The sequence below is a fragment of the Loxodonta africana genome, chromosome 3, assembly GCF_030014295.1.
Source record: "Loxodonta africana isolate mLoxAfr1 chromosome 3, mLoxAfr1.hap2, whole genome shotgun sequence".
NCBI lineage: Eukaryota > Metazoa > Chordata > Mammalia > Proboscidea > Elephantidae > Loxodonta > Loxodonta africana.
In genome coordinates this window covers 134,320,859-134,465,037 of record NC_087344.1, presented here as the reverse complement: position 1 = coordinate 134,465,037, position 144,179 = coordinate 134,320,859, and the positions used below count along the sequence as shown (strand labels likewise).

The window sequence follows — 144,179 nt, the reverse complement described above, 5'->3', positions numbered from 1 at the left end:
CCATGAAGATTTCGAGCCTTGGGAACCATATGGGAAAGTTCTATTCTGTTCTATCAGGTCACTATGAGTTGGAATTAACTTGACGGGAGTGGGTTTGGTTTTCTTTTAATAACGTATGATGTTCAGCATCATCTCATATGTTTATTTGCAATCTGTATATTGTCTTTGGTGAGGTTTCTGTCCAGCTTTTTTCCCATTTTGTAAATAAGTTGTTTTTCTTATCATCGAGTTTTAAGAGTTCTTTCGGATACAACTCCTTTATTAGATATATTTTTTGCAAATAGTTTCTCCCAGTCTGTGACTTGTCTTTTTATTCTCCTAACAGTCTTTAAGGAGCTCTAGAGGCACAGACTGCTGGGTCCTTCTTCCTAGTCTGTCTTAATCTGGAAGCTCATCTGAAGCCTGTCTTCCATGGATGACCCTGCTGGTATCTGAATACTCGTGGCATAGTTTCCAGCATCACAGCAACACACAAGCCCCCACAGTAGAACAAAATGACAGACATGTGGGAACCTGTGAATAGCAGCAGAACATTGTCTAGTATGATGCTGGAAGATGAGCCCACCAGGTTGGAAGGCACTCAAAAGACGACTGTGGAAGAGCTGCCTTCTCAAAGTAGAGTTGACCTTAATAATGTGGGTGGAGTAAACCTTTCAGGACCTTCATTTGCTGATGTGGCATGACTCAAAATGAGAAGAAACAGCTGCCAATATGAATTAATAATTAGAACATGGAATGTATGAAGTATGAATCCAGGAAAATTGGAAATCATCAAAAATGAACTAAAATGCATAAACATCCATACCCTTGGTGTCAGTGAGCTGACATAGGCTGGTATTGGCCATTTTGAATAGGACAGCCATAGTCTACTATGCTGGGAATGACAACTTGAGGAATGGTGTTGCATTCATCGTCAAAAAAAACATTTCATGATCTATCCTGAGGTACAATGCTGTCAGTGACAGGATAATATCCATACACCTACAAGGAAGACAAGTTAAGAAGACTATTATTCAGATTTACACACCAACCAGTAAGGCCAAAGATGAAGAAATTGAAGATTTTTATCAGCTTCTGCAGTCTGAAGTTGATCGAACATGCAATCAGAATGCAGTGATAATTACTGGAAATTGGAATGTGAAAGTTGGAAGCAAAGAAGGATTAGTAGTTGGAAAATATGGCCTTGGTGATAGAAACAATGCTGGAGATCGAATGATAGAATTTTGTAAGACCAACGACTTCTTCATTGCAAATACTTTTTTCATCAGCATAAATGGTGACTCTACACATGGAATACACAGGAAGCAGATCAACTGTGTGATCTGGTCTAACATCTGTGGAAAAAGACGATGGAAATCTCAATATTATCAGTCAGAACAAGGCCAGGGGATAACTGTGGAACAGACCATCAATTGTTCATATGCAAGTTCAAGTTGAAACTGAAGAAAATCAGAGCAAGTCCACGAGAGCCAAAATATGACCTTGAGTATATCCCACCTGAATTGAGAGACCATCTCAAGAATAAATTTGACTCGTTGAACATTAATTACTGAAGACCAGATGTGTTGTGGAATGACATACAAGGGCATCATCCATGAAGAAAGCAAGAGGTCATTGAAAAGATAGGAAAGAAATAAAAGACGAAGATGGATGTCAGAGGAGACTCTGAAACTTGTTCTTGAACATTGAGCAGCTAAAGCAAAAGGAAGAAATGGTGAAGTGAAAGAACTGAACAGGTAATTTCAAAGGACAGATTGAGAAGACAAAGTATTATAAAGACATTTGCAAAGAGCTGGAGATAGGCAACCAAAAGGGAAGAATATTCTTGTCATTTTTCAAGCTGGATGAATGGAAGAAAAAATTCAAGCCTCAAGTTGCAATACTGAAGGATTCTATGGGGAAAATATTAAGTGACTCCGGAAGCATCAAAAGAAGATGGAAGGAATACACAGAGTCATTACGCCAAAAAGAATTAGTCGATATACAAACATTTTAAGTGGTAGCATATGATCAGGAACTGATGGTAGTGAAGGAAGAAGTCCAAGCTGCTCTGAAGGCATTGGCGAAAACAAGGCTCCAGGAATTGATGGAATATCAATTGAGATGTTTCAACAAACGGATGCAGCGCTGGAAGTGCTCACTCGTCTATGCCAAGAAATATGGAAGATAGCTACCAGGCCAATTGACTGAAAGAGATCCATATTTATGCCTATTCCCAAGAAAGGTGATCCAACCAAATGCAGAAATTATCGAACAATATCATTAATATCGCATGCAAGCAGAATATTGCTGAAGATCATTCACAAGTGGCTGAGGCAGTGTATCAACAGGGAACTGCCAGAAATTCAGGCCAGATTCAGAAGAGGATGTGGAACCAAGGATATCATTGCTGATGTCAGACGGATTCTGGCTGAAAGCAGAGAATATCAGAAACATGTTTACCTATGTTTTATTGACTAAGCAAAGGCATTCTACTGCGTGGATCATAACAAATTGTGGATAACATTGCAAAGAATGGGAATTTGAGAACACTTAATTGTGCTCATGAGGAGTCTGTACCTAGATTAAGAAGCAATTGTTCTGACAACTGAGTGGTTTAAAGTCAGAAAAGGTGTGTGTCAGGGCTGTACCTTTCAGCATACCTATTCAATCTGTATGCTGAGCAAATAATCTGAGAAGCTGGACTATATGAAGAAGAACAGGGCTTCAGGATTGGAGGAAGACTCATTAAAAACCTGCATTAGGCAAATGGTACAACCTTGCTTGCTGAAAGTAAAGAGGGTTTGAAGCACTTACTAATGAAGATCAGAGACCACAGCCTTCAGTATGGACTGCACCTCAACATAAAGAAAACAAAAATCCTCACAAATGGACCAATAAGCCACAGCATGATAAACGGAGAAAAGATTGAAGTTGTCAAAAATTTCATTTTACTTGGATCCACAATCAACACCCATGGAAGCAGCAGTCAAGAAATCAAAAGATTCATTGCATTGGGCAAATCTGCTGCAAAGGACCTCTTTAAAGTGTTGAAAAGCAAAGATGTCACTCTGAAAACTGAGGTGTCCCTGACCCAAGCCATGGTATTTTCAATTGCATCATATGCATGTGAAAGCTGGACAATGAATAAGGAAGACCGAAAAAGAATTCACGCCTTTGAATTGTGTCGTTGGCAAAGAACATTGAATATACCATGGACTGCCGAAAGAATGAACAAATCTGTCTTGGAAGAAGTACAACCAGAATGCTCCTTAGAAGAAAGGAGGGCGAGACTGCGCCTTTATACTTTGGATATGTTGTCAGGAGGGATCAGTCCCTGGAGAAGGACATGATGCTTGGTAAAGTAGAGAGTCAGTGGAAAAGAGGAAGACCCTCAACAAGATGGACTGACACAGTGGCTGAAACAATGGGATCAAGCATAACAAGGATTTTAGGATGGTGCAGGACCAGGCAATGTTTCGTTCTGTGGTACACAGAGTCACTATGAGTCGGAACCAATTTGACGACACCTAACAACTACAACAACAGTGGAACAGGGGCTTAGTGCTTGGTCACTAACAGAAAGTTCTGCAGTTGGAACCCACCAGCCACTCCATGGGAGGAAGTTATGGCAGTCTACTTCCATAAAGATTTATAACCTTGGAAGCCCTATGGGGTTCCAATAGTATCACTGTGAGTCAGAATTCACTCAGCGGCAATGGGTTTTTTGAAGGTTTTTTTTTTTGTGTGTGTGTGTGTGTGTGTGTGTGTGTGTTTTAAGTGAAAGTTTATAGTTCACATTATTTTCTCATACAAAAATTTATACACACATGGTTATATGACCCTCCTTGCTCTTCCTGTAATGTGACAGCACACTCTTCCTTTCCACCCCGGATTTCCCGTGTCCATTCAACCAGCTCCTGTCCCTTTTTGCCTTCTCATTTCTCCACCAGACAGGAGCTGCCCATTTAGTCTCAAGTATCTACTGGCGCTAAGAAGCACTCTCTTCAGGACTATCATTTTATGTCGTATGGCCCACTCTAATCTTTGTCTGAAGTGCTGGCTTCGGGAATGGTTTCAGTTCTGGGCTAACAGGGTCTGGGGGCCATATTTTCCAGGGTCCCTCCAGTCTCAGTCAGACCATTAAGTCTGGTCTTTTTACCAGAATTTGTGTTCTGCACTCCACTTTTCTCCTGCTACATCAGGGACTCTGTTGTGTTCTCTGTCAGGGCAGCCATTGGTGATAGCCAGGCACCATCTAGTTTTTCCAGTCTCAGGCTGATGGAGTCTCTGGCTTATGTGGCCTTTTCTGTCTCTTGGGCTAATATTTTCCTTGTGTCTTTGGTGTTTGTTATTCTCCTTTGCTCCAGGTGGGTTGGGACAAATTGATGCATCTTAGATGACCACTTGGTAGCTTTTAAGATCCCAGATGCCACTCACAAAAATGGGATGCAGAACATTTTCTTAATAAACTTTGTTATGTCAGTTGACCTAGATGTCTCCTGAAACCATGGTCCCCAGACCCCTGCCCCTGCTGCTCTATCCCTCGAAGTGTTTGGTTGAATTCAGAAAACTTCTTAGCTTTTGGTTTAGTCCAGTTGTGCTGACTTCCGCTGTATTGTGTGTTGTCCTTCCCTTCACCTAAAATAATTCTTATCTGCTACCTAATTAGTGAATACTCCTCCCCCTTCCTCCCTCCCCCCGCCATAACCAACAAAAAATGTTTTCTTCTGTTTAAGCCTTTTCTTCAGTTCTTATAACAGTGGTCTCATAAAAGATTTGTCTTTTTGCGACTAATTTCACTCAGCATAATGCCTTCCAGATTTCTCCATGTTAATGAGATATTTCACAGTTTCATCTTCTTTATCATTGCGTACTACTCCATTGTGTGAATATACCAGAGTTTGTCCATTTGTCTGTTGCTGGGCTCCTAGGTTGTTTCCATCTTTTTGTAGTTGTGAACAGTGCTGCAATGAACATGGAAGTGCATCTATCTATTCATGTGAGGGCTCTTATTTTTCTAAGACATATTCCAAGGATTGGGATTGCTGGATTGTATGGTACTTCTATTTTTAGCTTTTTAAAGAAGCAACAAATCAATTTCCAAAGTGGTTGTACCATTTTACATTGCCACCGGCAGTGTATAAGTGTTCTAGTCTCTCCACAACCTTTCCAACATTTATTATTTTGTTTTTTGATTAATGCCAGCCTTGTTGGAGTGAGATGGTATCTCATTGCAGTTTAGATTTGCATTTCTCTAATGGCTAATGATCATGAGCATTTCCTCATGTATCCGTTAGCCGCCTGAATACCTTCTTTGGTGAAGTGCCTGTTCATTTCCTTTGCCCGTTTTTTAATTGGGTTATTTGTGTTTTTGTTGTTGAGGTTTTGCAGTATCTTGTAGATTTTAGAGATGAGAGCCTGATCGGATTTGTCATAGCCAAATTTTTTTTTCCCAGTCTATAGGTAGTCTTTTTACACTTTTGGTAAAGTCTTTGGGTGAGCGTTGCCCTTATCTCTTCTTCCATGATCTTTATTGTTTTAAAATTTATATTTAGGTCTTTGACCCACTTTGAGTTAGTTTTTGTGCATGATGTGAGGTATGGGTCTTTTTTCATTTTTTTACAGATGAATATCTAGTTATGCCAGCACCATTTGTTAAAGAGACTGTCTTTTCCCCAATTAACAGACTTTGGACCTTTGTCAAATATCAGCTGCTCATAGATGGATGAATTTACTTTTACATTCTCAATTCTGTTCCATTGGTCTACGTATCTGTTGTACCAGTACCATGCTGTTTTGACTACCCTGGCAGTACAGTAGGTTCTAAATTCAGCGTGAGGACTCCCACTTTGTTCTTCTTCAGTAATTCTTATCCAGGCCCTCTTTCCCTTCCGCATGAAGTTGGTGATTTCTCTCTCCATCTCACTAAAAAATGCCACTGGAATTTGGATTGGGATTGCATCGTGTTTGTAAATTGCTTAGGGTAGAATTGGTATTTTCACAATATTGAGTCTTCCAATCCATGAGCAAGGTATGTTTTTCCATTTATGTAGGTCTCTTTTGATTTCTTGCAGTAGTGTCTTGTATTTTTATTTGTACAGATCTTTTATGTCTCTGGTTAGATTTATTCTTCAGTATTTTATCTTCTTGGGAGCTATTGTAAATGGTATTGATTTGGTGATTTCCTCTCGGAAGTTCTCTGCGTTAGTGTAGAGGAATCCAACTGAATTTTGTCCGTTTATTTTGTATCCCGCATCTTTGCTGAAATCTTCTATTAATTCCAGTATCTTTCTTGTGGATCTTTGGGGTTTTCTGTGTAAAAGATCATATCGTCTGCAAATAGAGATACTTTTACTTCTTTCTTACCAATTTGGAAGCCCTTTATTTCTTTTGCTAGCCTAATTGCTCTGGCTAGGACCTCTAGCACAATGTTAAATAAGAATGGTGATAAACGGCATCCTTGTCTGGGTCCTGTTCTCAAGGGGAGTGTTTCCAGACTCTCTCCATTTAGGATGATGTTGGCTGTTGGCTTTGTATAAATGCCCTTTATTATGTTGAGGAATTTTCCTTCTATTCCTATTTTTTTGAGAGTTTTTAAAATCATGAATGGCTTTTGGACTTTGTCAAATGCCTTTTCTGTATCAGTTGATAAGATCACGTGCTTCTTATTTTTTGCTTCATTTAAGTGATGGATTACATTGATTGTTTTTCTAATGTTGAGCCATCCCTGCGTACCTGGTATGAGTCCCATTTGGTCATGGTGAGTTATTTTCTTAATATGTTGTTGATTTCTATTGGCTAGAATTGTGGAGGATTTTTGCATCTATGTTCATGAGAGATATAGGTCTGTAATTTTCTTTTTTTGTAGTGTCTTTATCTGGTTTTGGTATCAGGGTTATGCTGGCTTCATAGAATGAGTCTGGGGGTATTCCATCCATTTCTATGCTCTGTAATACCTACAGTAGTAGTGGTGTTAACTCTTCTCTGACAGTTTGGCAGAATTCTTCAGGGAGACTATCAGGGCCAGGGCTTTGTTGTTGCTGGGAGTTTTTTTTAATTACCTTTTCAATCTCTTCTTTTATTACAGGTTTATTTCATTGTTCTACCTCTGTTTGTGTTAGATTAGGTAAGTAGTGTGTTTCTAGAAATTGGTCCATTTCTTCTAGGTTTTCAATTTTGTTAGAGTATGATTTTTCTTTGTATTCGTTATGATTCTTTTAATTTCACTTGGTTCTATTGTGATATCGCCCATATCATTTCTTATTCAGGTCATTTGCTTCCTCTCCTGTTTTTCTTTTGTCAGTTTGGCCAATGGTTTATTGATTTTGTTGATCTTTTCAAAGGACCAGATTTTGGCCTTGTTAACTCTTTCAATTGTTTTTCTGTTCTCTATTTCATTTAATGCTGCTCTAATTTTTATTATTTGCTATCTTCTGGTGCCTGAAGGCTTCTTTCGCTGCTCTCTTTCTATTTGTTCGAGTAGTAGGGTTAATTTTTTTTTTTTTGGCCCTTTCTTCTTTTTGAATGTGTGCATTTATTGATATAAATTGACTTCTGAACACTGCTTTTGCTGTGTCCCAAAGGTTCTGGTAGGATGTGTTTTCATTCACATTTGATTCTGTGAATTTATTTATTCTGTCCTTAGCTTCTTCTATTACCCAGTCATTTTTGAGCAAGGTGTTGTTCAGTTTCCATGTGTTTGATTTTTTTTTTCCTTGCTTTTTCTGTAATTGATCTCTACTTTTATGGCTTTATGGTCAGAGAAGATGCTTTGTAATGGTTCAGTGATTTGAATTCTGTTAAGCCTGGCTTTATGGCCTAATATGTGGTCTATTCTGGAGAATGTTCCATGTGCTTTGGAAAAGAAAGTGTAATTGGCTGCTGTTGGGTTGAGTGTTCTGTATATGTCTTTGAGGTCAAGTTGGTTGACTGTGGCATTTAGATCTTCTGTGTCTTTATTGAGCTTCTTTTGGACGTTCTGTCCTTCACCGACATGGTGTCTATTATTGTAGAGTTGTCTATCTCTCTTTTCAGTGTTGTTAAAGTTTGTTTCATGCATTTGGAAGGCCTGTCATTGGGTGCACAAATATTTATTATGGTTATGGCTTCCTGGTGTATTGACCTTTCAATCATTATATAGTGTCTTTCCTTATCCTTTGTGGTGGATTTTACTGTAAAGTCTATTTTATCAGAAATTAGTATTACCACTCCTGTCCTTTTTTGATTGTTGTTTGCTTGATACATTTTTTTCCATCCTTTGAGTTTTAGTTTCTTTGTGTCTTTAAGTGTAAGCTGTGTCTCTTGTAGGCAGCATATAGATGGATTGTGTTTTTTTTTTAATCCATTCTGCCACTCTCTGTCTCTTTATTGGTGCATTTAATACATTTACATTTGGTGTAATTATTGATAGGTACGAGTTTAGTGCTGTCATTTTAACGTCTTTTTTGTGTTGTGACAGTTTCTTTGTTCCACATAATTTTCTGTGCTTAGTTTTTTTTCTTTATGTATTTTGTTTTCATCTTTTTCATTGATGTTGATTTTGTATTTGCTGAGTCTTCATGTTTTTTATTTTGATGTGTAGGATTGTTAGTTTCCTTTGTGGTTACGTTAATATTTACTCCTATTTTTCTAAGTTTAAACCAGTCTTTTATTTCTTTTTACTGCCTTGACTTCTCCATATGAAAGATCTATGACTGTATTTTTAGTCTCTCTTTTTTGTTTTAATGTTGCCATCTTTTACATATTGACACCTCTGTTTCCCTATTTTCAGTGTTTTAGCTTTGATTTGTTTTTGTGACTCCCCTAACTGGGTTGATATCTGGTTGTTCTGTCCTGTGTTGTAGTCTTGAGTTGTTATCTGATGTTATTGATTTCCTAACCAGAGGACTCCTTTTGTATTTCTTGTAATTCTGATTTGGTTTTTGCATGTTCCCTAAGCTCCTGTCTGCCTAGAAATGCCCTAATTTCACCATCATATTCGAAAGACTATTTTGCTGCATATAGAACTCTTGACTGGCAATTTTTTTTTCCTTCAAGGTTTTATATATGTCATCTAATTGCCTTTCTGCCTGCATGATTTCTGATGAGTAGTCCGAGGTTAGTCTCATTAACTGTTCTTTGTAGATGACTTTTCTTTTATCACTAGCTGCTCTTAAAGTTCTCTCTTTATCTTTGGTTTTGGCAAGTTTGGAAACTACCTTGTATGGGGTTCAATGACCATCCTGGATAGATATCGTCTCATCTTTCAGGATATCAGGGAAGGTTTCTGGCAACAAATCTTCAACAATTCTCTGTATTTTCTGTAATCCCCACCTGTTCTGGTACTCCAATCACTCATAAGTTATTCCTCTTGATAGAGTTCCACATAATTCTTAGGCTTTCTTCATTTTTTAGAATTCTTTTATTTGATTTTTCCTTAAACAAGTTGGAGTCAAGTGCTTTATCTTCCGTCTCACTAATTCTGATGTGCATTTCCTCAAGTCTGTTTCTGTGACTTCTATCAGTTGTCTAATTATGAAATTTTATTGTTAATCTTCTCAATTTCTGTTTGCTGTTTCTTTATGGATTCTTGCAGCCTGTTAAATTTGTCATTATGTTCTTCTATACTCTTCTTAAGTTCCTCTATTGCTTTGTCTGTGTCGTCCTTGGCTTATTCTTTGTTTTCCCTGATCTCCTTCCTGATCTCTTGAACAGTTCTATATATTAATCTTTTGTATTCTACCTCTGGTAATTCCCAGGGATTCTTTTCTTGACTCTTTGTTTTGGGAGCTTGCTGAAGCCATCACAGTCTGCCTCTTTATGTGATTTGATGTTGACTGTTGTCTCTGAGCCATCAATAAGTTATTATATTCATTTATTTTATGTTTGCTTACTGTGTCCTCACTTATTGTTCTGTTTTGTTTTGATATGCCCAAATAGGCTTCTCATATGAGCTAGTTTGGTTATTGGTGCCATTGAAGCTCTAACATCCTGTCACTAGGTGGTTAGAGGTGAGCCCAAGAATTCATTTAGTTTTCTTGTATGGATTCAGTCTAGGTGTCCAGGTAGTTAGTCACCAAGTGTGTGGTGCAGGGTCTTACCTATAGTCCTAGACAGGCAGTGATTGGAGTAGACACAAGTATCTAGTTGTAGTAAGGGGTCGCGTGCTGAGGAAGGCAGGGGGCTGACGGCTGCACCTGAGTGTCTGCGAGGAAAGCATGGTCCTTTTCCCTAGAACCCTTTAGTAGAAGGGTTTTGCAGTCCACGTATACGCATGCAATGCTGTTGGCTATAAGGACTGGGAGGCAACACTTATTCTTGGACCCCTGTCGCAGTGGCTAGGTGGCATGCGTGCAGCCATCAGTCCTCAGGTCCCTGATGTAGGTAGGTGAGGACCCTGTTCAATAGGCAGAGTGGTGTCAAATGTCACGAACCTGCCACTCCACCATATAACTGATACAGTTGAAGTTAGGATTCAGATATACTCCCTGTTGTACTGTGCTAATGAGTACCTACGATGTTGAAATGGGCCCACACAGGTCCATGCAGGGGTGAAAGGCATTCAAAGTCCATAGACTCCTTATGCCTGTGCCTAGGCAAAGAGCTGTGCCTGCCCTCCGTTCCAGGCTTAGGGGAGCTAGCAGATTATTTTTTTGTATTTGTTAGTTTGTTCCCTCTCCAAGGCTGAGGGAAAGGTGCAAGACATGTGATGGGTCCTACTTCCAGCCCAGGGGACACAACAATCACTGAAGCTGCCCCAGAACCCAGTGCAGAGAGGGTAAGGGGCAATTGAATGGGAGAGATATTCTTCCCAAAGGGGATGTTTTTTGACCCACATGGTAGGTTAGGTGCAGGTACTTATCTTTTGCCGACTGAGCCCTGCTTTTCACTGGTTCTGGAGGCTTCAGTAGACTCTCCACTGCTTGGTCTCTTCTGATGTGGAAAATGAGTCCTGAGCACCACTGCTTGCCTCTCCGTGCACACCAGTGAATCTGGCCTGCTGGGTGCCTGTTCCCACCAGGTCAGGTCTGGCAACTTCTTGCTGTTTATGAGTCATCTCTTCCTCCCCCTTCCTTTGATGTTCAGGGCTCCTAGATGTCACATATAAACAATTCACCTGTTTTTTTTGGGGGGGTCTTTGTCTTAAGAGGGGCCACAGGAAGTGCTTGACTACTCCGCCATCTTGGTCCTACCCTCAACAGTGTTTTTTATAGAGCAGAATTTTTAGTTTTAATATAATCAACTTATCAATTGTTTTCTTTTATGGGTTGTGCCTTTGGTGTTGTATCTAAAAAGTCATTGCCATACACAAGGTCATGTAGAATTTCTCGTATGTTATCTTCTAGAAGTTGTATAGATTTGTATTCTACATTCAGATATGATCCATTTTGAGTTAATTTTTGTGATAGATTCAGCTCTGTGTCTAAATTCATTTTTTAAAATGTATATGTCCAGTTTTACCACCACAATTTGTTGAAAAGACTGTCCTGTCTCCTTTGAATTTCATTTGTTCCTTTGTCAAGGAACCATTGACTATATTTGTGTAGGTGTATTTCTGGGGTTTCTATTCTGTCCCACTGATCTATTTGTCTTTTTTTTTCTTTTGTCAGTATCATGCTGTGTTGATCAGTGTAGCTTTATAGTAAGTCTTAATGTTTGGTAGTGTCAGTCCTCCAACTCTGTTCTTCTTCAGTGTTGTATTAGCTATTGTGGGTATTTTGCCTTTCCAGATAAACTCAAAGATCAGTTTGTAAATATCCAAAAAATAACTTGCTAGGATTTTGATTGGGATTGTGTTGAATCTGTAGATCTAGTTGGAAAGAACTTATAATTATTTTATCCTATCTTATAATACTATCTTAGTAATGTTAAGTCTTCCATGAACATGGAATAGGTCTCCATTTATGTAAAATCTTAGTTGATTTCTTTCATCAGAGTCTTGTGATTGTCCTTATGTAGATCTTGCACATATTTTGTTAGATTTGTACCTAAATATTTCATTTTATTTTTTGGTACTAATGTAAATGGCATTGTATTTTTAATTTCTAGTTCCAAATGTTTACTGTGGGTATATAGGAATGCAATTGATTTTTGTATATTAACCTTGTATCTGGCAACCTTGCTATAATTGCTTATTAGTTCTAGGATTTAGTTTTGTTTTTTTTTTTGGTCAGTTTTTTGGGATTTTTCTGCGTAGGCAATCATATCATCTGTGAACAAAGAGTTTTATTTCTTTCTTCTCAATCTGTACACCATTTATTTCCTTTTAATGTCTAATTGCATTAGCTAGGACTTCCAGTAACATGTTGAATAGGAGTGGTAAGAAGAGATATACTTGTTACTAATCTTAGCAGGGAAAGTATCTAGTTTCTCACCATTTAGTGTGATGTTGGTTGTATGTTTTTTGTAGATGTTCTTTATCAAGTTTAGGAAGTTTCCTTCTAAATTTGCTGAAAGTTTTCATTGTGAATGGTTGTTGGATTTTGTCAAACACTTTTTCTGCATCTATTGCTATGACTATATGGTGTTTCTTCTTTAAGATTTTGATGTGAAGGATTACTTTAATTTATTTTTGATGTTGAGCCAAGCTTGCATACCTGGAACGAATCTCACTTGGTCATGGCATATAATTATTTTTATACATTGTTGGATTCAATTTGCTAATATTTTGTTAAGGATTTTTGCATCTATGTTCATGAAAGATATTGGTCAGTAATTTTTCTTACTAGAAATGTCTTTATCTGGTTTTGGCATTACGGCAATGCTGGCCTCAAAGAATGAGTAAGAAAGTGTTCCCTCCTCTTCCATTTTTTGAAAGAGCTTAAAAAGCATCTGTGTTAATTCTTTAAATTTCTGGTAGAATTCATTAGTGAAACCATCTGGTCTGGTGTTTTCCCATTTTGTAAGGTTTTCAATTGTTTATTAAATTTCTTTATATATATAGGCCTATTCAGATTATCTATTTCTCCTTATGAGAGTTTTAGAGATTGTGTCTTTAAAGGAATTGGCACATTTCATCTATGTTATCAAATTTGTGGGCATAGAGTAATTCATAGTATTCTTTTTTTTTAAATCACTTTAATTGTATATTTTAATGGTATCTCAAGAATAGGTTTGACACATTGAACACTAATGACTGATGACTAGATAGTTGTGGCATGATATTAAGGACATCACACATGAAGAAAACAAAAGGTTATTAAAAAGACAGAAAAGACCAAATGGGTGTCAGAAGAGACTCTGATACTTGCTTTTGAACATAGAGTAGCTAAAGCAAAAGGAAGAAATGATAAAGTAAAAGAGCTGAACAGAAGATTTCAAACAGCAGTTGAAGAAAACAAAGTAAAGTATTATAATCAAATGTTCAAAGACTTGGAATTAGAAAATAAAAAGAAAAGAACACACTTAGAATTTCTCAAGCTGAAAGAAGTGAAGAAAAAGTCAAGCCTTGAGTTGCAATATTGAAGGATTCTATGGGCAGAAAGGTGAATAATGCAGGGAGCATCAAAAGAAGATGGAAGTAATACACAGAGTCACCGTATCAAAAATAATTCACTGATGTTCAGGCTTTTCAGGAGGTAGCATATGAGCAAGAACCAACGGTACTGATGGAAGAAGTCCAAGGTATACTGAAGACATTGATGAAAAACGAGCCTTCGGGAATTGACAGAATACCAATTGAGATGTTTCAACAAAGGGGGGCAATGCTGGAAGTGCTCACTTGTCTATGCCAAGAAATTTGAAAGTCAGCTACCTGGCCAACCAACAGGAAGAGATCCATGTTTGTAACCATTCCAAAGAAAGGTGATATAATGGAACGTGGAACTTCTTTGACAATATCATTAATATCACATGCAATTAAATTATGCTGAATATCATTCAAAAACAATTGCAGCAGCACATTGACAAGGAACTACCAGAAATTCAAGCCAAATTCAGAAAGAGGACATGAAACAAGAGATATCATTGCTTATGTTAGATGGATCTTGGTTGAAAGCAGAGAATGCTAGAAAGATGCTTACCTGTATTTTATTGAGTATGCAAAGGCATTTGACTGTGTGGATCAGAACGAATTATGGATAACATTGCAAAGAATGGTAGAACACTTAATTATGCTCATGTGGAACTTATGCTCAGACCAAGAAGCAGCCATTCAAATAGGACAAGGGGATACTGTATTGTTTAAAATCAGGAAAGGGGTGCTTCAGGGTTATGTCCTTTCATCAAATTTATTCAGTCTATATGCTGAGCAAATAATCCAAGAAGGTGGACTATATGAAGAAGAACATATCACCAGGATCGGAGGAAGAGTCACTAACAACCTGCAATATGCAGGTGACACAACTTTTCTTGTTGAAAGTGAAGAGGACTTGAAGTGCTTTCTGATGAAGATCAAAGACTACAGCCTTCAGTATAGATTACACCTCAATATAAAGAAAACAAAAATCCTCACAACTGGACCAGCAAGCAACATCACGGTAAACTGAGAAAATACTGACGTTGTCAAGGATTTCATTTTACTTGTATCCACAGTTAATGCCCATAGAAGCAGCAGCCAAGAAATCAAAAGATGTATTGCAATGGGTAAATCTGCTGTGAAAGACCTCTGTAAAGTGTTAAAAATTAAAGATATCTCCTGGAGGACTAAGATGTATCTGACCCAGGCCATGGTATTTTCAATCACCTCATATGCATGGGAAAGGGGGGGACAATGAATAAGGAAGACCAAAGAAGAATTGATGCCTTTGAATTATGGTGTTGGTGAAGAATATTGAATATACCATAGACTGCCAAAAGACCAAACATTATCTGTCTTAGAAGTACAGCCAGAATGCTCCTTAGAAGTGAGAACAGTGAGAGTTTGTTTTGCATACTTCGGACATGTTATCAAGAAGGATCAGTCCCTGGAGAAGGACATCAGACTTGGTAAAGTAGAGTGTCAGTGAAAAAGAAGATGCTGGATGAGATGGATTGACACAGTGGCTGCAACAATGGGCTCAAAACACAGCAATGATTGTACATTGCAAGACTGACCAGTGTTTCATTCTGTTGTACATGGGGTCACTATGGGGTCACTATGAGTTGGCACTGGATCGACAGCACCTAATAACAACAACAAAAAATAGTCGTGATAGCACCTCTTTCACTTCTAATATTAGTGAGTTGTGTCTTCTCTCTTTTGTCTTGGTTAGCCTGGCTAGAGGTTGATAAATTTTACTGAAAATTTTTGAGAACCAGCTTTTGGTTTTGTTGATTTTCTTAATTTCTTGTTTTTATTGATTTCTGCTCTAATTTTTTATTATTTTTTCCTTCTGCTTGCTTTAGATTTCTCCTTTATGTTTTATTTTAACGGGAAAGTATTTTTCCTGGCACCCCACGAGAATATTGGTAGTGATTACTAATTTAAATTGTAATTGACAGATTGTAGAGCCATAAGAAAAAGCATGAATAGTAAAAAAAAAAAAAAAAAAAAAGATTAGAAGGTAGATACTTAAAAGAAAAGAAACAAAAATTTTCTGCTAAATAAAGGTTTTGTAATTTTTCAGAATGTTGATTTCTAAAGCTTATAAAAAAAAAAAAAAACGAGCACTTGACATTTATCCCTATAATTCCTGGCTTGCCCAGGGCTCGGAACTCTGGTGGAGACCTACATGGATGCCGTTAACAGTGGCATGGTGCCTTGTTTGGAGAACGTGGTGACAACTCTTGCCCAACCTGAAAAGTTAGTGGCCATGCAGAAAGCAGCCCACCACTAGAGTGAGCAGATGTCACAGCATATGAGGCTCCCCACGGGCATGCTCTACGAGCTGCTAGGCATGTACAAGACCTGTGACAGGGAAACTTCTAATCAAAAGTTTTCAAGGAGCATTCCTTCAAAGACGACAAATGGGAATTCCAGAAGCAGCTGTCGGTACTGTGTCATAGCATTTATCTTTTCTAATTCCTGCCCTTCCAGAGAAATGCCTAGAGTACACCTATTTGACTGCATGGCTCCCCTCATGGTAGTTGGGCCTGGATTCTTGTAACAGGGCTGTACAGGACTGCAGTTCACCCTTTCTTTAAAACACAGATAATTTATTTTCTATTGCTGCATAACAGATTACAACAAATATGGCAATTTAAATAATACACATTCATAAGCTCACAGTCCTTTTGCAGATCATGAAGCTGGCAACATGGGAGTTAAAGAACTTTCCACTGTTCCCACAGAGAACTGGTCAGAACTGGTATAAAACAAGTCTCTCAAATCTTGGTCCCTTCCTTCTCCCATTCCACCATGATGCTCTCAGCCTGCTTCTTCCATGAAGACCATAGTTGGAACATTCCCTCTAATAGCTTCTTTCTGTTGTATTTCCCTACATTCTGCAGCAGGAGAACATAGAGAAAAGAAGGTGGAATTCATGCTGCTGAATGAAGAGGCATCTGTGAAATACTGTCAGGCTGACCTTAGGCAACTTTCATAGTCGCCGATGGAAAGAAAGTATTTTGAAAGGAACTTTCTCTGTTCCTGGAGGACACAACCTCTACCTAGAAGCAAAGAAAAAGATTGTACAGGACTATGAGCGAGTGCCCAGGAAAGGAGTTAAGGTGAGAAATAAAGGGAGAAGGGGCAGGCTAGCAGAGTAGAGAAAGGGGGTAGGGTTTGTTGGTCCTTCTAGAAAACTAAGAGCAGAGCACCAGTCATGGAGAGGAGGGAGAACATGGTGATATCTTGACATTTTAGTTTTTATGTCCACAATCAGTTAAATTCTCTTGAAAGGACAAGAAATGCTTTCTCAAAAGAAAGATTTAGAATCAGGAATCCAAATGAAATAGAACATTTTTTTCAGTTGTTAAACAATATTAAAAAAATTATGTTCATTCTCAAGATGTTTATGATATTTCTTGAGATAGACAAATAGTCAATTGCGTATGGTTTCTTAAGTGTTACCATACTGGCATGAACAGATAGTAAATACAATGTTGATGATTATGATGATAACAATAGTAATAATGAGGATGATATAACACCTGATACATATTGAGCAAAGATTTACTACACCATGCAGATAGTAAGTAACTTATGGTTAGATGCTTTTGTTGGACTATGAATTTAAACCACAGAATAATATTATAAATTAGGTATTACTATAGGGTCACTATGAGTTGGAATTGACTCAGTGGCAATGGTTTTGGGTTTGGTTTTGGTTTAATACCACATTATACAACCGAGAAATGTGATGAACACAGAAGTTAATAGATTGCCTAAGGTCACACAGCCAGCAATTAGTAAAGGTGACAGGACAGCTCAGAGTACCTGGCATCCATTATGAACTGGAAAGGCAGCCTGGGAAAGCTTCCAGGAAGAATAGATACAAAGTATAAGTAGAAATATGGATAGATGTTATCCTTACTAAGCAAGAGTAGAAGATCACTCAGGGAGAAGGTAAGAATGTGCAAATATATAAGAATAAAAGAGATCAGGTGTTTTTAAAACTGCACCTAAATTTGGTTAGTTGTAACCTGGGTAAGTTGCTGGAGGCATAAAGGGTAGAAGAGGATGTAGATCTAGGAAGGAGACTGGAGTGTTTTCATGTCCCACAAAAGAACTTGAACTTTATATTGTGACCACAGAAGGAAAGGAAGCATTGTGGAATCCTAAGAAGGTTTGCAAATTTTAGAGGATGAGATTTGAGATTTTACAGAAAAAAATAGTTATTTCCCCAGCAAGAGATTAGATTTTTGCTGCCTGACATGCCTTTGCTCCTTCTTGGTGCTTCAGGCCAATGAGACTCTCCAGAGCTTCCTGTAGTCACAGGCCACAATAGAGGAATCCATCCTGCAAACAGATAAAGCCCTCATGGGTGACGAAAAGGTGGTAGCAGGTACAGGGGTACCTGCTATGTGGGCAGGGCTCAGTCCACAGCAGGGCAGGGAGGTTCCTGCAATGTCCTCTGACAGATCAGATGGGAAAACCTTCCTGAAACAATAAGCTTCTTATTCTGTGGAAAACACACTCTGCTCTATCTGAAAATAACAACCAAAGTTAAGTTTGGACATCCAGCCAGACAGAGCCTCTCCCATCTCATTCTGAAAAGTGTCCTTGATGATGTGGATACCAGGAAAATTCAGAGATTTGTACTCTTCCTTTTTCAAAGTTACTTTGATCTCTGAGCTCAAGAGGGTACAGCTCAGCCCTGACCTGTTATTTTCTTCCCGCTTAACAACCTTTGTGGGACAGTGGAGGAGGCCAAGATGGAGGCAGCTGAGAAGGGAAATGAGCTGCTCAAGTAGAAACAGGAGAAGCAGCAGCAAAAGATGGAGGCTCAAGAGAGAAGCTTCAAGGAAAATATGGTACAATTGAAAGAGAATGTGGAAAGAGAAAGAAAAAACTTTCTGACATAGCAGGAAATGATGGTGGAGCATAACCTGAAGCAAAGTCATGATACCAGCAGGAAAGACAAATGACAATCGAGCCACTAAAATTTTATATCTACCTGACTCTTGCTGTGCCTTTGAAATCCATGATAACACAGTCCCTTCTATAATATAAGGCTTTGGAATATATAAATAACATCCCCAGGGCATTGGGCTGCTGTTTGTAATGACTATAGGGTGGTGTCATTGTTCCCCAATTGAACAGGCTTTAGTGCTCTAGTTCTACTGTCCTTCAGATCCAGAGTACATCAGAGACCTAAAATAAACCCCTGTAATCTTATAAATCTCCTATTTGACCTGATATGAAATATAGGGTGCTGGAAGTTCTAAAACTTGCTACACTTGTTTCCTGATCTGCCTGAGTCCTCCCCTATAAAAAAGAGAGAAAAATTCTTTCTTTGGCCCAGCATGCAGCTTGATAATGAGTTCTCTATACAGGATCAGCAATTTCCATTATCCGTTAGATATGTGTGACCATGTTCCCTTGAGTGGAACAGAATTAATTAGAATGAAAGCTGTATCCCCTCCCAAGGGGCATCCTTGTTTTGGATCACAGTCTGGGGATCATTCTCAGGCTTAACCTGGTAGCAAGATCCCCACCATCAGTGAGGTGGTGGGGAAGGAATCTTAGGAAGGTTTAACCCATGAATACTGTCACTCTCTAGGTCCAAACTTAGAAGACATTGGACAACCTCATCAAAGACCCCTTAAGGTTGTAGAGAACACGTGATTAGTTGCTAAAGTTGTTAATGCAAAAGTCTGACTCTTGATAATCGTGGATTTTCAAAAAGTGTACTTTTCCATTTCTAGGTCCAAGAAAATTTGGCTTAATGAAGGATTTAAAAAGAAATCTGGAGAGGCAAGGCCAAGATGGCGGAATAGCCAGAAGCTTCCGGTGATCCCTCTTAACAACAATCAAGTGAAGCAATTATATTTATGACAAACTAGGATCCCTGAACATCAAAGGCAAAGTTAGAAAACAGACTGAATGGCAGGGGGAGAAAGAGTCCATTCAGAAGCGGAGAGGAGTTGCCACACCTGAATCGTTGGGCTGGTGGTAGCGTTTGGCTGCAGTTTTCTCAGTGAGAAGCAGCCAGCTGCACAGCCTACTCACACCTGAGGAACCAGAGAGCAATGGTGCTCTTGGCAAAAGCTAATTATTGTGTATATTTTACTGTGCCTCCACCCCCAAGCCAGCTTCAGTGGCTGTTGATTTCCCTGGGCCTGAGATAGGCCCTGTTGAATGCTTGGAGCCATTCTGCTGGCCTTGGAGAAGGAACAAATTCACAACAGGGGGAAAAGATAATTTGCCAGCTCCACTAACCTGGGGAGCTGAGGAGAGAAGCCGCTCCTGTCCAGGCATAAATGGTCTGTGGACTTTGAATACCTTTCCCCTCTGCTTGGACTTGTGTGGGCCTGTTTCAGGAGAATAGGCCCTTGCTGGTAGACTGCTATTGTTTAAGCTGTGCAGTGCAGAGGTAGGTGTTTGATATCTGACATGGCTTTGCATATTAAACAGCACCTCACCTACAAACATCAGGGGCCTAAGGACTGGTGGCTCCACTCAGGTCACCCAGCCACCCACGACAGGGGTCCAAGGATAACTGGTACCTTCCAGTCCTTACAACCAAAAGCATTGGGTGCCCATGGTCCAACTGCAGAACCCACACACCTGTACGCTCCAGGGAAGAGGGCTGTGCTTTCCTCAGAGACACTCAGGGAACAGTTCTCAACCCCCTGCCTTTTTCAGAACGTGACCCCCTGCTGCAACCAGGTACTGGTACCTATATCAAACATCCCAACCCCTCTAAGACTGTAGGACAGAGTCTGTACCACACTACCTGGACAGCTGAGCTGCATCCACACAGGAAAAGAGAATGGACTCATAAGCTCATATACCTGATAACAGCTCTAGTCTTCTGGTGACAGGACATCAGAGTCCAAAAGGTGAAAATAATCAAGCTAGCTCACTCAAGCAACCCATCTGGGCATATCAAAACAAAACAAAGCAAGAAACTAGGATACAGTAAGCAAACAGAAAATAAACTAATACAATAACTTATAGATGTCTCAGAGACAATAGTCAATATCAAACCACATAAAGAAATAGATTATGATCGCTTCAACAAGCTCTCAAAACAGAGAATCAAAGGATCTTCTGGATGAAAGTGCCTTCCTGGAACTATCAGGTGCAGAATTCAAAAGATTAATATACAGAATTCTTCAAGACACAAGGAAGGAGATCAGGCAATACGTAGAACAAGCCAAGGAACACACAGATAAAACAATTGAAGAAATTAAAAAGGTTCTTCAAGAACATAATAAAAAATTTAATAAGCTGCAAGAATACCTAGAGAGACAGCAATCAGAAATTCAGAAGATTAGTAATAAAATTACAGAAGTAGACAACTCAATAGAAAGTAAGAGGAGCAGAATTGAGCAAGTGGAAGGCAGAATTGGTGAGACTGAGGATAAAGCACATGGCACTAATATATTTGAAGAAAAATCAGCTAAAAGAATTAAAAAAAATGAAAAAACCCTAAGAACCATGTGGGACTCTATCAAGAGAAACAACCTACAAGTGATTGAACAGGGAGGGGTAACAGAAAACACAGAGAGAATTGTTGAAGACTTGTTGGCAGAAAAATTCTCTGATATCATGAAAGATGAGAAGATATCAATCCAAGATGCTCATCGAACTCCACGTAAGGTAGATCTTAAAAGAAAATCACCAAGACATATTATAATCAAACTTTCCAAAACCAAAGATAAACAGAGAATTTTAAGAGCTGCTAGGGATAAAAGAAAAGTCACCTACAAAGGAGAGTGAATAAGAACAAGCTCGGACTACTTTGCAGAAACCATGCAGGCAAGAAGACAATGGGATGACTTACATAAAGCAATGAAGAAAAAAAATTGCCAACCGAGAATCATATATCTAGCAAAACTGTCTCTCAAATTTGAAGGTGAAATTAGGACATTTCAAGACAAACAGAGTTTGGGAAATTTGTAAAAATCAAACTAAAACTACAAGAAATACTAAAGGGAGTTCTTTGGTTAGAAAATTAATATCAGATATCAACCCAAGACCAGACTCCTGGACAGAACAATCAGATGTCAACCTGGTTAGCAAAATCACAACAATAAATCAAGATAAAAATGCTCAAAACAGGGAAACAGCAATGTCATTATGTAAAAGAAGACAACATTAAAACAATAAAGAGGGATTCAGAAATGTAGTCACAGATCTTTCATATGGAGAGGAAGGTAAGGCAATACAAAGAAATAAAAGGTTTAAATTTAGAAAAATAGGGTAAATATTAAGGTAACCACAAAGGAGACTAACAATTCTACTCATCAAAATAAAATACAAGAAAGAAATAGAGACTCAGCAGAAACAAAATCAATGACAACGTATAAGAGGAAAAGAGAACATATAAAGATAAACTACTCAGTGCAAAAAATTAAGTGGAATAAAGAAACTACCAATAACACACAAAAAAGACATCCAAATGACAGCACTATCTATCCATAATTACGCTGAATGTAAATGGACTAAATGCACCAATAAAGAGGCAGAAAGTGGCAGAATGGATAAGAAAACATGATCCATCTATATGCTGCATAAAAGAGACACATCTTAGACTTAGAGACACAAACAAACTAAAACTCAAAGGATGGAAAAAAATATATCAAGCAAACAACAATCAAAAAAGAGCAGGAGTGGCAATATTAATTTCTGACAAAATAGATTTTAAAGCTAAATCCACCACAAAGGATAAGGAAGGACACTATATAATGATTAAAGGGACAATATATCAGGAGGCTATCACTGCATTAAATATTTATGCACCCAATGACAGGGCTGCAAGATACATAAAACAAACTCTAACAGCATTGAAAAGTGAGACAGACAGCTCCACAATTACAGTAGGAGACTTCACACCACTTTCAGTGAAGGAAAGAACATCCAAAAAGAAGCTCAATAAGGACACGGAAGATCTAAACGCCACAATCAAACAACCTGACCTCATATATATATACAGAATACGCCCCCCAACAGCAGCCAAGTATACTTCCTTTTCCAGTGCACATGAAACATTCTCTAGAATAGACCACATATTAGGTCATAAAGCAAGCATTAGCAGAATCCAAAACATCGAAATATTACAAAGCATCTTCTCTGACGATAAGTCCACAAAGGTAGATAGCAATAGCACAAAAAGCAGGGAAAAGAAACCAACACTTGGAAATGGAACAATACCTGTTCAAAAACAACTGGGTTACAGAAAACATGAAGGACGGAATAAAGAAATCCATAGAATCCAATGAGAATGAAAACACTACCTATCAGAACCTTTGGGACACGGCGAATGCAGTGCTCGGAGGTCAATTTATATCAATAAACGCACACATTCAGAAAGAAGAAAGGGCCAAAATCAAAAAATTATCCCTACAACTTGAACAACTAGAAAGAGAGCAACTAAAGAAACCCTCAGACACCAGAAGAAAGCAAATAATAAAAATTAGAGCAGAATGAAATGAAATAGAAAACAGAAAAACAACTCAAAGAATTAAGAAGACCAAAACCTGGTTCTTTGAAAAAATCAAAAAAATTGATAAACCATTGGCCAAACTGACAAAATAAAAACAGGAAAGGAAGGAAATAACCCAAATAAGAAATCAGATGGGTGATATTACAACAGACCCAACTGAAATTAAAAGAATCATTTCAGATTACTACAAAAAATTGTACTCTAACAAATTTGAAAACCTAGAAGAAATGGTTGAATTCCTAGAAACACACTACCTACCTAAACTAACACAAACAGAGGTAGAACAACTAAACAAATCCATAAGAAGACATTGAAAAGGTAACCAAAAAACTCTCAACAAAAAAAAGCCCTGGCCTGGATGGCTTCACTGCAGAGTTGTACCAGACTTTCACAGGCGAGTTAATGCCACTACTACTAAAGGTATTTCAGAGCATAGAAAAGGACGGAATACTCCCAAACTCATTCTATGAATCCAGCATATCCCTGATACCAAAACCAGAAAAACACACCACAAAAAAAGAAAATTATAGGCATATATCCCCCATGAACTTAGATGCAAAAATCCTCAACAAAATTCTAGCCAATAGAATTCAAGAACATAACAAAAAGAAAAAAAAAAAAACTCACCATGATCAAGTGGAATTCATACCAGGTATGCAGGGATGGTTCAACATTAGAAAAACAATTAATACATAATCCATCATATAAATAAAACAAAAGAGAAGAACCAGATGAGTTGTGGAATGACATCAAGGACATCATCCATGAAGAAAGCAAGAGGTCACTGAAAAGACAGAAAAGAAAAAAAGACCAAGATGGATGTCAGAGGAGACTCTGAAACTTGCTCTTGAGCATCAAGAACTAAAGCAAAAGGAAGAATTGATGAAGTAAAAGAACTGAACAGAAGATTTCAAAGGGCCTCTCGAGAAGACAAAGCAAAGTGTTATAATGACATGTGCAAAGAGCTGGAGATGGAAAACCAAAAGGGAAGAACACACCTGGCGTTTCTCAAGCTGAGAGAACTGAAGAAAAAATCCAAGCCTCGAGTTGCAATAGTGAAGGATTTCATGGGGAAAATATTAAATGATGCAGAGAGCATCAAAAGAAGATGGAAGGAATACACAGAGTCATTATACCGAAAAGAATTAGTCGATGTTCAACCATTTCGAGAGGTAGCATATGATCAGGAACCGATGGTACTGAAGGAAGAAATCCAAGTTGCTCTGAAGGCACTGGCGAAAAACAAGGCTCCAGGAATTGATGGAATATCAATTGAGATGTTTCAACAAACAGATCCAGCGCTGGAGGTGCTCACTTGTCTATGCCAAGAAATATGGGAGACAGCTTCCTGGCCAACTGACGGGAAGAGATCCATATTTATGCCTATTCCCAAGAAAGGTGATCCAACTGAATGTGGAAATTATAGAACAATATCATTAATATCATATGCAAGCAAAATTTTGCTGAAGATCATTCAAAAACAGCTGCAGCAGTATAACGACAGAGAACTGCCAGAAATTCAGGCTGGATTCAGAAGAGGACGTGGAACCAGGGATATCATTGCTGATGTCAGATGGATCCTGGCTGAAAGCAGAGAATACCAGAAGGGTGTTTACCTGTGTTTTATTGACTATGCAAAGGCATTCGACTGTGTGGATCATAACAAACTATGGATAACACTGCGAAGAATGGGAATTCCCGAACACTTAATTGTGCTCATGAGGAACCTGTACATAGATCAAGAGGCAGTTGCTTGGACAGAACAAGGGGATACTGATTGGTTTAGAGTCAGAAAAGGTGTGTGCCAGGGTTGTATTCTTTCACCATACCTATTCAATCTATATGCTGAGCAAATAATCCGAGAAGCTGGCCTATATGAAGAAGAACGGGGCGCCAGGATTGGAGGAAGACTCATTAACAACCTGCATTATGCAGGTGATGCAACCTTGTTTGCGGAAAGTGAAGAGGACTTGAAGCACTTACTAATGAAGATCAAAGACCACAGCCTTCAGTATGGACTGCACCTCAACATAAAGAAAACAAAAATCCTCACAACTGGACCAATGAGCAACATCGTGATAAACGGAGAAAAGATTGAAGATGTCAAGAAGTTCATTTTACTTCGATCCACAATCAACAGCCATGGAATCAGCAGTCAAGAAATCAAAAGACGCACTGCACTGGGCAAATCTGCTGCAAAGGACCTCTTCAAAGTGTTGAAGAGCAAAGATGTCACCCTGAAGACTAAGGTGTGTCTGACCCAAGCCATGGTATTTTCGATCACATCATATGCATGTGAAAGCTGGACAATGAATAAGGAAGACCAAAGAAGAGTTGACGCCTTTGAATTGTGGTGTTAGCAAAGAATATTGAATATACCATGGACTGCCAAAAGAACGAACAAATCTCTCTTGGAGGACGTGTGGCCAGAATGCTCCTTAGAGGCAAAGATGGCGAGACAGAGTCTTACATACTTTGGACATGTTGTCAGGAGGGATGAGTCCCTGGAGAAGGACATCCTGCTTGGCAGAGTACAGGATCAGCGGAAAAGAGGAAGACCCTCAACAAGGTGGATTGACACAGTGGCTGCAACAATGAGCTCAAGCATCACAATGATTGTAAGGATGACACAGGACTGGGCAGTGTTAAGTTCTATTGTGCATAGGGTCGCTATGAGTCAGAACTGACTCGATGGCACCTAACAACAAGAACAACAGCATTGTCCCTAATTTTTCTTCCATGATCTTTATCGTTTTAGACTTTATATTTAGGTCTTTGACCCATTTTGAGTTAGTTTTAGTGCAAGGTGTGAGGTATGGGTCTTGTTTCATTTTTTTGCAGATGGATATCCAGTTATGCCAGCACCATTTCTTAAAAAGACTATCTTTTCCCCATTTAACTGAGATTGGGCCTTTGTAAAATACCAGCTTCCTGTATGTGGATGGATTCATGTCTGGATTCTCAATTCTGTTCCATTGTTCTATGTATCTGTTGTTGTACCAGTACCAGGTTGTTTTGACTACTGTGGCTGTATAATAGCTTCTAAAATCAGGTAGAGTGAGGCCTCCCACTTTCTTCTTCTTTTTGAGTAATGCTTTTCTTCTCCGGGGCCTCTTTCCCTTCCATATGAAGTTGGTGATTTTTTTCTCCAACTCATTTAAAAATGTAGTTGGAATTTGAATTGCAATTGCATTGTATGTATATATGGCTTTTGGTAGAATAGACATTTTTATAACGTTATGTCTTCCTATCCATGAGCAAGGCATGTTTTTCCACTTATCTAGGTCTCTTTTGGTGTCTTGCAGTAGTGCCTTGTGGTTTACTTTGTATAGGTCTTTTACATCTCTGGTTAGATGTAAGTATTTTATCTTCTTGGGGGCTCCTGTAAATGGTATTGATTTGGTGATTTCCTCTTCGATGTTCTTTTTGTTGGTATAGAGGAATCCAACTGATTTTTGTATGTTTATCTTATATCAATACTCTGCTGAATATTCATTTCAGTAGTTTTCTTGAGGATTCTTTAGGGTTTTCTGTGTATAAGATCATGTCATCTGCAAATAGAGATACTTTTACTTCTTCCTTACCTATCTGGATGCCCTTTATTTCTTTATCTCGCCTAATTGCTCTGGCTAGGACTTCCAGCACAATGTTGAATAAGAGTGGTGATAAGGGGCATCCTTGTCTGGGTCCCATTCTCAAGAGGAATGCTTTCAGATTGTCCCCATTTAGGATGATGTTGGCTGTTGGTTTGTATAAATGCCCTGTATTATGTTCAGGAATTTTCCTTCTATTCCTATTTTGTGGAGAATTTTTACCATGAATGGGTATTGTACTTTGTCAAATGCCTTTTCAGCATCAATTGATAACATCATGTGGCTCTTGTCTTTTGTTTTATTTATATGGTGGATTACATTAATTGTTTTTCTAATGTTGAACCATCCCTGCATTCCTGGTATAAATCCCACTTGGTCTTGGTGAATTGTTTTTTGATATGTTGTTGAATTCTATTGGCTAGAATTTTGTTGAGGATTTTTGCATCTAAGTTCATGAGGACATAGGTCTGTAATTTTCTTTTTTTTTTTTTTGTGGTGTCTTTACCTGTTTTTGGTATCAGGGATATGCTGCCTTCATAGAATGAGTTTGGGAGTATTCCATCTTTTTCTATGCTTTGAAATACCTTTTAGTAGTGGTGTTTAACTCTTCTCTGAAAGTTTGGTAGAATTCTGCAGTGAAGCCATCAGGGCCTGGGCTTTTTTTTTGCTGGAAGTTTTTTGATTACCTTTTCAATCTCTATTTTTGTTATGTGCCTATTTAGTTTTTCTACTTCTATTTGTATTAGTTTAGGTAGGTAGTGTGTTTCTAGGAATTCATCCATTTCTTCCAGGTTTTGAAATTTGTTAGAGTACAATTTTTCGCAGTAATCTGAAATGATTCTTTTAATTTCTGTTGGGTCTGTTGTGATATGGGCCATCTCATTTCTTATTTGGGTTGTTTCCTGTATTTCTTTAGTCAGTCTGGCAAATGGTTTATCAATTTTGTTATTTTTTTCAAAGTGCCAGCTTTTGGCCTTGTTAATTCTTTCAATTGTTTTTCTGTTCTCTAATTCATTTAGTTCAGCTCTAATTTTTTTTTTCTTCTGGTGCCTGACAGTTTCTTTTGTTGCTCTTTGTTTGTTCAAGTTGAAGGGACAGTTCTTTGATTTTGGCCCTTTCTTCTTTTAGAATGTGTGCATTTTTTTTACATAAATTGACCTCTGAGCACTGCTTTCGCTGTGTCCCAAAGGTTCTGATAGGAAGTGTTTTCATTCTCACTGGATTCTCTGAATTTCTTTATTCCCTCCTTAATGTCTTCATAACCCAGTCTTTTTTGAGGAGGGTATTGTTCAGTTTCCAAGTATTTGATTTCTTTTCCACGGTTTTTCTGTTATTGATTTGCACTTTTATGGCCTTATGGCCTGAGAAGATACCTTGTAATAGTTCGATGTTCTGGATTCTGCAAAGGCTTGCTTTATGACCTAATATGTGGTCTATTCTAGTGAATGTTCCATGTGCACTAGAAAAGAAAGCATACTTTGCAGCTGTTGGGTGGAGTGTTCTGTATATGTCTATGAGGTCAAGTTCATTGATTGTGACAATAGATCTTCCATGACTTTATTGAGCTTCTTACTGCATGTCCTGTCCTTCACCGAGAGTGGTGTGTTGAAGTCTCCTACTATAATTGTGAAGGTGTCTATCTGACTTTTCAATGCTGTTAGACTTTGTTTTTTGTATCTTGCAGCCCTGTCATTGGGTGCATAAATATTTAATATGGTTATATCTTCCTGGTAAATTGTCTCTTTAATAATTATATACTGTCCTTCCTTATCCTTTGTGGTGGAATTGACTTTAAAGTCTATTTTGTTGGAAATTAACATTGCCACTCCTCCTCTTTTTTGATTGTTGTTTGTTTGATATATTTTTTTCATTCCTTTGAATTTTAATTTGTTTATATCTCTAATTCTATGGTGTGTTTCTTGTAGGCAGCATATAGCTGTATTACGTTTTTTTTATCCAATCTGCCATTCTGTGTCTCTTTATTGGTGCATTTGGTCCATTTATAGTCAGTGTAATTATAGATAGGTATGAGTTTAGTGCCATCATTTTGATGTCTTTTTTTGTGTGTTGTTGACAATTTCATTTTTCCAATTACTTTTTTGTGCTGAGGTTTTTTTTTTTTTTTTTGTAATTTGTGTGTTCCGCTTTTTCATTGCAGTTGAATTTATTTTTGTTGAGTCCTTGTGTTTATCTTGGTTTTTATTTTGAAGTATGGAGTTGCTTTTCCTCATTGTGGTTACCTTAGTATTTACCCCTAATTTTCTAATTAAAATCTTCACTTGTATCTCCCTATATTGCCTTGATTTCCTCTCCATATGGAAGATCTATGCCTCCTTTAGTTAGTCCCTCTTTATTGATTATCGTCATCTTTTACATAATGATGTCAATGATTCCTTGTCCTGAGCTCTTTTTTTTTTTTTTATTTCGTTTTTGTGATTTCCCTATTTGAGTTGATATCAGGATGTTCTGTTCTGTTTCCTTGTGCTGTGTTGATATCTGATATTGTTGATTTTCTGACCAAATAATTTCCTTTAGTAATTCTTGTAGCTTTGGTTTGGTTTTTGCAAATTCTCTAAGCTTGCGTTTATCTGTAAATGACTTAATTTCACCTTCATATTTGAGAGTTTTGCTGGATATATGAGTCTTGGCTGGCAATTTTTCTTCTTCAGTGCTATATATGTCATCCCACTGCCTTCTTGCCTGCATGGTTTCTTCCGAATAGTCCTAATTATTCTTATTGATTCTCCCTTGTAGGTGACATTTTGTTTATCCCTGGCTGCTTTTAAAATTTTCTCCTTATCTTTGGCTTTGGCAAGTTTGACGATAATATGTCTTGGTGATTTTCTTTTTGGATCTGCCTTGTATGGGGTTCAATGAGCATCTTGGATAGATATCCTTTCATCTTTCATGATGTCAGGGAAGTTTTCTGCCCACAGATGTTCAACAATTCTCTGTGTATTTTCTGCTATCCCTCCCTGCTCTGGAATTCCAATCACATGCAAGTTCTTCTTCTTGATATAGTCCCACATGATTCTTAGGTTTTCTTCATTTTTTTTAATTCTTTTATCTGATTTTTCTTCAAATATATTGGTGCGAATTGCCTTATCCTCCATCTCCCCAATTCTGCATTCCAATTCCTCAATTCTGCTCCCCCGACTTCCTATTGAGTTGTCTAATTCTGCAATTTTATTGTTAAATCTTTTGAATTTCTGAATGCTGTCTTTCTATGGATTCTTGCAGCTTATTAAATTTTTCACTATGTTCTTGAATAATCTTTTTGGTTTCTTCAACTGTTTTATCTGTGTGTTCCTTGGCTTTTTCTGTATATTTCCTTATTTCATTTCTGATGTCATCCCTGATGTCTTGAAGTGTTCTGTATCTTAGTGTTTCATATTCTACATCTGGCAATTCCAGGAATATATCTTCATCTTGGGAAAGGTCTTCATCCTCTGATTTGGGGATTTGTAGAAGTAATCATGGTCTGCTTCTTTATGTGATTTGATATCGACTGCTGTCCCTGAGCCATCTATAAGTTATTATAATGATTTATTTTATATTTGCTCAATATGCCTTATCTTCTTGTTTTGTTTTGTTTCAGTACACCAGGATGGACTACTAGAATGCTCTAACTTGATTGTTGGAGCCTTTGAATCACTTATGTCCTGTTATCAGATGTTTAGAGGTGTTAGCAGGTATATGAACCTAAGAGTCCACTCAGTATTATTGAATAGAATCAGCTCAGGAGTCCTGATAGTGGGTCACCTAGAGTGTTGTCTAGGCTCTCATCTACTATCTTAGAGGAGTAGTGGTGATGTTTGTATGTGCCAGTTTCTAGTAGCCTCAGGGGGTCACACTCTGAGGAGGGCAGAGTGCTGACAGCCTTCCCCCAAGTGCCAGTGAGGAAGTAGCATCTCTGTTCTCTAGAGCACTCTGGTGGGTGGGCTCTGCAGCTGAACCTTAGGCACCTAATGCTTGTATCTCTGAAGACTGGTAGACACCACTATCCTCGGACCCCTTTAGGAGGTGGCTGGGTGGTGTGGATGGAGCCTCAGCCCTCAGTTCCTGCTGTGGGTCAGTGGGGGCTCTATTTAATAGGCAGAGAAGTATCAGACCTCCAAAACCTGCCTCTCCAATGCTCTGCTGAAACAAATACAGTCAGACCTCTAACAGAATTGCCTTTGCATTATAATAGCCACCTGGTTCCATGTAGAGGTGAAAGCCAAAGACTGTGGATCTCTCATGCCTGGATGGAGCTGCTTCTGTTCCGATCTTCCAGTTTAGGGAAGTCAGGAAAGGATTTTTCCTCCGATTGTTAATTGCTGCTTTTCCCAGGCCAGGAGAATGGGTTAGGAAAAAACCCCTCTGTCTGGCCCAAGGAATTTGGATGTTAATGAAGCCGACTGGGGCAGGGAGGGGAGGGATCAGATAGGAGAGAGGAGAGAGTAGCATGGTAGAATAGACAAAATCACTTATCTTGTATGGTGAGGGATGTTTTATCTGAGATTCCAGAGGGGTGTGTAGCCTGTGTGTGCTGGTTGGGGTCTCATGAGATTGCTCCAGGGGTTAGGGCTGTGTCCTGTGCTTGCCTTTCAGGAATCCACCATCAGCCCCGCTGCACTTGCTCCAAAGCCCAGCACCAAGGGATTAGGGCTGGGGCACTGTTTCTGTGTGGCCTCTCATCCCCCTGTCACTCAGATTTGTTTGTAGCTTCTGTGCCCTAGCTGGGTCCCCATGGCGATTTCCCCTGGGGGTTAGAGCTGCGTCCCGTGCTTACTTTGTCTCAGGAAGCCACCATCAGCCCTGCTGCACTCGCTCCAAAGCCCAGCACCAAGGGATCTGAGCTGGGGTGCTGCATACGCCAGGCTCCAGAACTAGTCGCCACTTCTGCGTGGTCTCTCGTTCCCCTGTGAGTCAGGTTGGTGTGTAGCCTGTGTGTGCTGTCTGGGTCCCTGCTGAGGTTGTCCCAGGCAGTTAGGGCTGCATCCCATGCTTGCCTTGTCTCAGGAAGCCACCATTGGCCCCGTTGCACTATCACCAATGTGCCGCACCAAGGGCTCAGGACTGGGGCGCAGTGCGCCAGGCTCCGGAACTCGTCACTGCTTCAGCATGGTCTCTCAATCCCCTGTCACTCAGGTTGATTCCTTAGTTCTGTGTTTGATGGTCAGGGTTTGTAGATTGTCATGTATGTAATTGATTCACTTGTTTTTTCAAGTCTTTATTGCAAGAGCGTTCAGCGTAAGCTTCTGCCTAGTCAGCCATCTTGGTCCTGCCACCTATTACTGCTTTTCATTATCAGTATCTTTATAAATCATGTCTTTGTCTTTGGGGGCTGGAAGTATTACATATAAACTTATGGATATATTTTAATACATACATACATGAAAATACACAAATAAAAATTTACTCCAATGATGAAGAAGAACTGAACGGCATTGGCATTTTGTCAGTTGTGGTAATAACTTCTCTTGTAGAAGGTTCTGGATCATCTGGATTATGCCTGGGAATGGAGACAGTGTTTCTGTTCAGAAAATTAGTTAGAGTTGTCTATATGGTCCTTTTCTTTTTTTCTTCATATGTTTCATGGTAACATTTCACTGCTTCCTGAATCTGCCTGTCAGTGTTAGCTAAGGGATCAGCATTTGGGTCCATGTTTTCAAGGAGCTGAAGTCCCTGATTTAAAAGAAAAAGAGAGAAAGAAGTCCCTGATTTAGTTTAGAAAAAAACTCCAGCTAATCATTTCACTATAAATTTTTTTTAAATAATTTTTATTTTGCTTTAAGTGAAAGTTTACAAATCAAGTCAGTCTCTCACATATAAACTTATATACACCTTACTACATACTCTCATTTACTCTCTCCATAATGAGTCAGCCCACTCTCTCCTTCCAGTCTCTCCTTTTGTGACCGTTTTGCCAGTTTCTAACCCTCTCTACCCTTCCATCTCCCCTCCAGACAGGAGATGCCAACACAGTCTCAAGTGTCCACCTGATACAAGTAGCTCACTCTTCATCAGTATCTCTCTCCAACCCATTGTCCAGTCCCTTCAGTGTCTGATGAGTTGTCTTCAGGAATGGGTCCTGTCCTGGGCCAACAGAAGGTTTGGGGACCATGACCGCCGGGATTCTTCTAGTCTCAGTCAGACCATTAAGTCTGATCTTTTTATGAGAGTTTGGGGTCTGCATCCCACTGTTCTCCTGCTCCCTCAGGAGTTCTCTGTTGTGCTCCCTGTCAGGGCAGTCATCGGTTGTGGCCGGGCACCATCTAGTTCTTCTGGTCTCAGGATGGTGTAAGTCTCTAGTTCATGTGGCCCTTTCTGTCTCTTGGGCTCATAGTTATCATGTGACCTTGGTGTTCTTCATTCTCCTTTGATCCAGGTGAGTTGAGACCAATTGATGCATCTTAGATGGCCCCTGTTGGCGTTTAAGACCCCAGACGCCACACTTCAAAGTGGGATGCAGAATGTTTTCTTAATAGAATTTATTTTGCCAATTGACCTAGAAGTCCCCTTAAGCCATAGTCCCCAAAGCCCCACCCTTGCTCCGCTGACCTTCGAAGCATTCAGTTTATCCCGGAAACTTCTTTGCTTTTGGTCCGCTCCAGTTGAGCTGACCTTCCCTGTATTGAGTATTGTCCTTCCCTTTACCTAAAGTAGTTCTTATCTACTAACTAATCAGTAAATAACCCTCTCCCACCCTCCCTCCCTCCCTCCCCATAACCACAAAAGAACGTGTTCTTCTCGGTTTATACTACTATAAAACAAGACTCTTGGTAAGCCTGAGGCCTATGCCAGTTGTGCAGGTTCCAGACTGCGAACCACTGCCCTGCTTAACTTCACTGCCCAGAGGATTTCACATATGGCCTGAATTCAAGGCCAGGCACAGAACCTCAGCACCTTCACCTTGGAGTGTATGTTGCTTCAGAGGAGAGACCTCCATAGGTTACAAACAAGTTGTATGACTATTTTGTACCTGCTTGTTGTTAAATGTCTGTAAGAATTGAATCCACAGCTTTTTTTTTTTTTTTTTCATGTAACTAAAAACCTGTTATCAAGTTTTTTGAGATTGGAGACTCTCTCCTCAGCATTTCTCACATTTAGAAGCTGGTCCACCTCCTAGTTACTATGCCACTTGGAAGCCAGAGTCTCACTTCCCTCAGGGGCCCTCCTGCCAGCCAGGTTCATCAGAGGAGAGCCATGCCCAGGTCAGCCCCGACATCTGCTATTGGCTTATCTGCTGTTGCACCCCAGCAGTCAGGTTTGGTGGCCCAGATGGCAACCCCTACTGCCCGTGTCATCGTGGGCTCTTCTGTCACTGGGCCATGCCATCACTGGAGGCTTCAGTGGAGTAAATAATGCTGAGCCCTCAAGGCCTGACATCACTTGCCAGGAGCCTCAGAGAGCCTAACAAGGCCTGACATCACTTGCCAGGAGCCTCAGAGAGCCTAACCAGCATACCAGCAACAGCAGTTTGGCCCTTGCCGCTATGAGATGAAACAGTTTTTGGAGAGTGCCCAGAACCAGAGTGACCTCAAGCTTTGTGAGGGTTTCAGTGAGATGTTGAAGCAGTGCAGATCTGCAAATGGATTAGTGTAATCAAGTTCAAATAGAAGAAATGGAAAATCTGCTTTCATGACCAGGTTAATGTGGCATAAAACCGTAGTTTTTAGAAAATAGGAACGAGAATCTAGTTGCCTAGCAGCATTGTGTTGGTGAGGCAACCTGCACGTGTATTTGGGGGAGAGGCAGGAAGTTTTCCTAGTCAGGTTTTACCACAATAATGCTATATAACAGAATTCCCCAAAATGTGAATGGTTTATGAAAACAAATATTAATATCTTCCTCACGTAACTCAAATTGGCCACTGAAGTTACTTCCAGCCTACTAGTTACCTTCAAGTCTATTTCACATGTCCTTTTCATTTGTGATTGACCTTAAGAAGCAAGTCCTGCCTGGGGCCTGCTGTCCTCATGTGGAGTGCAGGTGGGGCACAACGGAGCTACCAGGAACCTGTAATGTCTTTTTAAAACTCTGCTTAGAAACGACACACTAAATAAAGTGGGGAAATATAACGTTTCCACAAGAGCAAGGCAGGAATAGTGAATATATGTTGAATAATAAAATCTTCCATAGGGGGGACTAGACCTAGCCAGCATATCAAACAGTTAGTGCCATTCTAATACAGTTAATGATAACCCATTACATATTGTAGCTGATTACGTATCCTATTAGCTGGTGAGCCTGGGTGTAACCTTGCTTATATCATAAGCGTAGTATTATCTCTAGACTAAAGTATATTGCTCTTCTTTTGTTAGCATCATTTAAGATAAACACGAAAATGTTAGAAGGCTAGAGCAAAGGGATGGAGGTCAACCTATGCTGGCTTAAGAGTATGGATACCTACTAGCTATGATTGAGTTGAGGGGATAACAGAATCATGGAACATGTGCAGTTTAGGAATGGATATGCCAATAACAGTGTTTCTAATGACATTTAACATTAGGTTATTACACTAATGCTCTCCATAGGGCACACCGAGAACTGACCCAAGAGCAGGTCTCTGCCTTTTTAAAAATCGCAGCCTCATTCCTTGAAGAAGAACAAACAGTGGCTACTCTAAAAGTCAGAACCTGGCACAGAGGCAAAACCCTTCCCTACTGACTGGGAAAGTTGCCCTCATCACTAAGACATATACATTGAAGAGTTAATTTTTGTTACTATTGAGAACTGAAGCTTTACAGGAAGCTCTACTGCCAACATGTAGTAGGCAGCATTTTAGAACCATGGCCAGGATAGCTTTAGCTAAAATATCAGAGTCTAAGAAAAACAAGATATTTATGCAAATCCAGATTTTAAATATTAAAAAAAAATTAGTACACACAAATTCCCAGTCTCCTGAGGCAGAATGATGAGAACTTGTACCAAACAGCATTGAACATGAATTCCATTTTGCAGAAAGAGAAATTGCAACTACTTTTCCATTATTTAAATGAGCTTAGTTCTTGAACCCCTGTTTCCTCCGGGGGTAGAAAACTTCTTTCCAATACAAGTCCTTTTTTTTTTTTTTTTGGTGTAAACTCATTCTGTATTTGGTAAGTGATCAAGGAAGAAGAATCACACTCCAGGCTCTTCCCCGAGAATTGAGAAGAAGCATACCTTGGGAGAGAGGTGTCTGTGTCATGCCATGGTCCTATCAGCCAGTGCAGAAAAGGAGTTACCCAAATAGCTAAGAGCTGTATCACCAGGTTCACACATTTTGCTTCGAGATTGGCTGCCCTAGCAAGTTGAGCTTTCCCTTAAACTCATCTCACTGTTACTGAAGAGCATAGGCTGAGGGAACAGAATAGGGAGAAAAAATCAGCTGATTATATTGAAGAGCTGGTAGCGTCAGGGGGGGAAAAAGAGTTAAAAACAGGCTAAAAGGTCCAGAACCCGCAGATTCATCTTTTTCTGTCTAAACAGAATAGGTACATGTCAGGCTATGGCTGCAGTTTCCATTTCCCTCACACTCTACTAAATATAGGAACAAAGACAAACGAGGATGGGGTTTAGTTGGCAGGCATCTGAGTCACTTCCCATTGCAGGGACTAAGTGTTCTACTCTATTCCCACATTTGTAATGTGGTTTTTAGACTCCAGTGTCCTAAAAGGGTAGTAGAGGTGAGTGAGAAGGTAACCACTGGTGAGGTAGTTATCTAGATACAAGAGGCTTCAAGGAACCCACAGCACAGAAGGAAACTTACACTAATTTTTTTTTTTTTTTTTTTTACTGTGTCAGCCCTTTACAAGGATCAGTATACAGGCATGTGGATGCTCATATTGTGTGTTAGATCCTGCTTTCTTTTCTGGTGTAGTGTTTATGGACAAACTCCCAACCCTGGCCCCAACTCTTAAAGTCTTTTGACTTTGGATTTTGTGAATGTTCTGACAGCCAAGAAACATCAAGCCAGTAACTACTTTTTTTCCTTTTAAATGGGAACAGAAGAGGGCTCAGAGTGAGCACTGTCTGATTAACAAAGAGATCTGACACCCAAGTCACAAATTTTAAAATTTCTCAACTTCAAATGGCCCATCCCTGAGAACTATTGAAAATTTGTAAAGGGGATACTTTTTTGTCTCTCATCACACCAGACCAGATGCTATGGCTATGAAGAGGGTCAAAGCACCTGACTCTTATGGTAATTTCCAGATCAGCTCTCCTGAAGAAGGGTGAGATGATTTTTTCCACTGGGCTCATTTGTAACCTATTCCTCAGGGACGTCAGAGCAGCCTGAGTCAATGAAGGGCCTTCCTGAAGGAAAAATGGCTAGGAATCAGGGCTGTAGCCCAGAGAGTGCCTATCAGTAATACGGTACAAGGCTAAGTCTTACCTCATTTAAGGGTGGATGAGTGGAGGTAGGCACCACGGGCTGAACTTTTGTGAAGAGGGACACAGAGGACCAAACAGGGTCTCTCAGAGAATGGCAGGAGAGACACTTTTGTAACCTCATAAATATGTAATACTAGCATTCCAGTGTCCAGGTCTTACTGGAGGTGCTTTTTTCTTTTAAATAGCTATCCTACAAATTAAAAGCCCCTGTAATTTCAGTTTTCCCCGTATGCCCCATGTTCCAAATAAACTATCACTGAATTGAGGCTGAAATTTTCCTATAGTGATGTAACCTTCTCTCCAGCTTGAGGGTTCTTGTTGCTGTCAAGTCAGCTCCAACTCATGGCAACCAGATGTAGGTAATGTGATTATTATACTAACACACCAAGCAAGGTTTTTTTTACATTATAGGAGTCCCAGGGTGGCCGAAATAGTTAAGTGCTCCTCTACTAGCCTAAGGGTTGGTGGCTGGAACCTACCCACGTCTGGCAATCTGGTTCTGAATCAACTCAATGGCAGCTAACAACAACAGCAACATTGCCTTCTGTTTTGTGTAGTCTTGAATCCTTATTCTTAAACCTGTATTTTCTATATCCAGTAATACCCAAGGTGTTTTTAATTTTGCTGTTATTTTTACTGTTTTCTCATGGTGGCAACTCTTTCTCATTCTAGAATTTCCCTAAAGAACCATTATCCCTTCGTACCCACATTTTTCTTAGCTGAAAAATTTCACTCAATGGATTTATGAACTGAAAATAAGTTTGTGCTTCCCTGGAAGGACTGTTATATCCTTAGCCTTGTGGTCTCTCACCAGAGCTTGTGAAACAGGATGTTAAAATGACACTTTTCCTGCTTGAGACTTTACACTAGGCACCAAAGCTGAGAACACTAGGTGCCAAATAAGCACACTTTCTAAAACAAGATGCTAGACCATCTTTTCTAGGGTTGACATAATAAAAAAAAATGAAAAGAAAAAAAAAGAGAAACTTCATTTCAGGTAATGAGAATAAGCCTCATTAACTTATCAGTTTATGAAATCGTTTTAACAATTCTTTTACCACTATTGTTTGCTTGTGACTTAGACTTATAGAACCTAATTTTGAAAAAGATACTTTTCCTTGAATCAATTACAAGAAGAAAGCTGATGCTGGAAGAAAGACTCGAAATCGTTTTCTTCCATTTCTAAGTGATGTTAAAAATATTGCTTTAGAGCCCAAAAGAAATAACTAGTCTTAGATTCTTCATCACTAGACTCTCTCACACCTTTACAGCTTCATCAACAAAAGCAAACACAAAAACAAATGAGAGAGAGAAACTTCTTGGATCCAGTAAGCTAAGAATGATGTTGTTTATTCAGGCTTGGGTGGTGTGCCCACCATTCCTCCAACATCAATCTCTGTGGCTCAGGAAGTACAGGACCGCTATACTTACCCCAGCTTGGGTTTAACTCTTGAAATTGCCAAGTTTAATTCTAGGACTTGGAAAAATCTGGCATATACTCTTTGATTTACAATAGAACTTTCAGCTCTAAATGTTTTAGAGGTGACCTATTGGCAACCCAGTTGGAGATCATATTTTTAGCTAGGTGTGGCCGTGTGATTAAGTTTGCACATGGAATATGAACAGAAGGGTATATATCCCACTTGTGGGTCTTAGCCAGATAAATCTGAGCCTGCACTCCATTGGTCCCTCTTTTCCTTCCCATTGTTTGGATCCTGGATGTGGCAGCAGCTTTGACCTTGCAGATGAGTACAATGCATTAGTGGGTACAGAACATCAACTGGAAAAGAGCCCGAATATCTTAATGGCCCAGGGCAGGAATGCTTCCACACAAGCCTAGAGTGGTAGGACTGTAACATGTCTTCTAAGCTGTAGTAACAGCCTCTTACATGATCTTTGTCTCCAGTACCCTCACTTTATTCTCCTTCTCCTGCTGCCATAGGATGGATGGAACCCAAGCACAGCTCTGAGCATGCCTAATGATCTTTAAAGTCTCTACATGATTGTGGAGTAGAGTCCATGACCCAGATCCCAACTGATCTTTCAATCTCCTCTTCAGTGAGCATGCTACACTGGCAGATTCTTGGTATTCACGTTCCACTATTCCCCCATTATATCTGTGGACTATAATATTGGGCATTTTATATTTTACACTAGGTCCCTGGGTGATACAAATGGTTTGTACTCAACTACTCACCTAAAGGTTGGCAGTTCAAACTCACCCAGCTGCTCAGTGGAAGAAAGACCTGGAGATCTTCTGCAAAGATTATATATAGCACAGTTCTTTTCTGTAACACATGAGCTCGCCTTGTGTTGGAATCAATTTCACAGCAATGGTAGTTTTTTTTTTTTTTTTTAATATCACACACACACATGTATTTTTATGGTTAATGAAAAATATACTTTGGAAAGAGAAGAGAAAAATGAGGACGTAAAAAGCTAAAAAAAAAAATCCTCTTCCCTGACAAATTACTCCTAAGACACAGGTTTTTGAAATATTCTCATCCTCCTGTTACTTTGTTAACATTCACACCCTGGTGCCCTGTATTTACTGTGGGGACCAAGGACACCTAAGCCAACTATGAAAGAGAAAGGAGCCTGGGTTTCTGAAGCTGGGTGTGGAGCAACGCGGACTTTACACCAGCCACACCCGGGTGTCTAGCCCCTTGACTCAGTAATAACTGTGAGCTGCACAAAAGGGCATGTATTTTCGGTTTCCATTCTGAGTCTTAAAGTGATAGCTGTAATATCCAGCTTGCTTTTCAGCTTCTAAAAGGAGCAATCCCCTTAAAGTGATAGCTGTAATATCCAGCTTCCTTTCAGCTTCTAAAAGGAGCAATCCCGTTTCCGAAGGAGTCACTCGCAGGAGGAGAGCGCAAGAGGTGAGCAAGGGCAGCTGAAATTTCGCTCTCTGGCTCACAGCGACCGCGCCAGGTAAGTTCTTTCCAAAAACAGAGTCTTCCATGTACATTTCTGTTAACTACTAAAAACAGCAATAGCAACACACATTCCGAAATGCCCTGGCAGCGGGAGGAGGCGCGGTGGCTGGATGATGTCTGGCCCAAAGGAGCTTTGCTACCGGCAACTCAGCTTCTCAGTTTGGACCAGAGGCCGCTATTTGGCGACAGCTCGGGCACCATGTACCCAGGATGCGCTGCTCCCCCTCCGACATCCTGCCAGGGCTCCTAGATGGCAGATGGAGGAGTGCATCCTACCCTCATCTTTGGAAAGGGGGACTGACGTCCTTTCTCAGATGAGGAAGGAAATTCCAGCCCCCTCGCAGAGACTCTGCGGTGGCATGGCTTCCTCCTGTCTCTCTCCTCCCTCCCTCGGATTTTGGCTGAGTGCCCTCTCTCCTGCACTGGAGAAACAAAGAAAAAAGAGGGTCCTTATCTTACAGACACTTTAAATCTCAGAAGATTGTTTCTTGCTTATTTTGGTATTGAGCACACTTAATGTTCCAATGCTTCTGCAACGCTGTATTTTTATGGGATAATTCATCCTCACTCCCTCGCACCAACTATTAAAAATAGCTATGAGGTCTAAGCCTGTTAATCAGGCACTGTTTCTAAAAGCTTCTAGTCCGTTCCTTCATGGCATCAGATAACCTGTGATCCTTACTGAAAATACGGCTCTTGGGCATTTTTAACTATTACTGCATATGATTCTTACGAACAGTAACTTGGAAACCATTAATAGTCTACCCAGTCTCATTGAACTATCTCATTCTATTTGTTTAATTTGGAATTAAAAGCTTCTGGGCTTGGATATCTGTGTTTTGCATAAAAATAAAAAAAGTACTTTGTAAACTCAAGTAATCTTCCCCCAGAATTTTAAAATATTAAATCTAAGGAATAAACTATACATTTCTCCTGCTTATAACAACCCTGGTAGCATAGTGGTTATGGCTGTTAACCAAAAGGTCAGCAGTTTGAATCCACCAGGCGCTGCCTGGAAACCCTATGGGGCAGTTCTACTCTGTCCTATGGGGTCACTGTGAGTCCAAATCGACTGGACAGCAACGACTAGTAGTAGTAGCAGCAGTATAACACAGCAGTAAAAGGCTCAAGTTTTACTCGACCAACTCTGTTCCCCACCATTTATAGAAAAAAGAAAAGACATCATATGGTGGAAGTCTGTTAAGAACGAAATTGTTGATGTTTCTGATGAAAATGATCTGGTTACCTTAGTATTTCTTGGTAATTTGCAAGTTACATAACATATTGATACATTTTACTGCAAGGCTTAACTTCCTCATTGTATAAACAGTACTTTAATCCTGAAAAGTGAAAAATAGTTTGAGAGCCTATATGCTGTTAGCTTGGATAGCAATGAATCAGGCAGGAATTATTGTTTTATCCATAATGCTGATAAGCGAGGCTTACCAAAAAACCCAAACCAAACTCATTGCCATCCAGTTGATTCCGACTCAATAGAGACCTATAGGGCAGAGTAGAACTGCCCCATAGGGTTTCCAAGGAGCGTCTGGTGGATTCAAACTGCTGACCTTTTGGTTCGTAGCTGAACTCAACTACTATGCCACCAGGGATTTTGGAGAGGTAAATTCCTCTCTAAAGGTCTCACAGGCAATAATTAGGGTAGGATTTGAACCCAGGCAGCCTGACTCCAGAATCTCTGCTCTAGCCCTTAGGACTTCTTTGGGTTCTTCTTGCCTGACTCTTCCTCCAAGGTGCTCTCCCTGTCAGCCCTCCCACTGTGTCCACTCTGGCCTGCTTATTCTCTTCAGGGGACACATCCTCCGCTGGCTTGCATGGGAAAGAACTGCTGCTGCTTCTGTCCATACCCAATCCTCACCTTCATAGACACTTAAATCTTATCTTCTTAGACACTCAAAATGTTTAAGCAATTTTTATATAGGACTTACTATGTACCAGGCAAGATTTTAAGTGCATTATAAATAATATGAGGTATTTGGAATCTGCTTCTAGGAGATAGTTAATATTAGTCTCTCCATTTTATAAGAGAAGAAACCAAGACACAGAAAATTAAGTATCTTTCTATGGTCACACAGTTACTAAAGTGTAGGAACATGGGAATGTTAGCTACTGATGTCTTAGATAAGAGAATAAAGGGACAGCAAAAGCTCCTTGGTCTCAGTCTCTTGGAGTCAGAAACTCTCCACTGCTTTCGAGGAAAACAAAGAGAGGTCTCACCCAGATGTGAGAAGCCTGTCAGATCTGGGCAGATTCTCAAACACCCTGGCTACTGGCCCTCTTCTCTGTCAGCCTATAAAAAGAAATATCCTTTTCTTTCTGTGACATAAACTAATTCCTGGACCAGTATCTTTGTCTACACACTGTAAAGAGCTTTCCTTTTCATTTTCAGAGACAGGTACATTCTTTTTCTCTCCTTCCTTCTCTCAAGGTCATTCCTCCCTCCAATCTGCCTCTTGCTTCCCTCAGTTCACTAAACCTATCCTCATCAAGGTCAGTGATCATCTCCATTTGTCTCTTTCTCAGGGAGGCCTTGCCTGATCACCCCACATATAAATACAACCCCAACACTCCCTATCCCTATCCCCTGGTTGTATTTCTCCAAAGCATTTACATGCATATATATTTTTGTGCAATTTTTTAAATTTATTATCTGTCTTCTCCACTAGAATAGAGCTCACTTGAGGCAGGAATTTGTATCCACCTTGTTCACAGCTGAATCCTGAGCATATAGAACAGTGCCCCACACACGGTCGGTAGTCAATATATAGGGAGCTCCTAGAACCTTTTCTGACCACTCCTTCTCCTCTCCATTATGTCCCACTCTGCCTCTACTTACCCACCAATTATTAATGTTCTCAGGGACTCATCTGTCCTTTCCTTTCCTTTTCTATTCATTTTATGCATCACACAGGAAAGGTTCTTTTAGAGCTCTTGCAGGGATCAATAAGGTAATGTATATAAGGCATCTACATAAGACTTTGAAATGGAAGGTGTCTTGGTTGTCTAGTGCTGCTATAACAGAAATATCACAAGTGGATGGCTTTAACAAAGAGAAATTTATTCTGTCACAAGCTAGTAGGCTACAAGTCCAAATTCAGGACATCAGCTCCAGGGGAAAGCTTTCTCTCTCTGTCAGCTCTGGAGGACGGTCCTTGTCATCTATCTTCCCCTGGACTAGGAGCTTCTTAGTGCAGGGACCCCAGGTCCAAAGGACACACTCTTCTCCTGGGATAACTTTCTTTTTGACATGAGGTCCCCAAGTCTCTCTGCTTGCTTCTTTCTTTTTTTTTTATTAACTTTTATTGAGCTTCAAGTGAACGTTTACAAATCAAGTCAGACTGTCACTTATAAGTTTATATACACCTTACTCCGTTCTCCCACTTGCTCTCCCCCTAATGAATGAGTCAGCCCTTCCAGTCTCTCCTTTCGTGACAATTTTGCCAGCTTCCAACTCTCTCTATCCTCCCATCTCCCCTCCAGACATGAGATGCCAACACACTCTCAAGTGTCCACCTGATATCATTAGCTCACTCTTCTTCATCAGCATCTCTCTCCTACCCACTGTCCAGTCCCTTTCATGTCTGATGAGTTGTCTTCGGGAATGGTTCCTGTCCTGGGCCAACAGAAGGTCTGGGGACCATGACTGCTGGGATTCCTCTAGTCTCAGTCAGACCATTAAGTATGGTCTTTTTGTGAGAATTTCGGGTCTGCATCCCACTGATCTCCTGCTCCCTCAGGGGTTCCCTGTTGTGTTCCCTGTCAGGGCAGTCATCGGTTATAACCGGGCACAATCTAGTTCTTCTCATCTCAGGATGATGTAAGTCTCTAGTTCATGTGGCCCTTTCTGTCTCTTGGGCTCTTAGTTATCGTGTGACCTTGGTGTTCTTCATTCTCCTTTGATCCAGGTGGGTTGAGACCAATTGATGCATCTTAGATGGCCGCTTGTTAGCATTTAAGACCCCAGACGCCACATTTCAAAGTGGGATGCAGAATGATTTCATAATAGAATTATTTTGTCAATTGACTTAGAAGTCCCCTTAAGCCATAGTCCCCAAACCTCGCCCTTGCTCTGCTGACCTTTGAAGTATTCAGTTTATCCCGGAAACTTCTTTGCTTTTGGTCCAGTCCAGTCCAGTTGAGCTGACCTTCCCTGTATTGAGTATTGTCCTTCCCTTCACCTAAAGCAGTTCTTCTCTACTAATTAATCAGTAAAAAACCCTCTCCCACCCTCCCTCCCTCCCCGCCTCGTAACCACAAAAGTATGTGTTCTTATCAGTTTATACTATTTCTCAAGATCTTATAATAGTGGTCTTATACAATATTTGTCCTTTTGCCTCTGACTAATTTCACTCAGCATAATGCCTTCCAGCTTCCTCCATGTTATGAAATGTTTCACAGATTCATCACTGTTCTTTATCGATGCGTAGTATTCCATTGTGTGAATATACCACAATTTATTTAAGCATTCATCCATTGATGGACACCTTGATTGCTTCCAGCTTTTTACTATTGTAAACAGAGCTGCAATAAACATGGGTGTGCATATATCTGTTTGTGTCAAGGCTCTTATTTCTCTAGGGTATATTACGAGGAGTGGGATTTCTGGGTTGTATGGTAGTTCTATTTCTGACTGTTTAAGATAACGCCAAATAGATTTCCAAAGTGGTTGTACCATTTTACATTCCCACCAGCAGTGTATAAGAGTTCCAATATCTCTGCAGCCTCTCCAACATTTATTATTTTGTGTTTTTTGGATTAATGCCAGCCTTGTTGGAGTGAGATGGAATCTCATTGTAGTTTTAATTTGCATTTCTCTAATGGCTAATGATCGAGGGCATTTTCTCATGTATCTGTTAGCTGCCTGAATATCTTCTTTAGTGAAGTGTGTGTTCATATCCTTTGCCCACTTCTTGATTGGGTTGTTTGTCTTTTTGTCTTTGAGTTTTGACAGAATCATATAGATTTTAGAGATCAGGCGCTGGTCGGAGATGTCGTAGCTGAAAATTCTTTCCCAGTCTGTAGGTGGTCTTTTTACTCTTTTGGTGAAGTCTTTTTTTTTTTTTTAAGATGAGCATAGGTGTTTGATTTTTAGGAGCTCCCAGTTATCTGGTTTCTCTTTGTCATTTTTGGTAGTGTTTTGTATTCTGTTTAGGCCTTGTATTAGGGCTCCTAATGTTGTCCCTATTTTTTCTTCCATGATCTTTATCGTTTTAGTCTTCATGTTTAGGTCTTTGATCCACTTAGAGTTAGTTTTTGTGCATGGTGTGAGGTATGGGTCCTGTTTCATTTTTTTGCAAGTGGATATCCAGTTATGCCAGCACCATTTGTTAAAAAGACTATCTTTTCCCCAATTAACTGACACTGGGCCTTTGTCAAATATCAGCTGCTCATATGTGGATGGATTTATATCTGGGTTCTCAATTCTGTTCCACTGGTTTATGTGTCTGTTGTTGTACCAATACCAGGCTGTTTTGACTACTGTGGCTGTATAATATGTTCTAAAATCAGGTAGAGTGAGGCCTCCCACTTTCTTCTTCTTTTTCAGTAATGCTTTGCTTATCTGAGGTTTCTTTCCCTTCCATATGAAGTTGGTGATTTGTTTCTCTAACACATTAAAAAATGACATTGGAATTTGCATTGTATGTATAGATGGCTTTTGATAGAATAGACATTTTTACTATGTTAAGTCTTCCTATCCATGAGCAAGGTATGTTTTTCCACTTAAGTATGTCCTTCTGAATTTCTTATAGTAGTGCTTTGTAGTTTTCTTTGTATAGGTCTTTTACATCTTTGGTAAGATTTATCCCTAAGTATTTTATCTTCTTGGGGGCTACTGTGAATGGTGTTGATTAGGTGATTTCCTCTTCGATGTTCTTTTTGTTGATGTAGAGGAATCCAAGTGATTTTTGTATGTTTATCTTATAACCTGAGACTCTGCCAAACTCTTCTATTAGTTTCAGTAGTTTTCTGGAGGATTCCTTAGGGTTTTCTGTGTATAAGATCATGTCATCTGCAAATAGTGATAATTTTACTTCCTCCTTGCCAATCCGGATGCTCTTTATTTCTTTGTCTAGCCTAATTGCTCTGGCTAGGACTTCTAGCACAATGTTGAATAAGAGTGGTGATAAAGGGCATCCTTGTCTGGTTCCCGTTCTCAAGGGAAATGCCTTCAGGCTCTTTCCATTTAGAGTGATGTTGGCTGTTGCCTTTGTATAGATGCCCTTTATTATGTTGAGGAATTTTCCTTCAATTTCGTTTTTGGTGAGAGTTTTTATCATGAATGGGTGTTGGACTTTGTCAAATGCCTTTTCTGCATCAATTGATAAGATCATGTGGTTTTTGTCTTTTGTTTTATTTATATGGTGGATTACATTAATGGTTTTTCTAATATTAAACCAGCCTTGCATACCTGGTATAAATCCCACTTTACCGTGGGGAATTATTTTTTTGATATGTTGTTGAATTCTATTGGCTAGAATTTTGTTGAGGATTTTTGCATCTATGTTCATGAGGGATATAGGTCTGTAATTTTCTTTTTTTGTGATGTCTTTACCTGGTTTTGGTATCAGGGAAATGGTGGCTTCATAGAATGAGTTAGGTAGTATTCCATCATTTTCTATGCTTTGAAGTACCTTTAGTAGTAGTGGTGTTAACTCTTCTCTGAAAGTTTGGTAGAACTCTGCAGTATAGCCATCCGGGCCAGGGCTTTTTTTTGTTGGGAGTTTTTTGATTACTGTTTCGATCTCTTTTTTTGTTATGGGTCTATTTAGTTGTTCTACTTCTGATTGTGTTAGTTTAGGTAGGTAGTGTTTTTCCAGGAATTCATCCATTTCTTCTAGGTTTGCAAATTTGTAAGAATACAATTTTTCGTAATAATCTGATATGATTCATTTAATTTCAGTTGGGTCTGTTGTGATGTGGCCCTTCTCGTTTCTTATTCGGGTTATTTGTTTCCTTTCCTGTATTTCTTTAGTCAGTCTAGCCAATGGTTTATCAATTTTGTTAATTTTTTCGAAGAACCAGCTTTTGGCTTTGTTAATTCTTTCAATTGTTTTTCTGTTCTCTAATTCATTTAGTTCAGCTCTAATTTTTATTATTTGTTTTTTTTCAGGTGCCTGATGGGTTCTTTTGTTGCTCACTTTCTATTTGTTCAAGTTGTAGGGACAGTTCTCTGATTTTGGCTCTTTCTTCTTTTTGTATGTGTGCATTTATCAATATAAATGGGCCTCTGAGCACTGCTTTTGCTGTGTCCCAGAGGTTTTGATAGGAAGTATTTTCATTCTCGTTGCATTCTATGAATTTCCTTATTCCCTCCTTAATGTCTTGTATAACCCAGTCTTTTTTCAGGAGGGTATTGTTCAGTTTCCAAGTATTTGATTTCTTTTCCCTAATTTTTCTGTTATTGATTTCCACTTTTATGGCCTTGTGGTCTGAGAAGATGCTTTGTAATATTTCGATGTTTTGGATTCTGCAAAGGTTTGTTTTATGACCTAATATGTGGTCTATTCTAGAGAATGTTCCATGTGCGCTAGAAAAAAAAGTATGTTTTGCAGCAGTTGGGTGGAGAGTTCTGTATAAGTCAATGAGGTCAAGTTGGTTGATTGTTGTAATTAGGTCTTCCGTGTCTCTATTGAGCTTCTTACTGGATGTCCTGTCCTTCTCTGAAAGTGGTGTGTTGAAGTCTTCTACTATGATGGTGGAGGTGTCTATCTCGATCATCAGTTCTGTTAAAGTTTGATTTATGTATCTTGCAGCCCTGTCATTGGGTGCATAAATATTTAATATGGTTATATCTTCCTGGTCAATTGTCCCTTTTATCATTATATAGTGTCCTTCTTTATCCTTTGTGGTGGATTTAAGTTTAAAGTCTATTTTGTCAGAAATTAATATTGCTACTCCTCTTCTTTTTTGCTTATTGTTGCTTGATATATTTTTTTCCATCCTTTGAGTTTTAGTTTGTTTGTGTCTCTAAGTTTAAGGTGTGTCTCTTGTAGGCAGCATATAGACGGATTGTGTTTCTTTATCCAGTCTGAGACTCTCTGCCTCTTTATTGGTGCATTTAGTCCATTTACATTCAGCGTAATTATAGATAAGTAAGTGTTTAGTGTTGTCATTTTGATGCCTTTTTATGTGTGTTGTTGACAATTTCATTTTTCCACTTACTGTTTTGTGCTGAGATGTTTTTCTTTGTAAATTGTGAGATCCTCATTTTCATAATATTTGACTTTATGTTTGCTGAGTCGTTACGTTTTTCTTGGTTTTTATTTTGAGTTATGGAGTTGTTATACCTCTTTGTGGTTACCTTAATATTTACCCCTATTTTTCTAAGTAAAAACCTAACTTGTGTTGTCCTATATCGCCTTTCATCCCTCTCCATATGGCAGTTCTATGCCACCTGTACTTAGTCCCTCTTTTTGATTATTGTGATCTTTTACATATTGACTTCAATGATTCCTATTTTGAGCTTTTTTTTTTTTAATTAATCTTAATTTGTTTTTGTGATTTCCCTATTTGAGTTGATATCAGGATGTTCTGTTCTGTGACCTTGTGTTGTGCTGGTATCTGATATTATTGGTTTTCTGACCAAACAATTTCCTTTAGTATTTCTTGTAGCTTTGGTTTGGTTTTTGCAAATTCTCTAAGCTTGTGTTTATCTGTAAATATCTTAATTTCGCCTTCATATTTCAGAGAGAGTTTTGCTGGATATATGATCCTTGGCTGGCACTTTTTCTCCTTCAGTGTTCTGTATATTTCATCCCATTCCCTTCTTGCCTGCATGGTTTCTGCTGAGTAGTCTGAACTTATTCTTATTGATTCTCCCTTGAAGGAGACCTTTCTTTTCTCCCTGGCTGCTTTTAAAATTTTCTTTTTATCTTTGGTTTTGGCAAGTTTGATGATAATATGTCTTGGTGTTTTTCTTTTTGGCTCAATCTTAAATGGAGTTCGATGAGCATCTTGGATAGATATCCTTTCGTCTTTCATGATGTCAGGGAAGTTTTCTGTCAGCAGATCTTCAATTATTCTCTCTGTGTTTTCTTTCCTCCCTCCCTGTTCTTGGACTCCAATTACACCCAAGTTATTCTTCTTGATAGAGTCCCACATGATTCTTAGGGTTTCTTCATTTTTTTTAATTCTTTTATCTGATTTTTTTTCAGCTATGTAGGTGTTAATTCCCTGGTCCTCCAGATTTCCCAGTCTGCATTCTAATTGCTCGAGTCTGCTCCTCTGACTTCCTACTGCGTTGTCTAATTCTGTAATTTTATTGTTAATCTTTTGGATTTCTGCATGCTCTCTCTCTATGGATTCTTGCAACTTATTAATTTTTCCACTATGTTCTTGAATGATCTTTTTGAGTTCTTCAACTGTTTTATCAGTGTGTTCTTTGGCTTTTTCTGCAGTTTGCCTTATTTCATTTCTGAGGTCATCCCTGATGTCTTGAAGCATTCTGTAAATTGGTTTTTTATACTCTGTACCTGATAATTCCAGGATTGTATCTTCATTTGGGAAAGATTTTGATTCTTTTGTTTGGGGGGTTGTAGAAGCTGTCATGGTCTGCTTCTTTATGTGGTTTGATATCGACTGCAGTCTGTGAGCCACCACTAAGATATTGTAGTGATTTATTCTATATTTGCTCACTGAGTCTTATCTTGTTTTGTTTTCTTTCAATATACGTGGATGGGCTACTAGATTGTGCTGTCTTGTTTGTTGTAGCCCTTGACTTACTTATGACCTATTACCAGCTGGTTTGGGCTGTTGCCAGATATATATGCCTGAGTCTATTCACTATTCTTGAGTAGAATCTGATTTTGGGTCATCAAGTGTGTCCTGCACCCTAACACCTATCCACCTTGAGAAGTAGTGGTGATAGTTGTGTGCACCAGATTCTATTAGCAGCTAGGGTTCACACTCCAGGGGGGGCAGGATGCTGACAGGCTTCCCCCAAGTGTCAGTGAGGTAGGTGTGTCTCTAGTCCTAAAGCACCTTGGTGGGAGGGCTCTGCAGCTGTACCTTAGGCCCCCAATGCAAGTACCTTTACAGATTGGTAGGTGTCACCCTCCTTAGACTCCTAAGGCAGGAGGCTAGGTGGTCTGGGGGAAGCTTCAGCCCTCAGTTCCCTGTTGTGGGTCAGTTAGGGCTCTGTTGAATAAGCAGAGATATCAGACCTGGGAAACTTGTTTTTCCAGTAAATCCGCTAAAAAAAAAAAAGAATGCAGTCAGATCCCTATCAGAAATGCCTTTGCATTATAATAGCCACCATGTTCCACGTAGGGATGAAAGCCCGAGATATGGATCATATATGCTTGGCTGGAGCTGGTTCTGTGTTTTTCATCCAATTAGGGAAGGATTTTTGGTCCCTGGGTTTTTTGTGGTTGCTTCTCTCAGGCCGGAAGAATGGGTTAGGAAAAGACCAAAAAAAAAAAAAAGGGGAAAGCGAAGCCGCGGAGCCGGAGCTGTTCTCCCTTTGGCTCAGGAAATTCCAATGTTAATGAAGCCGCCTGGGAAGGGGAGGGCAGCGTTCAGGAAACCAGGAGAGAGTAGCACCCCAGGATATAGCCAAAGTTGCTTATCTTGCTTGGGATGACTATTTTATCTGAGATTCCCGAGGGGTGTGTCGCCTATGTGTGCTGGCTGGGTAGAGATTGCCCCCGAGGGTCTGGCCTGCAGAAGCCACGTCAGTTCCTCCGCTGCCAGTCCAAAGCCCAGCGTCAAGGTTCCCTGGCTGGTATGCTGCACTCCCAGTGTTTTTAGTCCAATTAGGGAAGGACTTTTGGTCTCTGGGTTTTTTTGTGGTTGCTTCTCTCAGACCGGAAGAATGGGTTAGGAAAAGACCAAAAAAAAAAAAAAAGGAGGCAGAGCCAAGATGGCGGACTAGGCAGACGCTACCTCGGATCCCTCTTACAACAAAGACATGGAAAAACAAGTGAATCGATCACATACATAACAATCTACGAACCCTGAACAACAAACACAGATTTAGAGACGGAGAACAAACTAATACGGGGAAGCAGCGATTGTTTCCAGAGCCTGGAGCCAGAGTACCAGTCAGGTACGGCACAAGCACAGAGAGCTGCTCCACCCCCTGAACTAACCCCGGGAGGGGGACCAGCCGGTTCCGCGGGTGGCGTGGGATGCAGCCGGTAGGAGAAGTCCCTGGGAGGCAGTGACTGGTCTTGGAACGGGGAGAGCAGCGTCCCAGCCGGGGAACCGTCCCGCCGGGATTTGGACTGGACGCAGGTATGGCATAAACACGGAGAACTGCTCCACCCCCCTGAACTAACCCCGGGAGGGGGCCCAGCTGGTTCGCGTGTGGCGTGGGACGCAGCCGTTAGGAGAAGTCCCCGGGAGGCAGCGACTGGTATTGGAGCGGGGAGAACAGCGTCCCAGCCGGGACACTCGGTCACGGCACAAGCACGGGGAGCTGCTCCACCCATCTGAACTAACCCTGGGAGGGGGCCCAACCGGTTCACGGGGGCGGCAGGGCAACGCGGGTGGAGGGACGAGAAGTCCCCAGGAGGCAGCGACTGATTTTGGAGTCGAGAGTGCACCGTCCCAGCAGGGGAGCCTTGACGCTGGGCGTGGGGCTGGAAGCAGAGGATCTGACCGTGACTCCAGTGGGCCAGACCCCCCGGGGGCAATCTCCACACAGCCAGCACACATAGGCGACGCACCCCGTGGAAATCCCAGATATAATAGTCATTCCAAGCAAGACAAGCAACTCTGGCTATATTCTGAGGTGCTACTCTCCTATCTCTCTGTCCCCTCCCCCACCCTCCCCAGGCGGCTTCATTAACATCTGAATAGCCTGAGCCAGAGGGAGAACTCTGATAGGGATCTGACTGCATTTTTTTTTAGCGGATTTTCTGCAAAAACTAGTTTCCCAGTGATGGCTCGGAGACAACAATCCATATCAAACCACTTAAAGAAGCAGACCATGACAGCTTCTCCAACCCCCCAAACAAAAGAATCAAAATCTTTCCCAAATGAAGATACAATCCTGGAATTATCAGATACAGAATATAAAAAACTAATTTACAGAATGCTTCAAGACATCACAAATGAAATAAGGCAAACTGCAGAAAAAGCCAGGGAACACACTGATAAAACTGTTGAAGAACTCAAAAAGATTATTCAAGAACATAGTGGAAAAATTAATGTTGCAAGAATCCATAGAGAGACAACATGTAGAAATCCAAAAGATTAACAATAAAATTACAGAATTAGACAATGCAATAGGAAGTCAGAGGAGCAGACTCTAGCAATTAGAATGTAGACTGGGACATCTGGAGGACCAGGGAATCAACACCAACATAGCTGAAAAAAAGGGAAAAGCAAAGCCGCGGAGCCGGAGCCGTTCTCCCTCTGGCTCAGGAAATTCCAATGTTAATGAAGCCACCTGGGAAGGGGAGGGAAGGGTTCAGAAAAACAGGAGAGAGTACACCCCGGGATATAGACAAAGTTGTTTATCTTGCTTGGGATGACTGTTTTATCTGAGATTCCCAAGGGGCATGTTGCCTATGTGTACTGGCTGGGTAGAGATTGCCCCTGAGGGTCTGGCCCGCAGAAGCCATGGTCAGTTCCTCCGCAGCCAATCCAAAGCCCAGCATCAAGGTTCCCCGGCTGGGACGCTGTACTCCCTGCTCCAAAACCAGTCACTGCCTCCCGGCGACTTCTCCTCCCGGCAGCCCCATCACCGCGCTGCCCACGCGGACCAGCTGGGCCCCCTCCCGGGGTCAGTTCAGGGGGGTAGGGCTGCGCCCCGTGTTTCTGCCGTCACAAGATGTCGTGTTCAGCTCCCCTGGGCCCAGTCCTAAGCCCGGCGCCAAGGTTACCTGACTGGGACGCTGGCTCCAGGCTCCAAAAACAGTCGCTGCTTCCCCGTAGTTGTTCGTTCTCTGTCTCTGTCACTCAGGTCAATTCTTTAAATCTGTGTTTGTTGTTCAGGGTTTGTAGATTGTCGTGTATGTGATCGATTCACTTGTTTTTCTGAGTCTTTGTTGCAAGAGGGATCCGAGGTAGCATCTACCTAGTCAGCCATCTTGGCCCCCTCTCTCGTCTTTGTTTTATATCTCAAAAGAGATTGACTTAAATCATAATCTAATCTTGTAGATTGAATCCTACCTCATTAACGTAATTGTTGTTAATCCCACTTCATCAACATCATAGAGACAGGATTTACAACACGCAGGAAAATCATATCAGATGATGAAATTGTGGAAAGTGATGGCACAACCAAGTTGACACACATTTTTGAGGGACACAATTCAATCCATAACAGAAGGCTACATACTTTGCTTACAAAACATAGGAAGCTGATATATACATTCCACAAACAGAAAGCTGATATACACGTACCTTGAATAACCATTAGATATGACATTAGGTCCTTGCATTCTACTGAGTGTCTCTTCTGGATTGCAGGTTACCAGGGCTTCCAGACCCATCATGACGGTCCCCATTTGTTTGGTGGAAAACCAGAAAGAGCAGCTGATGGTGAATCCAAAAGCATTAAAGATTCTTAACGAAATTTCTCAGCCTGTGGTGGTAGTGGCCATTGTAGGGCTGTATCGTACAGGAAAATCCTACCTGATGAACCGCCTGGCAGGACAGAACCATGGTGAGTGTTGTCCTGGGGGAAGGGCTGTTAGTTTGGAACCAGTGATAACACAGTCTCCTCTAGGTCATATTAAGGAAGAGCTGGCTTCTTCCCACTAGAAAAAACAAAACAGAACAAAAAAAAATTCTGATGCTCATCACCAAATCTATAACTTCAAACTTATGTATCCACAAAATCTGTAGCAAAGAAGAGCTCTTTTCTCCATTAATAAAGAAGAGCTCTTTCAACCCTATGCAAAGATCCACCCCACATGTTCTCTGGATCCCTCCACCTCTGGCAATGATTCTCTTTCTTTCTCCTACATCATTTGTGCATGTGATACAGGATAAAGAGAAGCAGAATCTCTGTATATCTAATACCTCAACAGAGATACCATCTGATTTTTTTTCTCCAGTTATAGCAACTTTGAGAAATTGTACCCTCTTTCTCTATTTAGTCTTTTCTAAAATGTAAAATATAACACATACATAAAAGTGCAGCATGCATAAATGCACAATAAAACTAATAGACATGAATGAACACCTGTGTAACCAATGCTCAGTTCAAGAAATAAAATATTCCCAATATGCAAAAGCCCAAATCTTATACCCTTGTCACACCCTCACACGTAATCACCGATATTTTAGTTTTCCTGGCACTTCTCTTGATTTTTAAAGATGGTTTTACAACCTATGCATACATTTCCAAAAAAGCAATTTAGTTTGACTTGCTTGTAAACTTTATTTAAATGGATTTATATGGTATGCATTCTTTTGTGCCTTGCATTTTGGCTCATCAAGAAATTTATAAGACTTATTTAGTTTATTATACGTATCTGTAATTTATCTATTTGTACTGAATTATAGTATGCTGTTGTATGAAGATACCAGAATTTCTTTATCCATTTATTGTGGATCAACATTTGTATTATATTCAGCTTTTATCTTTCATGAACAAGGTTGTCATGGATTTTTTTCTACTTATAACTGTTGCTCAGGTACACAAACCTCTTGTGTACAAATTCCTGGAACTGGATTTGCTGGATCACAGGATATGTGTGTCTTCAGTTGTTACAGATAATATCAAACACATTCTCAAAGTTTAGGGCAATTTACGTGCTTATTAGCAGTAATCGAGAATTTTCCACAACACTACAAAAATTTGCTGATCTAGTTACTATATAAAACCAAAAACTAAAGCAGTTGCCCTCCGGGAAGTACCAACTCACGGCAATGAGTTGTGTGCCAGAGTACAATTGTGCTCCACTGGGTTTTCAATGGCTGACCTTTTGGAAGTAAGTTGCCAATTTGTTCTTTCAGGGTGCCTCTGGGTGGAGTCAAACCACCAATGTTTTGGTTAGCAGCCTAGCACTTAACTGTTTGCGCCAGTTTGCCTCACTATAAGGGAGGTTGAACACCCTTTCAAATACGTATTTCCCACTATTTCCTTTTTGTGAAATCTTTTTTTCCTACTGGATTGTTTTCTTTGGTTGTTATTGATTTTCAGGGAATTGCCCATAGTCTGTCAGTAAAGACCTTGTAGCCATTTTTTTTCCCCTCGCTTCCTCTTAGCACCGCTAAGGAATCCAATTTAGTCCACTAAACTCTCAGGGCCACCGTGCTTATCTCACTGTCTCTGTCTTTGTCTCTGTTTCTGTCTTCGTCCCTCCCTCCTTCCCTTTCTCCTTATCACTCTTTTTTCCTCTCATTTACTCTGTCTCCTTTCCTTTCTCCATTTCCCCTTCTTGTTTCCCAATTCCCCCCTTGGCTTCTAAGCAAGCATTTTGTCTTTATTTTTATTTTAGGGGAGTTCTTGATCATCAAGAAGGAAGGGGGGACACTTTTCCTTGCCTGGTCCAAATAAATTCATAAGGATATTTTTTGATGGATTATGGTTCAGAACCTGAGGAGACAGATTTCAACACTGTCCTTTATTTTCTACTCAAGATAAGATCAAGTAATAACCAGGCGATTTCCCAGCACTCTGCTGAGGAAGTCTCTGACCTCAAGATGTTTTAAAATTTCTGACTTGTGTCTCTACCACCCCACCTGTATCACAGGAAGAACAGAAAGAAAAAGATTCACTTCCAGTCATGGTCCATGAGCAAGACCAGGTCGCTATTTCTGTTGCTTTGTTTTTTTTATACCTCTAATGACTAAGATTTATGACCTTCAATTACACCTTGCCCTTCCACATTGGGGCCCTGAAGTTAGGCTTGCTCTAGATTATTTAGCAAACATCAAAAATTATCATGATGTAGAAGAGTACAAAGGAGCCCTGGTGGTGCAGTGGTTAAGAACTCTGCTGCTAACTGAAAAGTGGGTGCTTTGTACCCACCAGCCATTCCATAGGAGAAAGATGTGGCAATCAACTTCTGTAAAGATTTATGGGGCAGTTCTATTCTTTCATATAGGGTTGTTTTGAGTAGGAATTCACTCAAGAATGGGCAACGGGTTTAGAAGAGTGCAGACCAACCCCTGCTTTTATATTCACTCCTTGGAGAAAACATAGGCTGGGGGGTAAAACAAATGGCCTGAGCCATGCTGAACCACGTTCCCCTAGAAGTTTCCTTACCACCTCTAGTCTCAGTTGAGGAAAACACTGCACATAGCAGATGCTCAAAATCTTGGAAACTCTTTAACAGGCTATATTATCCACAGATTGTTGGACATAGCCATCAGATCTTATCTCACTGTGGGTTTAAGCCATTGGAAAGAAAATCCAGTAAGCTTCAAGGGTCTTTACTGCTTTCTCCTCTATTGTATCCCCCTCTTGAAGCAATGAACATTTTTCTGGAAGAGGACAGAGAAAAAAAAAAAAAAACAGGAAGAATGGGGAGAAGCAAATCCAACAGATAACCCACTCGAGGGGTAATGAAAGTATTTAACAGAGAGACCATTTACAAGGATAAAGACAGGGCAATGTGAACCAACGAGGGATGGTGAAGCACCTAGACAGTGGTAATAACAGTAGCAGTGTAGCCATTATCATCTCTAGGCCTGAAGAGGCAAGCAAAGAGTGAATAGCAGAATGTGGCAGGATTAGAGTTATTGGCTGAGGCTGAGTGAAAGGAATTGTGACCTGATATAGAGGAACAGAGGCACTGAATATTGTGGCCTAGCAGGGTGGAGGTGAGGGAGCGTGTGTCTTCTTTCTGCTCTCCTGGGTATCTCCCACTGGTTGAATTCTGCCAGAAGCCAGAGGCCAAGGGAGCCTTCGTGATAGAGGACATAAAGGTCTATGTCCTTGGGCACAGGTCAGGGTGTAGAGCAGGAAGAGCTAATCTGATGGGAAAAGGAGGTGGACAAAGACAACTAGTATATCAGAATTTTATCTGCCAAGCTAAAAATTATGAAGACTTCCTTACCAAGTTATGAAACCTTGGCATGCTTTGACTCCCCCCACTTCACTTCCTGTCCCATCCTTTTCTTCTCTAGATTTATCAAATCCTTTTAATCATTTTTCTACTACTTTCACCCTAGTTGGCCACATCATTATATCAGACTGTTGATCTTTGTACAGGGTCAGTGTAGCCCACGGGGAAACAGGCTGGGAGTCAGGGGGCCTGTGTTAAGTTTAGGCTACATGTCTAAGTAGCTGTGCCAACCAGTGACAGTTTCTGGGTTTCAGTCTCATCATTCAGAAAATGAGCGAGTTGGACAAAATGATCACTTCACTTTTTCCCAGCTCTAAAATTCTTGAAACCTCCTAATGGTTCCAGGATCTAAATTCCTACTTACTTAGGCATTTTAATACCACACTGATTTTCCTAAATTCTTCTTGATTTTTTGTCATCCATCTCAAAAACTTAATTAATGGCCATTGTCTAACCAGTCATATCTCCTTAATTGTGCATTCAGACCCCCAAATCACCTATTCCTCAACTACATTTCAGGCTCAATTCTCACTACTCTGTACTGGAAGCCTGTTTTAGCAGAACTGGACTCTAGAAACTGTCACTCCTTTCTCTTCCCATGTCAAGGTCTCCTCTAGTTAGGTGGTTTTCTCTTAACATGAGACCAAATAAGGAAAAGGAAGCTCTGCATAATGGTAATCCAAAAACAGAGCTGTCTTCTCAGCTCTCTTTCTAATCCCACTATACATTTCATGCATTTTCTTTCCTCTTGCGCATCAGATAAAAATAGAAACAAAGCAAACCCTTTGCTGCAAGTTGATTCCGACTCATAGAGACCCTACAGAACAGAGGAGAACTACCCCATAGGGGTTACAAGGCTGTAATCTTTAGGAAAGCCAACTGCCACATCTTTCTCCTGTGGAGTAGCTGGTGGGTTCAAACCTTCAACCTAGCAGTCAACAGCTAGTGCTTAACAACTGCACTACCAGAGCTCCTCAGAGTTTGCTAAAAAACCAAACCCAACCCACTGCTGTCGAGTCGATGCCAACTCATAGTGACCCTACAGGACAGAGTAGAACTGCCCGATAGAGTTTCCAAGGAGTGCCTCGTGGATTCGAACTGCCAGCCTCTTGGTTAGCAGCCATAGCACTTAACCACTACACCAGCAGGGTTTCTACGGTTTAATAAAGTTTCCATTAATTCTGTAACATGATATAGTTTGACTCTTTAAAGGAATAAGGTGAGCAGGAGATACAAAGTGTTTCTTGAGAAGGAACTTAATATATATAACGGTTTGATTGGCTTTTCTTGCTTAAATGGAAGAAACTCCTCTCCATGCTAGGCACTTGCCATACTACAATTTTAATTAACCTTTGCAGCTCCTGAGCAGCCTGGACTATCTGCTATCACTGATGTTGCTTTATTTTCTTCCCTATAGGCTTCCGTCTGGGCTCCACAGTGAGGTCTGAAACCAAGGGCATCTGGATGTGGTGTGTACCTCACCCCTCCAAACCCAAGCACACCCTGGTCCTTCTGGACACCGAGGGCCTGGGCGATGTGGAAAAGGTAAGACAGAGAGTCATGGAGAAGTCATCTTTGCTCTTGACTCTCTATTTACCTTTTAATTTGCCACATTAATCCAACTTTTGTGACATGTTGTTATGATAAAATTAGGGATAATTAGGTTAAATTTTATTTCCTTGAACTTATTTCCTTTGTATTAGGGATAGATCTTCTTTTGTTTAACACTAGGATGAATAAAAATATTAATAAATGCTTTCCGAGCAGTTGAATTTCAGGGCTCTGTGCTAAGTGTTGTAGGTAAAGAGTGAATAAGGCAAAGGCCCAGAGCCTAGTTGAAGACTCAACATGTACAAAGTGCGATCAGCATCAGTCGTCATGAATGCAAGAAAGTGAACACCTAACCCAGACCTACGGGTTAGAGGGAACTATGATTCATGGGATCAATGGGAGCTACCAGTTAAAGAATGTGGAGCCGATGGGGTTGGAGGTAGAAACCATGAGATTAGGGTTTCAGTGAAGTAATCTATCTAAATAACCTTCAGAAAAGCTTCATCTACATGAGGAATATTCGTAAAGATTTTGGTTCAAGACTCTGGGCTTTGGAGATTAACTCTCCACTAGCTTCTCTATAAAACCATGAGCTTGACCCACGAAAAACATTGTAAATGGGACAATTTTAGGTATTTTGTCTTTATAATATTAAATGCAATGAGTCATTTCTCCTTATTTAATTTCTCCTTTTTCATTATTGAGTCTAAGTTCAAAGTAGCAGCAGTAGATATTTGGTGTTCATTACTGCCAAAAATAAATAAATAATAACAACAAAAAATTTGGGGAGATTTTACCCTGAATCTCTTTTCCAGGCTCAGCTTCTGCTCTTCACACCTACCCCATGCTTCACTTAAATGGAATAACTCTAGAATACTTCTAAATGACCCATACTCTCTAACATTTCTGATGTGATTTGTGTTGATTTGGACACCTGTATGATCCCTTTTCCTATACAAGTTCATATTCTATCAATTCCTAAAAGACTAGCTATTTTCAGTCTCCTGACATCCTATACCAGTCAGATGTACATCTTCTCCTCACTTATTGACTAACTCATTTTCAGACATTTCGTATTTACTACAATAGTAAAAAATCGACTATGTGACTGTTTTGTGCATTAATGATGTACCTCTGGCAGTAATGAATGCCGAGGTGCAAGGTGAGAGTGACGCTGACTGTGGTGGTTAAGGTTATGTGTCAACTTGGCTGGGCCATGATTCTCAGTGGCTTGGCACTTATGTAATGACATAGTCATCGTCCATTTTGTGATCTGATGTGGCCATCTTCCATTACTGCATAACGCCAATTTTGCCTAAAGACCTGCTCTTTGGAACCTAACCATGTCAGTAAATGAGGAGAGGGTGTAGTCATTTCTTGCTCTGAATCCGCAGCGTACTTATTGCTATTTATTGGCCTTACCTCTTTTTCTTTTACATTGTAACTATCGGGCCACTCCTGGCAGAGATTATAGTCTTGGTTGCAATTACATGTTCACATGTTTATCTACCTTTCTGGAAAGTCATCTTCTTGAGGTTAGGAACAACCATATAGAACTTTGTACTCATACAACCAAAGTGTCCAGAGTTTATGGATGCCCAATGAACAGTTGTTTAATTTAATGAAATAATATTTCATCCTTAATATAGTCCTCAGTCAAGAAAAAAAAATTGCTGAAGTTATTGTCCACCTTTTACTGAGTACCTACTGTGATCTAAACTATGTATTAAACATTTTACACACATTGACAGTGTCATTCACTTAGTTAAAAAAACGAAAGAACCTGAAGCTCTGAGAGTGATCAATGTAAGTAAAAATATGAGGTTTGAATTTAACATTGTTTTCAAAAGGTATGCTATCTTCCCTATTCAGCTATAGAACAGCTGAAGTAGTAAATGCACAAATCAAATGAATGAATGAACAAATGAAGAGCAGACTCCCATGTCTCTTGCTCTAATGTGCTTTCTAGGGTGACCCTAAAAATGACTCGTGGATCTTTGCACTGGCTGTGCTCCTGAGCAGTACCTTTGTCTACAACAGCTTGTCCACCATCAACCACCAGGCTCTGGAGCAGCTACAGTATCCTTCCAGGAACCCAACCACCATGTTTGTTGAGCTTATGGGAATGGAAACTGAGACTATTTCTTTTTTCTTGTGATTCAGTTTTCATGAATGAGGAAGAGGGAACATGGGGCAAATTAGAAGGTTTATAAAATTTATTTCCAAGTGAGATCTGGGAATTGTGGTGTTGAATACTACTCCTTCCTTAGCTAACCTCCCAGCTATGTGACTGAACTAACAGAGCTAATCAGGGCAAAATCCTCCTCCAGATCTGATGAGGTAGAGGATTCCACCGAGTTTGTGAGTTTCTTTCCAGACTTTGTTTGGGCTGTTCGTGATTTCAGCCTGGAGCTGAAGTTAGGTGAACGCCCTATCACCGAAGATGAGTACCTGGAGAATGCCTTGAAGTTGATTCCAGGTATCAGTGCATGTTCTGGGTGGTGGAAGGTTCAGTAGAGGGTGATATATATCAAGTGAGCCTTGTCATTCAGCATTTGAAGTCAACATGTATTTGAGACTGGATAGAGGCCCAGGAAAATGGTGATTGAGGGGAAGGCATGATTTTAGTGGGTTATTATTACCTGAAAATATCCAGTGGTTGGAGTTTAAGCTCACTGAGGAAATTTAAGGCCCAATGTTGAACCAAATGATTTCAGAGCCATTGGTACCATGAAAAAAATTTTTTCAAATTACAATCACTCCTATAACTTCTTAAGGTCCACATACCTGTGTCCCTTATTAAGTGCGCCTCCTGGTTTGAGAAAAAGAGTTCAAGAATTTGGAAGTTGTTAAACACAGAATTACAGCGAAATCAAATGGCATAGTTTTCAAAATATATTTCAGGAGGCATATTTTAGTAAATGATCCCTGGTGGCTCAGGGGGCAGTTCTACTCTGTCACGTGGGATCAGTATGAGCCTAAATCAACTCAATGGCACACAACAACATATTTTACTAGCTTTGAGAGTTACATCTGTGAGAGTGAAACCTGTGAGAGCCGGAACATGGCAGGACTGCCTTGTTTTTGCAAGTCTTATGAGTTTTCTGCCTTTGACAGGGTGCAGTCTTACTACTTCGCTATCACTCACTTTAGTGGAAAATATTTGAGTTTTACTTTTCTCACAGGTTTGCACCTTATAAAGGTTCTGGCTTTTGCAGGCTTTGCTGCATACTAAAGTCAGAAAAAAATCGCGATATCCTTTCAGAAAGACTGTCAAATCCTGTTATTGTTCTGTTAACATCACATACATCATTCTACATCCTTACGTAATAAGTTATCATTTTAATATTATGAACTTATTACATGGATTACATTTAGGAGGGTGTCTAACTGATAGCATTAGAAAGAATATCCATTTTCATTTATTCATTTCTTCAACAAACACTTATTAAACGGCTGATATCTGCCATGGTATCTCTCTGCAAGACATGGTCAAGTCCTGTATAATGTGAGGTAGGGAAGTTGTGAGGTCTCCAAATTACATTCGGGCTAACCCTACTCATTGAAGGCTTTTGCTGAAAGAATCTCTAAAAGTATTTATGATGTGTCTATTTTGGGGCTCTGATTTTAAATTTTTCTTTATTGACCTGAGTATCACCTCTCCTCATAATATTTTTCCAGCAACATCTTATCCTTATATCAAGCATTACTTTGTTTTTGAAACCACATTTTATTTCTGACACAAGGGCGGTAAGATCAGAAAAGTACTTCTGATCAGTTCTTTTTATGTGTCAGTCATTCAATAAACATTTATTAAATGATTACTCTACTGAACTCCATACACAGATTAAGGAAACCAAATGTAAGTTTGTTTACTTGGGATAGATGCTACCATTTCCTCTCCAGAACTGCCTCCTTGACTCTTTGTTCTGTCCACAAATGGATTTTTTAATTTTTTTTTGCTTTGGGTAGATTGGCTCAAGGCTGATTTGCCCAACTGGATAAAAGGAGATTTAAAGACAAGAGATGCACAGGTCCCTGGAAATAAAAGTCAACAGATTCCTTTCCTGAAGGCTTCCCCTTCAATGATTGCTCTTTTTCTAATTTGGCAGGTAGGAATCCCAAAATCCAAAATTCCAACCTGCCTAGAGAGTGTATCAGGCATTTCTTCCCAAAACGGAAGTGCTTTGTCTTTGACCGGCCAACAAATAAAAAAACTCTCTTAGCCCATATTGAAGAGCTGCCAGAAGAGCAGCTGAATTGTCATTTCCAGATGCAAGCAAAAAACTTCTGTTCCTATATCTTCACCCACTCAAAGACCAAGACTCTGAGACAAGGCATCATTGTCACCGGGGACCGTGAGTCACCTTTGCCCCAAGCATGTCTCTCTGTGGATCAGTGTGTGGTGAAGCTGTGATTGTTCTGTGGGTTTCTCTGTAATTCTGTTTGCATTTGTATATGAATGTCCAGAAGCAGACGTTCATGCCGCACATAGTAATGCATTTTTCTTAAGTATTTTCTCTCTACCTGAGGGTTTATTGAGGCCAAATGTATCTTAAGAAAATAATCCACTAATCATATAGACACAAACTGCTGTTAAGGAGAGAAGATCTATGTTGTGTAGAGAAGTCCTATGAGATACAAGTGCCTCTCAGGGTAGAATAGATAGTTCGTAAAATTACACAAGTCAGAAAATACATAGTAGGCCATGAGTCCCTGCAAGCCCATTGAGATTTTGAAAAAGGAAGTTAAGCATAATCTACATACAGGGCCATATTCATAAGCATATGACCTGTGCAGTTGTATGGTGTCCGTGCTGAAATGGGTCCATACTTGGTTTAATGTTCTATGTTGTCATCTTGAAATTGTTTTTCTTTCTTTTTCCACAAAGAACCTATATTTCTTTTGGAACTGACTCTGTAAGTTATGTAATTACTTTGACTATCTAGTAAACATTTTTTATTTTATTTAAATAGAAATGTATTTTTCCAGGAATCACTGGAAAAGATATTGGTTGTGATCAATAATTCAATTTTATATAGTAATGAAATGGAGGATCACAAAAGAAAGAATAAATAGGGGAAAAAGTGATGTTACTTTAAGGAAATGGATTCATCAAAAAAGAAAAGAAGGGAAAGAAGTTCATGTTAAATTTAGAATGCTGATCACTAAAAGTTTTTAAAACAGTAAGTGAGAACTTGATATTTATCCCTAAATTTGTTCATTTGCTGGCTCATTCAGGGCTGGGGACTCTGGTGGAGACCTATGTGGGTGCCATCAACAGTGGAGTGGTACCTTGTTTAGAGAACGCAGTAACAACTCTGGCCCAACGTGAGAACTCAGCAGCTGTGCAGAAGGCAGCTGACCACTACAGCGAGCAGATGGCCCAGCATGTGAGGCTCCCGACAGACACACTCCAGGAGCTGCTGGACGTGCACGCGGCCTGTGAGAGGGAAGCCATTGCACTCTTCATGGAGCACTCCTTCAAGGACGACAAGAGGGAGTTCCACAAACAGCTCGTGGTACTTGTCTTAGCACTTATCATTCCTGATTCCTGTCCATCTTTTTGACTCCATGCTTTATGTCTTTCATGTAGTAGAAGGAGCTTGGATTGTAGGGAGTGACAGGGATCTACAGGGTTGCCATTCACGTTTTTTCTAAAAGATGTGCACTTCATTTTTTATTTCTGTACAACAGATTATTATGAACTTAGCATTCACACACTTATCAGCTCATGGTTTTTTATTTCAGAAGTTCAGCACAGCGTGTATGGGTTGTCTGCTCAGGGTATCACAAATTAAAATTGAGGTGTCTTCTGGGCTTTATTCTCAACTGGAGGCTCTGGGGAACACCACTTTATCTTCATGCCAACAATGGATTCATCAAATCCTTCTCTTTAATCTCTCTGACTTCCTCTTCTGCCAACAGCTGGGAATCACTACTTTTAAAAATCAAGAACCATTGCCATCGAATCGATTATGACACATAAGGACCCTGTAGGACAGAGTAGAACTGGTGGAAAGGGTTTCTAAGGAGCAGCTAGTGGATTTGAACTGCTGACTTTTTGGTTAGCAGCCAAACTCTTACTCACACTCAAATCCTATTTGAGAGAATTCATGAAGGGTTCCAAAGTCTTCTCAGAGTGCATTTAAGTCACTACTGTGTTGGTTGCTTTTTCATGTTTACATTTTCATCCATAGCAACCCAGGTTCTCTGAGGAAACTCTCCTTCCAGCCAAATTCACTTTTCTATTACTCGTTGCGATTGTTGGATCACTGTTAATTATGCTGTACAGCTAAGGAAACCATAGAGTTCATGTCGTCCACCCCTACCACTTATATATTATATATGTCATTGTACTTGACCAGTGTTTAACACAAGTCTTCTGACTCCAGTCCGAGGCTATCAGCCAGCTTCTTCCAAGAGGACCATGGTAGTACCATCCTTTCTAAAAGCTTCTCTCTATTGTATTTCTCGACATTTCCCTGCAGTGCACCATAGAGAAAAAGAAGGAAGACTTTATGCTGCAGAATGAAGAGGAATCTGTGAAATACTGCCAGACTGAGCTTAACCAACTTTCAAAGCCCCTGATGGAAAGTATTTCAAGAGGAACTTTCTCTGTTCCTGGAGGACACAGTCTCTACTTAGAAGCAAAGAAAAAAGTTGAACAGGGCTATGAGCAAGTGCCCAGGAAAGGAGTTAAGGTGAGGAATAAGGGAAGAGGAGGGAAGGTCAGCAGAGTAGAGGCAGGGAGCCTTTGTCCTACTGAAAATCTAAGACGACAGCACCAGTAGTGGGGAAAAAAGTATAGCATGCTGAGTTCTCAACATTTTTAGTTTTATATCCACGGTTAGTTAGAAACTCTTGAAGAAATCACAAATATTTATTTCAAAGAAAGGAATTAGAATCAGAAATCCATATGACAAAAAACATTTCTTTCATTTTTCAAACAATGTGATCATTTTGTGCTAATGCCAAAAGCCAAACGAGCTGCCATCAAGTCAACTCCAACTCATAGTGATCCCATGTGTGTCAGAGGAGAACTGCTCCATAGGATTTTCAATGGCTGTGATCTTTCAGAATTAGATCACCAGGCCTTTCTCCTGAGGCACCTCTGGGTGGGTTCAAACCACCAACCTTTTGGTTAGTAGTTGAGCACTTAATGTTTACACCATGCAGGGACTCCATGCTAAGTACAGGAAATACAATATTAAAGAAATAATCTTTGTTCTTAGGAAGGTCATGATCATTTTGAGACAGAGAAATAGTCAGTTGGATATGGTGTGATAAGGGTCATCATAATGTTATGCACAGATAGTAATGAGGATGATGATTATGATAATTATAGTGGCTAGCACATATTGAGCACTTATTTCTTATACCAGGCATGGTCTTAAAGACTTTTGTTGGATTATAACTTAATCCTCAGAATAATATTATTCTCATTTTATATATATAAAGATTTGGTGATCTGCTTCCATAAAGATTACAGCCTAGAAAACATTATGGTGGGGCAGTTCTACTCTGTCACATGGGCTCACTACGAGTCAGAATCAATTCAATGACACCTAACAACAACAACAACAATGCTATTATAGCATTACTACTGTTATCCACATTATACAGTTGAGAAATATGATACACAGAGAAGTTTATAAGTTGCTAAGTGTCACACAGAAAGCAAGTGGTAGAGCTAGTAGGGCAGCTCAGAGTACTTAGCATCTATTCCAAACCAGGAATGCATTCAAGGAAAGCTTCCTGCAAGAGATGATAGGCAATAAAAGTTGAAGTACTGATCGAAGTTATCCTAGTTAAGAAAGTATAGAACAACATCCAGGTAGAAAAAAAAAAGAATGTGCAAATATGTGAAACAACATATGTGTTTGGTTGGCTGTTACCAAAGGAAACAGCTGTGATGGAAGGTTTTCATGTCCCCCAAAGGGGCTTGGAATTTATGCTGTAGTCACAGAAGAAAGGAAGCTCTGGGGGAATCCTAAGCAGGTTTTAAATTATTCAGGGTCAGATTTGGGGTTTTATGAAACAGTAATTCTCCAGTAAGAGACTAGATCTCTGCTGCCTGCCATGTCTTTGATCCTTCTTGTTTCCTCAGGCAACTGAGGTCCTCAAGAGCTTCCTGCAGTCACAGGTGGCAATAGAGAAATCCATCCTGCAGTCAGACAAAGCACTCACAGATGGAGAGAAGGCCATAGCAGGTACAGGGGCAGGGCTCAGCCCACAGTGGGGTAGAGAGGCTCCTGCAAAGCCCTCTGAGGACCTAAGATGAAGATCTTCTGAAATAATGAGCTTCCTGTCTTCTATGGAACACACACTCTGCTGAGTCTGAAAAGAACCAGAGGGAGTTGTGGTTGTATGTCCAACTAGATAATTAGGGCCTATCCCATCGCATTCTGAAGAGTATCTTTGAAGGTGTCGATACAAGGATAATTCAGAGAGTTGCACTCTCCCTTTTTTAAAGTCATTTTAATCTCTGAGCACAAGAGGATACAGCTCAGGCTTGACCTGTTGTTTTCTTCCCTCTCTACAACCTTTGTGGGACAGCGGAGCGGGCCAAGATGGAGGCAGCTGAGAAGGAAAAGGAGCTGCTGAAACAGAAACAGGAGGAACAGCAACAAAAGATGGAGGCTCAAGAGAGGAGCTTCAAGAAAAACATGGAGCAATTAAAAGAGAAGATGGACAGAGAAAGAGAAAACCTTCTGAGAGAGCAGAAAATGATGTTGGAGCATAAACTGAAGGTAAGTGTGTCCTGGGAGTCCTCAGTGTCTGAGGGAGAATGCCATGGTACCTAAAGAAGGGAAGGGTCAAAATTTGAAACAAAAACATGGTCTTGGCGGGAAACACATGAAACATTTGGTTTACTAAAATCTGAAATCCATCTGAATCCTGCTGAAGTCCTAAAATCTCCAAGACTCCAGTACCTTCTTTAGTGTTAGGCTCTGGACAGGACAAATAAGTTCCCCCAGAGCATGGGCTGCCATTTGTTGTGATTATACAGTAGTATCATTATGCCCTTGTTGAATATGACCTTAGACCTATAGTCTTAGGCTTCCTGGTACAACATCGAAGAGACCTGAAATAGATCCATCGGGCCTTGAAAGATTAGATTTGGCCTGATATGAAATAAAGGGTGCAAAATCTCTGATACTCACTGCATTTGTTTCCAAATCTGCTGGAGTCAGCCTATGCATCCTGGAGTGAAATGCATTCATTGTCCTGACCTGGATCTTGATAAGCAGTTTGCTATACAGGGTCAGCAGCTCCCATTACTTGTTAGATGTGTGTGGCCATGCTCCCTCAGTTGGAACTGAGAATTAATTTGCATCAAATGTACATTCCCTCCAAAGGGCATCCTTTCAGCTGGAAAGCATTGTGACCTAGCCACAGTGCTGCTCCCCACTCTCAGTGAGATGGTGGTGATGGAATTTTAGGAATGTTGCAACCATGGAAACATGTGAAGACACTGGAAAAACTCATCCAAGAGCTCTGTAAGGTGGTAGAGAAATATACATGCTTACAGCTGGAGAAATTGTTAAATGCAAAACCGTGATTCTTGATAATTGTCTTTTTTAAAAGATACCCTCTTTTGCCTTTATAGGTCCAAGAAGAACTGCTTAGAGAAGGATTTGAAAAGAAATCTGAGAAATTAAGTGAAGAGATAAATCGGCTAAAAAAAGAGATTGAAGAGACTAAAAAGAAAGGCTCAGGATTTTCACAGCTCCTTCATGACGCTGGCAATGTGTTATTGGTAGCACTACCTGGTGTTAGTAAACTACTTGGGGCAGGGGTGAAGCTTCTCAGCTCACATATTAAATAGGTTGGAATTCATGTTAGACAAATTATAAAATGAGGCTTCTTTTGTTTTAATAGCTTAATACCAGTGGCTCATTTTTAAAAAATACGTCATCCTAGTTTTATTCAAGAAAAGTTTAAAAGTAAAGATTACTGTCATGGATTGAATTGTGTCCCCCCAAAATGTGTGTATTAACTTGGTTAGGCCACGATTCCCACTATTCTGTGGTTGTCTTCCATTTTGTGATTATAATTTTATGTTAAAGAAGATTAGGGTGGGATTGTAACACCCTTAGCAGGTCACATCCCTGATCCAATGTAAAGGGAGTTTCCCTGGAGTGTGGCCTGTACCACCTTTTATCTCTCCAGAGATAAAAGGAAGGTAAGCAAGTAGAGAGCTGGGGACCTCATACCACCAATAAAGCTGTGCCAGGAGCAGAGCACACCCTTTGGACCTGAGGTTCCTGCGGCGGGCAAGATGCTCCCAGACCAAGGAAAGACTGATGCATCACAATGACTTTCTTCCAGAGAGGACAAAGAGAGAAAGCCTTCCCCTGGAGCTGATGTCCTGAATTTGGATTTGTTGCCATCTCAACTGTGAGAGAATAAACTTTTCCTTGTTAAAACCATCCACTTGGGGTATTTCTGTTATAGCAGCACTAGATGACTAAGACAATTACCAAAGGTTGTGTTCCTCAAACTAAGTTTTGATTTAATTAATTAAGAAATGGGAAACAAGTTGAAGATAATGAAATTGTTCATAGAAAAGATACAGGCAAAGCAAAACCACAAGTGGAAAGATGAAGAAAATGTAGTTTATATCACATACATGGAGATAATTTCTTTAGACTGTTAGGAGCTGCCAAAAATCAGTGATAATAAGAACAGCAGAAAAACCAAAAAACCAAACCCATTGCTGTCAAGTTGGTTCCGATTCATAGTGACCCTATAGGACAGAGTAGAACTGCCCCATGGAGCTTCCAAGAAGCAGCTGGTGAGTTTAAACTGCCAACCATTTGGTTAGCAGCTGTAGCTCTTAACCACTGTGCCACCAGGGCTCCAAAAGGAACAACAATTGCATTTTAAAAACAGGCAAACATATTGAAACAAAATGAAAATGTTTAATTTTGTGCATAATAACGATGTGCAAAGTGAAACTATGAGGTACCTCTAGGAATGGCAAGGAAGACCACTTTTGATGGGATGTGGAGTTGGCAAGTATTTCAGGAAATGAGCAATCTCTCATATTTGCCTGCGAGAGTGTAAGGCAGTGCGATTACATATCAAAATGTTAAATGCACACGTGCCTTTGATTCAGCAAGTCCATATCTAGGAATTTATGTTATAAATGTATTTACCCAGTAGAAAATGGCCTGTGTTCTAGGACATCTGTTGCAGTATTGTTGTAGTGCCAGAAGACTGAATCAACTCTAAAGTCCCTCTGTAGGTACTAGTAATATAAATCACGGGACATACTTACGAAGGAAGACTCTACAGACACCAAAGTGAAAAGGGGAAGCTCTATTTGAACTAAGATAGAAAAACAGCTGAGATTTATCATAACATGAAAAATATAAAGATGCAGAAAGTGTGTATAGTTGCTTCCACTGAATTCAGAAAATAATGAAGGTGTGCATATGTTATTATCTATCTCAGGAAAAATACGCAATGAACTAGTGAAATGGGAAAATACTGCTTGAACATTCAGATGGTAGAATGGTTTATGGGAACTGATGAAACCCCTGTGAGCTATAGCACGCCTTGAGGTTCTTTTCTCTCTGATTGTTCTCTCATGATGTTGTAAAGGTTTAAGATTAATCTGTTTTCCCTCTAAAGATGAAAAACAAGTGATAGGATCTGGGAACTGAGGAGTCAGGAGATGGCGATATCTGGAGACCAAATTTCAATGATGCCAGAAGGGACCCTAAGAATACCTTGAAAAGCTCATCATGACTGGCAGGCAGTTTGCAAGACCACCTCAAAGGAAAATTAAAAATTCTCCAGATTCCTCAGCCTTAGCCTTTCTTTCCCTATAAAACCCTCCGGCTGGTCTTTTTGGGGCAAACAGAATTTGGGAGGAACCTATCCCCTCTGTCTCTTGCATACCGGTGTTCAATAAAGCCCTCTTGCTGCTTACCTCCCTCCTGTCTCAGTATTGGCTTTGCGGCAGGCGGCTAGAACCTGCGATTTGGGGTAACACTAGTAGCTGGGATTACCACTGGGGATGGACCTGGGTAGTTGATCTGAGTGGGAGGATAACTAATTTTACATTGTGCATTTTACATTTTATACAGTATTAATTTATTACTCTAAAAATAAACAGCTGCTAAAATTAAAACTGAAATAATAATACATGGAATGGGAACGTTTCTGTGACAGAATGAAGGTGCTTAATGCCACCACAAATAGCGTAAGTCAGCTCAACTAGAAGACTCTGCTCATGACAACAAGGATCTGGAAAGCAGGACGCGTGCGTCCTAACTTTGTCTTCATTATGGCCTTTCAGTAAGGCCTTGACACCCTAGTGCCTAATTACTTTTCAGATATAAAGTCTGAGATTTTTCTGGAATAGCCTCTAAATTCAATCCCCAAAATTACAACATTGGCAAATTAAAAGCAGAATTTTTCTTTAGGGTCTACTTAACTTTTTAGGAATTTCTATAGAGTGCTTTAGACCCTGCTGTGGCTAAAAGGAACTCCTTGTAATTCCACAAGCTGGACATGTTACTGTTACTGCAAATCGTGGATTTGAGCCACCTGCCGCAAAGCCAATACTGAGACAGAAGGGAGGTAAGCAGCAAGGTTTTATTGAACACTGGTATGCAAGAGACAGAGGCGATAGGTTCCTCCTAAACTCTGACCCAAAAGGGCCGGCTGGAGGGTTTTAAAGGGAAAGAAAGGCTAAGTCCGAGGAATCTGGAGAATTTTTAATTCCCCTTTGAGGTGGTCTTGCAAACTGCCTGCCAGTCATGATGAGCTTTTCTAGGTATTCTTAGGGTCCCTTCTGGCATCACTGAAGTTTGGTCTTCTGACATCACCTTCTCCTGACTCTTCGGTTCCCAGATTCTATCCCTGTTTTTCATCTTTAGAGAGAAAACATAGATTAATCTTAAACCTTTACAACATCATGAGAGAACAATCAGAGAGAAAAGAATTGCAAGGCATGCTATAGCTCACAGGGGTTTCATCAGTTCCCATAAACATTATCTATTCTACCATCTCAATGTTCAAGCAGTATTTTCCCATTTCAGTACCTCTTGACTCTGGGTCTTTTCACACAGTATACAGGTATCTTAAAACAACCTTGCTTCTTCACTCTGTATCCTTTGCTAATTTCCATTCCTCCTTGCCCAAAACCAAACCTGTTGCCCACAAGTTGATTCATATCAACCCTATAGGACAGAATAGAACTGCACCATAGAGTTTCCAAGGAGCACCTGGTGGATTCAAACTGCTGACCTTTTGGTTAACAGCTGTAGCACTTAACCACTGCACCACTAGCGTTCCTCTCTGTTCCTTCATTAAAAAAAAAAAAAAAGCCCATTGCCATCCAGTGGATTCTGATTCATAGCAACCCTATAGGACAGAGTAGAGCTGCCCCATAGAGTTTCCAAGGAGCACCTAGTGGTTCAAACTGCTGACTTTTGGTTACCAACCATAGCGCTTAACCACTATGCCACCAGGGTTTCCTCCATAAGGGGTCCTATTTCCTGACTTCCTAAGACTGGATGCGGTGTCCCTCTGTGCTGCCATTATGCTATGATGTCACTTCTACCATAGCAATTTTTATGTAATTACAAATATTGATATTACCTATTTAAAAAAAAAAAAAAAACCAGTGCTGTTCAGTCGATTCCGACTGGAATCCGATGGTGGAAGTAAAGATAGCTCCTTGCTCTTCTTCTTCCTCGTATCTTTAGCTGTTAGCACAGAACCTATTACATAAAAATCAGGTGTTAAAAAAAAAAATTGGTTGAATAAACTCATGAGATACCATCCAGTAGCACCCCAATTTAAAATTTGCTCATTACATTAGCTACTCTCTAGGTTTTGAAACATAAAGGACACAGTTTGGGGAATTATGCAGAAGGGACTCAGTGAAGCGGAAAGCACAGGCACACTCCTCTGAACCTGACACCCTATTCCTTCTGGGGTAGCAGACACAGCGTGTGCTCTGTGCACCTCAACCTTCTCATCCACTAAAACCACCAGGAGTGAAGTCACTGCCTTTGCTCACAGGCAATTATGAAGGTTAAGATAATAAAGGATGCGAAATAATCATGTGCCTTTCATTTTCAGCACAGTTCTATCAGCTTGGGGTGCTTCCGCTGAAATGAAGGCTTGCTTTGCTGTGAGGATCAATTTCTTACTGAAAATGATATCCTCAGATTTGCACAGTTGTGGAATCTGCACAATGGCCAAAGAGTCATCAGACAGCATCGGTGTGGTCAGTCTCCATTTCTCCCATCTCTCTCAATCTTAGAGGCACAACTCTGCATTTTTGAGGGTTGTGAGACAATGCTTAATCATCTCCCAGTTTCCTTCCCCTGCCAAAAAAAAAAAAAGGAATGAGAAGTCCTGCAGCTGAGCCAGGATCACCCAGAGGAATGTGCCTCATATTGTACCTCGGGATTGTATGGTGAAGGAGATGATAGACTGGAATAAGGTCTACTTCCCATTCAAATCTCGCTACACACATCACCAGCAATAAGAATATGAAACAATCAAGAAGGGAATGTTGAGGTGAAATTATACATGTTTAGAGATCAAGAAAGGAGCCGTGGTGGTGCAACAGTTGAGCGCTCAGCTGCTAACTGAAAGATTGGTGGTTCAAATCCACCCAGTGGCCTACAGGAGAAAGATCTGGCCTTCTGCTTCCTTAAAGATTACAGTCAAGAAAAATTTATGGGACAGTTCTAGTTTGTCACACAAGATTGCTATGAGTCAGAATCGACTTGATGGCAGCCAACAAGAACAGAGATCAAGAAGGGACCAGGAATGAGGTATAGGAGAATAAAAGCGGCTTCCTTACCTATTCTGAAGTTTAATCATAGGTTGTAATTTGTTGAATAAAGTTTATATCCATCACAAGATAATATTCCATGTAAAAAGCCTTGCACACAATTGAAAATTAACAAATTATTAATTTGTTGAAAGAATAGAAGATCTATTTCAAGCACTTTTTCAACAGTTTTGGAGGAAGGCAGCTTAACATCCATTCTTTCACATGGTTTTTTGATGTAGCAAGAAGTTATCGGCTTTAGCCCTCTATACATTCTTTTATTTCTCAGACTTAGTCTGTAGCCTACTTTGGTGGTGCTGCCTTCTTACCTGTTAGGGTGAACTTGACTAGCCCTGGCAGAATTTATTTCCTAAGAAAACGCTTCAGTTTTGGGAGGTGGGGTAAGGAAGAAAATCTGTTAAAAATTCAAAGAATGTAGACAGACACTTGTTTAGGAATATCAAAAACAGCTTAAGGAGGTAGGAGGGCTGACCAGACAGTATCAGGTGGTCTCCTCAGTGTCTGGATGGGCAGGAGCTGTGTAGAAATATAACCAGCACAGGAATGTCTCACTACAACTGGCTGATCCAGATTCCAGCACAAGCCACCTCTGACATCCTGAAAGGACCCTAAAAGCCTCAGGGCTCAACTAGTTCTTCTAATTATAGGGTGTTGATTGGAAAAGTTGAGCACATGGATTCTGTAAAATACTAATAGTTTCAGAAAGCTTTGTTTGTTAGATCAAATTGAATACAGAATCTCTCCCCTTTTCCCCAAAGCTATAGGTCCATGGGCCAGGACCAGGTTATCAAGATCTCTCCACACATGACTTAACCCTGTCAAAACCAACACTTGAGGACAATCCTGATTGTGACATGGGCTCCACTTTTCCATTTAGCATTTGGCTTTAGCCTTGATCCTGCAGAGTTTCTGTTCCGGGATCTTGCCCAATACCCTTGTAGAACTATGGGTGTGACTTCTCCAACTGCTCTCTCAAAGACAGGGAAGCTTAACTAAAACTCCACTGAGGTTAAGCCCTGATTGCATTGGCTGGGCTTCCTGAAGCTCTTGACCTGCTTTAGATTCTGTTTCACACTGTTCCTGACACCCACAGGAGCTCTCTACAGTCTTAACCCTTGGATTTTTTTCCTAAAGTTCAGCGATTCAAACCCACCAGTGGCTCCACGGAAGAAAGATGCGTGTCTTGTTCTGTAAAGATTTACAGCCTTGGAAATCCTATGGGGGCAGCTTTATTCTGTCCTATAGGGTTGCTATTAGTAAGAATCGACTAAACAGCAGTGTTCCCCCCCAACCCCCAGGGGTGGGGGAGAGGCATTTTATGAAGCCAAATGTCATTTGGCAGATGTCAAGTTCATTTGGTAACATTGGTAGTCTCTGGTGGTTTGAAACCAGGTTTGAGTTACAATGAAAACACCCTCATATGAAATTCTGCCATTTATAAATATATTGAATATAACAAGTAGATAAGGACATATAAATAACATGTCTGAAGCCTCAGGAGGTCCCTCTCTATGAAGCAAAGTCTCACTCCAAGGTGGATGCGATTAGATTGTGTGGCAGGAGCTCTGGTTTTGAAGTTAGATCAGGTGGCAGGACTCTATCTGGAGTGGAGAGAAGCAGGACAGCAGGTTCTAATCCTGGATCACTGCACAGGTGGATGAGTTAATAGGCTTGTCATATTTTATGTACTGTTCATACATGGGCATAGGTCTTGTTCATTTCTTCTAACAATCATGTAATTCAACATCAACTCCTTATTTCTACCAGCCCTTAGGCCAATTAACAAACTGCTATTAATTGGAGCCCCAGTGGCACAGTGGTTAAGAACTTGGTTGCTAACCAAAAGGTCAGCAGTTGGAATCCACCAGCTGCTCCTTAGAAACCCTATAGGGTAGTTCTACTGTGTCCTAAGAATCTGCCACTATGAGTCAGAATCTACTGCAAGGCAAAGGGTTGAGGTGGTTGTTAATTAAGGAAAAAATGCTACATGTGTTAAATCACCAACTCTTAAGGGGATCTTTCCAGATTAGGGAAACCCTAGTGACACAGTGGTTAAGAGTTTGGCTATAAACCAAAATGTCGGCAGCAGTTCAAATCTACCAGGTGCTTCCTGAAACCCTATGAGGCAGTTCTACTCTGTCTTATAGGGTCACTGTGAGTGGGAATCCATGGCAACTGGTTTGTTTTTTCTTTTTCTTTTCCAGATTAGGGTAATTCATATGCTAATTAACTCCCTCAGGGGTGTAAATTGGTGTTAGTTTTTAAATATACACATCACAATTCTCATTTGGAAATGTTTTAAAGTAAATTACCACTTGTGTAAAATAGTAAATTGCCCCAGTTCCACCTGCCATTGTCAAATAGCATTGCCTCCTTCATTTCCTCACCAAGATAAAACACTACTTTTTGGTCCCTGTAACTATATCCAAAAGGAGCCCTGTTGGTGGAGTATTAAGTACTTGGTTGCTAACTGAAAGTTCATCAGTTCAAATTCACCAGCAGCTCTACAAGAGAAAGATGTAGCAGTTTCCATAAAAATTTATGGATTTAGAAACATTATGGGGCAGTTGTATTATGTCCTGTACAGTCACTATAAGTCAAAATCGACTCGACAGCAACGGAGTTTGGGTTTTCAAACTATATCAAATGCCCCTAGTTTGTGTCCCAACCCAGGGGATCACTACACACTCTCATTCCAAGCAGTCTTTCCTATCTAACCTATGTTAGTATAAATAAATCAACTGTGCACAAACACAAACATATGGCAGACTTCATATGCAGTCTTAGCTTATTAAATACGTGTCTAACTAGACGGCAGTGGGGTTTAGCAAATAAATAATCAATGAATTGCAATAGCTGATACCTGGTAGAAAATAATTCTCGAAATAAGTGATTTTCTTTTTCAAAAAGGAAATTATTGTTGTGTGTTTTTCTAGGATTGTAAAATAATTCCTAGTAATTGAAAAAATTCAAAAATACAGAAAAATATAAAAATAAAAAGTAATCTGTAGACACATCAATGAGTTAGAGATATTAATTTTGGGGTATATATCCTTTTAGACTTTTATCTATTCATTATTGATTTTTATGTTTTTTTTTATAAATAGAATCAGTTGGTACATACCATGAAATGAACTATTCTCATTTTTTATATCCTTCTAGACTTTTATCTATTCATTATTGATTTTTATGTCTTTTTTTCATAAATAGATTCAGTTAGTACATACCATGAAATGAATTATTCTCAACCAACATGTCCAAATTTATCTACAGACAATAACTTTAATTCATCTGGAAAGAGCTTGGGAGGGTGTGGTAGCAAATTAAATTCTTTCATAAGGCCAGTGAATTAAAGTCCAACTAACAAAGAAAATCTTCTCCATGACAATATGGGGAAAAAAAGAACACTGTTTTATCATTGCATAAGTAGGACCAAGAACATGCATATACATTCAAGCAGATACCATCCTTTTATACTACATTATTTTTAGACAGCATGTAACATATTTCCTCAGGATCAATGGTATTCTGTTTTCCCATAAAAGAACTTTGTACATTTCCCCATATAGTTCATTCTATGCTTGAGAATTGAGAAAGCCATTTGTTTAGTTAATTGCCTTCATCTGAAAGAACAGTGAAACTTTTCCCATCTCCCCGGCAAGCAAATGGTTACACCCTGGCTAGATCTCTAGGTTAAGCTGCTAGGGTGTCAGGGAGACTGAAGCTCTATTTTCCTGAGTGTCGATATTTCAGAAGGGATGGAGCCTAGATCATTGGAGACATCTCTGGATTGTAAAGCTAGCAGTGGTTTTATTTAGCCCCAGAGAGAGGTTTTTCTTCTCTTTTCTTTTCTTTTTTAAACATTCAGAAGTTTAAAGAAAGCAGGGCCAAGATAGCGGAATAGTCAGATGCTTCCGTCTTCCCTCTTACAACAAAAACCTGGAAAAACAAGTAAATCAATTACATATGACAGTCTAGAACCCTAATCATCAAAGACAAAGCCGAAGAATCAGACAGAGAGGCTGGTGGAAAGAGAGACAATTCAAAAGCAGTGGAGAAGTACAGGTCATGAGATTACCAGAGCCCCGCTATCTGAGACTACAGCAGCACACATGGGCTGAGGCAAATGCAACATCCAAAGATGAGCCCCATCATATCAGGTGCAGCCAAGAAGCAGTGAATCTGCATTCACATCCAGAAGCAAGTAGGAGGGACACCGGGCCTGTGAAAGTTAAGTGCAAGCTTCTAACCCACCAGGCAGGGAAAAAATAACCCCTCTCCCTCAGAGTTGCACAGTGTAGAAATACTTGCTTCCCCTCACCCACTCCCCAGCCTGCTCTGCTGGGACACCTTCCACAGTATTCCATAATGCCAAACCCCCTAAGCCTGGGACCTCAGGCTGTTATCCCCACACCAGTCATGCAGCATTAAAAAATGCCATGCCCCCTAAGCTGAGAATTCAGGGCTGGTCAGGAGGCTTTTCCCTTTGCCCACTCACTAGTGTAAGGGGTTCATGGACTTGTAGCACCCTTCACCCCTGCCCAGACCTGCATGGGTCAATTCTACATAGCATAATCTCATTAGCATAGAACAGCAGGGCATGCACTTGAAGCTCATTTTCAACTGCAGCAGCCAAGGGGGAGCTACAGATTCAATACATTTCACACTGCCCTGGCCCATAAGCAGAGGCCTCACCCACCCACACTAGGGGCTCACGGGTTGGTGGTACCACCCACTCCATCTAACCACCCATGGACAGGGGTCTGAGAATTATTGGTGTCTCCCAGTCCTTCTAGCCAACAGTGCTGGGTGCCCTAGCATGGGCTACAACACCCCCTGCTATGCGCCCTAGGGGTTAGGGACACACCTACCACCTAGGCACCTGGGGGCAGCTGTCAGCCCCTTACCTTGCTCCACACATAGCCTTCCACTGCAGCCAGAAAACTGTGCCTGCTCCAAACACCCCTACTCAGCCCTGCCCACCTAGGACTGTAGGTGAGAATTTGCACCATGCACTCAGTGACCTATGACCTGGTCACCTGTGCTGAACCCCCACAAGAAAAGTGAACAGACTCCTGGGCTCACACACCTAGTAGCTGCTCTGACCGCCTGGAGACAGAATGTGAGAGCTTCAAAATGACAACAACTGAAGTAGCTCACATACCCAGCCTACATGGCCATATCAAAACAAAACAAAAAGTCAGGACACAGTAAACAAATGTACGATAAATAAATAATTATAATAACTTATTGATGCCTTAGAGATAATAGTCAATATCGAATCACATAAAGAAGCAGGTCAAGATGGCTCCAGTAAGCTACCAAAATAAGAACCAGAAAAATTTCCAGAGGAAGATAAGGCAATAGAACTATTGAGAAAGAATTCAAAAGACTAAAGACCTCTCCAAAAGATCAGGAAGAACAGCAGACAAAACTCAGACAAAGCAATAGGAGAACAATACAAGAACAAAATGACAGAATAAACAGGCTTCTTGAAACCATACAGAGGCAGCAACTAGAAATTAAAAGGATTAACAATAAGAGTTCAGAATTAGACAACTCAATAGAAAGTCATGGGAGCAGAATTGAGACAATGGAAGTCAGAATTAGAGAGACTGAAGATAAAGCCCTTGACACCAATTTATGTGAGGAAAAATTAGAAAAATGAATAATAAAAAAAAAGAAAGCCTAAGAATTATGTGAGATACTCTCAAGAGGAATAACCTATGTGTCATCGGAGTACCAGGATGAGGGGATAACAGACAACACAGAGAGAACTGTTGAAAATTGCTGGCAGAAAACTTCTCTGATAGCATGAAAGATGAGAAGATATCTATCCATGAAGCTTAATGAACCCCATACAGGGTAGACCCCCAAAAGAAAGTCACCAAGACATATCATAATCAAACTCGCCAAAACCAAAGACAAAGATAGAACCTCTAGAACGGCTAGGGATAAACGAAAAGTCACCTACGAAGGAGAACTAATAAGACTAAACTCTGACTACTCAGCAGAAACCATGCAGGCAAGAAGACAATGGAATGACATATATGAAGACTTGAAGGAAAAAAAAAAATTGCCAGCTAAGACCCAACTGAAATAAAAAGGGTCATAACAGAATACCATGAAAAACTGTACTCCAACAGATTTGAAAACTGAAAAGAAATGGACACACTTCTAGAAACACACTACCTACCTAAACTAATGCAAACCAACGTAGAGAAATTAAATAAACCCATAACAAAAGAAGAGATTGAAGAGGTAACAAAACAAAACAAAAAAAAAGCTACCACCACCACCGACAACAAAAAGCCCTGGCCCGGACAGCTTCACTAGAGAATTCTATCAAACTTTCAGAGAAGAGTTAACACCAGCACTATTAAAGACATTTCAGAGTGTAGAAAAGGAGTACTCCCAAACTCATTCTATGAAGCCAGCATAACCCCGATACCAAAGCCAGGCAAAGAGATCACAAGCACAAAAAAAATTACAGCTCACTATCCCTCATGAACACAGACGTAAAAATCCTCAACAAAATTCTAGCCAATGGAGCTCAACAGCATATCAAAAAAATAATACATCATGACCAAGTGAGATTCATACCAGGTATGCAGAGATGGTTCAACATTAGAAAATCAACCAACTTAATTCATCACATAAATGAAACAAAAGAAAAGAACAACATAATCTTATCAATCAATGCAGAAAATGCATTTGACAAAGCACAACACCCATTCCTGGCTTAAAAAAAAACTCTCAGTAAAATAGGAATAGAAGGGAAATTCCTTGACATAATAAAGGGCATTTATATACAGCCAACAGTCAACATCATTCTAAAAGAAGAGAAACTGAAAACATTCCCCTTGAGGACAGGAACCAGACCATTTATCACCACTCTTATTCAGCATTGTGCTGGAGGTCCTAGCCAGAGCAATAAGGCATGAAAAAGAAATAAAGAGCATACAAATTTGGTAAGGAAGGAGTAAAAGTATCCATATGTGCAGACAATGCGATCTTACACACAAAAAACCCCAAAGAATTCACAGGAAAGCTACTGAAACTAACAGAAGATTTCAGCAAAGTATCAGGATACAAAAAGAGAGCTTTGAAAAGGAAATCATCAAATCAATATCATTCACAATAGGCCCCAAGAAGATAAGGTCCTTTGGAATAAATCTAACCAGGGATGTAAAAGACCTATATAAAGAAAACTACAAAGCACTACTGCAAGACACCAAAAAAGACTTGCATAAGTGGAAAAACATACTATGCTCATGGATAGGAAGGCTCAACATTGTGGAAATGTCAATTTTACCCAAATCAATCTACAGATACAATGCAATCCTGATCCAAATTCCAAAAGCATTTTTTAATGAGATGGAGAAGCAAATCATCAACTTTATATGGGAAGGGAAGAGGCTCTGGATAAGTAAAGAATTATTGAAGAAGAACAAAGTAGCAGGCCTCACACTACCTGATTTTAGAAACTATTATACCACCACGGTAGTTAAAACAGCTTGGTACAGGTAAAACAACAGACACATACACCAATGGAACAGAATTGAGAATGTAGACGTATATCCATCCACGTTCGAGGAGCTTATATTTGACAAAGGCCCAAAATGGGGAAAAGATAGTGGCTTTAACAATGGTGCTGGAGTAACCGAATATCCATCTGTAAAAAAAAATGAAACAGGGCCCATACCTCACACCATATACAAAAACTAACTCAAAATGTATCAAAGGCCTAAATATAAAATCAATAAAGATCATGGAAAAAAAAATTGGGACAACTCTAGGGGCTCTAATATATAGCATAAATAGTATACAAGCCATAACAAAAAATGCACAAATACCCGAAGTGAAACTAGATAACTGGGAGCTCTTAAAAATCAAACACTTATGCTCATCAAAAGACTTCACCGAATGAGTAAAAAGAGAACTTACAGACTGGGAAAAAATTTTTGACTGCAACATATCTGATAAGGGTCCAATCTCTAAAATCTACAAGATACAGCAACACCTCAACAACAAAAAGACAAAAAATCCAGTTAAAAAATGGGCAAAGGATATGAACTGACTCTTCACCAAAGAAGACATTCCAGCCACTAACAGGCACATGAGGAAATGCTAGTGCTCATTAGCCATTAGAGAAATGCAAATCAAAACTGCAATGAGATACCCTCTCAAGGCTGGCACTAATCCAAAAAACACAAAATAACGAATGTTGGAGAGGTTGTGGGGAGATTGGAACTCTTATGCACTGCTGGGGAATGTAAATTGGTACAACCACTTTGGAAAACGACATGGCGTGTCCTTAAAAAACTAGAAATAGAAATACCATAGGATCCAGCAATCCTGCTTCTAAGAATATACCCGAGAGAAATAAGAGCTATAATAGAAAGACATATGTACACTCATGTTCATTGCAGCATTATTCTCAATAGCAAAAAGATGGAAACAACCTAAGTACCCATCAACAGATGAATGGATAAATATACTGTGGTACATACACACAATGGAATACTGCACAATGATAAAGAACAATGATGAACCTTCAAAACATCTCACAGCATGGATGAATCTGGAGGGCATTATGCTAAGTGAAATAAATCAGCTGCAAAAGGACAAATATTGTACGAGACCACTATTATAAGAACTCAAGAAAGGGTTTAGACATAGAAAAAAGCAGTACTTGATGGTTACAAGGGTGGGGAGGGAGGGGTAGGGTAAGTCACTAGCTAGATGGTAGACAAGGGTCAACTTTGGTGAAGGAAAGGACAACATACAAGGGAAGTAAGCACAACTGGGCCAAAGCAAAATCAAAGAAGTTTCCTAGACATATCCAAACACTTTAAGGGAAAGAGTAGCTAGGGCTGAGGCCTCAGGACCGTAGTCTCAGGGGACATCTAGGTCAATTTGCATAACACAGTTTATGAAGAAAATGTTCTACGACCCCCTTTGCTGAGTAGCGTCTGGGGTCTTAAAAGCTCACAAGCAGCCAGCTAAGATACATCTATTGGTTCCATTCCACTCAGAGCAAAGGAGAATTAAGAAAACCGAAGACACAAGGAAAATACTAGCCCAAAGGACTAAATGGCCAAATGAACCAGAGACTCCACTAACCTGAGACCAGAGGAACTAGATGGTGCCTGGCTACCACCAATGACCACCCTGACAGGGAACACAACAGAGAGTCCCAGACAGAGCAGGTGAAAAATGCAGAACAGAACTCAAATTCACATAAAAAGACCATACTTAATGGTCTGACAGAGACTGGAGGAACACCCAAAACTATGGCCCTTGAATACTCTGTTAATCCAGAACTGAAACCATTCCCAAAGCCCACTCTTCAAAGATTAGACATGTTTGTCTAAAAAACAAACAGAAAACATGCGAGGAGCATGCTTCTTAGTTCAATCAGATATACGAGACCAAATGGGCGGCTTCTGCCCAAAAGCAAGATGAAAGGGCAGGAAGGGACAGGAGCTGGTAGAATGGATGCAGGGAATCTGAGGCAAAAAGGGGGAGTGTGCTGTCACATTGTGGGGATTGCGAACAATATCACAAAACAATATGTGTATAAATTTTTGAATGAGAAATTAACTTGAGCTGTAAACTTTCACCCAAATCTCACACACACACACACACACAAAATTGTTTCCAAAAATTAAACAAGAAAGAAACAGGAAATGTCTCCTCTTCCCCCGCAGCTCTACAAGGGAAGAGTCCTCCATGCTGTAGAACTGATTCAAGGAATCTTATCAGAATCAGGTGTGGAATTAAAAACATTCAAAAAAGTTTATCCAGAATTGAAAACTGTTCTATTTTCCATTACCAAAATCTGTTGTTGAGAATGAGATTTCCATACATGCAGCACCATCGATGAATAGCAAAAACATTATGCTCAGTGAAAGAACCTGGATACAAAAGGGCGACCTGTATAATTTTATTCATGTGAAGCTCTAGAAAAGCAAAATCTAATCTATAGTGACAGCAAGTGGATCCACGTTTGCCTGGGGTCTCAGGGTATGGGTAGGGGATTGACTAGGAAAGGGCAGAGGGAACTTTCTGGAATGATGGAAACATTCTATATCTTGGTAGTATATACATTGCCAAGCCTCATCAAACTGTACACTTAGAATGAGTGTGTTGTATTTTATGTAGATTACATGTCAATAAAGCTGATTTTAAGTAATTAAAAAAAAATTTTAGAGAGCAGACTCTGTCCTACTAGTCTCCAAGGAAACACTCTAAAAAGGAAATGGGAAAATGAACACTTTCCAGCTTATAAAAACAAAACCAATTGTCATTGAGTCCACTCCAAATCATGGTGACCCCATGTGTGTCAAACAGTATATATTCTATTGTGTCCAGCTCCATTTGCTCAACAATACATTTGGAAGAGTCATTCCTGTGGTTGGGTATAGCTGTAGTTTGGTCATTTTCATTGTTATAAAGCATCCCATTAAACAAATGCCCCACAATTTACTTACCTGTTCTGTTGTGGTTGGACATTTGGGTCATTTTCGGGGTGGAGGTATGAGAAATATTGTTGATAGGATCATTCTACATAAGGCCCTGGTGCATGTGTGCATATGCCTCTGTCAGAAATATCCTGAGGAGTGAAATGGCCAAGGCATAGGGTACTTATTTCAAATGGATTTTAAAGTTTAAACCCCATGCAACGCCTTGCTAACTTGGTGCAGCTCAATGGCATTGGACATATTACCAAACTTCTCTCTGACTCCCTTCTCTCTTTCAACAACGGGCATAATAAATACCCCAGTGGTGTAGGATTATCTCGAGGTTTAAGTGAGATATGTAAAAAGTCTAGCCTTAGAGAGCAATAAATAAATAGGAAACATTTTATTGTTTACTCAGCAAAAACAGGAATTTTAGTGACGTGGTTGATAGCGTAGGTTTTGAAGCAAGACTGCTTGGTTTCAAATCTTACCTGTTAGCTCTGTGATCTTATCTCTCTGTAACATTGTATTAAAAGTATTTCTGATGAGAATTAGATGAGATAATCTACACAGAGGAATTATCACCAGCTTTTTTTTTTTTTTTGAGTTAAGTGTGCCATAAATACGAGCTATCCTTGTTATTTTATTTGTTAAGCGCTCAGTGCCAAGACCTGGGCTAGGGCTGGGGATTCATAAATGTATAAGACACGGCCATTCCCTTGGGACACTTACAGCCCTCATTATACATGGTTAAGTAGGTCCATTGTGAATTGGTCTAATCTTCCAGGAAACTGGACCTAGAAGAATATTATATGAGGCTTTCTCATCCAGTTTTCTCCAACTGGCCCCCAAACCTGAAAAAAATGTCATTATGTTTAAAACAATCCAATGGACTTTTGTTTTTAATTGCAAACAGCCTCTAAGCTCTCTTCCAGTAATAAAATTTGAAGGTGCTAGTTGAGACATGGAGTCCCTGGGTAGCGCAAACAATTAAACAATCAACTACTAGACAGAAGGTTGGCAGTTGGGACCCACCCAGAGGCAGCTTGGAAGACGGGCCTGATGAACTGCTTCTGAAAGGTCACGGCCTTGAAAACCCTATGGATCAGTTTGAGAACAGACTCGAAGGCAACTAACAGCAATAACCATAACAGTTGAGAAATAGTGTCAAAACCATGTACTGACCCACGCCCTGGGTTCCCACAATTCCTTTCATGGTTGTTGAGTCACCGCCTTTCACTATGTACTTTCAGTTTCCTGTTAACTGATTTCTTTGCAGAGCTGGCTCTTTTGTGTCTATTTTTAGTCATCTGAGCTCAGAAGAAAATCTGGAAAGCCCTGGGACATTGGAAGAGTAAGATAAAAGCCCAAGTTTCCAGTGAAAGAGAAAAGTGACAGAAAACCACTGCAGCTAAACTCAGAAGAAAGGGAAAGAAGGAAAGCACACTTAGGACTTTCTCATTAAGGCAGCTTGATTTCCAGTTCTAAAGAATCTCTTCTCCAGGTAAGGCTGGGCAGGGTGGGGAGAAATTTGTAAAGGTCAGTTAGATTTCTTTAAAACGATGGCCCCCAAAATGTGCTGCAGCTGAGCTGGATGTGGAACGCCAGGCAGGTGGCACGTCTGTTAAGTGTCCACTGCCGTGCTTTCTGTTGTATTAGCCACGGGCAGAGATATGGCCTACACTGAGATTCGTGAATGTTTCAAGACTGTCATTTCTTTCTAGACACCTTTGTAAATTGCCTTTGTTTATGACAGAACCTACTCAGTAAAGCTCAGGTTCCATCTCTCCCTTTATTACCAAATTTTATAGCTCTAGGTAAACAGAAGTTAGGCCACTTGGGATCTGCAAAAAAGAGGCAACATTATATAATAATTTGAAAAGTTATTGTGATTTGAGAGCTTATAAAACCTTTAAGCAGTTGCTTTTTTTGAGTCAGTAATTGATTGATTCCCATTTAATGGTGGTTTGCCTCATGCTATAAAATCAAATAGGCCATTACATTTCCAGCAGTCCCTGTGGGCCATTGTTGAAATAGGAAATGGGTCTTGATAACTTTAAAAAAAAAAAATGCCTCTTGCCATCTTCCAGTGAATAGATAAGAAGCCCAGTTGGGGCAGCACTGGCATTCTTTTGCATATAAGCCCTCAAGTGAAAGCATGTCAGGTAGTTATTGAGTTTTTACTGACAGTAAAAATCAACTTTCTATTGGAAGCAACTTGCTCTTTTTCCATAGGATAAACACTGGGGTGCTTGTAGTCTGTATTTGTTTGTATCTCAAAGAGCTAACGAATGTTATATCATGATCGCTTCAGATTAAAATGGGTTGAGACACAAGATAAAAACACAAAGATAATGCGTAACTAATAGAAGTCTTTTCACTCCTTTCTAAATCAATAAAACGATCAAAAATTTCAAATTATCTTTACAGGAGAAGGTCTTTTCTCCCTCAGAGCCACTGGTAGGTTTCAACCACCAACCTTTTATTTACCAGCCAGTGGAGTCCGCGAAGAGGAGGGAGGATGATGGGGTGGCGGCGGCGGCCGAGAGGTGGGGGCAAGAAAGAAAGAAACAGAAAGAAAGAATGGGGCCGGGCGGGGGTGGGGGGGTGGTGCTGGGAAGAAAAAATCCACCGCCTCCCGGTCGCCGTGCCCGGTCGACCCCGGTTCCGCAGCCGTAGGGCCTTCGGGTCCGAGGCCGGCGGGACGTGTGGGCCCAAGGATCTTTCCCATTAATTTAGGTCTTTATTTCTTTTCTGTAATGCTTTTTACTTTACGCTGCAAAAGACTTTTAATTCTTCGGTTAAATTTATTTCTAGGTATTTTATTATTTTAGATTCTCTGTAAATGGAATCATTTTCTTAATTTCCTTTTTGAATTGCTCATTGCTAGTGCACCTTGGAATCTCTTTGGGGCAGTTCTACTTTGTCCTATAGGGTCGTTATGAGTCAGAATCTACTCCACGGCACTGAGTTGGGTTTAGTGTATAGTAACACGACTGATTTTTTCGTGATGATATTATAACCTTGTATTAAAACCAAATGCACTTGGAGTCCTGATGGTTCAGTGGTTAAGAGCTCGGCTGCTAACCAAAAGGTCGGCAGTTCGAATCCACTAGCCACTCACTCCTTGGAAACCCTATGGGGTAGCTCCACTCTGTCCTATAAGGTCACTATGAGTTGGAATCAATTCGATGGCAAGAGTTTATTTTTTTTAATGACCTATAAATTTGCTAAATTTGTTTAAAGCTCTAACAGCTTTCTGGTGAATATTTGAAGTTTTCTATACATGTTATTGTCCAATAGAGATAAGTTTATTTCTTCCATTTCAATTTGAATGAATTTTATATAGTTTCCTCGCTTAATTGCTCTGGCTAGAATTTCCAGTCCAATGTTGAATGACAATGGGAAAAGTGAGCATTCTTGTTTTGTTCCTGATCTTATATAGAAAACATTCAGGTGTTAGCTGTAGATTTTTCATGAATGCTTTTAACATGTTGAGAAATTCTTCTTCTATTCTTAGTTTTCTGAGTGCTGTTATCATGAAAGGGTATTGGATTTTGTCAAATGCATTTTCTGCATCAATTTTCATGATCAGCTCTTCTCTTTGTTCTAGTAATGTGGTGTATTAGGATGATTTGGGTGTGTTCCAACACCATTGCTTTCCTACAATAAATCCAATTTGGCCATTGTGTACACTTCTTTTTATATGACTTTGGATTTGGTTTGCTAGTATTTTGTTGAGAATTTTTCATCTATATTTTTAAGGGATATTGGTCTGTAATTTTCTTCTCTTGTGGTGTCTTTATCTGGCTTTTGGTTTCAGGGTTCTCCCAGCCTGGTGGAATGCATTAGAAAGTGTTTCCTACTCTGGAAGGGTTTCGGAAGGATTGGTTTGAATTTTTTTTTAAATGTTTAGTAGATTTCACCAGCGAAGTCATCTGGTCCTGGCCTTTTCTTTGTTGGGACGTGTTTGATTACTGATTCAATCTCTTTACTTATTGTAGGTCTGTTGAGATTTTCTATTTCTTCTTGAGCCATTTTGAATAATTTGTGTGTTTCTAGGGATTTGTCCATTTCATGAGGATTATCTCATTTGTTGGTGTACAGCGGTCCTAGAATTCTCTAACAATCATATTTATTTCTTGGGTTGGTAATAATGTCCCCACTTTCATTTCTAATTTTAGTTATTTGCATCTTCTCTCTTCTTTGTTAGTCTAGCTAAAGATTTGTCAATTTTATTTATCTTTTCGAAGAACCAAATTTTGGTTTCATTGAGTCTATTATTTTTCTGTTCTCTATCTATGCTTTAATATTTCTTATTTCCTTCCTTCTGCTAGCTTTGGGCTTAGTTTCCTACTCTTTTTCTCGTTTCTCAATGTGTAAACTCTGATTACTGATTTGTGATCTTCTTTTTTAATCTTCTTCTTTTATAGCTAGGTGTTTATAGCTATAGACTCCTTGTTGCATACTTGTTGCACTACCCATATATTTTTATATGCCCTGCTTTCATTTTCATTCTTATCTCAGTATTTTCTAATTTCCCTTGTGATTTCTTCTTTGACCTGTTGGTTTGTTGTTTAAGAGTATCCTTAATATTCACATATTTGTGAATTTTCCAGTTTCTCTTCTGTAATTGAGTTCCAAGTTCATTCTGTTGTGATCAGAAAAATTCTTTCTATGATTTCAATCTTTTTAAATTGATGATGCCTTGATTTGTTGCTAACATATGGGCTGTCCTAGAGAATGATCTGTATGCACTGGAGAAAAAGGTCTACTATGCTATTGTTGAATGTAGTGTTCTATATATGTCTGTTAGGTCTGGTTGGTCTCTAGTGTTTTTCAAATCCTCCACATCCTTATTGACCTTTATTCTAGATGTTCTGTCCATTAGCAAAAGTGGTGTATTGAAGTTTCCAGCTATTATGGTGGAACTGTCATCTCTTTCTCCCTTCAATTCTGCCACTGCTTTCTTCATATATTTGGGGGCTCTGGTATTAAAAAAATAACTGTTATATCTTCTTGATGAATTGACCCTTCTATCAATAAATACTTCTTGTTGTCTCTTGGAAAAGTTTTTGACTTAAAGTCATTTTATCTTATAGCCACCCAGCTTTCTTTTGGTTACTATTTACACAGAATGTTTTTTTTTTTTTTCATCCTTTCACTTTCAGCTTATCTGTGTCTCTATACCTAAAATAAGCCTCTTATAGACAGTGTATAATTGGATTATTTGTTTTTTAATCATTTTTGCTAATTGCTGCCTTTTGATTGGAGAGTTTAATCCATTTACATTTAAAGTAATAATAAGAAAGTTTTTGCCATTTAGCTATTTGTTTTCTGTGGGTCATATACATTTTCTGTTCTTTTGATTTCTTTCATTACCTCCTTTTGTATTTATTTGATTTTTGCAAGGCACTATTTTGATTCCCTTCTCATTTCTGTCTATGTATATATTTGAGATAATTTATTTGTGGTTACCATGGAGATTACATTTAACATCCTAAATTTATAACAATCTAATTTGAAATGATACACACTTTACATCAATATAATATGAAACCTCACCCAGGTGTGCCACAAGGTAGTTTTAAAACTGGAACAGGGAACAAAATTCAAGAACAGAAAACAAAAATTTTGTCCATATTATAATGTTTTAGCTCAGCTAACTGTCTAGAAACTGTATTCCATTCCATCTCTTCCCTTGAAGACAAAGGTAACACCGTGGACATGGCCTCAGAGATCCACATGCCAGGCCCAGTGTGCCTCATTGAGAACATTAATGGGAAACTGACGGCTGATCAGGAAGCTTTGAAGATCCTGTCTGCAGTTACGCAGCCCGTTGTGGTGGTGGCTATTGTGGGCCTCTACCGCACAGGTAAATCCTACCTGATGAACAAGCTGGCTGGGAAGAAAAAAGGTAAGTGGCACCACCAAAGCTCTTCCTAGTACTTTCTGATCACTTACGCTACCCAACGTTGAATACGGTGATATAAGGGAGAAAGTTTAGAGGTAGAATGAATATTGAAAGCTAACTTTAGGTCCACAGTTGAAATTTTTATCTTCACTCTGTTTGGGAGGATGAGTCAGCTCATTCTTGCTTCATGCATTGCTTTTGTTTCCCCTTTTAACAATATAAATATATCTTTCCTGAATAGAATAAAGCAGTAATAAAAAAAATTAATGTACATGAAAATGAACTCTAAGGTATTTGCTAACATTTTCATGTAGTAACAGGAAGCTTGCACTGATCTTTAAGGTAATGTGTTTCAACCTGTACTGAGTATCCTAATTTCACTATTCTCTGCAATTAAGATCAATATTGGTTGTGGTTTCAGTTGTATCTTCTAACCTTCACTACATTAACTTTTATGTCAATATCCAGAACCACCTTCTATTAAAACTCCATTCCAAAATACCTCATTTCCCCTTTGCAGGCTTCTCCCTGGGCTCCACAGTGCAGTCTCACACCAAGGGAGTTTGGATGTGGTGTGTGCCTCATCCCAGTATGCCAAACCATACCCTAGTTCTGCTTGACACTGAGGGCCTGGGAGATGTAGAGAAGGTAAACACAAATCTTTTAAATTCCACATATGGCAGGTATGTAGCCCTCCCTGCACTATCACTCCCCAAATGTTGATTTATGGTTTCAGTTGATCATATCAATATATTATTCTTTTCCTTTACTTGGTAGCAGTGAAAGTTTGACCTAGGATCTAAGTCATTAGCCAACTAAAGCCAGCTATGTGTGAGAAAAGTAAACATAACCTCTCAGCATAAAGTACTCATTTGGGAGTCAGGGCATACCATGAACCCTGAACCCCACAGCACAAATATGAGGAGAGGATAATAAGGTCAATTAATTAGGTTATCCAGTCCATAAACTAATGACTAATGACATTTTTAGCCATGTGTCTTTCATATATATCATAGCAAAATGTTTTGTTGAGCCTGCTGAAAGCACCACTAAACCTGATTAGACATTTTATAAACATGCCTGACGTTTCACCACGGGGACACAGAGAGATGGTAAGAACAGTTATATCCATAGCAGAACTATTAGTAAGAAAACAAGTCAAAGTGTAAGTTCTGATGACAACATTTTAGTTTATGAAGGAAGATACATTATGACTCTTACAAGTCTTGGGCTAAAAAAATATTGCTAAAATAGCATGTTTTAACAATTGTCTAAAAAGTTCTTTACTATGATGTGTCATTGGAATGGAATAGGGTGACATCTAAGTTCAGGAGACATGTTTTAATAGTAGCTGATCATAATAGCCACCACTTTTAAGTACTTATGTTCTTAACACACCGGTATGCCTTTATATACAATGTTATTGTTAGGTGCCATCGAGTCGGTCCCGACTCATAGCGACCCTATGCACAACAGAACGAAACACTGCCCGGTCCTGAGCCATCCTTACAATCGTTGTTATGCTTGAGCTCATTGTTGTAGCTACTGTGTCAATCCACCTCATTGAGGGTCCTCCTCTTTTCCGCTGACCCTCTACTCTGCCAAGCATGATGTCCTCCTCCAGGGACTGATCCCTCCTGACAACATATCCAAAGTATGTAAGACACAGTCTCACCATCCTTGCCTCTAAGGAGCATTCTGGCTGTACTTCTTCTAAGACAGATTTATTCATTCTTTCGGCAGTCCATGGTATATTCAGTATTCTTCAAAAACACCACAATTCAAAGGCGTCAACTCTTCTTCAGTCTTCCTTATTCATTGTTCATTTAAATAATGTATTGTATATAATTCATTTAATTCAAGCTGGACAATGAATTATATACAATAAGAATTATATACAATACATTATTTAAATTTTTCAATACTGTAAATTGAATGTTAAGAACTCATTGTACAGATGGAAAATAAATAATACATAGGGGAATGATTTACCTAAGTTTTCACATGTAATGTGAGGAATAGCTGGAGTTCAAACTTGGTCTATCTGAATTGAAAGAACATGCTCTTAGTCACTCTTCTATGTGGTCTCTGCACTGACTTCTAGGGAGACAATCAAAATGACTCCTGGATCTTTGCTTTGGCGATACTACTGAGCAGCACCTTTGTGTACAATAGCATGGGAACCATCAACCAGCAGGCCATGGACCAACTGCAGTATCCTTTTTGTGCTCCTGAATAGCACTAAATCTAGAAAGGAGTGGCTTCATTTTTTCACCAGCTATAGAGGTGGACAACTACAGAATTCATAAGTTCTTTCCATAATGAATCACATTATTCTCAACATTCCAGTATACCTCAATCACCCTAAGAAATCCAAACCTACCTGGTCACACATTATCCTCATCTATACAACAGTCTGTACATCCCCTGTATGATTTAATCTCCCCTCTAACTCCAAACACTCAAAGTCCTCTAGAATTTATGTTCTCAGTTCAACAAAATCACTATATCCTTATCATTTTCTCTAAATGTTTCCTTTTAACTGTTACCTGGCTGTCCCCTGCCAACATTGTTTCCCTTGCAGGCCCATCAAGGGGCCTCAAATGCTTATTTTTTCTCTGTACCTTGCATTTCACAGGTCCCAGAAATGAGTTAGGTGTCATATGTACTCCTTATTACAGCTTTCATATAATTTCTCTTTCTACTCCCAAAGAAAAAGAAAAGCTACTTTGAAGCACATGCCCCCAGATTATATGACCCTTCTTTGTTGCGGTCATCTCAATAAACATACCCCTCATTTGTTAAAGAGTTTTAGCTCCTAGTTCAATGTCTTTCTAGAGACTTCAGCAGCCAATACACACTCATCCAACATTTTGATCTCTCAGTTCCATTATTTCCACACTACCTTTCCTTTCACCTCCCTGCATTACCTAGTCTTAGTCATTAACAACAATTTCACCCATTTCCACAAACTCACTTTCAAGCATTCCATGAAATTAGCTTTTTTGTCAAGGTTACCTTCATGTTTCCATATCGAATGAGCAGGTCTCAGTCCTCATCTTATTTGCTTTTTCGACATCATTTGAAAAAATGATCTCTTCTTCCCTTCTAAAATGCTTGATTGTTTTGTCTTCTAGAATACCATATTGTTTTTGTTGTTAGGTGCCGTCCGGTTGGTTCTGACTCACTGCGACCCCATGTACAACAGAACAAAACACCATCCAGTCCTGCACCATTCTCATAATCGTTGCTATGTTTGAGACCATTGTTGCAGTAGAATAGCAAATTTCTCTAATTTTCCACCTTCTTCATTAGCTATACCCTTTCATCCTCTTCCTTTTCTTGGTCTCTAAGTTTAAAAAAAAAAAAAGTATTATAGCTCTTTAGTTTTGGGGCTTCTTCTCAACTCTTCCAGTCCCAAGGTGCTCAGTATCAATTAAATGTCAATAACCATGAAATTTATATCTCCAGTCATAACCCCTGCTCTCAATTATAATGAGATTTAAACTTGTATATACAGCAACTTCTCATTACCTCATTTAGATCCATTAGATGTCAACCTTAATATATACAAAACAAAATTCTTACTTTTCCTGTACAAGCCCATTCTTTCCCAGTTTTCCTCATCACAGTAGGTTCCCACATCATCACCTGGGTGATGATCAAAATTTTGGAATCATCCTGAATGGTGCCTTTCCTTATACCCTAGAAACTATCAATTGGCAAGTCTTGTAAGCAGCACTTTCAAAAAAATTTCCCCAGGCCAATTCTCACAACCTCCTCTATGATAGCCCTAAGCTAAGCCATCTATCATCTCTCATCTGGATTGCCTCCTAAATTGCCTAATTGCTCTCCCTGTTTATACTCCTACTTCTTATAGATGCTATACCAGCCATAATGATCTTTTAAAATAATATATCAGACTATATGCTCTGTTAACCCACTCCCCCAAAGGGTTTCCCATTAAATTTAAATTAAAATTTAAATCCCTTACTATGGCTTCCAGGTCTTACATGGTCTGTCTGCTGTCTCTTTTTAGAATCTCTCTTAGCCTCACTGGTCTTGCTATACATTGAACATGCTAAGTTATTTCCTATCTCACAGTTTGCAAGTGCTTTTACCTCTGCCTGGGATGCTCCTTCAGTGGGTTTGTGTGTGGATGCGTCACTCCATTCAGTTAGATCTCTGTGCAAACATCAGCTCAGAGAGGAATATCTGGACGACTACATAAACCAACACCAAATGCAGATGCACATACCCTCTAACCCTTCAGCCTGGTTTGTTTTTCTTCAAGACAGTTAGTATCAACATCTGATTTTTATTACATTTTTATTTACTTGCTTATTGCCTGTCTTCCTCATTAGAGTGTAAGCTCTATGATGGTAGCATTGACTCATGCACTGCAATATTTTTGGTCCCTGGAACAGTGCCTGGTTTGTAAAGGTGCTCAAAAAATGTTTGTGGACTGAATGAATAAGATAATGAAGAGGAAACAAATTGTTTCAGATAAGCATTGGAAGTAAATATAGCCTTAAAATGCCACTGATTTTCTGCACTTTTCCTAAGTTAACATCTCAGCTATGTGACTGAGCTGACAGATCGAATCAGAGCAAAATCCTCACCTGAAAATAGTGAGGTTGATGACTCAGCTGACTTTGTGAGCTTCTTTCCAGCCTTCGTGTGGACTCTGAGAGATTTCTCCCTGGAGCTGGAAGCAAATGGACAACCTATCACTGCTGATGAGTACCTGGAGCTTTCACTGAAGCTAAAAAAAGGTTCCTGGAACTGATGTTTGGGTAACAAACAGATAACAATATCAAAAATGACCATTTCTGTATAGGTGCTGAAAGTTAGATTTTCTTAACCATGCTTCCCTGGCAGTTGTGCTAGATAGTGGGAAAACATCACTTGGCTAAGTTAATTAGATCGTATTTCTCTCCTTGGAGAAAGACTTTTCCTTCTCTACCCCCATTCCTTTTTTTTAATTTCTGTTCCTAGCTGAATTTTATTTCCTTACATAGGCTTGTGAAAGTTATGACATTGAGGAATCAATTATTTGTAGTAATTAGCTTGAAGTTGTACTACTTCTAATTTTTATTCCCACAGGTACTGATCAAAAAACCCAAAGCTTTAATTATCCTCGATTATGCATCCGAAAGTTCTTCCCCAAGACGAAGTGCTTCATCTTTGACCGGCCTGCTCAGAGGAAGTACCTTATTAAACTCGAGCAGCTCCAGGAGGGAGAGCTGAACCCTGAGTTTGTAGAACAAGTTATGGAGTTCTGTTCCTACATCTTCAGCCATTCCAAGCCCAAGACTCTTTCAGGCAACATCATAGTCAATGGACCTCGTGAGTCTCTCTCTCTCCTCACTCGTTACCTGAACTTTCCTCTGCCCCTTTTACAGGATAAAAGAGAGGGGCATAAGGACCACTTCCAACAAGTGTACAGACCATTGATGCCAAGGAAAACACACTACAAGGATCGCATTTATGAAATTTACCTTGGAACTAAAACTATTTCTGTTGTTGTTGTTGTTGTTAGGTGCCATCAAGTCATTTTTGACTTATAGTAACCCTCATAGGACAGAGTAGAACTGCCCCATAGGGTTTCCAAGGGGCAGCTGGTGGATTTGAACTGCTGACCTCTTGGTTAGCAGTTGAACTCTTAACCATTACACCACCATGGCTCCTATAAAACTATTTCTAGGGTCATCTAATATAAATGGGGAGCTGAGAAGTTAGTATAGAAAGATAAAACTATTTCTAGGGTCATCTAAAATTCATAATAGTAAGGTGAAAAAGGGAAAAGAATTAGACTTCAATTCTGTCACAGTAACTTACTATATCAACTTCTCAGCTCCTCACTTATGAAATATCCTTCCAGGAAATCTATACAGGGTGACAAAGGCAGGAAAAGGCAAATGCATTATAATTATATATGTCAGTGTCAGGCTTTGCCACTAACAGTGCAATTCTCTTATCCATCAATTAAAAACTATTTGGTGAATGCCTGGGATGTAATAACCACTGTACCAACCACTGGGTATAATGGTGAATAAAAGAAATGTGATTCCTATCCTCATTCCAGAATAATAGGAATAAAAAGGTACTTAAAAAAGTTTAAAAATGCATAATGGTAAATGGTGATAAGCACAATGAATTAAAATAATATGTCGTTATGAGAGAGTAATGGGAGCCCTGGTGGTACAGTGGTTAACACTTGACTGCTAACCGAAAGGTCAACAGTTCGAACCCACTAGTTGCACAGAAAGATGTGTCAATCTGCTGCCATGGAGATTACAGCCAAGAAAACCCTATGGGTTAGTACTACTCTGTCTTTTAGGGTTGCTGAGAATTGGAATGGACTCAAAGGCAATGAGTTTGGTTTGCTTTTGGTATGAGAGAATAAGGGGGTCTGGGCAGATGGGATATAAGTTAGGCTCAAGGATAGAGAATACGTGTCTGTAAAAGTGATGTTTAACATGAGAATTTAAAAATCGGTAGGAGTTAACCAGAAGAAGAACAGGGAGCAATAGCTTTGCAGACAGAGGGGATATTATACGAGAAGCTACTGAGACAGGAAAGAACTTTGCAATTTCAAGAAAATAAGAGACAATGTGATTGGAACAAGAGTAGAGTGAATAAGAGTGGAGCATGATTTCAGAAACATGCAGGGAACAGCTCTTGAAAGGCCTGGGGGATCACTTGGAGGAGATTAGAGTTTATTCGAAGCTTAACGGGAGGATATTGAAGAAGATTAGGCAGAGAGGTAAATTATCTATTGTATTTAAAAGTATTCTTCTGAGTATTTTGTAGATAGTGTTTTGTAGGCATGTAAGGGAATGAATTAAAAGATGGATTCTGTTTATAATGGTCCAACAATAGACAGGCAAGTGTTGGGTAAGGTTATAGCAGTGAAGATGGCAAAATACAGATTCCACACATATTTTGGATGTGAAATCCATAAGGATTGATGATGGATGAAATATAGGGATTAAAGGGAAGGAAGCATCAAGCCTGATTTCAGGGTTTGGGGCTTGAGCAACTCCTTCTCTGGTTGTATTATTTACCAAGATAGGAAAATCTGGAGGAGGAATAGTTTTTCAGGGTAAATGAAGTTGTACGGACTTGGATTTTTTAATATTTAGTTTCTTCTGATATAGAAAGGAAGGGATATTAGGAAGGAATTTAAATATACAACATCTAAAGCCTAAAAAATGAAGGCAGAGCAGGAAATAAAATTTGGAAATCATCCATATAAATGGAACTTACAACCATAAAAAAGGGTGAGGATGTGGTATGAGACAGAAAGGCCCAGAAATTAGTTCCAAAGAACTACCATATGTAGGGTTGCCAACCATTCTCATTTGCCCAAGACTAGATTTTTCTAGGATGTGGGAATTTCAGTCCTAAACCCAGCAAAATCCAGGGCCAGTCGGGATGAGCTGATCACTCTACATGCAGCTCTGATGAGAGGATATCCAAGAACACCCATTTACCTAGGCCAGACACATGTCTAGTGGCCTGCACCACAAAAGGAAAGCCAAGTCTTCTGCATGACCCTTTTCACAAATTAGAAGTGAGGAGGAAGGGGAGTAAGGAAAAAGAGGAGAGTGGAGGGAGAGAGAGAAAGGCTAACAAAAGACAAAGGCCTAATATCTTGGCAAAAACAATCTCATCCTGATCATATATTTCAATAATTTCTTTTGGAAGAGAGGGAGGAAGAGGAAACAAAAACTTTAAATGCCTCTAGACTTAGAGGCTCACAAATTTTCCATCAGTATTCTTTCTCAGAAAAATTCTTTAAACTATTAACTTGTAACAGTTAAAAGGTATACGGAATAGTAGTTGATTTAGAGATACCTAAATTTATATTCTCAGGACTAAACAGAATACAGGTTGTTCTCCTCCCTCCCACCAACTGACAGTCACCAGTTTTGTTCCCTTCTGTAGGCCTGGAGAGCTTGGTGCTGACCTATGTCAATGCCATCAGCAGCGGGGATCTGCCCTGCATGGAGAATGCAGTCCTGGCCTTGGCCCAGATAGAGAACTCAGCTGCAGTGCAAAAGGCCATTGCCCACTATGATCAGCAGATGGGCCAGAAGGTGCAGCTGCCCACAGAAACCCTCCAGGAGCTGCTGGACCTGCACAGGGCCAGTGAGAGAGAGGCCATCGAGATCTTCATCAAGAGCTCCTTCAAGGATGTGGACCAAAAATTTCAGAAGGATTTAGGGGTACATTTGCTATTGTCCTGGTCACGTAGTGGTTAAGAGCTCAGTTGCTAACCGAAAGGTCAGCAGTTCAAATCCACCAGCCATTCCTTAGAAGCCATACGGGGCAATTCTACTCTGTCCTATAGGGTCACTATGAGTCAGAATCAACTCAACAGCAATGGATTTTTGGGGCTGTTTTTTTAAATTTTTTTGCTATTGTCCTGTAGAGAATGGTACCATAGTTGGCCACATTATTCATAAAAATCCCCTTTTGCTATTTCCCCTACCCTGGATAGCGTATTTTAAACAAATAACTAAATTATTCAAAATTAATTATATAAAAAAAAAATTATAAAGGGGTGCTTTATTTTCTCTTTCAAAAGTAATCAAAGATACATTACATTCATGTTCCCAACTAATAATCTGGGAGGAGGATTCAATTTTTTTAAAAAACCATAATAATTTATCTTTTTACGTTGCTCTTAGCTAAAAATTCTGAAAACCAAGAAAGAGAAACCAATCATAAGAATATTATTTGAGAATATTTTTTTTAAGTCTACCTCCTTCCAAGTTAAGGAAGGATTGTTACATGACAAATGGCCACTTGACAAGTGACACTCCTTCCCCTGGCTTGCAATGCAGGATTTTACGGAGGATATATCCCTGCCTCAGAGGTTCCAATGAAAATAGATGGTCAAGGTAGCAAACATGACATCCATTCAGCCTAAAGCAAAAGCTTAATATTTAGTGAGTGATTTAATGTTGGTGAAGATGCTATTCCATTAGGCTTTCTGAATACTGACAATACCTAGGGTACAATCACCATTACCTTCATTACACTGTATTGAGAACATGTATATTCTCTTATTAAAGAACATACTGGATAATCAGTTACCCTTTACTGAGCACTTACAGAAAAGGCACTGGGCTTAATATTTTACATCACTACATGTAATTCACACAGGAAATCTATGAGGTAGATATTACACCCACCCCCTCACCCATTTTACAGACAAAAAACCTTAGTTCACAAATGTCGAGTGTCACAAAATCACAAAGTGGTTGAACCAGGAACTTCACACAGGCCTGCTTCCTACGTTTGTACGCTGAACTACTACTGAAATTAGAGACTTGAAAAGACAAAAGTTTCATGTGAAATAATGTCAGTGTTCGAGAGTCATTTCCTGATGCTGAGAAGCTAGGGGTAATCACAAACACGGAAGTAGATAGATTTTTCTACCAGGCACAGTTTTTAGGGCTGTCCTAGGATTCAGGACAAGGTGAGGGATGTGGACCTATTTAGATGCCACAGTCTGTGCCAGAGAAACATTTCCCAATAGTTTGTGTGTGATCAACATCTTCCTCATAGCTTACTATGCCTTCTGTGCTACTTTGTCACCTCACAGGACCAGTTACAAGCCAAGCGTGATGATTACTGTAAACAGAATGTAAAAGCATCCACAGATTATTGTGAGGCTTTACTTCGGGACATATTTGGTCCTCTAGAAGAAGATGTGAAGCAGGGGATATTTTCTAAGCCAGGAGGGTATCGTCTCTTTATTCAGAAGAAACAGGAGCTGAAGAACAAGTACAACCAGGTGCCCAGAAAGGGGATAGAGGTAAACAATCTTTTGGATACTGTTTCTGAGAAGTTGCTGAGATGACTCTTTCAAACGCTGGTGGGAACAAGCAAAATGGCGTTGTGATTGCTACAAAGTGTTTCTGCCTTTCGTTCATCCATTCACTGGTTCATTCAATAAGAGACTCTACCTTGGGCCAGATAGGGGATTCCTCTTTGGAAGTAGGGATTCAGCACTCAAGGACTGTGGAATTCGTTAACTCATTTATTCCTCCAATCATTTGACAACTCTTTACTCAGGTCTATCTATATGCTGGACACTTTTCGAGTTGCTGGGGATAGAATAGTGAACAAAATAGACCAAGCCCTGTTCTCACAAGTAGGCACAGGCAATAAACAAAAAATAGCTGACAGACAAAATAATGACAATATTTAATACTTCTGTAACGCTTACTACATGCCAGGAACCAAGCTAAGAGATTTTTACATATTAACTTATTTAATCCTCACACCAGTCCCTATGGGTTAAAAAAAAGTTACATATTTTTAATATCCCCTTTTTATAAATGAGACAATCGAGGCACAGAAATGAAAGGACTTGCCCAAGATCACACAAGTAATGCCTGGTGCAGCTGTAATGCAAACCTAGGTAGTCTGCCTTCAGAATCTGTGCTCCTAACTACTCTTCCATGCTGGTATACTCAGTATTAGGTTTGGCAACATGCTTTTTTAAAAGAAAAGAAAAAAAAAACTAACAGTTTGTTTAAAAAGATGGATATTTCTTTCTCTCTTTGTACAATAAGTCAGGAAGAGGGAGTCCAGGGTTGGTACAAGGCTCTACAATCATCTTGGTCCCAGGACATGACCTTCATCTTCAAGGTCACATTATGGTCCAAGATGGCTGTCAGAGTTTCAGCCATTAGATCCACACTACAAGTGGAAAGAAGACAGAAAGACAAAAGTGTAAAAGGGCTGTGAGTTAACTTGACTTAAGGAGATTTCTGAGAAGTAGCATATAACACCTGTGTTTAAATGTCATTGGCCATAATTTAATTAAATGGGCACCCCAGATACAAGGAATGATGAGTAGAAAATGTGGCATTTTTCAGCATTGTGCCCAGTTGGAAAAAAGTCAGGGTGCTGTTAAATACAGACAAAGAAGAGCTACTAGGAATACTCCAGCTATCACTGTCACAGTGACAAAAAGTACTCTAAAAAGGAATGAAGCAGATTAAAGGCAAAAGAGGATGGAAATGTGGAGCCATTTTATTATGTAGTTTCCTAGAGAAGGCACTGTTGATGGGGTAATATTTCAGCAGAATCTTCAAAGAAGTTATGCAGTGACTGAGCCAAATGAATACCTAGGGGGAGAAACTTTCAAACAAAGTGAACAGCAAAAGGAAATGGCCCAGAAGAAGAAATTGGCTTATATTCTAAGAATAGCAAAAAAGCTGATGTAGCAGGAGAGCAGTAGATAAAGAAAGGTGTGACAGGAGAAAAGGTCCGAGAAGTGGTTAGAGGCCAGAGGCCAGAGGCCAGACAAGGCAGTGCCTTGAAGCCACTGAAAAACCTTTTGAATTTTATTTGGAATGATTTGGAAAGTCAATAGAGGGTTTGGAGCATAAGAGTGATGTGACTGACTTAAAATACTGTAGAATAACTCTGGGTGTTCTGTGTGGAATGGACTATAAGGGAGGAAGAGCGGAAGCAGGGAGATGAGCGATGAAGCTGCTAGAATTGTCCAGGCAAGAAATGATGATGCCTTGGAGTTTTGTGGCGTGGGTGACAAGTGATGGGCTCCGGTTATATTTTAAAGCTTAAGCCTACCAATTGGCTGATGATTATTGGTGGAACATGTGAGAAAAAAGGCATCGAGGATGACTGTCAGGTTTGTAACCATACAGTTGGAAGAACAGAGTTACTAATTACTAAAATTGGGGTGATTACAAAAGGAGCAGGTTGGAGGAGGATCCAGAGTTGGGTCTTAGATGTTAAGTTTGAAGTGCTATTCAAATTCTAAAATGAGTTGTCATATGGGTGGTAAAATTGAATTGAATTAACAGGCATATTGCAGAGATTTGCTTTAACCCATAGGCTCCATTTCCTGATTCTAACTTCTGCATCACTAGGCAGAAGAGACAATGAGGAAGTACTTGGAATCCAAAGAGGATGTGGCTGATGCACTTTTAAGGACTGATCAGTCACTGACTGAAAAGGAAAAAGAAATTGAAGGTGAGGACAAGCTGAAAACACTGTAGGTAGATGGAAAGCCCAAGAAATGATAAGGTTAACTATGTCGGACCACCTGGAATCATCAATACAGAGAAAGAACGTTGTTTTCTGTCGAGTCAATTACAACTTGTGGCGATGGCATGTGTGCAGAGTAGAACTATTCCATAGGGTCTCAAGGCCGTGACCTTTCCAAAGTAGATCACCAGACCTGTCTCCCGAGGAGCTGCTGGGTGGGTTGGGACTGCCATCCTTTCAGCTAGTAGTCGAGTGCTTAAATTTGCACCACCTCAGAACTTCTAAAAACAGAGTAGCAAGTATCATTCTTCTATGGGATTTTTTTCTCACCCCATGTGTATGGTCATCTGTCTTCTGGTTATCCAGTGCAAAATTTTCCACAAGAGTTTTCTCCATGACATAAGAACACACACACACACACACACACACACACACAAAGAATGAAAAGCATAAAAATTCAATCTTCATATTTCTCTACATTTTTTTTTCCTCCTCAGTGGAACGTATAAAGGCTGAATCTGCAGAGGCTGCAAACAAAATGCTGGAAGAAATGCAAAAGAAGAATGAACAGATGATGGAACAGAAAGAAAAGAGCTATCAGGAACATGTGAGACAACTGACTGAGAAGATGGAGAGGGACAGGGCCCAGCTACTGGAAGAGCAAGAGAGAACTATAGCTCTGAAACTTCAGGTATTCCACTGTGCAATCTAAATTTTCTCTTCCACTGTGCTGAGTCAAAAACCCAGTGAAGGGGTGAACATCCACAAGAAAGGCCTTTCCAGGCTAGAAGTCCTACTGTACTTGCATTTCCTTTGTGTTTCTATAGGTGCCCATCTCTGATTATAAAGGCCTGTTTGTGCCACCCAAGGACTTCTAAAAACAGAAGAGCAAGTCTAGTTCTATGGGTTTTTTTCTCACCTCATATGTATGCTCATCTGTCTTCTGGTTATCTAGTGCAAAACTTTTCTCCCCACCCCCTGCCCCAGGATTTTGCAGGATAAAATTCCTTCTTTGCTGTATCACTACATAATAAACAGTAGCTATATAGGGTTGCCATGAGTTGGAATCGACTCAACGGCAACAGGTTTGGTGTTTTTTTATTAGTTTTCAGGCACTGAACAAAGTACTTTACCTGCATTCCGTGATTAATTCCTCACCTAATGGCACAGATACTATTATATTTTCATTTTTCAAGTGAGGAAATTGTAATTTCATGAGAGACAAGTAACTTTTCTGGGTCATCTCCAAAACCAAAACCAAACCCACTGCCATCGAGTCAATTCCGACTCATAGCGACCGTATAGGACAGAGTAGAGCTGCCCCATAGAGTTTCCAAGGAGTGCCTGGTGCATTCGAACTGCCAACCTCTTTGTTAAGAGCCATGGCACTTAACCGCTATGCCACCAGGGTTTCCGTTCTGGGTCATACCCCCTGGAAAAATATTCAGCCAGGTTTTCCTACTGAGGGGAGTCCAAAGTGATTTTGTTTCTGTCATACCTGGTAGGACTTTATCTCAGTATGTGCCCTAATGAGTAGGAAGACCCCCTTACCATCTAAGTACTTACCCACACTGGTTAAGTGCTCAGTCTGCCAGTACCTTCCTGGTCTCCAGGCCCAACTCCGATTCTGTGTTGAGCCAGAATTGCAGTATGGGCCACTGCAGGCCTGATCTCATCACACCAAAATTGTGGAGACTTGTACTTAATTCCTTGATTAGACATTTTCCACAATTCTGGATTTTACCCATCCTTCTTCCCTTTCTAAATTCTACACTGTATAGATGAGACTTGAAGCAAAAAAAGGAAAAAAAAAAGTGATAGCTTTTCCACAAAGATTGTGTCAAATATGGGTGAAGGGACCCAAGAATGAAATATTGACTAATATTTCAGAAACTATAAGACAGGAACATTTCTGAAGCAAGAGTAGAAGGCCCAGAAAAATTAATGGCAGAGATAGAAGACTAAGGAGAGAGTGATACCATGGAAATTAAGGGAGGAAAGATTTTCAAGAACAAGTGTCAAAAGCTATTGAGGGGTTAATGTAAGTTCTGAAAGGGGAACTAATTTGTCAATTATGGGACAACTTTTATGTTGTATGAGTTTCAGTGACATATATATATATATATAATATATATATACACTGTGAGTTTCAGTCACTGCTTTCCCTTTTTAGGAACAGCAACGACTTCTCGAGGAAGGATTTGCGAAGGAGAGCAAGAAACTTCAAAACGAAATCGAGTCTATCCAGAGACGCAGTCAGAGGGGCTCGCAGTGTATCATACTCTAAAAATCTAAAGAACAGAGTTTCCTTCTCTAGTTCCTTCTCCCCACAGCATAAGTCAAATGAGCAACTTCAGATCAGACAATTGACACTAAACTTGAAGTAATCATGCTTGTACTTTTCTTTTTCTCAGCGCTCGCCCAGTTGATACCCCAGGCTCCCCATTTCCGTTCACCCAGCTTTCCTGCCCCTTCCTGCCTTCTGAACTTGTTTTTTGAATAAATGCTACCCTTTCAGTTTCATATATTTGAGTGTTCTGGGGAACTCCTTCTTCACTGGTGTTATTGTTCACTTTATAGGCCTGCCTATTATTTCACTGAACTCGGAGAGGGTTCAGTTCCAAGTTTGAAGGGTGTCTAAGGGCCATAGTCACAGGGGTTCCACCAGTCTCTATCAGACCAGTAAGTCTGATCTTTTTTATTTTTAGTTAATTTTAGTTTTGTTTCTACACTTTTCTCCCACTCTGCCTAGGACTCTCTACTGTGATCCCGGTGAGAGCAGTCAGTAGTGGTAGCCTGGCACCATCTAATTCTTCTGGTCTCGGGCTACAGGAGGCTGTGGTTTGTATGGTCCATTAGTCACTTGGACTAATTGTTTCCTTGAGTGGTTTTCTTCACTCTTCTTTGCACCAGTTTGGAAGAGACCAATAGCTGTATCTTAGATGTTGGCTGGCAAACTTTTAAAACCCTACTCACTACTCACCAAAATAGGATTTAGAACATTGTCTTTATGGATTATGTTATGCCAGTTGGCTTAGATGGCCCGTGAGACTATGGTCCCTAGCCCTCAAGCCCAGTAATTCAGGCCCCTCGAGGTGTTTGGTTATGGCTAAGTTTTCATAACTGTGCCCCCTGTGTGCTCTATTACGTACATGGATATATTTGCAACACATACAAATATATACACAGAAACATCTACTGCCAAACCTATATATGCATATGGGTGTATACCCATACGCCACCCCCCCATCTATTCAGCTTACATATCTACCTATGTACCCACTTGTAAATTATTGTTTGTTTTTACTGTTCTTGTAGCATTATATATTGTTGTTGTTGTTGTTAGGTGCCGTCAAGTTGGTTCCGACTCATACCGGCCCTACATACCACAGAATGAAATACTTACTGCCCGGTCCTGCACTGTCCTCACAATTGTTATGCTTGAGCTCATTGTTTCAGCCACTGTGTCAATCCATCTCATTAAGGGTCTTTCTCTTTTCATCTGACCCTCTACTTTACCAAGCATGATGCCCTTCTCCAGCGACTGATCCCTCCTGACAGCACGTCCAAAATATGTAAGACGCAGTCTTGCAATCCTCGCTTCTAAGGAGCATTGTTTGTACTTCTTCAAAGACAGATTTGTTCATTCTTTTGGTAGTCCATGGTATATTAAATATTCTTCGCCAACACCACAATTCAAAGGTATCAACTCTTCTTCTGTCTTCCTTATTCATCATCCAGCTTTCACATGCATATGATGCGATTGAAAATACCATGGCTGGGTCAGGGGTACCTTAGTCTTCAAAGTGACATCTTTACTTTTCAACACTTTAAGGAGGTCCTTTGCAGCCAATTTGCCCAATGCAATGCATCTTTTGATTTCTTGACTGCTGCTTCCATGGGTGTTGATTGTGGAGCCAAGTAAAATCAAATCCTTGACAACGTCAATCTTCTCAGGATGTGCCTCTTGGTCCAGTTGTGAGGATTTTTATTTTCTATATGCTGAGGTCTAATCCATACTGAAGGCTGTGGTCTCTGATCTTCATCAGTAAGTGCTTCAAGTCCTCTTCACTTTCAGCAAGGAAGGTTGTGCCGTCTGAATAACACAGATGAGTCTTCCTCCAATCCTGGCACCCATTCTTCTTCATGTAGTCCAGCTTCTCGGATTATTTGATCAGCGTACGGATTGAATAGGTATGGTGAAAGGATACAACCCTGATGCGCACCTTTCCTGACTTTAAACCACTCAGTATCCCCTTGTTCTGTCTGAATGACTGTGTCTCAATCTATGTGCAGGTTTCTCATGAGCACAATTAAGTGTTCTGGAATTCCCATTCTTCTCAATGTTATCTGTAATTTGTTATGATCCACACAGTCGAATGCCTTTGCATAGTCAATAAAACACAGGTAAACATCCTTCTGGTATTCTGTGCTTTCATCCAGGATCCATCTGACATCAGCAATGATATCCCTGGTTCCACATTCTCTTCTGAATCTGGCCTGAATTTCTGGCTATTCCCTGTTGATATGCTGTTGCAGATGCTTTTGAAAGATCTTCAGCAACATTTTGCTTGCATGTGATATTAATGATATTGTTTGATAATTTCCGCATTTGGTTGGATCACCTTTCTTGGGAAATATTGTGTAAATATGGGTCTTTTCCAGTCAACTGGGCGGGTAGCTGCCTTCCAAATTTCTTGGCATAGATGAGTGAGCACTTCCAGTGAAGCATCCATTTGTTGAAACGTCTCAGTTGATATTCCATCAATTCCTGGAGCCTTCAGTGGAGCTTGGACTTCCTCCTTCAGCACCATTGTTTCTTGATCATATGCTACCTCTTGAAATGATTAAACGTCGACTAATCTTTTTAGTATAATGACCCTGTGTATTCCTTCCATCTTCCTTTGATGCTTCCTGCATCTTTTAATGTTTTCCCCACAGAACCCTTTACTATTGCAACTCAAGGCTTGGATTTTTTTCTTCAGTGCTTTCAGCTTGAGAAACCCTGAGTATGTTCTTCCCTTTTGGTTTTCTATCTCCAGCTCTTTGTACATATCATTATAATACTTTACTTTGTTGTCTTGAGCCACCCGTTGAAATCTTCTGTTCAGTTCTTTTACTTCATCATTTCTTCCTTTTGCTTTAGCAACTCGATGTTCAACAGTAGGTTTCAGAGTTTCCTCTGATATCCGCCTTGGTCTTTTCTTTCTTTCCTGTCTTTTCAATGACGTCTTGCTTTCTTCATGTATGATGTCCTTGATATTCCATAACTTGTCTTAAGTCATTAGTGCTCAACCCATCAAGTCTATTCTTGAGATGGTCTCCAAATTCAGGTGGGATATACTCAAGGTCATATTTTGGATCTTGTGGATTTGCTCTGATTTTCTTCAGTTTCAATTTCAACTGCTTATGAGCAATTGATGGTCTATTCCACAGTCAGCCCCTGTCCTTGTTCTGACTGATGACATTGAGCTTTTCCATTGTCTCTTTCCACGGATGGGGCATTTCTACTTTGTTCTAAAGGATCGGTATGAGTCGGAATCAACTCGACGGCACTGGGTTTGGTTTTTTTTTGGTTTTGGTTTCTTTCCACAGATGTAGTTGATTTGATTCCTGTGTGTTCCATCTGGCGAGATCCATGTGTATAGTCACCGTTTATGTTGGTGAAAAAAGGTATTTGCAATGAAGAAGTCGTTGGTCTTGCAAAATTCTATCATTCGATCTCCAGCATTGTTTCTATCACCAAGGCCATATTTTCCAACAGATCCTTCTTTGTTTACAACTTTCACATTCCAATCGCCAATAATTATCAATGCAACCTGATTGAACATTCAATCAATTTCAGACTGCAGAAGCTGGCAAAAATCTTCAGTTTCTTCATTTTTGGTCTTAGTGGTTGGTGCATAAATTTGAATAATAGTTGTATTAACTGGTCTTCCTTCCAGGCATATGGACATTATCCTGTCACTGACAGCATTGTACTTCAGGATAGATCTTGAAATGTTCTTTTTGACGATGAATGAAACACCATTCCTCTTCAAGTTGTCATTCCCAGGATAGTAGACTATATGATTGTCGAATTCAAAATGGCCAATAGCTAATGTAATGCCTAGGATGTAGATATTTACGCATTCCATTTCATTTTTGACGATTTCCAATTTTCCTAGATTCATACTTCGTACATTCCAGGTTCAGATTATTAATGGATGTTTGCAGCTGTTTCTTCTCATTTTGAATCATGCCACAACAATAAATGAAGATCTGGAAATTTTTACTCCATCCATGTAATTAAAGTCAACTGTACTTGGAGGAGGCAGCTCTTCCCCAGTTGTCTTTTGTATATGTAATATTATTTACCATTGTTGTCTTTTACCTTTGCATACGTCTCAGTGTCTTCTTTTGCCTTGGTCATGTTGTGCTGACTTCCCCCTATTGTGTATTTTCTTTCCCTTCACCAAAGTTCCCACCCTCCCCCTCACCTCTCTGGTAACCATTAAAGAATGTTTCTTTCTGTGTGCAAACCTTTTCTTGAATTTTTATAACAGTGGTCTCATACAATATTTATGCTTTTGTGTTTGACTTATTTCACTCAGTATAATGCCCTCCAGGTTCATCCATGCCATCCTAGTACTTTTCTTGAGCCATAAACATTGCAAAGATGAAGCTTAAGTGTGAATTCAATGTGTTACTTACTGAGCAATTGCTTATTTATGGTACTGTCTTAGTTATCTAGTGCTGCTATAACAGAAATACCACAAGTCGACAGCTCTAACAAACAGATTTCTTCTCTCGTAGTCTAGTGGGCTAGAAATCCAAATTCAGGGCACCAGCTCCAGGGGAAGGCTTGCTGTCTGTGTCAGCTCCAAAGGAAGGACCTTGTCATCAATCTTCCCCGGTCTAGGAGCTTCTCAGTGCAGGGACCCAGATCCAAAAGGCACTTTCTGTTCCTGGTATTACTTTCTTGGTGGTGTGAGGTCTTCCTGTTTCTCTGCTCCCTTCTCTCTTTTATATCTCAAAAAGATTGACTCAAAATAAATCCTAATCTTATCGATTGAGTCCTGCCATATTAACATAACTGCCTCTAATCCTGCCTCATTAACATCATGTTGTTGTTATTGTTAGGTGCCATCGAGTTGGTTCCAACTCATAGCAAACCAATATACAACAGAAGAAAATGCTGCCCAGTCCTGTGCCATCCTCATAATCATTGTTATGCTTATGCCCATTGTGGCAGCCACTGTGTCAGACCGCATTGTTGAGGGCCTTTCTCTTTTTTGCTAACCCTCTACCAAACATGATATCCTTCTCCAGAGACTGGTCCCTGCGGATAATACGTCCAAAGTATGTGAGACAAAGCCTTGCCATCCTTGCTTCTAAGGAACCTTCTGGCTGTACTTTTTCAAAGACAGATTTGTTCGTTCTACTGGCAGTCCATGGTATAGTCAATATTGTCCGCCAACACCGTAATTCAAATGCATCGATTCTTTTTCAGTCTTCCTTATTCACTGTCCAGCCTTCACATGCATATGAAGCAACTGAAAACACCATGGCTTAGGTCAGGCACACTTTAGTCCTTAAAATGACACCATAAAGGTAGGATTTACAGCACATAGGAAAATCACATCAGATGACAAAATGGTGGACAATCACAGAATACTGGGAATCATGTCATAGCCATATTGACACACATTTTTGGGAGACACAATTCAATCCATAACAGGTACCAATGATTAGTATGATCTTCAACTGAATCCTACATTTGAATTTGTGAATATTGACTCAAGAGATTTTAAGCTGTGTAATTGGAATGCCCCTCATGTATCTGTCAGTTTGTCATATTGTGGGGGTTTGTAAGTTGCGGTGATGCTGGAAGCTCTGCCACTGGTATTCAGATACCAGCAGGGTCACCTATGGTGGACAGGTTTCAGCTAAGCTTCCAGACTAAGACAGACTAGGAAGAAGGACACAACAGTCTACTTCTGAAAAGAAGTAGCCAGTGAAAACCTTATGAATAGCAGTGGAACACTGTCTGCACTTGGTAAAGTACAGGGACATTGAAAAGGATGGATTGACACAGTGGCTGCAAGAATGGGCTCAAGCATAACAATGATTGTGAGCATGGTGTAGGACCGGGCAGTGTTTCGTTCTGTAGTCCATAGGGTCACTATGAATCTGAACCAGCTCGACAGTGCTTAACGAATACAGCAAATTGGAATGCATTTTACAATGGGAAGATACCAGGTGGGTTCTCTTCAGGGAAGACTTTCATGTCTCATTCATATCATCCTTTCAGATATCCTCAACCTCATGTTCTTACTAAGAGTTTACTTGGGTTTTAGGTTAGGGTTGGAATTCATGAACATAGGGCAAATCAGATGTGGACTGAACAAAGCCATTTGGCACAGTTGAGGATCTCTCCTACCAAGTGATCATTGAGTCTTCTGCTGGCTGCAAATAATGGAGGCCATTAGCTCCCACTGTCAGGGACAATTAACTTGGTGTCAGTGTAAGACAGTGCACAGTCCTCAGTTAGGTGGAGACTGTATGGTCTGTGAGCACTGATGTGAGTCCTGGTCCTGAGCCTTGTCAGAGGAAGTGCTCACCTCTGTGCACAGTGGGTTAATTAATGAAGGCTCAATCTTCTCTGTCTATCAAAACCCTGTGGGTGATTACGGCCACACATTCTCAGGCCACCCCTACATTTCCTCTTTCTAATCTTTTCAGTCTTTCCCCCTTCCAGGAATCCAGAGAATAACTTTTATAATGACAGACATAACTGGTCAGAAAACAGGTAAAAAAAAAAAAGATTCAGTAAATATGCATTTCAAAAATTTTAATGCGATAATAAACTTATCAGGAAATTTGAATTGTAATAAAAATGTAGAAAACTACCAAATAATAATGAGACTAAAAAAAGATTGCAAATTAATAATGCAACAAACCGTGCTCCAAATAGAAAAAATCAACTAAAAATATTAATTATATGTCTATAGAAAATCTATAATTAGCTATAAATTATCTGTTATTTTTAATTTAATATAAATTTTAAATATGTATAAGTCAATTTATATTTACCTGCTATGTCTAATACAGTTGCAACAGAATTCCGGAGGATCCTCACCAAGTGACCCTAATGTTCACTCAGAAGAGTTTATTGATAAGCGGAAACAAAACAATGTATTGGGAAAGAATTTCACTGTCAGATATTTTAAAATATAAAAATTATAGTAATTTTAAAGTGAGGTATTGTGTCTAACAAGAATCAATGGAAGCAGAATGGAACGGTTGATGCAGAAACAAATTGAAATATAAATAACTGCCTAGCTATTTGAAAAAAAAAAAAGTAAAAGTTGTTCTATTTCACGTAACTGATAACAAAATAAATTCCTGTGTAAAAATTTCAGATGTTTCAGTGGTGTTTTGAGGCTGGCTACTTAAGCATCCAGTACTCCTCCCTCCCTGTTCTCTCCATTCCTTTGCTTTTATTATTTGAGTAAAAGTCCATTTCACTCAGTGGAGCAAGTCCTATTCAGTCCAATGACTACATCTAATTAATATTGATAGATCCTCAACACCTAGCATAGGGCTACGCACACATTGTATACTCTTTCTCTACACTCACACATATTGTAGGTGGTTGCTCTAACTATTCGGCCTTACCTCCGTTGTATAGGAGAATCATTAACCCCAGCTGAAAAAAAAATGAATTCTTGTAGCTTTGCCCCTAAGGATGTGGCATGGGGTTCTTTATGTGAAAAGCAGCTTAATATAAAAACATTCCACCTCTGGAATTCAGAGAGTGGTCTTAGGACTTTAAAATGCAGGGCCATATTTGAAGCCACTCTTTGTTTTAATTCATGTGACATGTTCTTCCAGATAACGGATGGCATACCTATCTTTATATTGCAATTTTAAAGACCTTAACACTGACTACCTTGGAAAGATGTCCCCCAGGGCTGAAAAAGTAAATGCATGTACTTTTAGAGCACGTGGAGCGCTGGTGGCACAGTGGTTAAATATTCGCTGCTAACCAAAAGGTCGGCAGTTAGAATCCACCAGCGGCTCCTTGGAAACCCTATGGAGCAGTTCTACTCCGTCCTGTAGGGTCGCTATGAGTTCGAATCGACTCGATGGCAATGGGTTTCTTTTTTTTTGTTTATATAAACAAACAAACAGACAAACATCCCCATTGCCGTCAAGTTGATTCCAACTCATAGCGGCCCTATAGGACAGAGTAGAATAGAACTGCCCCATAGAGTTTCCAAGGAGCCCCTGATAGATATAAACTGCCAACCTTTTGGTTAGCAGCCATAGCACTTAACCACTACGCCACCAGGGTTTCCTTTGGTTATATAGCCTATATTTAATAGCATGCCCCATCATTTAAGAGATAGGTGCAACAAATATAAAAATCTGCCCTGCTGTTTTTTCAAGATGCCACAGCAGCAAGAGAAACCTTATTTGATTTATATAGAAAATAATAAGAACACAAATATATATAGTATATGAAGGTCTCTGGGTGGCCAAAACAGTTTGCACCTGACTACTAACCTAAAGGTTCGCTGTTCAAATCCACCCAGTGGCACAGCAGAAGGAGGGTCTGGAAATCTGCTTCTGTAAAGTTTATAGCCAAGAAAACCCTACAGAGCAGTTCTACTATGTAACACGTAGGGTTGCCATGAGTCAGAATCCACTCAACTGAAACAGGTTTGGTTTTTTGTTTGTATATATATATATACGTACATATTGTTGATGTTGTTGTTAGGTGCCGTCAAGTCAGTTCCAACTCATAGCAACCGTATGTACTACAGAACAAAACACTGCCTGGTCCTGCACCATGCTCACAATTCTCGTTATCCTTGAGCCCATTGTTGCAGCCACTGTGTCAATCCATTTCATTGAGGGGCTTCCTCTTTTTCGCTGCTCCTGTACTTTACCAATCATGATGTCCCTCTCCAGGGACTGATCCATCCTGATAACATGTCAAAATTATGTAAGAAGCAGTCTTGCCATCCTTGCTTCTAAGGAGCATTCTGCGTGCACATCTTCCAAGACAGATTTGCTCGTTCTTTTGGCAGTCCATGGTATATTCAATATTCTTCACCAATACCACAATTCAAAGGCATTAATTCTTCTTAGGTCTTCCTTATTCATTGTCCAGCTTTTGCATGCATATGATGTGATTGAAAATAGCATGGCTTGGGTCAGGCATGCCTTAGTCTCAAAGGTGAGTAAGAAAGCCTCCTATGCATATGTATGTACATATATAAATATATACGTAAAGACAGTAATAACTTATGTCACAAAACATGTTTTCTGGTCCCGCCCACCTACACTCTGCCTCTCTGGCCAGGGACAGGGACCCACGAGGTGCCTTCCCACTTCTGCCAAGCCAGGACTCTGGGACAGGCCTTCCTGTGTCTCTGGGAGACCCTGCCCTGTCTGCAGATGCAGCCACCACTAGAAAGTGGGCAGGGGCCTGGGGTTTCTTCCTGGTCATTATTGAGAGAAAAACTGACAGACGACAGAAGCTGAACTTTGAAGTCATATGGGGATGGAGCTGCCACCGCCACATCATGCGTGCAACAGTGGAGCCCCCTGCCCTGCTGGTTTTTGCTTCTGCCTGGTCTCCCCTCTTCCCTGATCTCAAACAGTGCTTGTATTAATGTTGTTAGCTGCCATTGAGTTGGCTCCAACTCGTGACAGTGTAATGTATAACAGAATGAAATCTTGCTCAGGCCTGTACCACTCTCACTTTTGCTGGTGTGCTCAAGCCCACTGTTGCAGCCATTACGTCAATCCATTTCATTGAGGGTTTCCCTCATTTTTGCTGACCCTCTGCTTTACCAGACATGATGCCATTATCTAGCAACTGGTCTTTCCTTATAATGTATCTAAAAAGTATGCAAGATGTAGTCTCAACATTCTCAATTCTAAGGAGTGTTTTGGCTATACTTCCTCCAAAACTGATTTGTTCCTTCTTCTGGCAGTCCATGGATATATTCAATTTTCTTTGTGAACACCACAATTTAAACACTCCAGTTCTCCAATTTTTTTTTTTTTTTTAATCATTTTCCGGTTTCGGCATGCTATGAAATGAATGAAAATACCATGGTTTTTTGGGGTTAGGTGAATATTACTCATCAAAGTGACATCTTTGTTTTTTAACACTTTAAAGAAGTCTTTTGCAGCAATTTTGTCCAATGCAATATGCCGTTTGATTTCTTGACTGCTGCTTCCATGGGCATTGATTGCAGTTATATTAGAAAGAAATCCTGACAACTTCTTTTTTTTTTCACCATCTCTCATGATGTTGTTTATTGGTCCAGTTGTAAAGATGGTCATTTTCTTCATATTCAGTTGTATTCCATACTGAAGGCTGTAGTTTTTGACCTTCATCTGTAAGTGCTTCAAGTCACCATCGTTTACAATAGCAAGATTGTATCATCTGCTTATCTCAGGTTGCTAATGAGTCTTCCTCCAATCCTGATGTCGTTCATATAGTCCAGCTTCTCAGATTACCTGTTCAACATACAGATGAATAAGTACAGTGAAAGAACACAACCCTGCAACCCACTTCCCATTTTGAACCAGGCAGCATTCCCTTGTTCAATTAGAACAATTGCATCCTTAGCCATGCACAGATTTCACACAAGCACGATAAGTGTTCTTGAATGCCCATTCTTCATACTGTTATCCTTAATTTGTGTGATCCACACAGTTATATGCCTTCTTATAGTTAATAAAACACAGGTAAACATCTTTCTGGCTTTCTCTGCTTTTGACCAAGATACATCTGACATCAGCAATGATATTTCTTGTTCCATGTCCTCTTTAGAACCCAGCTTGAACTTCTGGAAATTCCCTGTCAATATACTGCTGTAGCTGTTTTTGAGTTATCTTCACCAAAATTTTACCAGCATGTGATATTAATGACATTGTTAGACAATGTTTGCATTCTGTTTGATTGCTTTTCTTCGGAATGGGGACAAATATGGGTCTCTTCCTGCTGGTTGGCTAGGATGCCGCTTTCCAAGCTTCTTGACATAGGTGAGTAAGCGCTTCTGTGTTGCGTTCATCTCTTGAAGCATCTTAATTGGTATTTCATCAATTCCTGGAGCCTTGTTTTTGCCAATACCTTCAGTGCACCTTGAACTTCCTTCAGTACCTGTGGTTCTTGAATACATGCTATCTCCTGAAATGGTTGAAGACAGACCAATTCTTTTTGTACAGTGACTCTGTATACCTTCCATCTTTTTTGATGCTTTCTGCATCATTCAATTTTTTTGCACATAAAATCCTTTAGTTTTGCATCTTGAGGCTTGAATTTTTCCTCAATTCTTTCAGCCTGAGAAATGCTAATTTTGTTTTTCCCATTTGGTTTCTAACTCCAGATTTTTGTACATTTTATTATAATAATTCACCTTGTCCTCTTAAGCCACCCTTTTGAATCGTCTGTTCATCTCTTTTCATCATTTCTTCCTTTCACTTTAGCTACTTTGTGCTTAAAGCAAGTTTCAGAGTTTCTCCTGACACCATTTGGTCTTTTCTCTTCTTTTTAATGGCCTTTTACTTCCTTGGAGCATGATACTCTTGATATCATCACACAACTCTTCTTGTCTTTGGTGATTAGTGTTCAATGTGTCAAATCTGTTCTTGAGATGGTCTCTAATTTCGGTCAGGATGTGTTCAGGCCATACTTTGATTCTTATGGACTTGCTTTATTTTCTTTAGCTTCAGCTTGAACTTGCACATGAGTAATTAATGGTCTATTCCACAGTCGGCCCCTGGCTTTGTCTTGACTGATAATATTGAGCTTCTCTATCACCTCTTTCCACAGATGTACAGCTGTAGTCAAATTGATTGCTGTGTAATCTATCTGGCAAGGTCCATGTGTATAGTAGTTAATTGCATTGTTGAAAAAAGGTTTTTCCAATTAATAAGTCATTAGTCTTGCAGAATTCTATTATTTGATTTCCAGTATCGTTTCTAGGACCAAGGTTATATCTTCCAACTGCTGGCTATTCTTTGTTCCCAAATTTTGCATTCCAATCACCAGTAATTATCAATGTATCTTGATTGCACATTTGATCAAGTTCGGACTGCAGGAATTCTTAAAAATCTTTAATTTCTTCATTGTTGGCATTTGTGGTTGGTGTGTAAATTTGAATAATAGTCATATTAACTGGTCTTCCTTGTCAATGTATGGATATTAATCTATCATTGACATCATTGTACTTCAAGATAGATCATGAAATGTTCTTTTTGGTGATGAAAGCAACATTGATCCTCTTCAATTTGTTGTTCCTTGCATAGTTGACCAAGTAATTTTCAGATTCAAAACGGCCGATGCTAGTTCATTTCAGCTTGCCTAGGATATCTATATTCAAGTGTTTTTCTTTTTTCATTTTTGAAGACTTCAATTTTCCTTGATTCATGCTTTGTGCATCATGTTCCTACTACCAATGGATGTATGCAGTGATTACTTCCCATTTCGAGTCATGCCATATTAGGAAATGAAGGCTCCAAAGGCTTTACTCCATTTGTGCCATAAAGTTGAACTCTAAGGAACTAATCCCTCCTCAGTTGTATTTTGAGTGCCAACATGGGCCGGGGCGGGGCGGGGGGCGTTGCGGAGGGGCTTATCTTCCAGCACCATGTAGGACAATGTTGTTATCGAAAAGGTTTTCATTGGCTAATTTTCAGAAATATATCGGCAGGCCATTCACCCTAATCTTAGTCTGGCAGTTCTGCTGAAACCTGTCTACCAATGGTGACCCTGATGGTATTTGAAATACCAATGGCATAGCTTCCAGCATCATAGCAACACATAAGTCACCACAGTTTGACAAACTGACAGACAAATGGTATGTGTGTTTAACAGCGAGTTAATTTGATCTGTGAAAATCTATTAAAAGGACATAAGGATTTGACAGACAGCAACTCTAAGAGATCTGAAAAGTCAGGCTTTTTTTTTTTTTTTTATGGTAGTTCTGGTTGGCGTAATGGTTAAAAGCTCAGCTGTTAACCAAAAGGTCAGCAGTTCAAATCCACCAGCCCCTCCTTGGAAACCCTATGGGGCAGTTCTACTCTGTCCTATAAGGTCACTATGAGTCGGAATCAACTCAAAGGCAATGGGTTAGGTTTTTTTTTTTGGTTTATGGTAATTCTATTTGTAGTTTTTCTTTAGGAACCACCACACTATTTTCCACAATGGCTGTACCATTTTGCATTCCCACCAGCAACGCCTAAGGGTCCCAATTTTCCCACAACTTATCTTACCCACCCTAGTGAGAGTGAAATGTTATCGCATTGTGGTTTTGAATTGCATCTCTATGATGCTTGAAGATGTTGAGCATGGTTTTCATGTGCTTGTTAGCTATTTGAGTATCTTCTTTGGTGAAATGTCTATTCAAGTCCCTTGCCCATTTTTTGATTGGGTTATTTGTTGTTTAGTTTTTAAAGTTTTATATTTATTTTGGTTATTAGGCTCTTATTGGATACATGATCTTTGACAATATTCCCCCAATCATTTGGTTGTCTTTTCACTTTTTTTGGTAAAGTCTTTTGATGAACAGAAGTATTAACTTTTGGGGGTCCCATTTATTTTCTATTTTGCTGTTTGTGCTTTTGTTATTATATCACATAATCCATTGTTAAAAGATAGAACCAACAGCCATGCCCCTGTATTTTCTTGTAAGAATTTTATGGTTTCAGTTTTCACACTTAGGTCCTAAATCCATTTGAATTGGTTTTTGTGTGTGATGTGAGGCATGGATCCTGTTTCATTTTTCTGCCTCTGAAAATCCAGTTTTCCCAGCACCGTTTATTGAAGAGACTCTTCTCTTCCCCATTGAATGGACTTAGCACCCTTGTCAAAAATCAGTTGAACATAGCTGTGTGGGTTTACTTCTAGACTTTCAATTCTATTCCATTGGTCTACGTATCTATTATTATAGCAGTACCAGGTTGTTTTGATTACTGTAGCTGTGTAAGATGTTTCTAAGTCAAGAATTGTAAGACCTCCTACTTTGTTTTGCTTTAGCTATTCAGGGCCTCCTGCCAATCCATATAAAATTAGGACTGTTTTTTCCATTTCTTTAGAAAGATTATTGGAATTTTGATTGAAATTGCCTTGAATCTATAGATCACTTTGGGTAATACTGGCATTTCCAACCCATGAACTTGGAATATCTTTTCATTTATCTAGGTCTTCTTTAATCTCTGTCAGCAGTGTTTTATAATTTTCTTTGTATAAGTCTTTCACATCCCTAGTTAAATTTATTCCTAAGCATTTTATTCTCTTAGATGCTATTGTAAATGGAATTGTTTTCTTAATTTCCTATTCAAATTTCTCATTGTTAGTTTGTAGAATCCCAGCTGATTTTTGTTTGTTGTACCCTGCAAGTTTATTAAATTCTTCTATTTAATCTAGGAGCTTTTCTGTGGAGTCTTTGGGATTTTTTATATGTAGGATCATGTTGTCTGCAAATAGACATAATTTTACTTTTTCTCTTCTGTCATGGATTGAATTGTGTTTGCACAAAATAAGCATCAACTCGGCTAGACCATGATTCCCAGTATTGTGTGATTGTCCATTTTGTCATCTGATGTGATTTTCCTATGTGTTGTAAATCCCACCTCTTTGATGTTAATAAGGCAGGATCAGAGGCAGTGATGCGAATGAGACAGGACTCAGTCTTCAAGATTTAGGTTGTGTCTTAAGTCAATCTCTTTTGAGATATAAAAGAGAAGAAGCAAGCAGAGAGACAAGGGGACCACGTACCAACAAGAAACATGAGCCAAGAGAATAGCACATCCTTTAGAACTGGGGTCCCTGCACTGAGAAGCTCCTCCGCCAGGGAAGATAGATGACAAGGACCTTCCCCCAGAGCCAATAGAGAGAGAAAGCCTTCCCCTGGAGCTGGCAGTCTGAATTCAGACTTCTAACCTCCAAGACCATGAGAGAATAAAATTCTGTTTGATGAAGCCATTCACTGGTAGTATTTCTGTTATAGCAGCACTAGATAACTAATACATCTTCTATTTTGGGAACCTTTTATTCCTTTTTCTTATCTTATTATTACTCTGGGTAGGACTTCTAATACAATATTGAATAGTAGTGGTGAGAGCAAACATCCTTCTTTTGCTCTGGATTTCAAGGGGAAAGCTCTCAATTTTTCTCTGTTAAATATAAGGTTGGCTGTTGATTTTTCATAAATGCCCTTAATCATATTGAGGAGTTTCCCTTCTATTCCTCAGTTAGCTGTTCTCACCACTGAGTGAAATGAGGGGTAGGCAAATCCAAACTGACCCCCAGGGAGATTCTGTCAGTTTCAGGGCCTGTGCTATGCAGTGCACAGACAAGCAGAGTGCTGGTTGTGAGAGCAGGCTCCATTGCAGTGGGCCTTCTGTAGCAATTCTTGGGAGCTTGGCAGCTAACAGTTATTAGGTAGGGAAGGGACTAGCATGCTCTGAACAGACCCCTAGGGAGGTCTGCCTTGTTGATATTTGGGCCAAAGCTTGGGGTCCTGTCTCTTTGCACAAGCAGGGGGTTTGATGGCTGTGGAAGCAAGCTATTTTACTAGAGCCTTTTCCCCAGTTCACATCAGCCCGTATGGCTGGGGGAGGAGCAGGGACAGTAGGAGGAGCAATGTTCCTACTGTGTGTGACTTAGTATCTTTGACTGCTTGACTCTAACCTGTCTGCAGTTCCCACTGCTGTCATCTGCTCCCCAGTTCAGAGTCCCTCGAGGCCAAGCACCATTTTCTTGCTGTATTTCTTGGTGTATTTGTGTGGAAGGGTCAGGATAATAATATGTTCATGCCCCCAACTTCTCAGAATCCTAGTATTTCTGATAAGGTGAGTCTGCTAGCAATAAACTCTCTTCATGCCCTTAGGCTTGAATTTCCCCACACTCTTGTTTCAAGTAGTCAATTTTTTTAGAGTTGTGGTTCTCTGTTTTAAAAGTGGACTATCTCTGGTCACACTTACTAGAGATTTTGCCCCTGAATCTGGAAGCTGGAGGGTAAGAGAAATGCTGGTAGTCTGCCCATCCAAGTGAGATGCTGTATCCCCTCTTGGGAGTTGAGGAAAGAAAGAGCACCATCTTGTTGACCACAACTCTTCACAGTGGAGTGTTGTCAAATTTGTCGAAGACAACTGAGGGGAGGGAAGGGAGCTGGTCATGTCCAATTGTCACAGACTATCATTGTCTTTACCAAGTTGTAGGAGTATTTTTTGAAAAAATGTTTCTTCATTAGCTGTATGCCCTTAGGACAATTTCCATAGAATTTAATTTTTTTCATATTATTTTCACCAATTATGCATATTTTACTGATGAGCAGTTCCATAGGGCTCCACATGCTGTAATTCCAAAAGTGGAACTAAGATAATTTATTTTTGCAAAATGTATAAAAATTTTTGACCATGTAAAATACATTGCTGGTACCCTTCCAAGGCCTTGGAAGGGGCTTGTGCAATAGAGTGGCCTTGAAAAGTAACATCATCAACTTCGCAATAAATTAACCTCTAATTCTGTGGTTAGAGGGTAATTTGCAAATATTGAATGTTGCTATATATTAAAAATCACGTAGGCAGTCTCGTGGGTATGAGCGTGGGTGTTTTCCGTTGCAAGGAAAGCTTTCTCACACAGAAGGAATAACCTGAGACAATTGCAAATGGAAATTATTCTGGATGATAAAATGTTAACAGACGTATTTCTGGTGATTGGAGGATCTAAAAAAATGCTGCATATAGAAATAAAGTTTGTAGATGATATGAATCACATTTCAGTCACGAAGTACCCATATTTTCAAGGGAAAAATGCCAGAAATATTCTTGAGGCTGCTTCAGCAGAAAGAAAAATGGTAGATGGATTTTAATATGTATTGGCATTAAATCATTAATTTTCAACAACATTAATATAGAATATAAGATAATGGGATCTCAGCAACTTCTAGAAACTGGGAAAACTAGGAAGAATTGAGCTAGTCCTTGCAAAACTAGTCCATTTTGCCTGTGTGAATAAGGAAAAACACAACACTGTGGACAACGGGGAAAGCGTATTAAAATTAAACACTTCCAAAACCTCAAATAAATGGGCCTTTTTAAAGATGCCTTTAAAAAGCAATAAACAAACATATGCTGTTTGAAATAATGGAGAAAGAATTGTGCTAATGGTGTAGAATCACATACCAATGATTTAAGATAAGATATCTAATAAGTATCAAACCCAGATTCAAGAAGCGCTGCATTTCAAATAACTTTAACAGAAGTAAGGATAATGCACTCTGAAAAACTAATTTAAAAGCGTTCAAAGTAACTTCAATAATGATAATCTACAATGTTAAAAGAAAGATGTGAAGAGTTTAAATAAAATTATTTTATAAAATCTGAGTATGAAAAAATGACATGTGCATTACGTAAATATAACGTCATTTTAAATCTGTGTATAGGGTTGGTTTTATAATTAAATTAATAAATCAAAAGATTTTGCATAGATATTTTACTATTTCTTACACATTTCAAAGGTTTATTTTTTCAAAGTGGTAAAAATTATGAGCTTGTCTTATATTTACTCCTTTACTACATCCTTTTGCGTTAAGTGGATATTATATACCCTCCTCCACACTCCCTGTTTCCACCTTAGAATGGAGATGAAACCACTTATTTTGCATAATTTTAGTCAGGGCTGAATTAGACATGGAACATAAGTAATGCTTAGAAAACAATCAATAAGGAAAAACTGCTCTTCTTCTCATTACTATTCACTCAGCAATCAAAGAGAGGCAGTGTAGTGAAGTGTTTCAACAAGAGAGCTTGGGATCAAAATGGCCTTGGTTCAGTCTGCTTATAGTGTGCGTTTGGACAAGTGATTAAATCTTTCTGTGCCTTTGTTTTTATAAATTTATGGGGAAACATTTGTTATGAAATTTATGTTAGATAACCCATGGGAAGAGATCACTATCAAACCTGGAATAACGGTGAAATACTTGGAAGCTACCCTTCTCACTGTGTATGGGAATTAAGTGCCAGGTTGTGGGTTGGGGCTAGGTATTCATAAATGAGTAAGACGTGTCTTTTTCCTCACTTATTGCACCTATAAATGTGAGTGTGTCAGTTATTTCAAGAAATTGTACCTAAAAATAATATGATGTGTCCCCATTCTAGGATTCTCAAACTGGCCTTCAAACCTGAGATAAATTTCATTACATTCAAATGATCCAGTGGACATTCTTTCTTTCTTTTTCTTCATAGCAAATGATCTGTAAGAGCTCTGCCAAAAATAAGATTTGGTGGTCCTATTTGAGAAATTATGCCAAACCCATGTACCCTTCCATTGGCATGTTTTTTAGGTGCCATTGATTGGGTTCTGACTCATAGTGACCCTAAGTACTACAAAAAGAACAAAACCCTGCCCACTCCTATTCCATCCTCACAATTGTTCCTGTGTTTGAGCCCATTTTTACTGTCACTGTGTCAATCCACCTTGTTGAGGGTCTTCCTCTTTTACGCTGACCCTCTATTTCACCAAGCATGATGTCATTCTCTAGGTACTGGTCCCTCCTGGTAACATGTCCAAAGTATATGAGATGAAGTCTTACCATCTTTGCTTCTAAAGAGCATTCTGGCTGTACTTCTTCCAAGATAGATTTGTTTGTTCATATGGCAGTCCATGGTATAGTCAATATTCTTCACCTACACCATAATCCAAAAGCATCAGTTCTTTGGTCTGCCTTATTCATCGTCCAGCTTTGGCATGTATATGAGGTGACCAAAAATCTATCACAGCTCCCAGCAAATCTTTCATGGTTTTTGAGTTATTACTGAATGCTATGCATTCGCCACTTGTACTATTGTTAAGAATAAATAAGAATCAAGCAGATTGAAAGCAGATATAGTTTATTACTTTCAGCAAGTAAGGAGACAAGGAGGTTGGTCTCAAAGCACTGTCTCCCCAAACAAAGGGCTGGAGAAAGGTTTTATATTCCACAGGAAAGGGGAACTCATACATATTCCTTAGATTCCTGGTCCAGACAAAGGGCTGGAGGAAGTTCTTATGTAACTGGGGAAAGAGAAAGTCATACATATTCCTTAAGTTTTGGGGAAGTGGCATGTATACTTACTGTGGGGCTGGGCTAGGAATTAGCATGGAAGTAGTAGATGGACCCTAGCTTCTGAAGTCCAGTGATTTTAATTTCTTGGTACGAGTCTCAGAGCTCGAGTTTAACTTCAGGTCACTGATTATCTCACAGCACATGCATGGAGGTCTGGTTTCAGTTGGTTTGTCTGAAAAACACTTGTAAGGAGGGAGATTAGAAGTAAACAGGATTGAAGTGGCGGGGGGCGGGGACTCTCCATCTTGCCTGCAATCTTTATCTAATGTTGTCCTGCAAAATTCTTCACTGGCACAGCCCCTGGCTCAGGGCCTGTTTGTTTTCTACCTGGTCTCAGAGTTAGTGCCTTTCCCTCAGTGCTTTCAGTTTCATATTACCCTAATGTTGCCAAAAAGGCTGCTTTATTTACTTACTTCCTTACACTTGAGGAAATCCAGAAAGCCCTAGGATTTTGGAGGGGTGAAATAGAAGTCCCAGGATCCAGAGGAAGACCGAGAAAGAAAAGAAATCACTCGACCTAATGAGGAAGAAAAAAAGGTGAGAATTCTTACAAGTTTTTCACCAAGCAGCTTTCTCTTCAGCTCTGAAGAATCTCTGCTCCAGGACATAAAGCCTGTGATAACCGTAGGGGAAGGTAGGAAGGTATTTATAAGGGTCAGTTAGTTTTCTTGACAATGACCAGTACCAAGATACAGAGCCTGAGGTGGGACAGCAGTTCACATGAAACTCCAGTTATTGGCATGTCCTTGAGAGCTCCTGTAGTGCTCTGGGCTCAATCAGGTAACAGTGGAGCTTAAAAAAAAAAAAAAAAAGAGAGCTCAAAATACTTTAGAATTGTCTTTCTTTCTTGACAGTATCTGTGCTGACTGGAGACTCAAATTATCATTGACTTTGAAGGAACTTTCTCCATACTGTCCCAACTGCAGCTAAGAAACTGAAGGGCCTACTACTAATGTGTTATTTTCTTTTCTTTCTTTCTTTCTTTTTTTAATAATTTTTATTGTGCTTTAAGTGAAAGTTTACAAATCAAGTCAGTCTGTCACATACAAGCTTATATACACCTTACTCCATACTCCCACTTACTCTCCCCCTAATGAGTCAGCCCACTCCCTCCTTTCAGTCTCTCCTTTCGTGACAATTTTGCCAGTTTCTAACCCTCTCTACCCTCCTATCTCCCCTCCAGACAAGAGATGCCAACACAGTTTCAAGTGTCCACCTGATACAAGTAGCTCACTCTTCATCAGGATCTCTCTCCAACCCATTGTCCAGTCCCTTCCATGTCTGATGAGTTGTCTTCGGGAATGGGTCCTGTCCTGGGCCAACAGAAGGTTTGGGGACCATGACTGCTGGGATTCCTCTAGTCTCAGTCAGACCATTAAGTCTGGTCTTTTTATGAGAATTTGGGGTCTGCATCCCACTGATCTCCTGCTCCCTCAGGGGTTCTCTGTTGTGCTCCCTGTCAGGGCAGTCATCGGTTGTGGCCGGGCACCATCTAGTTCTTCTGGTCTCAGGATGATGTAAGTCCCTGGATCATGTGGCCCTTTCTGTCTCTTGGGCTCGTAGTTATCATGTGACCTTGGTGTTCTTCATTCTCCTTTGCTCCAGGTGGGTTGAGACCAATTGATGCATCTTAGATGGCCGCTTGTTAGCATTTAAGACCCCAGACGCCACATTTCAAAGTGGGGTGCAGAATGTTTTCATAATAGAATTATTTTGCCAATTGACTTAGAAGCTCCCTTAAGTCATAGTGCCCAAACCCCCGCCCTTGCTCCGCTGACCTTTGAAGCATTCAGTTTATCCCGGAAACTTCTTTGCTTTTGGTCCAGTCCAGTTGAGCTGACCTTCCCTGTATTGAGTATTGTCCTTCCGTTCACCTAAAGTAGTTCTTATCTACTAACTAATCAGTAAATAACCCTCTCCCACCCTCCCTCCCTCCCCGCCTCGTAACCACAAAAGTATGTGTTCTTCTCAGTTTATAATCTTTCTCAAGATCTTATAATAGTGGTCTTATACAATATTTGTCCTTTTGCCTCTGACTAATTTCGCTCAGCATAATGCCTTCCAGGTTTCTCCATGTTATGAAATGTTTCACAGATTCGTCACTGTTCTTTATCGATGCGTAGTATTCCATTGGGTGACTATACCACAATTTATTTACGCATTCAACCGTTGATGGACACCTTGGTTGCTTCCAGCTTTTTGCTATTGTAAACAGAGCTGCAATAAACATGGGTGTGCATATATCTGTTTGTGTGAAGGCTCTTATTTCTCTGGGGTATATTCCAAGGAGTGGGATCTCTGGATTGTATGGTAGTTCTATTTCTAACTTTTTAAGAAAACGCCAGATAGATTTCCAAAGTGGTTGTACCATTTTACATTCCCACCAGCAGTGTATAAGAGTTCCAATCTCTCCGCAGCCTCTCCAACATTTATTATTTTGTGTTTTTTGGATTGATGCCAGCCTTGTTCTAATGTGTTATTTTCATAAGAAAGAAAGAAGAGTAAGCAAGAGACAATATAAATATCCACTGACTCTGTTAAATACAAAAGAAAGAGAAAACTGAAACCTAGAGTTTCATGAAAAGAACATTCTTTAAAATCATATGTTCGTACTTTGTTTGAAAGTCCATTTCTTCCTTTAGAAATAGTCCAGACTCACTTGTCCAGTTTCTGTGCCCAATTATTCCTTAAGCCATTTTAAGTAGAGATTCAATCCACTGCTTTACTGATTCTTTCCTCTTTAAAGACTCTACCATGTGCAACATCTTTGGTTATTTTGATTTTTCCCCACTTTTCTGAAATCGTGATCCCTCCTTCTGGAAACTTCTCACCAGAATTCCTTGGCATGACACTAGTTTCATTTATCACCTGCTTGTTTTTTTTTTTTTTGTCTGTCCAGGTCTCTCTTCTTTGTCAGCTCTTCCTTCTCCTCCTATCCACAACTAAATGGAAAAACAGAACAGAACCTAGAAGTGAATGGCTAGAAATATAGATTTAAAAAAAAAAAAACAAACATTTTTTTAGGTTTCCTAACCTTTTCCTCCTACTTTAAACTCTTCTTTTTTTTTTTTTGGTTCTGTACTCTATTTTTTCATTCTTCTTATTCTCTCATTATACCAAGAAATACCATGATATCTGTGATTTACTTTTAGCCCCAACAAAACCCTAAGAACTAAGTTTTATGAATTCCCTTTTCTAGAAAATGTGTTTAACGATGGTTAAATGGCGTGGTAAATATACAACTACTAAGTCTTGCTCTAAATAAGTGTTCTGTGTTGGCTTTTTTGATGCTCCTTCTTACCTTTCTGTTACTGTCTTCACATACAAAGGGTCTTTCTGATATCTCCCATTATTCTCCTTAACTTTTTGAACAATCAGAATATAGTTATAATAACTATTTTTAATATGCTTATAGGCTAATTCTAGGATCTTATTATGTCCTGCCATAATTTTGATTGATTGGTTTATTTCTTCATTATGGGTTGCATTTTCCTATTTCTTTGCATTCCTGGTAAAATTTAATTGGGCTCCAGACATTTGAATTTTACCATCGTGGGAGCGGGACATTTCTGTATCCCTATAATTATTCTTGAGAATCCTTGGGAACAATTTGGGCCTATAAGTATTGTTTTTAAGGTTTACTTCCTGATGGCACAATGGTTGAGTTCAGCTGCTAACCAAAATGTTGGCGGTTCAAATCCACCAGCTGCTCCTTGGAAACCATATGGGGCAGTTCTACTCTGTCCTATGGTGTCCATATGAGTCAGAATTGACTGGATGGCAATGGATTAGACAAGACATGAGCAGTGCTTGGTCTAGAGTCAATTAGCCTCCACTACTTTTTTTTTTTTTTTTTTACTGAGGAGAGACCTTTCAATGTACACTTTTGAATGCCCATAAATTATGAAATTTTCTAGCTTGACTGATGAGAACAAGCACTATTACTGATCCTATAAGAGCCCTGGGAATGGTTCCCTCTAATCCTCTGGGGTGATTCTTTCACTGATCTTGGGTAGTTTCTTTACACATATGCCCTGATCAGCCCTCAGGTGATGCTTGAGGAAATTTCTATAATTCTCCAGAGTTCTCTGTCTGTGTAGTTCTCATTGATGCTCTGTTCATGATATTCTAGTCTTTTTTGTCTCCATGTATTTTCAATTCCATCTTCTCAACTCAGGGAGTCCACCTGGCTCCCACTGGGTTCCGGTTCCTGAACCTGTGTTTTGGAGCGCTCTCAAGTCAGTAAAATGGGACTATTTTGTTGGTCTGTTTCTCAAATCTCAGGGATTACCACCCTTTGTTACCTGATGTCCATTGTGTTGAAAACTGATGTTGCATACATTCTGTCCACTTTTTAATTGTCTCAGAATGGAGGGTAATTCCAGTCATTATTACTCCATCTTGGATGGACTCAGACATTGCAGCAAATTGATTTTTATTTTAGGAAAGGCAGAAAAAAGCAATTCCTAAGATAACACTGGTTTCAGCCTCAAAGAGATAACCTGTGTTGTGTCGGGTTCAATTTAGATTGCAGAGATTAAGACACAGAAGTTTGAAAAAAAAGGAAAGTAAATGCATGACTAAGAGAGGTCCTTCTAATCATTTCTTATATGTCACAATCAGAAAAATGCTTTAAGACTATTTTAAAATGCCACATCAACAGTTATGTATACATACTCTCCTAAAAGCAGAGTACAGAGAATAACAGCCATGATTCATCAGAGAATGCTTCATGATAACCTGTCAAGATAAAAAGAAACATGCTCTGCCTGAATATAGAAACTTGATATGTAGTAAGCACACTGATAGGGGACAAAACATGACCTGAATTACCAACTAGTAGAGGTAAAGAAGAATTCATCTAGATACACAAAGTGGTAAAAAATAATAATAACCTAACAGAAAAGCAAACCCATTATCATTGAGTCTATTCAATTCATGGTGACCCCATGAGAAACACAGGGAGGCTAAAAATAATGATAACATAATGCAGTGGAATAATAATCAGATTCTGGAAAGCAGACCTGAGCTGCCATATGGGAAATGGGGATCTTGTACAGCAAAGACAAAGACCCTGTGTGCCAGCCTGTACTACAGGCCTCAAGGTCCTGGAGTCTTAGTGAAATAGGGTCCAGTGACTTCGATTCAAGCATAGAACATGGAGAATCATCATGGGCCACAGCATGCCAGAGATTCTGTTAAATAATCAACATCAGGATGTAAACACAGGAACTGTGTGTGATTTTATTTTATCTCACAATGAGACAAATAGTTAATTGAGTCAGAAGCCAAGCATCTAGCATTTACTCTATCCACGTGACAACACTTCATAACAGTCTAGGCACAGGTTAAACAAAAAATAAAAGTTTGTCCAATGAAATAAAGGATGAATGAATAAATAAATCATGAATTTACTACATATAGCTAGTATGTAAAATGAATTTCTCTAATCCTATACTATTTCCCTTTTAATGTGTGTTCTCAAGTGTTTAATGAGAATCCAAAAGAAAGTTTTCCACAATGAACTACATGGAAAATTTTGGTCAGGAGAACAACTGAACATTGCTAAATTCCTGACATTCTAGTATTTTAATCACTAGGCTATGTTTTAAATACTTCTGTAACATTCTAAAATGATAAAAAAAAATCTTCCTTTCATCTAGATGGCTGATGTACAGAAAATCTGTGGCCCCGCTGTGGAACATTATGATGTAATGAACACAAAATCACCTAGTGAAAGTTCGTATTCCACTTAAAGATTGGAGATTCCTGTTCATTCAACTTCTTCCCTTGCACATAAGGTCACTCCCTAGACATGGCCTCTGAGATTCACATGCCAGGCCTGGTGTGCCTCATTGAGAACAGTGAAAGGAGACTGACAGTTAACCAGGGTGCTTTGAAGATCCTGTCTGCCATAACCCAGCCTGTCTTGGTGGTGGCTATTGTGGGCACCTATTGCACAGGTAAATCCTACCTGATGAACAAGCTGGCTGGGAAGAATCAGGGTAAGTGGCACCAGTAAATCTCTGTTGAGTCCCTTCTGCCCATCACACTGCCCAACACCAAATATGGTGATGTAAGGAGAGAAAGTGTATAGGTAGGGATGAATACTTGGAAGCCAACTTTACCTTCACAGTGGGGACTTTTGTTCTGGAGGATGACAGCCAGCTCACTCTCTCTTTCCACTTTGCTTTAGCTTCCCTTTTTAAAAGTATGAATGTTCTTTTCTCAAAAGAATAAGGCAATAATAGAGATATTCAATGTACATAAAATAAATTATACAACATTTATTAGTATGCTCATGTAGTATCAGTAAGCATCATTGACCTTTAAGATAAAAATAAAATTTTTCAATCTGTAGTGGATATTCTGATTTTGTTATTTCTTTGGTGGTAAATAAGATCAGTACTCATTTAATTTGTTATGTTTCCTAAACTTGATTGATTTAACTCTTCGCTCAATTTCCAGAAACTCCTGTCATTAAATCTCTGCCCCAGCACGTCTCCTTCCCACTTTGCAGGCTTCTCCCTGGGCTCCACAGTGCAGTCTCACACCAAGGGAATCTGGATGTGTTGTTTGCCTCACCCCAAGAAGCTGAACCACACCCTAGTTCTGCTTGACACGGAGGGCCTGGGAGATGTAGAGAAGGTAAGGAAGGAGGATTCAGTTTTGGATTTAACCCCTTGTCTTTGTTATCTAGTATTGCTATAACAGAAATACCACAAGTGGGTGGCTTTAACTACCAAAAATTAATTTTCTTCAAGTTTCAAAACCAAGCCCAGCGGTCAAGTGACTTCCAACTCATAAGAACCTTATAGGACAGAGTAGAACTACCCTATAGGGTTTGCAAGGCTGTAATCCTGCAGATTCTCAATGTTCAGGAAGCTAGAAGTTTGAATTCAGGGCAGCAGCTCTAGGGGAAGACTCTCAGTCTCTCTCTCTCTCTCTCTCTCTCTCTCTCTCTCTCTCTCTCTCTCTCTGTGGGCTCTGAGTGAAGTCCTTGTCACTTTTCAGCTTCTGTTCCTCAGATCCTTAGTGATCTTCATGTGGTGTGCCATTTACCTCCCCCACCTCTGCTTGCTTGTATACTATATCAGCTATTTTATATCTCAAGCGAGATTGACTCAAGATACACCCTACACTAATACTGCCTCATTAACATAACGAAGAAAACCCATTCCGAAATGGGATTATAACTACAGGTATAACCAAAACCCAGAACCCAGTGCCATCAATACTACAGGTATAGGAGTTAGAATTTACCACACATATTTTGAGGGTGCACTGTTCAGTCCATAACAGCCCTCATCTCTAAATATCTTTTACACATGTCGTTTTACCTTATATAAGAGTTTTCATTTAACCATGATATATCTTTCTATTTCCATTTACATGGTGTTAGGCCATATTAAGCAACAAGATTTGTGGAAAATATTCATAATCCAGATTTCATGAAAATATTTTATAATCTAGCAGAAAAACATGCTTATGGGGAGTCTAATCAGTGTTTTAATCATTAATTCCAAGATGTGAGCTAAGCCAGTTAACCCAGGTGCATAAAGGTAGAACAAACAAAATCAACATCATGAATCTTATTCTGCAGGAAATATTGATGATCTGAGTCCTAAAGTGCTGAGAATTTGTTTTCCAATCATAGTTCTGTCACATACCAACTTAGTGATTTTACCAGGTTATATGAGTTTTATAGCCTCATTTTTCTGATCTATAACGTGGATATAATTATTCTGTAATTACATATTCATAATTATTTAAATTCAGGAAAGGTATGTGTCAGGGCTGTATCCTTTCACCATTATTATTCAATCTGCATGGTGAGCAAATAACCTGAGAAGCTGGAATATATGAAGAACGGGGCATCAGGATTGGAGGAAGACGCATTAACAACCTACTTTATGCACATAACACAACCTTGCTTGCTGAAAGTGAAGGGGACTTGAAGCATTTACTGATGAAGATCAAAGACCACAGCCTTCAGTATGGATTACACAGCAACACAGAGAAAGCAAAAATCCTCACAACTGGACCAATAAGCCACAACATGATAAACAGAAAAGGTTGAAGTTGTCAAAGATTTCATTTTACTTGGATCCACAATCAACATCCACGTAAGCAGCAGTCATGTAAGCATTGGGCAAATCTGCTGCAAAAGTGTTAAAAAAAAAAAAAAGCAAAGCTGTCACTTTAAGGGTTAAGGTGCACCTGACACAAGCCATGGTGTTTTTAATCACCTCATATGTATGCAAAAGCTGGACAATGAATAAGAAAAACCGAAGAAGAGTTGACACCTTTGAATTGTGGTGTTTTTGAAGAATATTGAATATACCACGGACTGCCGAAAGAATGGACAAATCTGTCTTGGAAAAAGTACAACCAGAATGCTCCTTAGAAGCAAGGATGGCGAGACTATGTCTCACATGCTTTGGGCATGTTATCAGGAGGGATCAGTCCCTGGAGAAGGACGTCATGCCTGGTAAAGTAGAGGGTCCGCAAAAAAGAGGAAAACCCTCAACGAGATGGATTGACCCTGTGGCTGAGTCAATGAGCTCAAGCATAACCGTTGTGAGGATGGCGCAGGACCAGGCAGGGTTTTATCCTGTTGCACGTGGGGTCCCTGTGAGTTGGAACTGACTGGACAGCACCTAACAACAACAATTGTACTAAGTCATTGTATTGGTTTCAGTATTTATGAATATAAATAAAGTATACAATACATACTATTAGCTCAATATAATGCAGAATCTCGGGTGCAATTGATGTTACTGTTATATAAGATTTTTGTCTGGTTTACAAACAAAACAAAAATAGTCTTTGTTTTAAGAATTTGGAGTGGTCACTAACCTTGACTACGTATTTTGCAATTATCTGACAATGGCCGTAAGAGGGCCTAGTGAGCAGATAAAGTAGGAATCAATGGAAATAAAACACACTAATGAGAAAACTGACTGAAATCCAAGGCTTACTAACAACCATTTTTGTTTGGATTTGAGTTCCTTTCAGAGGTTATTAGTCTAGAAAATCTCTGAATATTAAATGAGCACACTTTACTAAGAGTTAGCTGCTAACCAAAAGGTCAGTGGTTGAAATCCATCAGCCGCTCCTTGGAAACCCTATGGGGCAGTTCTGCTCTGTCCTCTAGTATCACCACGAAGCATAGCCCTGAAGCGTCTCCATGAAGTGTCACTCTGAGTTGAAATTGACTCCATGGCAACAGGTTTGGCTTTTTTTTTTTTTTTTTTCTGTATAATCAGGAAAATGCAGTAAGAATGGAACAAACTTCTGACTCAAATGTGTTTTGACTTTCAGGGAGACAACCAGAGTGACTCCTGGATCTTTGCCCTGGCCATTCTCCTGAGCAGCACCTTCATGTACAATAGCATGGGAGCCATCGACTAGGAGGCCATGGACCAACTGCAGTATCCTTCAGTGGTCAAGGACAGCCCCAAAGCCAGAGGAGACCATTGTATTAACAAACCAGTTGCCTTATTGTGAATCGTGGGGAAACAAGCACAAAAAAAGAAAACATGAAATATAATTCAAGTACAGGGGAAAGATCCCAGGTACCTACTGCTGACCTGACACTTGGTTAAAAACAAAGGTAAAATGAAGGTTTTGTAATATTTAGAACTAATATGGAAAGAAGAGCCCTGTTCTTTCATGTCGCTTTTCGTTAGCTACTCATGTTTCTAACAGAGCTTGCAGCTCAAATCAGGACAAAAATCCTCATCTGATAAGGATGAGGTTGAGGATCCTGCTGACTTTGTGAGCTTCCTTCCAGACTTTGTGTGGACTCTGAAAGGCTGGACCCTGAACCTGGAAGCAGATGGACAACCCATCACAGCAGACAAGGACCTGGAGAATTCTCTGAAGCTAAAACCAGATAATAAGGACAGATGATTGGAAAACAGGCAGAAAAAAATATTCTAGGAGTTATCATTTTTTAGCGCTTGCTTACATTTATACCTTTGTATTTCTATTAGGTTAAACCTAAGAAACAATTCTTATTTCTTACCTAAATTAATAGATTGAATTTTAAATTTCGTTATTCCCCTGTTAGTGGGATAAGTATTTTTATCTTCATCCTTCCCTGTACTAAGATTAGATTGCTCATCTCCTTACCTATGGTGTGTGAAGCTGCACATAGTCAAAGAATATGCAGTAGAAAGATCATTTATTTTGAAGTAACTGTTTAGGGATACACAAACACTCTACTATACAGATAAAAATTTAAACCTACCTCTACTCTGTTTTTTTTTTTTCTTTTTTTTTTTTCTACTCTGTATCCAAAAGTTCTTCCCAAAGAAGAATTGTTTTGTCTTCCATCCATCCACTGAGTGGAAGAAGCTTGTCTGTCTTGAGACACTACATGATGATGAGCTGGATCCTGGGTTTATACAACAAGTTTCAGAATTCTGTTCCTACATCTTCAGTCATTCCAAGATTAAATTTCTTCCAAAAGGCACCAAGGTCAATGGGCCTTGTGAATCTCCTTCTTAGTACTTCCACTCATTGCTAAGAATAAGGGAGGGTGAAGTAACATTCACCTAGTTTTAGCTCTGAGAAAGACAGGGACTAAAATCACCTAAGGACCTTGCCAAAGACAGGCTCTAATCAGTATGTCTGGGGCAGGACCTGACAGTCTACATTTCTGACAAGGTTCTAGGTAATGCTGAGACTACTTATGCTGTGAAGCAAAGAGCAGTTGACAGACATGCTCAGAATTACACAGAATATAAATGTCCTCATACCACCTATAGTGAATATCACCATTTGTTCTCCATTTGAAGGTCTGGAGAGCCTAGTGCTGACCTACGTCAATGCCATCAGCAGTGGGGACCTGCCCTGCGTGGAGAATGCAGTCCTGGCCATGGCCCAGGTAGAGAACTTGGCTGCAGTGCAAAAGGCCATTGCCCACTATGACCAGCAGATGGGGCAGAAGGTGCAGCTGCCCATGGAAACCCTCCAGGAGCTGCTGGACCTGCACAGGGCCAGTGAGAGAGAGGCCATCCAAGTCTTTATAAGGAGATCGTTCAAAGATGTAGACCATTTTTTTCCATAAACAATTAGAGGTAATTTTTCTCTCTAATTTATGGGAATTAGTATTGGAATACAAAACACCGCTAGGAAAATGAAGTGGATATCTATTTTCAGAATAGCAGTTCTTACTAGATGGCTGAATTCTCTAGAGAAGGCATTCTGTAAGTCCACAGATAGTAATTTTGGCAGAAACACTGTGTGCCGGGAAGGTAAATCTGTATTCACAGTAAATGTCTATTCTAGTAAGAACAAAATTCTGCCCCTTCCATGACAGAAGTGGTCCAATGTAATCAACCTGCCACCAGGTTGCTGACTGATCACCTCAAGGAATGGTGCCGTATCAGGGACTCAATGTTGGTTTCTGCCACTGGCAGATTGGGCACTCAGCAGTGGCTGTAGCCAAGTTGGCCTTGGTAAGTTGAAGTCCATGGTGCTCAGACCATGAATAACCTCCATCCTCCCAACATGGCCTATTTGTTCAGGAGCCCATTGGGAAATGACAGGAGTGGCTGGGGAAATAGGGTGACTGGTTTCCACAGAACACATTATCCCATCCACTTGATTGATAAAATCCTCCTCTGCCGTGGTTGTACTTTATTCAGCATTCACATGACACACAAATGTCTTCATTTCTTTGGTCCATTCAGAGGGGTCTGTCCACATACCTCTTTCCCAATACCTCCTTGCCACCAATTTTCCAATCATCTTCTTTCCAGATCCCTTGCTATACAGCCAAACCATTGGCCACAGCCCATAAATCAGTGTACAATTGCATATCTGGCCATTTCTCCTTCTAAGCAAAGTGAACAACCAGGTGCACGGCTTGAAATTTTGCCCATTAAGAGGATTTCCCTTCAGCACTGTCCTTCAGGAAGGTCACAGAAAGGGGTTGTAATGCTGTGGCTGTCCACTTTCAAGTGTTGCCTGCATATTGCACAGAACCATCTGTAAACCAGGCACAAATTTTCTTTTCTTTGGTTAACTGATCATATGGTGAGCCCCATGAGGATGCAGGTGCAGACTGGGAGAGGGCACATAATGTGATGGGAGTGGAGGCCATGGGCATTTGGGCCATTCTTCATGCAACTTCAGGTCCTGCTCAGGATCAATCTTATATATACCACTGCCATTTAATGTTGGAGTGCTGCTGTGCATGTCTGAGTTTATGGCTCTGTGGGTCAGACAATACCCTGTTCATGATTGGCAGCTCTGGGCAAATGGTGACTTGGTGGCCCATGGTTAAGCATTCATTCCCTGAGGCCCAATAACAAGCCAAAAACTTTCTCAAAAGGGGACTAGTTATCCACAGAGGAGGACAGGGCTTTGCTCCCAAATCCTAAGGGCCTGCAAGGTGATTCACTAATAGGGAACTACCAAAGACTCCAAAGAGCATCTCTATCTCACACTGACACTTCGAGCACCATCGGACCAGCTGAATCACACTGTGCAAGTGGCAGAGCAATTTGCATGGCAGCCTGAACCTGTTGCAGAGCGTTCTCTTGTTCTGGGCCCCACTCGAAACTAGCAGTTTTTTGAGTCACTTGGTACATAAGCTGGAGTAGCATACCCAAATGACAGATATGTTACCTCCAAAATCCAAAGAGGCCCCAGAAGTGTTGTGTTTCCTTTTTTAGTTGTGGAAGGGGCCAGATATGATAACTTATCCTTCACTTTAGAAGGAATATCTCTACATGAACAACACCACTGGACCCCTAGAAATTTCATTCAGTTGGAAGGTGCCTGAATTTTTGCTGGGCTAATTTACCATCCTCTAGCACTTAAATGTCTTACCAATAAGTCCACAGTCATTGATACTTCTTCCTTCTAGATCCACTCAGCATAATGTCATCAAAGTAAAGGACCAGTGTGATGTGTTGTGAGAGGGAAAGGTGATCAAAATACCTGTGGACTAAATTATGACATAGGGCTGGAGAGTTGATACACCTCTGTGGTAGGACAGTGAAGGTATATCTCTGACCTTGCCACATAAGGCAAACTGCTTCTGCTGGTCCTTTGAAACAGATATGAGGAAAAAGGCATTACCCAGGTCATATACCAGGCATTAATTTGCTTAAGCAATGAAACCACAACTAGAGAAGCAGCTACAATTGGAGTCACCACCCAGTTAAGTTTTCAATAATCCACTGTCATTCTCCAAGGCCCCTCTGTTTTTTACACAGGCCAAACAGGCAAGATGAATGGGGATGTGGTGGGATTCACCACTTTTGCATGCTTCTAGTCCTTCATGGTGGCAGTAATCTCTGCAATCCCTCCAGGAATGTGGTACTGCTTTTCATTTACCATTTTCCTATGTAGGGGCAGTTCTAATGGCTTCCACTTGACTTTTTCCCACCATAATAGCACTTACTTTGCTTGCCAAGGATCCAGTGTGGGGTTCTACCCTTGTTGAGTATATTCATTCCAACCATGCATTCGTGAACTGGGAAAGCACTACAGGATGGGCTTGGGGACCCGCTGAACTCACTTGAGCTGAACCTGAGTTAAGACTTGTTTAATAACCTGACCTTCATACTCCCCACTCTGACTGGTGGTTCACAGTGACATTTTGGGACTCCTGGAGTTCAGATCCAGTATCCAGAAGTCCCCGAAATATCTGACTATTTCCTTTTTCTGAATAAACAGTCACTGTCATACAAGGCCATAGATTCCTTTGAGTAAGGCTGGGAGAAAGTTTAACAATATAAATTTTTGGCAGTGTAAAGGGGGCCCTTCCTCAAGGCGACCCAGCCTCCACTTCATTTAAGGGGTTCTGGGTCTTCAAACTCACTCGGGTCTGGGAATTAATCGAGGGTCTGTGACTTTATTTCAGGTGATTTGAGTTAGACTGCCATTCCCTAGACCTAGGATTTTTCCACTTGTACAGATAAAGTAAATATTTAATAGATTTCCCATCTGTTTCATTCCTAGGGGCACTATGACTAAGTAGCCAATGCCATAACCATATGAGTCGGGTTATTTAGATTACTCCTTTGACTCCAATGTCCATTATGGTAACCATGTCCACCTTGTCTTGGTTGATTGAGTGCCACCACTTGGCCCCTAACATTTTGGGTCCAATAAGTCCCATTGTAGTTAGGTGTCTTAATTCTGTTAGGCCGGCTTTTACCGTCAAATCTAACGCACATAAAGTAGCAATCACAGCAGTCTTCAAGGATGCTGGGACTACACAAGTTTGTTCCTCACCATTGTGGTAAAAGGCATGTCCTCTGGGCACTCTGTGTGTAGGTCTATGGCGCTAACCTGATAAATCCACTCTAACATGTAAATTTCTCTAAGCCTTTGGATACCTTCTTCTACAGTATAACAAGGCAGGTCTTGTACTTCACCTTGAATTAGTGTAGTCCTCCAAATCTGCTGTGAAAGACCTCTTTAAAGTGTTGAAAAGCAAAGATGTCACCTTGAAGGCTAAGGTGCACCTGACCCCAAGCCATGATATTTTCAATCGAAACATACACATGCAGAAGCTGGACAATGAATAAGGAAGACCAAAGAAGAAATGACACTTTTGAATTGTGGTGTTGGCAAAGAATACTGAATATACCATGGAATGCGAAAAGAGTGAGAAAATCTGTCTTGGAAGAATTACAACCAGAATGCTCCTTAGATGCAAGTATGGCAAGATTACCTCTTACACACTTTGGACATATTATCAGGAGGGATCAGTTCCTGCAGAAGGATAGGGTCAGTGAAAAAGAGGAAGACCCTCAATGAGATGGATTGACACAGTGGCTGCAACAGTGGGCTCAAGCATAACAACAATTGTGAGCATGGCACAGGAATGGGCATTGTTTCATTCTGTCGTATATAGGGTTGCTATGAGTTGGAACCGACTCAACAGCACTTAACAACAACCATAATCCGTGCTTCAGTGAACCAACCAAATAAACTATTAGATCTGTTCCTAACCTCTCAAGATGAAATACTAAATGAAGAATCTGTGCCTAGCGGATCCATATCAATAAATTCAGGCTGATCCAACTTTATGATCCTTGCACCATTATCTCACACCCTTAATGGCCATTCCCAAACACGTTCCCCAGGATTCTGTTTGTACATATTAGAAAAGTCAAGCAGTTCTTTTGGAGTGTAGCATACCTCCTTTTGGGTCATATTTTGTACTTCACGTTCTGAGGCTTACAGAATCTTAAGTCTAATTATAGAAGCAAAAATGGGTGGTGAGGATGTGTTCTGAGAACATTCAGCAATGTTTTGTAAGGCATCTGCTTCACAAGATGCCCCAGGCAATGACTCAGATACCTCCCCTGGTGATGACTCAGATGTCACCCCAGTCTGTATCTCAGACAAAGGCTCTTCAGACTCAGCTGGGTTAATCTCATCAGGTGCAATTGGAGGGGCTAATGGTTTTGTTGCCTTTGGTGATTCAATGGATAGGGGCTCAGTGTCCCCAGTTTCCTGAATACCTTCCCATCCAAAATTTCAGGATTCTGTTTCTTCCCAATCAATGCCCTCACTTAACTTCAGATGCCATTCAAAGTTGGGAATTCAATTGGCGTTGTAATTCAGCCACTCTTAGGATAACACTCTTTTTTTTTTTCTTGGCAATATCAGCTTTCTTACTACAAAAAATAAGATTTTCTTTCAGGGCATAAGTGTCAACTTTGAGGTCATTTATGAGATGCTTGAGCTGTGACCGTGAAGCACTGAGCTCATCTCTTTCTTTCACTACTTTGCCTAGTGAAAGCAGAACCAACCAACCAGCTTCCTTATACTTCTTATTCTGACAAAATTGTAGAAAAGTATCAAACATGTGATCACCCAGAGCCTCATCTCTCACCAATACTTGATCTGTTGGTGATATTTTGCATATTTCTACTGCCACCACACGCCATGGATTATCAGTGCCCTCTTTACTACTGAAAGGAAAGTCATCAACATCTTTAAGACTAACCAGACTTGAGAACGGATTTAGAAAGCTCATCCTTACAATTTCCATTCTCTAGAACCACTCTCAGTATCAAATGTTGGTTAGATTGTGTTCTCTAGAGAAAACAAAACCAGTGAAGCATGTATACATATACATATATCCATACATATGTGTATATACGTATGTCGTTAGTTGCCATTGAGTCAGATTTGACTCATAGTGATTCTGTGTACAGCAGAATTAAACACTACTTGGTCTTTCGCCATCCTCACAATCTTTGCTATGCTTGAGCCCATTGTTGCAACCACTGTGTCAATCCATCTGTTGAAGGTCTTCCTCTTTTTCGATGACCCTCCACTTTACCAAGCATGATATCCTTCTCCAGGGACTGATCCCTCCTGATAACATGTCCAAAGTACATGAGACAAAGTCTTGCTATCCTTGCTTCTAAGGAATATTCTGGCTGTACTTCCTCAAAGACAGACTTATTCATTCTTCTGGCAATCCATGGTATATTCAATATTCTTCCACAACACCACAATTAAAAAAAACAAACTCGTTGCCATCAAGTTGATTCCCGCTCACAGCGACCCTGTAGGGTGGAGTAGAACTGCCCCATAGGGTTTTCAAGGAGTGGCTAGTGGATTCAAAGTGTCAAACTTTTGGTTAGCAGCCAAGCTCTTAAACACAATTCAAAGATATGTGTGTGTGTATCTGTGTGTATGTGAGAGAGAGAGGAGAAAGAGATTTATATCAAAGAAATGGCTCACACAACTATAGAGGTTAGAAAGTCCCAAGCCCATGGGCATAGGTCAGGTGTCAGGCTGCAGGCTTCTCCTGACTCAAGTAACTGCAGGGACTGATGAACCCAAGATCAGCCGCTATGATGGCAGGCTGCTGGCTCAAGTCACAAGAACCAGAGGTCAGATAATGATGAACTGAATGCGGGATCCAGAGCAGAGCAAAAGCCAGTGAGTTTTGCAAAAAAAAAAAAAAGTCCATATATATTGGATGCAGGCCACACCTCCAAGGGAACAGTCTTTCTACTGAATGGCTGTTCATAGCAGATCTCATCATGGAAGTAATTATATCATTACATAATTGCTAAAGTACCTCATTGCTGCCAAACAACTGAGAATCATAGCCCAGCCAAGTTGACGCACAACCTTAACCATCACACTAGACTTAAAATGGTGACAACCACTAATTTGTAATCATCGTATTAAAAAGACTCAATGGCCCAATTTGAAAACAGAAGTTTACTTGTAGATTTCTGGTATAAAATGGCAATTGTCACTCTCTTTTTTCTTTCTTAGTTCATTTATTTAAAATTTTTTTTATTGTGCTTTAAGTGAAAGCTTACAGAGCAAATTACTCTCTCATTTAACAATTCATACTCAAATTATTTTGTGACATTGGTTGCAATCCCTGAAATATGTCAACACTCTCCCCTTCCCCACTCCAGTTCTCCGTTGCCATCTGTCAATTTTTCCTGTACCTTCTTGCCTTCTGCCTTGCTTTTGGGCAGGTGTTGCCCATTTGATCTCATATGCATGTCTTTCCTTGTCTTTTATTGGTGCTTTTGCCTTAAAGTTTATTTTGTTAGATTAGTGTTAGTATTGCCACTCCTGCCTGTTTGTGGTGACAATTTGTTTGCTATATATTTTCCATCCTTTGATTTTTAATATATTTGTGTCCTTGTTATCTAAGGTGTGTCTGCTGTAGACTGCATATTGATGAGTTATGTTTTTTTAACCCATTCTGCCACCGCCTGCCTTGTTACTGGTGCATTTAAACAATTTACATTCAGTGTGATTATCGATAGGTATGAGTTTATTACTGTCATACTGTTTTGCTTTTTTGTGTGTGTGGTTCTGACTTTTTCTTTGTTCCTCTTACTCTCCTGTACTGAGTTTCTTTCATTTGTGGATTTTCTTTTCTTTTGTTATTGTAAATTTTGTGTTTATCGAGTATTTTTTTTTTCTTTTTCATTCTGATAAGTAGGTTTGTTAATTTTCTTTGTGAATACCTTGAAACTTACACCTATCTTCCTAAGTTTGAAATAGTGTATTATTACTTGATATCACCTTAACTTCCTGTCCATTTGAATGTTCTATGCCGACACCATTGGTTCCCCCTTTTATTGTTTTGGCATAGTCGTCATTTACAGACTGATGTCTCTGTTTCCCTGTTTTAATTCTTTTAGCTTTGTTTTATTATAACCACCCACTGCCGTCGAGTCAATCCCGACTCATAGAACCCTATGAGTTTGTTTTATTATAGAGAGTTTTTTCTCTAGAGTGGTATCTGGTTGACATTGTCATGTCTCCTAGATTCTGGTTGTTATGTGATGTGGTTGATTCTCTAGTTGAAGGACTCCCTTTAGTATTTCTTGTTAGTTTGGTTTGGTTTGTATGAATTCCCATGATTTCTGTTTATCTGTAAATGCTCTGAGTTCACCATCATATTTGAGAGAGCTCTGCAGGATATATTATTCTTGGTTGATAGCTTTTCTTAATTTTAAGGTTTTATATATGTCATCCCGTTGCCTTCTTGCCTGCGTAGTTGATGCCTAGTAATCAGAGCTTACTGATTACTTACCTTTGTAAGTGACTTTTCATCTTTCTTAAGCTGCTGTCAGGATTCTTTCTTTGGCTTTGGTTTTGGCAAGTGTAAGTATGATGTGTCTTGGAAACTTTCTTGTGGAATCTACCCTATATGGGCTAGTTGAACTTCTTGGATGATATTTGGGAAGTTTTCTACAAGCAAACCTTCAAAAATCTCCTCTGTGTTTTCCATTTTATCCCCCTGCTCTGGAACTTGGATCTCAGGCAAATTTTTGCTCTTGATTGTGTCCCACGTAATTTTTAGGTTTCTTCATTCTTTTCTCTGATTTTTTCCCAAAGTGATGTACATGGACTTGTCTTCAATCTTGCTGATTTTCTCTTCCATTATTTCAAATTTGATTCTAAAACCTTCTATTGAGTTTTCTTTTCTGAAATTTTGTGGTTAATTTTTGGATTTCTAGTTGCTGTTTTTATATGATTTCTAATTGTCTTTATTTTGACATGTTGTTCTTATATTATTTTCTCTATTGGTTTGTCTCTGTTTTCCCTGATTTGGGCTATTTTTTCCTTGGTTTTGTGTGTGTTTTCCTTTATCTTTTTCCTAATCTCTTGGAAGCCCTAAATATTACTCTTTCAAATTCTATATCAGATAGTTCCACTGCCTTTTCTTCTACAGGAAGATCATCTGATTCCTTATTTTGAATACTTGCTGGAGCCGTCTTGTCCTCCCTTTTTATATGTTTTGATATAGCCTGTTGGCCCTAAGATGTTATTTTCTTTATTTACTGGTTGTATGTTCATTTGTTTCAAGCTGCTTTTTGCTTTGTTTTGATATGTCAGGGCTGGAGGGCCAGTAGTATATTGTTGCTTGCTCATATGTAGGCATGATAGTTCTCACCACCTTGTCCAAGTGAGAAGGGCAGCAGCAGGCAGGGTGAACCTGCTTCACTCTACACTGGTTTATAAAGGTGACTGAGGGCAGATCGGGCAGGTGCTGTCTACCACCTGAGGGTGGCCCAGTGGTTTGGGAGATTTCACTCCTCACCAGGTAGGTGCAGGTGTTGGACACAGAGTGGTATGGGCTCATTTCCCACCATTCAGCAGCTGGTCAAGTGATGGGGCGAAGTGTGGGCCCATAGAGCAGGTGGCCTGAGCACCAGGGATGCTCTAGCAGTGGTGGCACTTCAGGGTTCTGTGGGAATGGGGGTGGTGTCTGGGGCTAGGTAGTGGGGGAGAAAGGCAAGAAAAGAGAGAGCATTAGAGAAAAATAAAAATGCCGCTGGTGGGTCGGGGTGGGGAAGACTAAAGGAAGGTGGAAAAGCATGGGAGATAGCATACAACGCTAGGTGGGATGTAGGATAGGAAGAAAGGGAAAGAGAAAAAATGGCACGGCAGAAGCTGGCTAGTGGGGACAGGATGTACCCAGGGTGGTGACAATCCAGTGTCTCTATAGCCTAGCTAGGCGGTGTGGCCCATCAGGAAGTAGTTAAGGTGGGGTACAGGGCAGTAGGGTGAGGTGTGGTAAAGCATATTTCCCTGTTACTGGGTGTTCTGTCTCCTATTGGGAGCTCCGTGAAGTTGCCTTCCCATACTCCCTAGCTGGGGTCATTGTTAGCTGTACTCCAATACAGTGATGCTATGCCATGGTAGCTGGCAGGGGACCTATACTCTGTAGCTCTCCTCATTTTCTGTTCTCCATCAGTCTTTCTTTCTTTCGGTACTTCATCTAGTTCTTTATTCCTTCGTTTGATGCTTAGTGTTCCAAGATTGATGTCTGTATCTGTCTTACTTAGTTTTTTTGGTCTTTGCTGCAGCAGGACTGCCTGGTACATCTGTCTATAGTACCATGTTGGCTCTACCTTGTTATCTTCCCTGTTAACATTACGTCCAACAAAAACAGACCTAGAAAGTCCAGGTCAGGAGAAAGAATATATATCTGGTAAATTGTGTGTAAGTTTCTAGTGGTCAGAGAGTTTCTAATAAGCATTTCTAGACATTTCTGAGGTCTTCTAACAGCTTTTCTCTGTTGTTATCATTACTCTGTTTTTAATTAAAGACAGCTAGAAAAAAAGTGGGATGACTTTTGTAAACGGAATCTGCAAGCATCATCAGATCGTTGCTCAGCGTTACTTCTGGACACTTTTAGTCCTCTAGAAGAAGAAATGAAGCAGAGGATGTGTTCTAAACCAGGGAGGTATCATCTTTTTATTGAGAAGACACAAGAGCTGAAGAAAAAGTACCTTCATGAATCCAAGAAGGGGATACAGATAACCAAGATTAATAGCCAATTCTGGGAAGCTGCTGAGGTGCTTATTTAGAAAACCAGTGTGACTAAGGTTAATTACACACAGAGGCACCTTATTGTCTGCATAGCATTTACTCTTTCCTTTAATAAACACTTACACGGAGGCTGTTATGCCATATATGTCCTAGCTGCTTATCAAAGAGAGTGCACTCAACTCACCTTTGAGTTATAAATTGAATTTTGAGATTATCAGGATACCCCACTACTGCAGCTGGTCATTTGATGTGGCAAAGGATAGAGACCAAATGATGGGTTCATCCTCCAGCAAACTCAGTTTCATCGATAACTCCAAAGTTAGAGCCCTCGACCTAAAACGGACAGAGACTCTCTTTCTCCCAATATCCATATGACTCCTACAAAGAACTCTGCTTAGTGGAGTGTTTTGATTAGCCAGACAGGTCATGTGCTCACCTGTGACAAGGAGGCTTGACCACCAGGCCTACCAACCCAAAACAGCAATCCTCAGGGAAGAGATAGTGGAACAACAAACTGGAGCAAATGTTTACCCCCATTTCCCACTACTAACTCTGTGTTTTCTGTGTCCTAAGGCTGAAGAGATTCTGGAGAAATACTTGATGTCCAAGGAGACTGTTGCTGATGCAATTCTACAC

General features: G+C 39.9%; 2 protein-coding genes, 1 long non-coding RNA gene and 1 pseudogene across 6 annotated transcripts; all 4 read left to right on the top strand.

Annotated features, from left to right (window-relative positions):
• Window positions 1-33,646: 33,646 nt before the first annotated feature.
• LOC135230744 (coiled-coil-helix-coiled-coil-helix domain-containing protein 2-like) lies at window positions 33,647-35,421 on the top strand (annotated as a pseudogene).
• Window positions 35,422-39,597: 4,176 nt separating this feature from the next.
• Window positions 39,598-68,803, top strand: LOC100661347 (guanylate-binding protein 4-like). Its single transcript, XM_064282198.1, has 11 exons — window positions 39,598-39,823; window positions 53,266-53,461; window positions 58,234-58,361; window positions 60,337-60,446; window positions 60,650-60,846; window positions 62,480-62,725; window positions 63,609-63,889; window positions 64,859-65,071; window positions 66,478-66,580; window positions 66,927-67,120; window positions 67,981-68,803. Exons 2-11 carry the CDS (start codon window positions 53,290-53,292, stop codon window positions 68,197-68,199), a joined length of 1,863 nt encoding a protein of 620 aa, XP_064138268.1. The 5' UTR covers window positions 39,598-39,823; window positions 53,266-53,289; the 3' UTR covers window positions 68,200-68,803.
• Window positions 68,804-84,933: 16,130 nt separating this feature from the next.
• LOC100662758 (guanylate-binding protein 2) lies at window positions 84,934-104,141 on the top strand. Of its 4 annotated transcripts, XM_023549393.2 has the most exons (12): window positions 84,934-85,167; window positions 86,094-86,123; window positions 89,371-89,580; window positions 90,098-90,225; window positions 91,682-91,791; window positions 94,156-94,352; window positions 94,684-94,926; window positions 97,531-97,811; window positions 99,197-99,409; window positions 101,499-101,601; window positions 102,114-102,307; window positions 103,790-104,141. In XM_023549393.2, exons 3-12 carry the CDS (start codon window positions 89,391-89,393, stop codon window positions 103,901-103,903), a joined length of 1,773 nt encoding a protein of 590 aa, XP_023405161.2. In that variant the 5' UTR covers window positions 84,934-85,167; window positions 86,094-86,123; window positions 89,371-89,390; the 3' UTR covers window positions 103,904-104,141. The 4 variants fall into 4 exon arrangements, with proteins under 4 accessions (XP_023405161.2, XP_023405162.2, XP_003411152.2 ...); XM_023549394.2 differs by lacking the exon at window positions 86,094-86,123 and having other exon boundaries at window positions 89,377-89,580; XM_003411104.4 differs by lacking the exon at window positions 86,094-86,123 and having other exon boundaries at window positions 84,935-85,167.
• Window positions 104,142-122,683: 18,542 nt separating this feature from the next.
• Window positions 122,684-129,389, top strand: LOC100663044 (uncharacterized). The gene is made up of 3 exons (XR_010321439.1): window positions 122,684-123,272; window positions 128,399-128,740; window positions 129,256-129,389. It is a non-coding gene; the product is annotated as an uncharacterized LOC100663044 (long non-coding RNA).
• The last annotated feature ends 14,790 nt before the right edge of the window (window positions 129,390-144,179 follow it).

Excerpts from the sequence above, each read along its gene's own strand:
- LOC100661347 (XM_064282198.1), top strand. The coding sequence starts at position 53,290 with ATGACGGTCCCCATTTGTTTGGTGGAAAACCAGAAAGAGCAGCTGATG. Across the intron at positions 58,362-60,336 it reads GCCTGGGCGATGTGGAAAAG|GGTGACCCTAAAAATGACTC; the intron begins GTAAGACAGAGA and ends TGTGCTTTCTAG. Across the intron at positions 65,072-66,477 it reads TGCCCAGGAAAGGAGTTAAG|GCAACTGAGGTCCTCAAGAG; the intron begins GTGAGGAATAAG and ends TTGTTTCCTCAG.
- LOC100662758 (XM_023549394.2), top strand. The coding sequence starts at position 89,391 with ATGGCCTCAGAGATCCACATGCCAGGCCCAGTGTGCCTCATTGAGAAC. Across the intron at positions 90,226-91,681 it reads GCCTGGGAGATGTAGAGAAG|GGAGACAATCAAAATGACTC; the intron begins GTAAACACAAAT and ends ACTGACTTCTAG. Across the intron at positions 101,602-102,113 it reads AAAGGAAAAAGAAATTGAAG|TGGAACGTATAAAGGCTGAA; the intron begins GTGAGGACAAGC and ends TTTCCTCCTCAG.